Source organism: Lepidochelys kempii, chromosome 9, assembly GCF_965140285.1.
Source record: "Lepidochelys kempii isolate rLepKem1 chromosome 9, rLepKem1.hap1, whole genome shotgun sequence".
NCBI classification, from domain to species: Eukaryota; Metazoa; Chordata; order Testudines; family Cheloniidae; genus Lepidochelys; species Lepidochelys kempii.
Window position 1 is genome coordinate 77,383,967 of NC_136388.1, and position 144,179 is coordinate 77,528,145.

Below are 144,179 nucleotides of genomic sequence, written 5' to 3' on the forward strand. Positions count from 1 at the left end.
ACATGGTAGTTACATGCTCCTGTAGGTTTCTTACTAATTATACTTATGGCGAGGTTTGTTGAAAGCCTCAACACCTACAATTGGACCTAGATTTTGAAAATGGCTTAGCACCCTTCCGTTCCCACTGTTCTTAAATCACTTGCTGGGATTTAGTAAGTGACCTGCCCAATCCAGGCAAGCAAACTATCAGCACTTACCAAGTAAATAAGGAGCATTTGGAGCATATTTTGTGTACTAAAGGTGAAAGAATGAGAGGGTTGAACTCTATTTGCTCACATTGCTATGTGGTCACCCCTCTCTCCTTAAGAAGGGGGTATTTTTGCCAAACACTGCTCTGATTTAGCATTGGTCATCAAGGACCAAACAGGAATGCATCTGCATTCTGTGCCAACAAGATGTTATTACAATCAAGGGGCGGAGTGGCATTTCTCACAGTAACTATGTTATCTGGAAACTAGAAAGTGGTCTCAGGCCAATTACAGTGGATGGTGGATAGAAGGCATAAATCAAATGGAGACAGGACAGTGGCTTGATCTAGGTCACAAACCACGACAATCCTGAAACAGGTGCCAAGGTACTTTGTAAAAGAGGTGCAGCTCATCAATTCATATTGTATTGATTAAGGTCAGAAAATGTCTTGAGGCACATAGTATATTCCAACAAAACCCTACTCAACCTTCTCTAGCCCCATTCCATGTCCACAAAACCCTATCTATTCTATTTTAGTTCAGTCAGACAGCATTTCTACATTTGGCCCTGAGTGGTGAACTGGTGGATAAAGGCCTGTCCTGAAAATGTAGGCAACTTCCGTGGCAGATTCTCTCTTTTCTTCAGATTCAGGCTCTGACAGGTTGTGTACCCCCAGATTTGGGGGGACTGTAAACAAGTCACATAATACAGACCTACACAAAATGTCCTTATATCAGTATGTGGCTGCCCGTTATCATATGGCACATGTAGGGCCTGATTCTCATTTACCGTAAGGACTCTTTACACTGTCCTGGCAGTATAAAAGGCTCTGGCAAAGTAAAGGGGCCTTAAAGTAGGCATAATTACATTTACACCCATTTTATGGTCCCTTTAGATTGCCTTCATGTAAATGAGATTCAGGCCCACAATCTTTATGGGATTACCTAGCATTCACAGAAAGCAGAAATGACATGAAAAAAAAAATTAGAAACAGGCCACTATGCCCACCTCTGGCTGAGCAGTACTTGGAGTTTTTCGCTTGGTGTCTGACCTGAACAGAATCAGACCAGACATTGAACAAGTCTGGTGACACAGGATCATGTGCTGATGTGCAAACTGGTCTGCTCTTCTCCATCCTATTGTATTGTTTAAAGCAGAGGTAAGCAAACTACAACCCACAGGCTGCATCCAGCCCACCAGCCGTTTTAATCCGCCCTCGAGCGCCCACTGGGGAGCAGGGTCTGGGGCTTGTCCTGCTCTGGTACTCTAGCCAGGGAGCAGGGTCGGGGACCGCTCCACACGGCTCCCAGAAGCAGTGGCATGGCTCCTCTCCGGCTCCTAAGCATAGGGGCAGCCAGGGGGCTCTGCTCTGCATGCTGCCCCCACCCCAAGCACCACTTCCACAGCTCCCATTGTCTGGGAACCACAGCCAATGGGAGCTGCAGGGGCGGTGCCTGTGGACGGGGCAGCATGCAGAGCCACCTGGCTGCGCCTCCACATAGGAGCCAGAGAAGGGACATGCTGCTGCTTCCGGGAGCCGCTTGAGGTAAGCGTCACCTGGAGCCTGCACCCTTGAGCCTCTCCTTGTGCCCCAACCCTCTGCCCCAGCCTTGATCCCCCTCCCGCCCTCCGAACCCCTTGGTCCCAGTCCAGAGCACCCTCCTGCACCCCAAACCCCTCATCCCCAGCCTCACCTCAGAGCCCGCACCCCTAACCAGAGCCCTCACCACCTCCCAATTATGTGAGCTTTCATGGCCCACCCTACAATTTCTATTCCCAAATATGGCCCTTGGGCCAATAAGTTTGCCCACCCCTGGTTTAAAGACTGTACTCATCCTATCTCTGAAGTAGACACTTCGAATTAGGTGACCACTCAAACCCTAACAATACTAGTGAAGTTTAGTTTCCTTAAAAAATGAGTCAGAGTCTGTTGTCTTGATACAGAAACATGCTTGTGCATGTTCCTTTGGCCTCGTCATCTGGTCAAGTCATCATAGCTATCACAAAGGCTGGTTTTAAAGGCTGGTTTCAAGGCAAAAAACTCCCAAGATCAAAAAAGTCTGATTCATGTTTGCTAAACTGTTGCACATACCTGTTCTTAGATCAGAGTGAACCAAACTGCAAATACATGGTAGCTGTTGTGAATGTTCACACAAGGTCTGTCCTAGCCACAGTGGGTGCAAACAGCCACAGGATCTGTCTTAAGAAGTGTCCCCAGGATCTGCCCTGGAAACTAGTTGTATTAACATTATTACACAGTGTTAGCCTGATAGCCAATGGGTCGGTTTGGCGCTATGAGAATGGTGTTCACAGGCTTTATGCGTTCGTGACTTTGGTAGTGCATGGGAAATAACAACATGTAAACATCATCCAAAAATTCTGAGGTTCCAGTCAAATAAGAATCCAAACATTCAGCTGCTTTTCCGATCCTCTTTGGTCTGGAAATGGGCTGGAAATGTCCCAGCTTTCCCATGAGATTTCTGGTACTTCCTTCTTCCAGCCAGGCAGGAAGTAGCTTTTCTCATGGTGTTTTGGTTATTTCTGCTTCAATTCAACAGAAGCCAGGAAATACAAAAGTATTATAAATCCTGAACTTAAAGAAATTTCTTTGCCCTTCAGACAGGTCTGGGTTTGGTTTGAGATTTGACAGAATAACCAGTCTAATTCTGATTTCAGTTGGTTTGCCTGACCCCTAGTTACAACCACTCGGCCACTGAACATGCTGTCTCAGGTGGTGGGATCTAAATCTTAATTTTTCCCTAAATGAGCCATGCAAGATGAATAATAAATGCTCCCGGTCACTGTGACCTGGAGAGAGGGAGAGCATCTAACTGTACACAACATGCTTTTCTGTCTCCTTGTGCTTCACTTCATACTGATGTTGGGCAACAAGTTCATCTTGCCTTACCCCTCCAAAGTGAGATTTGTCCTCACTAATATTTGATCCTCAACTCTTCGCTCATTCCTGATTCTTTTGTCTTTGTTTCCAGCCAGGCCCCCAAGCATTCCTTCCTAAAATGTCATTTGCTCCTCCTAGTGATATCATCAGCCCAGTACAGTAACATCACTGCGAGTATGAGAGAAATCACCCTGAATGTGGGCTCTGCAGGAGGAAATATCGGCTATAAAGGGACATGGGGGAGGGGAGGGGGGAGAAAAGAGTGCTACATACCTCAAATGGCAACATTGCCTACGAGTATAAATCTCAGTCCTTGGGATGGAGAATTTGAAAGGTCAGAGTTAGAGGTGGGATCCTATGTCTGGATGGGGCTGAATTCCAGTGTATGACTGTGTTTGGACAATCTAAGCGTTGCCAATCAACGTCTTGCCAGGCTAAGTGTGGCTGTTCCAGCAGGACTTCCAGGAGCTGTATGATCAGTAATGGACATAGTGCACATGAAACCTCTCTTCCACACCTGTGCTTTGTTAGCTGGTGGCATTTTATTTGGGAAACTATTTCCCTATGGGCTGGATTTCTCCAGTCCTCTTCCCACATGCTGTAAGAGTTTGTAACGTGGCAACTTTAAAGGGTGCAATTTGGGGCTTTTTATCCATTTGTTACCATCCTTGGCCCCACTGCAAACTAGTGCAGTCAGCTCTGCCCCTGCAGATTCTTGTTGCCCTAAGTGCTGCCCTCTCCAAACTCAAACATGCTGTTGGAGAAAACAAAGTACAGGAGTTTAAGGAAATTCTGAGGACACATTGAAGAGTGAAGTGTTAAGAACTCTGGGAATATAATTTCCTGTTCCATCCTGTACTACAGCCATCTCTCTACTCACTGCCAACACCCACAGGGGACGTTCTTTATGTTCAGTGTATCGAAGGACAAGAGTGGCACAGACAAGGAAGGGCTGATTGAGGTAAGAAACACAACCCCAAATGGCACACACAATGCCAGGTAATACATCTTCCACCCCAACAACTTAGCCTTAGAAATGGATCTTGTCTGTTGGCAAGAGAGTGAGCCTAACACCAGGGCTACCCAGACGGAGGGGTCACCAGGTCACACTAAGGACCCAAGACTGTCCCTCAGCAGGGAGAGGTTTGCTGAGAAGTTAGCTGGGGTTTGTTTTGAGGTGTTTGAGTTGCTGTATATGCCACCTAGCAGCTTTGGCGATATACATGGGTGAAGTTTAAAGACTGAGGGGAAAAAAGGAATAATGGATAAACCAGTTTCTTGAACCCATTGCACTGAATTATCCAGTTGGTAGAAAAAATAGGGGCACCACATGAGATACCTCATAGGTGGCAGGGAGAGCAGTGGCATTTCCATGGGGAGAACTGTTTCAAAGGGACCTTCTCCCATCCCTCCCTTTTTCTATACCTCTTTGCGCTAGCTCCCAGAGCCTCTACCAGGCAGGATGCACACAGCTGAAAGGCTGTTGATAACTGAACCCTTCTCAAAGCTGAGTCCTGCAGCCCTGTGTGCATTAAAGACTCTTCATCACGGGGATGCCCCGTGGCGAGCAGCTCTTGGGGTGTAGGTAGGGGTGTGTGTGTGCGCATCACCCCCAATCCTGTGCCTCCCATTGGAGGAATAGCGTGTGCCCCCCTTGGCAGGAAAAGAGCCGGCATTCTGCTTGGACGTTTCCTTCCCCCTCTGGGTCACTCATCTCTTGTTATGCTCTCATCCATAGCAGGTAGGGCCTCCAAGCTCAGGCCCCTGCTGGCAGTCCCCTCACTGCTGTGCACGCTTGAGAAGGACACCATGGTGTGGAGAAGCATAAGGACCAGGACGCACAGTCTGATTTTGCTGTTGCTGAGGCGAGACCCTGCGGAGACAGGCAGCAAAGATGGTGGGTGGGGTTGGTGGTACTGGTGGTGGTGGTGGTAGAGGTGATAGTGATGCTGCTGGTGGTGATGAAGGTGGGGGTCATGACGGTGGTAATGGAATGACTCCGACTCTGTGGATTTGGGGGACGCATTGTAGTTGCTGTCTGGTGGGTGGTCACAAGAGTCCCATTGCACATCGCAGCACTTTGCTTCCTCATTGGATAATTGGTTCTCTAGCAACCCTGGCAAAACATAATAACAGATGGTGAGAATCAGTGAACGTGCAGGGGAAGTGCAATAGAGAGTAAAGCCATAGGGCCTGCCAGAAAATCCACTTGAAGTAGGAAAAAAGGGTTTCCATTCTGGTTGGCTGCCTGCTCCTGGACAACTTTCAGCCTAAGGACTGGGACCCTGAGCACCTTCATCTGGCAGATTTTCTCTGGGACTAAGACCCTAGGCCACATTCCCCCAGAGAAAAAGCAACCATGATCCAGGTCCACTTTATTGCAAGATCCAAGGACCAAGTGTAATGATAATTTGTGACAAAGCTGTGAACATCTCAGGCTGAGTATTTATCAGATCTTACAAACTATAGGATCAGGCCAGGTTCAATCATGGATGGGAGAACTGCCAGGAAAACCTAGTGCTATGGTAGGTGGCAGGATGGAAAGTTTGTACCGCCCATACCTATGCTGTACCTGTTGTATGGATGGATAAATAGAGGACTTCAATCTCTGAGCACCTGCCATGAATACTAAACACACTTTAAAAAAGGAAATCCTCTGACATCTTTTGTATCAGTTAGCGTCAATGAGCTGGTCAAACTTTAACGCAGTCACATATTGCCTCACCAAATAGACCCTTGAAGTTTCAGTTAGTGGTGGGACTGCTTTTCACGTCCTGCCCTAAATTGTCAGGTAGTGTTGCTGTGAGGCTGCTAAACAGCTATATTCCATCTCAGAGATGGAAATATTTCAATAATTGATAATGTACTTCCTATATATATTTATTTTATATATATGACCAAATCCTGAAGTCCTTACACACATGCAAAAAGACTTCAAGATTTGGCCCATGATTTGTACAGTGCTACAGGAGTCTTCAGGGTGAAAGGCTCTAGAGAAATGGAACTTATTACTTGAACATGAGTTGAAAATCCTCCCCATCCACCCCACACATTTGTCTGCCTGTCTTTTTGTATTTCCTCCATTTCCTGAAATGTACAATGGGCAGGAGATAAGAAGTCATTACAGGGACACCTATCCTACTTCCATGACCTTCTTACCCGTACAGATGAAACCAGGTAACCCTCCATAGATCAGCTCGTCATTGTCAGGTAACACAAAGGGGCACCTGGTCTGCACCTCCAGACAGTATTGCTTGCATGGAATCCGGTGTCGGCACTGTTGTTGTGTCACATTGAAATACTCGGAGCACAGCCAGGCCTTGTAGACAGCCTAAGGGAGAAAACAAGACACCGCAAGACACAACGTCACATCAGCAAAAATATGTATATTAAAACCATTTAATAATCTTGTGGCTTAGTGCAAGTTAAAGGCAGATGAATGGTGAGCTTTTACCCCACTGTTTAATCTCAATAAATATTTGTTAATACATCAGGGTTACTTATTGAATTAACTGTTTCCTTTTAAGCAAACTGAAAGATGTGAGACAGTGTGAAATTCAATTCACAATCTAAAACATCTATAAGAGTAAAGCAAATGAACATATAGGCTACTGTCCTCTATTTGTAGGTCCTTAGACATCGTTCATTAGAGGCTTTAGTGACACTGTCAAGGTTGGTAGACTCAAAATTTCACCTGTTTGCAAAATTCATGAAATTATTTGTTTCCTCTTTAAAAATAAGTATGGAAATGCTTTTTCCTCTTATGACCATGAGTCATAAGCAACGCTACAAATAACAAAATAACACTGGTAGCTTGGTTCCTGATAAGTAGTCCTACAATATAACAAACTATATTGTGCAGCCCAACACTAATGAGAAACTCTGCAACAGCAAACCAGCATCGGCAGCCAGTATAACAAACCAGGATATGAAATCTCGCCCTTATGAGCAGCCCCACAACAAGTAACAGTTGATAGAGGCATTAAAGATACATGTACACTTATATGAAACAGAATAGCATCTGCAGTGACACTAGGTAAGATAAAATTACCCAGGCTCTTGATCCTTACACTTCAGGATGTAAAGTGCTTACCAGCTGGAGTCCGGAAGGAATTTACCTCTGGGACACTACTGCACAATAATAATCATTATAGGGATTTTACACCTTCCTGTGAAGTGTCCAGCATTGATCACTGCTGGAGACTGGAAACTTGGCTTGATGGACCTTTGGAGTGGTCCAGTCTGAAAATACCCATATGCATATGACTGCTGGAAAATCTACACTAGCTCCAGCCACTGGGGAGATTCCTGTATATTACCAATCCTGCCTCACACTTTATTCTGAATGATGTTAATAAGAGGTAGCTCATTGTTAGTTAGAATTGCCTCTTCCTCTTCTGCTTCACCGTTAAATCTATTTAATCTTCTACATCCATTTACCTGTTGCTTAGGTGGAATCTTTTATTCATGGAAAGCATGCCATTTCTCTTGGTTCAGATGGGCATATCTCATGGGCAACATTGCATTTTATAGATGTATTTTAATTGCCAGTATGTACCAAACAATGCTTGATCGCGCTAGAAATGTTCCTGTATGCCCCTAAACAAGGATTTTATGTTCATCTTTTAGCTGGTTAGAGCTGAACTTTGCAAAACTCTCAGAATCAAAGGCTAGCTTGTGTGTAGCTTGTAACTTAGGCTCTGCTTGTGCCTGCCTCAACATTCATACTCCACATGTGCCATAAACTCTGGCTTTGAAGTCTATCAGGCTTATCAACAGCAGCAACTCCTCTAATGCAAACAGCATAGGCAAGGCCTGCCCGCCCCAAAGGAGACAAAACCACGCAGTAGTGGGGGAGAGCAAATACCCCTCAAGAACTGGCTAGTGGAGAGGCCCCTCCCCGCCAGAAACCAAAGCATGCAAACCAAAGTAATACTGAGTTAGTGATACATGCACTGTCTGGAATTACCCAGTCCCGGAAGTATCCCACTTACAAGAGCCCATTCCCAAGCTCTTCACTACTCCTTTCCTCTTTTCTGAGTGTCCTAATACCCAGCCAGAGTCTTAAGGAAACAGCTAATGTATTCCAGTACAAAACAGAACAGGTGCCTGCAGATAGCTCCACTGGTAACCCAGCCAGGGTGTATCAGGGTGAAACACCCTGTCTTGCCCTGCAGCATGGGGGGCATCTTCCTTTTCATTGCTCAGCTGCTGTCAGAGCCCAGGAAAGTGAGGCTTTGCAGAATGGAGCGGAGCAGTTAACATCAGGTGGGCATGGTTAGACCTGGCTGGGACCCATAGTGAGAAATCATGGCCCTAACAAGCTAGCTCAGATGGACATTTCCTGCCTTTGCTAGTATGAAGTATTTTAGGGACTGGCTGTTGTGAGCCCCTAGGGTCAGGTTTTGGAGGGTCAGGTTTTGGGGAAAGACTGAGAATAAGCTCCTACCAGCCTTCCGAATTAGCACAGATTCCCATAGCACTGAGAGCTCCCACTGTATGATCCAATGGCACAGAAACTCTATTAGCTTGGAGCCCTGTGCTGTGCTGGAGGCTGTATCATCACTTTTGCAGTGAATGACCAAGATGCAGCAAGAGAATATATGACACAGAATTGCACAAACCTCCCATGTATACCAGGGCGAGGTGAAGACATGGCAGCATTCCCACCTCCTTGGAGCTGCAGAACTTTGCAGCTGAAGTGATTAATTCTGGCCCAAATGCTTCACTTCAGTAGGACATACCTAATTCACCAGGAAAAACATAATCTGTAGTGTTATTTAAAGCAGCACCCAATAGATGTTAGACCCCGGTCTTCAACCCTGTGCTATCAGCTGCAACCTATAGGTCCACTAGCTGCACATTGCTGGTTCTCTCTCTGCTACCAAACACAGGCAGATATCATTTGGCATTTGTAATTTAATTTTCCTTTGAAAGGGAAAACAGTGCAGGTGAGAATGAGGTGCTGGATCGACAGCTCTAGAGACATGTCTCTGTCTATCCCCACAACAAGCACAACACAGGCTGCAGTAGCGTAAGATTTGACACACACATCTCCCTGACCGTGTCCATTGTTAGGAGGGAACAGGAGGAGGCAGGGCGCTGCGGCTTGAAGCAGGACCATTCAGGGGATGGCTGTGGAGGCAGGCCTGTGACAACGGTAGACTTTAGAAAGGGTGATTAGTTTTCCAAGTTACTCAAAACCCCAGTTAAATAAATGAGGTGTGACAGAGTCACTGCCTACAGAGAGCCCTCCTTATGAGGGGCCTGCACAACCCTGCCTTTGTTTTCCTTTCTCACACCTTCGCAATAAACTCCTCACAATCCAAGGTATTCAAAAAAAGTTTCCCCTTATGGCTGGGGTCTAATTTATTTAATCCTACACATGATATCCAGTGGCCCAAACCCTTTCCTCCTAACTAAGGGAATTCCACAACCCTCCTTCTGATGCTTGTGTTGTGTTTCTACCCGGTCCCGTTGACACCACCATCCAGACTGGTTCCACCCAGGCTGGCGATCAAGTCTTTCCAGAACAGAAATCAATAGTGTTCCTCCCCTAGTGGGCCAAAAGAAAAAGTCTTCACTCCAGTCTCCAGCTGGGCCCAATCCTTTCTCCCTGCGGGTAGGGTGACCAGATAGCAAGTGTGAAAAATCGGGACAGGGAGTGGGGCGTAATAGGTCCCTATATAAGAAAAAGCCCTGAATATCGGGACTGTCCCTATAAAATCGGGACATCTGGTCACCCTACCTGCGGGGTCTCTCTTCCTCTCTATATCCAGCTCCCGCTCCTAGTCCTTCTTGCCAAGTCTGGCCTCCCCCTGGTGCCCCAGTGTCCCCTGCATGAGCTTTCTTGCTCTCTGCAGCCTGCAGGAGCCTTTAACTCCTTCCAGCTCTTCCATAGGCCTCTACTCTTATCTTTTCCCCAGAAGGACTGGTTGGTGATATTATCCACCAATCACAGGACCATTATTTTCAGGAGGTGAGCTAATTGTGTCACAGGTGGGATTGGGCCTATATCCCCTTAAAGGGGCTGGCCATCTGGGACATGAGGCCTTTATCATTGCTATTAGAAATCACTGGGACCAAGACCTTAGCAGGATTCCAGCAAGGTTTCCATGAACAGTGAGAACATAAACCATTATACTAGACAGAATAAAAAAAAAGTGATGAGAGGTAAAACCTCATGGTTCAGGGCCATCAACTAAGTAACAAAGGAAATGAAGAAAATTCCTATAGCAGCAGTTTATCCCATAGTTGTCCACTGTGGAGATATCTGTGTCTATTTCTGAACTATTTGGCACTGGTCACTGCTAGATACAGAATCCCAGATTCGATGCACTGCTGCTCTGGTCCAGTGTGGCAATCTCTATGTGCCCATCAGTGCAATATTATTACTTACACAACACTATAGCTATGCATGGCACTTTAGAGAACAAATGAGTAACAGGTCTCTGCCCCAAGCAGCTTGCTGTCGAAATTACACAACATGCAATGGTAATAAGTGAAGGAAGGGGGTGTGGGAAGGCAAGGGTTACAGTGGTGGAAGAACAACCATGAGATAAACTGCTAGTGACATGTGCTTGTAGTTAGCTGCTCTCTCTCTCGCTCTCTCTTTAAAACGTAGTGTAATAACATTTGGGAACAGTCTCTGGAATGATTTCAGGGTGAGGCCTAGCAATGGGAAATGATAACCAAATGGGGAATACATTTAAGAAGTGGGCATTTTGGCAGGGAATGGGATAGCAACAAACTCTAGAAATGGGTCAGTTGCAAAGTCATCTGACAACGAAGGGTCCTCCCCAAGGAGCTTACTTGAAATAAAATATCTTGCACTATGAGGAATTCAAAATACAATTTCTCTAATCTGATGCCTAGGAAAGGTTTATTCCCATCTTCTCCATTAGAGGGTGCATTCATCCCATTACATCTTGTGTTAGCAGAAATCTGCAGGGCCTTTTAGTTCTATCATCAAAGCAGTGGGATGAGAAAAGTAATATTCATACAAATGAAAGCAGACAGGGAGGATGAAGGGCACAGTGTGTTACTACTTTAAAATCTGGGTTCAGAGCCTGACTAGGTCACAGGAGAAATAACTTCACCCTCATAGTAAAATCCTATAAAAGTTAATAGGAAATGATAACTTTTCTAGAGAAATTTTCTGCCATTCTATAGGATTTAATATTTAAGACTGCATCTCTTGAAGTCTTTACATCAAGACTGGATGGTTTTCTAAAAATATGCTCTAATTCAATTACATGTTGTTGGGTTAGGTGCAGGAGTCACTAGGTGAAATTCTATGGCCTATGTTATGCCATAGGAATTGTGACTGGAGTCCCAGGGGAGCCAACTGAGGTCACTTAAATTAGGGTGAACTGCAAAGAATGGGGCAGACAATCCCTAAAGTTGGTGAATATTCCAATACTTAGATTTACCAAACCAGCACAAAACAGCTTCTGTAATACCTCACTGGTTACCCAGAAGCCAACAACACAGTTCCCTTGAAGTAACCCAGCCTTAAGCCTCCACCCAGACACCCAAGTCAACTATGATGAGAATTACTGAAAATCTTATTCATCATATAAAAAAGTTCTACCAATCCCAAAGGATCTGACACATTACCTCCTAGGTTAATGAATATTCCAAATCTTACCCAAATACATGCTTACAGATAATTCTTATTAACTAAACTAAAATTTATTAAAAAAGAAAAGAGAGAGAGTATGGTTAAAAGATCAGTATACATACAGACATGAGTACAATTCTTGAGATTCAGATTCATAGCAGAGATAGTGACCTTTGTAGTTGCAAAGAGTTCTTTCAAAAACAGTTCATAGGTTATAGTCCAATGTTTATATTCAGGGTGGTCCAGCCAGGAGTGGGATCTCAGTCCTTATGGCTTAGGCTTCCCCTGCATGAAGCCTCAAGCAGATCTGAGATGACAGGATCTTTTAAACTGGTTTCTAGCAGCCATTTGACCATACAATCCTGGGTGAACAATAGGCTTTTGATGTAACCTTCTGTTTCCTAAACCTCACCGGTAATTAACTACATGGATTAACATAAGATAACTTATCAATCAGGCAGTCTATCACAAACTTTAAAGAGACATATAGACAATGACATTATTGCATTCAAGATTCATCTAAATGTTAATATTCCCTTTAGATCTCTGAATCAATAGCTATAGTGACAGACAGGAACTGTCTGTTTACATGGCTAATTATTAAACAACATATAAGTAAACACACACAATTAGTATCATTTCTAATTCTCTAACAATACAGGTTTGCACTTCAAAGTTCTAGCCTATCTAGCAGGGAATAGCCCTAATTACCATTCACATACTTTCTAACATGTCTTTAATGGTTGGCTTTGGGTCATTTAGCCTGCAGGATGCTTAACCCTTTCTGGCCATATGTTACACTTTGTATAAGATTCATTGCAATTATATAACAGTGGTAGCAACAATGGTTTGCATGGTTATATTTTAATTAGACAATGTCACAGGAAGTGAGATTAGAAGATCATGATGGTCCCTTCTGGATTTAAAATCTATGAAACAGAATTATCTCCCTGGTATATAGCTCCATAAAATAATTAAAAAATATAAAGAAAGGATTTTATTCTCTGTAGTATTCTTTAAATTTTTACAGTAATTTGTATATGACCTGATTGGCTTTACTCCTATTAAATTCAGTGGGATTTTTTCATAAAGGCAGTGGTTTCATTCTATTCTCTGTTGGCTGATATTAGATAACCACTGGGCAGGTTGACATGAATCACTATTAATGTTCTCCCTTCACTAACCCATTCATTGTGATCAGGAGCTTCCCTAAACCTGCAGAGGAGGTGTAGACAATGGAGAGAGTATGGTCAGCTCCAGACTTGATCTCAAAGTTGGAACAGATTCAACTTTCTAGCCTTGAATATGTCTTGAAGCAGCAACTGGAAATAAGAGACAGTTTTAGACACTGATGAAAGCCCCAACTGAACTAGTATAATAGCAACTTATTGGGAAGCTCCCATGCTTTTCTCATCCTGCATCCGTGTGTGTTCACAGGAATCCATTGTTTCCCTGTGCACAGAGCAGAATATGGTTAAATAAAATAGGAAGTGATTCCTAAATATTTAGGTGACTGAAAGTGTTGAGTTCAGTTTGCGGTTATTGGGGTCATACTATTTGTTGTTTGTGAGGGCTTAAATAGCCACCAAGTATTCATTAAAATGTTCATGGGGTCTCCAAAGTTTGTGAATTTTAGCCTAAATTACTCTTTGTGCTAGGTAGGAATTATTTACTATTCTCTTTATTGGTCATTCATTTTTCTCCTGTTCAAAAGTCATCCAGTTAGGGAGCAGAAGCAATACCATGTGGCTTAGGGGACTCCTCCCAATCCATGGGTAATGAATAGAGAATGCATGAACAGTTTGCACATAGCTCATAGGATGAAATTTGTTCATAAAAATTTTGGTGTGAATACTAATCAATAGCGTTCACGTTCACAAAAATCAAGATCTGTCCATGAGTGATTCATGAAGAGGAAAAAGGCATCAAATTTCCAGGGAAGATCATTCATTATTTGACCAACTCCAGAACAGGTGTCTCTCATCATAGCATGAACAGCAGCTGGATGGCTAAATGTGACATGCTGAAGGCAAAGAACTCCTTGATGCAATCCCTCACAAGAGGATACAAAGATACCACAAATAGCTGATCTGCAAGTCAAGTCTCCATTGTATTCTGTTTACTTTCTGGGCTGCACTATAGCCTTGTGCCAAAGGGAGACAGAATTGCTGCACATGTATAAAAATGAAACTATATCTGTAAAATAAATATTCTGTGAGGATTGAAGCCACCCAAATGGCATTATCTGCAGCACCAAAGGCATCAGCAAGACCTTCCCTAAGGTCTTTAAGAGGGAGATGGACACAATGGTGGCCAAATGACCCAAAGTGGACATATAGCACTTGAAATCTTGAATGCCTATAGCAGCCATACATGGCCTGTGCAAGGTCTGTTCTTTTCTATCATGCCAAGGGTTTCAGTTAGACAGCAGGGATGGGAAGGACCATTTAGGATGTAGTCAGTTCATGGCCAGTGCCAGATTGTTTCCCATAGTCTCCTATCCTCCATGACTTTATCTAGCAATAGAACTTCAATACCTACCCTCAGAAGACTATTTCACAGCTGAGAACAGTATATCCTACCTTGGATTTGGTACATCATGCCAGTATATGGATTTGTTAAGAACAAATCACATCAAAAGAACTAATATCCTTTTTTTTGAAAGGGTAACAGAACTTGTGTTGGGGGAAAGCAGATGATGTGATATATCTCAACTTTGATAAGGCTTTTGATACTGTCTCACATGACCTTCTCATAAGCAAACCTCAGAAATATAGTCTAGATGAACCTACTCTAAGGTGGGTGCACAACTGGTTGGAAAACCGTATTCATAGAGTAGTTATCAATTGTCAAGCTGGAAGGGCATATTGAGTGGTCCTGCAGGGATCTATCCTGGGTCTGGTTCCATTCAATATTCTCATAGATGATTTGGATAATGGCATAGACCCATGGAAAATACACTTATAAAGTTTGCAGATGATATCAATGTGGGAGAGGTTGCAAGTGCTTTGGAGGACAGGATTAGAATTAAAAATGATCTTGACAAATTGGAGAAATGGACTGAAATAAATAGGATGAAATTCAATAAGGACAAGTGCAAAGTACTTAGGAAGGAATAATGAATTGCACAAACAGAAAATGGTAAATGACTGCTTAGGAAGGAGTACTGCAGAAAAGGATAAGGGGTTATAGTGGATCACAAATTAAATTTGAGCCAACATTGTAATACCGTTGCAAAAAAGCAAACAACATTCTGGGATGTATTAGCAGGAGTGCTGTGATCAAGACACAAGAAGTCATTTTTTCACTCTACTCAGCATTGATAAGGGCTCAGCTAGAGTATTGTGTCCAGTTCTGGGCATCACACTTTGGGAAAGACGTGGACAAATAGGAGAAAGTCCAGAGGAGAGCAATAAAAATGATGAAAGGTCTAGAAAACATGACCTACAAGGAAAAACTGAAAAAACTGGATTTGTTTTGCACTGTGCCTTTGTTGCCAAGAAGGCTAACGGCATATTGGGCTGCATCAGTAGGAGCATTGCCAGCAGATCGAGGGAAGTGATTATTCCCTTCTATTCGGCACTGGTGAGGCCACATCTGGAGTATTGCATCCAGTTTAGGGCCCCCCACTACAGAAAGCATGTGGACAAATTGGAGAGAGTCCAGCGGAGGACAGTGAAAATGATCAGGGGGCTGGAGCACGTGACTTACAAGGAGAGGCTGAGGGAACTGGGCTTGTTTAGTCTGCAGAAGAGAAGAGTGAGGGGGGATTTGATAGCAGTCTTCAACTACCTGAAGAGGGGTTCCAAAGAGTATGGAACTCGGTTGTTCTCAGTGGTGGTAGATGACAGAACAAGGAGCAATAGTCTCAAGTTGCATTGGGGGAGGTCTAAGCTGGATATTAGGAAACACTATTTCACTAGGAGGGTGGTGAAGCCCTGGAATGGGTTACCATCCTTCGAGGTTTTTAATGCTTAGTTTGACAAAGCCCTGGATGAGATGATTTAGTTGGTGTTGGTCCTGCTTTGAGCAGGGGTTTAGAATAGATGACCTCCTGAGGTCTCTTCAAGCTGTCAAGCGATTAAAAAAAATTAATCGCGATTAATTGCACGATTAAAAACATTTATCCCGATTAATCGCACAGATAAAGAAGAATAGAATACCATTTATTTAAATATATTTGGAGGTTTTCTACATTTTCCAATATAGTGATTTCAATTATAACACAGAATACAAAGTATACAGTGCTCACTTTATTTTTTATTACAAGTATTTGCACTGTAAAAAAAAATAGTATTTTTTCAATTCACCTAATACAAGTACTGTAGTGCAATCTCTTTACCATGAAAGTTGAACTTGCAAATGTAGAATTATGTACCAAAAAAATACATTCAAAAATAAAACAATGTAAAATTTTGGAGCTGGCAAGTCCTCTCAGTCCTACTTCTTGTTCAACCAATCGCTCAGACAAACAAGTTTGTTTACATTTGCAGGAGATAATGCTGCCCGCTTCTTGTTTACAATGTCACCTGAAAGTGAGAACAGGCATTTGCATGGCACTGTTGTAGCCAGCATCGCAAGATATTTATGTGCCAGATGTGCTAAAGATTCATGTCCCTTCATGCTTCAACCACCATTCCAGGGGACATGTGTCCATGCTGATGACGGGTTCTGCTCGATAACAATCCAAAGCACTGTGGACCGACGCATGTTCATTTTCATTATCTGAGTCAGATGCCACCAGCAGAAAGTTGATTTTCTTTTTTGGTGGTTCAGGTTCTATAGTTTCTACATCCCAGTGTTGTTCTTTTAAGACTTCTGAAAGCATGCTCCACACCTCGTCCCTCTCAGATTTTGGAATGCACTTCAGATTCTTAAACCTTGGGTCAAGAGCTGTAGCTATCTTTAAAAATCTTACATTGGTACCCAAAGGCGTCAACTTCTCCTGGCGCCGGTGGGTGCTCACGCCCCCCCACCCCTGGCCCCGACTCCACCCCTGCCCGCTGCCTCCCACCCCTGCCCTGCCCCCATTCCAACCCCTTCCCCAAAGTTCCCGCCGCCCCAACTCCGCCCCCTCACTGTCCCTATTGGACTCATAGAATCATAGAATCATAGAATATCAGGGTTGGAAGGGACCCCAGAAGGTCATCTAGTCCAACCCCCTGCTCAAAGCAGGACCAATTCCCAGTTAAATCATCCCAGCCAGGGCTTTGTCAAGCCTGACCTTAAAAACCTCTAAGGAAGGAGATTCTACCACCTCCCTAGGTAACGCATTCCAGTGTTTCACCACCCTCTTAGTGAAAAAGTTTTTCCTAATATCCAATCTAAACCTCCCCCACTGCAACTTGAGACCATTACTCCTCGTTCTGTCATCTGCTACCATTGAGAACAGTCTAGAGCCATCCTCTTTGGAACCCCCTTTCAGGTAGTTGAAAGCAGCTATCAAATCCCCCCTCATTCTTCTCTTCTGCAGGCTAAACAATCCCAGCTCCCTCAGCCTCTCCTCATAACTCATGTGTTCCAGTCCCCTAATCATTTTTGTTGCCCTTCGCTGGACTCTCTCCAATTTATCCACATCCTTCTTGAAGTGTGGGGCCCAAAACTGGACACAGTACTCCAGATGAGGCCTCACCAATGTCGAATAGAGGGGAACGATCACGTCCCTCGATCTGCTCGCTATGCCCCTACTTATACATCCCAAAATGCCATTGGCCTTCTTGGCAACAAGGGCACACTGCTGACTCATATCCAGCTTCTCGTCCACTGTCACCCCTAGGTCCTTTTCTGCAGAACTGCTGCCTAGCCATTCGGTCCCTAGTCTGTAGCTGTGCATTGGGTTCTTCCGTCCTAAGTGCAGGACCCTGCACTTATCCTTATTGAACCTCATCAGATTCCTTTTGGCCCAATCTTCCAATTGGTCTAGGTCCTTCTGTATCCTATCCCTCCCCTCCAGCGTATCTACCACTCCTCCCAGTTTAGTATCATCCGCAAATTTGCTGAGAGTGCAATCCACACCATCCTCCAGATCATTTATGAAGATATTGAATAAAACCGGCCCCAGGACCGACCCTTGGGGCACTCCACTTGATACCGGCTGCCAACTAGACATGGAGCCATTGATCACTACCCGTTGAGCCCGACAATTTAGCCAGCTTTCTACCCACCTTATAGTGCATTCATCCAGCCCATACTTCCTTAACTTGCTGACAAGAATACTATGGGAGACCGTGTCAAAAGCTTTGCTAAAGTCAAGAAACAATACATCCACTGCTTTCCCTTCATCCACAGAACCAGTAATCTCATCATAAAAGGCGATTAGATTAGTCAGGCATGACTCCTTCCCCAAATCCCCACCACGGCCCCGCCTTTTCCCCTGAGTGCACCGCATTCCCACTCCCGGAGCTGTTTCGCAGTGGCAAGCACTGGGAAGAGAAGCAGGGATGCAGTGTGCTCAGGGGAGGAAGCGGAGGAGGAGGAGGAGGTGAGTTGGGGTCGGGGGGCAGGGAGGGGAACTTGGCTGCCAGTGGGTGCAGAGCACCCACCAATTTTCCCCCATGGGCTCTCCAGCCACGGAGCACCCACGGAGTTGGCGCCTATGTTGGTACCTTCTTTGCGTTTTGTCATGTGTTGGGTCATCATCCAAGACTGCTATAACATGAAATATATGGCAGAATGCAGGTAAAACGGAGCAGGAGACATACAATTCTCCCCCAAGGAGTTCAGTCATTAAGTAATTAATGCATTATTTTTTTAACTAGCATCATCATCATGGAAGCATGTCCTCTAGAATAGTGGCTTAAGCATGAAAGGGCATACAAATGTTTAGCATATTTGGCACGTAAATACTGTACCTTGCAATGCTGGTTAAAAAAGTGCCACGGGAATGCCTGTTCTCACTTTCAGGTGACATTTTAATAAGAAGCAGGCAGCATTATCTCCCGTAAACGTAAACAAACTTGTCTGTCTTAGAGATTGGCTGAACAAGAAGTAGGACTGAGTGGACTTGTAGGCTCTGAAGTTTTACATTGTTTTGTTTTTGAGTTCAGTTATGTAACAAAAAAATTCTAAATTTGTAAGTTGCACTTTCACGATAAAGAGATGGCACTACAGTACTTGTATGAGGTAAACTGAAAAATACTATTTTTTTTATCATTTTTACAGTAGAAATATTTGTAATAAAATATAATATACACTTTGATTTAAATTACAACACAGAATACAATATATATGAAAATGTAGAAAAGCATCCAAAATATTTAAATAAATTTCAATTGGTATTCTATTGTTTAACAGTGCTATTAAAACTGCGATTAATCTCAATTAATTTTTTTAAATGGCGATTAATTTTTTTGAGTTAATCGTGTGAGTTAACTGTGATTAATCAACAGCCCTACTACAAATATATAAAAGATTGTTATAAGGAGGAGAGTGGTAAATTAATCTCCTTATCCACAGAGGACAGGACAAGAAGTAATGGGCTTAAATTGCAGCAAAGGAGATTTAGGTTAAATATTAGGAAAAACTTCCTAACTGTCAGGGTAGTTAAATACTTGAACAAATTACTTAGGGAGGTTGTGACATCTCCATCTTTGGAGCTTTTTAAGAACAGGGATGGTCTAGGGACTGTCAGGGATGGTCTAGATAATACTTCGTTCTGCCTCAGTGCAAAGAACTGGACTCGATGACCTATCAATGTCCCTACCAATCCTACATTTCTACGATCTCACTGTCTAGAGGGTCTCTCTGATATTTAACCTACATTTTCTCTTCCATAAGGGAAAGGGAAATCGCATCCCCTTGTATTGCTATAAATCATTCCTAACGTCCTTGGTGTTTACACGTTTCTAATATTTGTAGATGTATTGTACTGTCCATTTAAATAATTGCTTAGACAAACTAGGCTGATTTAACTCTTTTCACCTTTCCCTATAGGTCAGTCTCTGGTCTCTTTAATCTTTCTGAACTCCCTTCAGTTTGTCACAATCCTTCTGTTATTAAGGTTCCCAGAACAAATGCAATATCCTATAGGATGTGCTGTCTACTCTAATTGGTCAACATAGGCTGGCAAGGACCGGATTCTGTTAGTTGAAGTTTGCCTCTTCTGCACTATGTGACCACTCCAAGATTCTTTGCCAGACTCCTTGTCACTACAACTGTCTCTTGCACCATGCACTGATTGGAAGTGGATGTGTCCACATACGTAGTTCATGAACAACCAGTTCCTTCCTACTGAGCATGCATTTCCTACCATAAAAGGACATCACCTACTTTTGCCCCTAGGATCAAAGGGGCCTCATCAATATTACTGCCCCATCTGGTATAGGTAGATCATGGGCTATTTCTGTGCCACTAAAATGCATTAATAAAGATTCTCCTGGGTTCACCTGCACTAGAAGACAAAGGAAAAATATTAGTTTAAAACCAAGTTAACATTTATCATATAGATTTTCAACTGGGGTATCCTGGGATGGTGGGGCCAAACTAACCTCCCTTATGGATCTCACAGTCTGTGTTTCTTGTCTAAGCTGCAGCTGAAGCCTGCTTATGACTAACACCTGCTCCTGCGACTCTCAGAAAACACAGCACCTGAAGTGGCACAGCTTGGGGATAATAGTTCATGGGGGGTTTCTATCAGGAACAGGAGTCAATTCCTGGCTGAAGTAGCAGGTGAAGGGCTCGTTGAAACAACCCTTATGTTTAGGGCCCTACCAAATTCGCAGCCAAGAAAAATGTGTCACAGACTATGAAATCTGGTCTCCCCATGTGAAATCTAGTCTTTCATATGCTTTTACCCTATACCATACAGATTTCATGGGGGAGACCAGCGTTTCTCAAATTGGGGGTCCTGACTCAAAAGGGAGTTGCGGGGGGGGGGGGGGGGAGTCACAAGGTTATTTTAGGGAGGTCACGGTATTGCCACCCTTACTTCTGTGCTGCCTTCGGAGCTGGGTGGCTGGAGAGGGGTGGCTGTTGGCCGGGCACCCAGCTCTGAAAATTCAGCACCCTGCCAGCAGCAGAGTAGAAGGGTGGCAATACCATACCATGCCACCCTTACTCCTGCACTGTGGCCTTCAGAGCTGGGTCGCCAGAGAATGGCGCATGCTGACTGAGGGCCCAGCTCTGCAGGCAGCAGCGCAGAAGTAAAAGTGGCAATACCATACCATGCCATCCTTACTTCTGTGCTGCTGCTGGCAGCGGCTCTGCCTTCAGAGCTTGGCTCCCAGCCAGCAGCCACCGCTCTCCAGCTGCCCAGCTCTGAAGGCAGCGCCGCCGCCAGCAGCAGCACAGAAGTAAGGGTAGCAGTACCACACCCCCCCGACAATAACCTTGCAAACCTGCCCCCCCCCCCACGACTCCTTTTTGGGTCAGGACCCCTACAATTACTACACCTGAAATTTCAGGTTTCAATGGCTGAAATCATGAAATTTATGATTTTTAAAATCCTATGACTGTGAAATTGACAAAAATGGACCATGAATTTGGTAGGGCCCTACTTATGTTACAGGAAGTAGACCCATATAGGCGAGGGGAGCTGGGGCTCCCTCAAGCATTGGTGGAAGAGACATTATCTTAAACGTACAGGAAAAAACAAAAGAGAGCAGCTCTTTTCATGTCTCCAAAAGGCCTAAATAGCATGTGGAATGCTCCTGTATCACAAACACAAGAAGAGCCACTCACAAATCACAGAGAAAGCATGAACAGAACTTGTTTTGCATGGTCTTTTTTGTTTATTCTTTCTTCCAAGTGCACCTGCTGCTTGAGACACTGCTTTGGGATTGGGGTTCTCTTAGGCTTCTCATTTCTCCCCTATGTCTCACTTCAAAGGCTACACCTCATGTTGCTCCTTCATTGATTTGACCAGAGGGAGGGGCAAAGAAGCCTCCCACAAGACCCAAACACAGCAGTACATTTTGTTGCCTCTGGAACCTTAGGCCTGGCCTTCTGGGGCACTTCATGCTAATGATCCACCTTGGTGACACAGAATCAGGTTTCTCCTTTCTGCCTTGCAGTTTGCTGGTGGCATTGTGTGGTAGATTGGCAGCACTTACTATGTAAATTCTGCTGCCCCATCTCTATTGGGCACCAAGACCCTCTTTGTCTGGAGAATTCATGGGCACTGTTCTCCCATGAGCCCCATGGCACAGTTCCAAGTCTGATACTTTCTCTTTAGCACATGTTGAATAAGGAAAAACCTACTTGTGATTTCTGTGGGTGTTTAGCTAGGAAATCCTTGCGCCATGCATAATAGAAATCTCCTGTTCTTGGTCAAAAATAAAGATGGCAAAGGGCCACTGGCTAAATACAGCTTGCAGCTGCTCCACACCAAAGCCAACCAGACTATCACAAAGCCAGCTTTCTAGGACTAGAACAAAGTGCTGACTTCAAACAGAAACTGGCATTTTCCTATCAAATACTGAACAGACTGAGAAATATTCCAACAACATTATATCAAAGGTATAAAAATAACAAAGATTACTGAAGCAGGAATTCTTACGGCTTCTCTTGCTGTGGACGTTTCTGAGGTTATTCCATTCTTTTCCTATCAGCAGGAAGTGAGAGATGTTAGGACAGAAAGAAACTTATTCTCCATTAAAATCGAACGGAAAAGCACAGCTATGAACCCTAATTTTACATCATTGTTTTACATTTTGTTCAGAAAAGTGAAGCTTGGTTTTAAACTTTACTGGTGTTTCTTTATTTTATTGTCAGCTTCAAGTGAAGATAAATAGCTGGCACCCCCGAGAAGTGGTGCACCTCTGATATCTGCTGCATTCCCTGCTTTTTCAACTCACAAGTCTGACCAGAGGACTACTACTTCAAGGAGGAGATGGTACAAAGATGCACCATTCCCCGGGAGGAGGAAGGATGGGTTATATATCTGCACTTGAATTTCCAAGACACCATCTGGCAATCAAATAAATAAATGTTTAAATAGATTAGATATAAAAATATGATAGCTAGATAAACTAAATGTATCTGCCCTCCTAGTCATTGACACCTAATATCAACATTCAAAGTCCAGGCTTTCCCCCACTGATTTCAGTGCAGAAAGAATTTCATCCTGTTCAAATTTCTCTTACTGCCTTCCTGTTAACAGAAAAACAGCAGATTCCATGAGGAAAGTTTTACCCTTTTGTTTACATTGTTTCATATTAATTTATTTTTAAAGCAATTTAACTGCAGTTCTAGTTGATATTGAGTTTTGCAGACATTGGCATTTTCCTATAAACTTCATTAGCCAAATTCAGAGTGCTGCAGGGGTCTGGGTTTCAGGTGGAAATAAATCTTTGGGATTCACCCAACAAGCCCCTCAGCACTTTTCAAAAGGATTCTGTGCCTGGGATAAACCGGGGGCCCAGAGGGAGGATCATCTGTAATTAACTTAACAAGCTGCTGTTTTCCTATTAAAACAGGAAGTAAGGCTTGGGGAAATCTCCCCTGGGAAATCCTGCTTGTGGCTAATCATCAGGGGGGTTGGCCCAGCTGGAACAAAACTCTTCTCTTTAATTAGAGACGGGGGCTCTGGTAATGGCTGCCATGGCAACTGCATCTGCTTATTGAGGAAACAGGATTTGCAAATTGAATGGAAAGAATACAAGGGCTGTGGGTGTAACAGAGCGAACAACAGGTAGCTAAGGACAAGAGTGAAAGATAATGAGAGGAGAGAAGGAAGCAGGGAAACTTTCAGACATGATTTAATATGATTCAGCTCAGAAAGGTAAGATCTTGTGGCTGCTTCCTCTTCTGCTAAAATTACATCTGGATGAAGAGCAATTATTTCATCCCATCTAACTGTAGAATAGGAGCATCAGGGTGGCAAGAGCATGACCACCAACAGCAATGCAACAGGACCTTTCTAGCCCTGGGGCTGGAGCCAGGCAGCTGGCTGCACTCCCTTCCCCACTAGAAGCATTTCACACAACAGAGCATCTGGCTTGAATTCCTTCAGTCAGGGTCTAGACCCATGCAGGAGCACTCCCTATAGATCAGCAGTAGCTCTCGAGTCACCTAACCAGTGGTGCCCACTCTCTGAGGCATTTCAAATCATACACACAAGGTCAGGATCACTCAAGAAACCATCTTCTTCAGGGCTAGTTTTATTTACTCATAACAAATTATCACAGTTTCTTTCTCCCCTTTCACAGGGACAAACTCAGTTCTCTCCTAGCCTCTCTTGCTTGAGGTCTTCATCAAGCCTTTTCACTGCGTATTTAACAAATACAAAGCTCAGCTGTCTTGACCCTTAAATCTAATCCCTACAAAGTCCAGCTGTTTTGGCTCATAGTCCCAGGTCAATTTTCATAAAACTTACCAGCCTGCTCCCCTTCTATAGGATTCCTCAAGACTTCTTTCTAGGGCTCCCTACTCAATTACTCCTAGTGGGTCCCTCTCTAGCCTTTCCTGGCCCCCATGCCTCTGTGCCTCAGGATTCTTCCCTAAGTGACCTTGGTTTGCTTCCTATGGGTCCCTTGCTACATAGGAAGCCCATACATCCTGTTTTAAGCTGAACAGTCCTATTTAAAGTTTGTATCCTGTCCCATATTGGTACAAAACCAGCCATATCACCCACTATCGGGCATGGCTGGTTTTGTACCAATTTTAAAGAGTGCACTGCTCCACCTCTGGTGGCATGGCCTTGCACACACCATATATGTGAGGTCAGACTGCTCAGGGTGGAGCGTTGTGCTTTTTAAAACAGTGTCCTCTGTGTGGCCTGGCATCACACTAATGAGGGCAGGGTTATACCAATGGGGGCAGGCCCACACCGTTCCCAGAAGTACCAGAATGTCTAGTGTTGTGAGGATGTGCAAATGACCACCCTCTTTCTACAGGAGAGTCCTTCCTTGCCTACTCTCCCTTACTAGACTCCTGGCTCTTTCTATTCCTTTAGCTCTTTCCTCCCCACACCTGGGACTAATCACCACAATTAAGCTCCCATCCAAGGAAGGTATGCAAATCAGATGCCCTGGCTCTAGGGCCTAATTAATTAAATTTGAGGAGTGTTCTGATGAGGCACAGGTGGACTGGCCTTAGCTTACCCTCAAGAGCCCTTACTCTGTGACAACTTCCTAAGAAAAGCCTTCCAAGGCAACTGAGACCACTGAGGGGCAGCGATAAGTGGTTACACAAGGTAACCACCTAACCCCACTGACTACTTGGGAATTTGGCTGAACTGTTCCTCAGTATTTGTTCAGCCTTAAATTTTGATTTCTCCTACATGCTTAGAGATTTTGTTTACATTTTGCACACCATGTGGATAAGGGTGCTGATCTGGAAGTTTGCAGGTGCCCAGCTATTGAGAAACAGAGCTCGTAAATCTGTCCTCAAGTACATCCTTTCCAACACAAAAACCTCCTGTCTCTCCCTATCACCTTCTCCCTGGTTCTTTGAAGAAATAGTTGCCAGGTCTTGCATTTCCATCGTGACTTGAGATGAGCATCTGGAGTGGCCGCGCCTCATTAATCTTGGACGCAAGGAAATGAATACTGCTAATGAGATTCTTGGGCATCTCTCCAAGCCTTGGCACATCAGGATAGAGTGCAGGAGGAAGGAGCTCTAACAAGGGGGAGAGAAGAGCCCCCCTTTAACAGTGAATACAAGGGAATAGCTAAACAGTCCACTACTCTCCAGAAGGAATCACAGACTAACAAAAGCACCAAAGCCCAATTAGCATTGTACACAATTACAGCCACCTGGAATTTTGACATTTACAACGCTGAACTTTTTCACAGTTCCCCTCACTTCTCCCCCAGATTGGCCTTGGTGAAAGCTGTTCTAGTGTTACATCTGTAGCAGCTGCATTTTTGGTGACTCTTTTCCTGTTTAGGTCCTGACTTGCATCTTGGCTGTATTATTCCAGTCTTGGCTGAGTGTTTGCATGTTCTGATTCTTTGGCTTGAGAAAAACGCTTTGATTTTATTTTTTTAATAACATTACATTTTGTTTAGTGATGATAGCGCTGGAGCCTGGGCTTCTCTGTTTTCCAATTCAATGAGTTTAGTCCAGGCAGCAGCAATGTAAATTTTGTCCCACTGCCCATAGAATGGATACTATTCAAGATGGGAAAGGTCCTAATGGCGAACAGCCCCTTAATTTAAGACATTGTGGGGGATTCATTGCTCCTGATTTTCCAGATAGGGACCCAGATTCAGATCTCAGGTGAGGCTGGCATAGTTATCCTAGTGATTTCAGTGGAAGTACTCTGGATTTACCCTGATGTACTAAGATCAGAATCTAGCTCAATAAGAGGCACATGACAGCATCTTTGTCAATTCTTGTAATTTCATTTTGAACCTCATGATATTTAGTGTTTTTTCTAAAATCCTCAGCTCCTGCAGTCAAGTGATTACACGAAAATCTCAACTTTTATAAAAAAAATAAAATTTTCTAGCCCTCACGATTGCAGAGAAAAGCTCAAAACCATGACCCAAGAGCACCCTAAAGGTTTAGAAACCAGATGGCAAAGAAAAAGAACCCAGAATAAAAGTGTATTAAATCTTGTAATTTTTGAATGCTTGGGGTTGGCAATCCTGCACAAGGGAGAGGAAGATAGAGACCTAGGGCTCTCATCCATAAATATAGATGTATATGGGGAAACAGATTTGAGACGCATTTAAAGTGGCCACTTTACCTCAGAACAAGTGGGTGTGAAGATAAGAATCTATTGAGCCATAGAGGGTTTGCACCAGCTATGGACGAGGCCCTGATCCAGGGCATCTTAGGCATATTTAGGATCTATGGCTGGCACTAGCTGTGAGAAGGCCTGGAACAGGAAACACTATTTATCAGAATTTACAGCCTATAATAATCAATTTCAGGGGAAAAGCAAAGAACAATTTTAAACCACATATTCTGTAAACTCATCAGATGGTCCAATTGCTGAGTTATAGAGCACTCTGTAGGCTGCCAGACCCAGGGAGTTGGAACTGCACGCACACACTGGGCCAGACTCTGGTGACTGGCTGTGCCGTAACTGGTGCAGCACCAGAGTGTCAGGGCACCTAGCTAGCTGTAAATTTCCTTTGCATTGACCTGATTCTGGAGCTCCTGAGCTCCGCTCCAGTCATTGATGCGAAATAGAACAGTCAAGGATGCTCTCTTTTACTTCCAGCTGCACATGCCCCCACGGGCTGGTCTAGCAGGCAGGGATTGGCTGGAGTTTGTGACACTCTGGTACCACTCCCCAGGACATGCACCCAACGGATAGGGGGCTGTAACTGCGGTTGGCAGAGAGTTAACTACAGTCACCCTACACCATCCAGGAATTCCTTGTCTGCCAGGGAAATCCCCAGGAACTCAGTTAAGCTGGCTTTGAAGCTACATTATACTGTTGGAGCAGCACAAAGCTGCCTTAGTGGGAGTCCAAATCTTGCCTTCTCATTATAAGGCTATTCAGATGCTTATTAATGGTGAGAATTTTCAGTGGTGAGTTGGTAGTGATGTGCAAGCGTCAGGAACCCCTTGGAACCAATATCCCTTTGCTAACCCATTCAGCATGAGCAGGAGCTAAGCCTTCACTAAGGATGAGGCAATGACAAGACTTGGACATGTAATCAGAGGAAATTCAACTTTATAGCTGAATGTGTCTTGAAGTAACAACTGGAAATGAGACATTCTGGATCCTAAATTCAGTGTGTAAGGTGGTATCCCTTTAAAGAGCTTGTGCCCTCACAGTATTTCCAACATCACCAGATCCATGTCAGAGCAGCAACATGTAGGCCTTAGATATTGCATATAGTTAGGTAACATGGTTATTTAAACCACACTCTGTCCACATAGTTCCTTCATATTACATTTGTTGTGTAAAGAGGAAAAGATCCAACACTAATAAAAGCCACAGCTGCCATGGTCAGTAAGTTATTGGGAAACTCCAGTGCTTTCCTTGGCCTGTACCTGTGTGTGGGCATATGCAGGTTCATTGGAACCCCATGTCTCCCTCTGCACCGAGTGTCTCTTCATGCAATCAGCATGCAAAACAAACAGCTGCAAGGCCCAAGTGTGACTTTCAGACCCACACAGCTGGCAAAGAGCCCTCTGATAGTTAGGAGGTGCAGAGGGTGCTGCAGGTGAGGACTGAGGTGCACTGGCATAACTGTGTAAGAGGCTAAGATTGGAATAGCGGGCTGTGCTGCAGGGCCATAGGGAGAGGCATTGGCAGGCATTGGCAGATCATGTGTGGAGTGTGAGCAGCATGCACAGACATACAGGGGTGCACACTGCTCTATAGTAGTGATGGGAGGAGGCCCATAGCTCTAGTGATCCATGAACCTTATTGTATCCGACTATATTCTAGGCCCCAGAGCTTCCTGGGCTCTCAGAGGCCCCTTTAATCTTCCCTCCACCAATGTCACTCACACCATACATAATGTCTGATTTAGTCCAATGCAACATTTGCCATTGCAGCCTGGTTGCCATAGAAACCTGTGAATGTTGGTTTCTAGGGGTGGAGAGAAGGGGCTGGGAGCAGAGAGGAAGGAGGAAGCAACAATTAGACCAGAATCAACAAGGCAAAGCTCTGAATGTTTTATCCAGGCAGACAGTGTGTGCTGTGAGAAGAGGGACATTTAAGAGGCAGCCCAAAGGCCTTTGTGTTACTGCAGCTGCTGAGCTCACTATGCTCCATGGCTTTGCTAAGAGAGTGGCTGCTTGAAAGAACAAACAGCTTCCCCCAAATTCATGACACACACAAAAAGCAAATGAAGACAAAAGCTTCAGTAACCTCGATGAGTTACATGAGCCAGCCAGAGAACAAGATAAAACTCATGTCAGGGAAACTGCTGCAGGGCTTTCCAGGGGAAACAAACAGGGCAGATGGGAAGAAAAACAAAATCTCTCTCAGCCTGGTAGGATGAAGGGCAAGCTGTAGTGTAGGAAGCTATTTCTAGCTAATATCCAGACACTTTCCTAACTCAGCAAAAGAGAGGGGGTTGATATGGGGGAGTGGAATGCATGACCATAGCCGGCCTGGTGTCAGGGAAGGAGCAAGGATTTGCTAAAGCAAATCCGACTTGGTCCATGAAGTCCCGTCTCCTGTCCATAGGAGTTGTCAGTACCTGATGCTTCAAGGGAAGGCAAACAAATCCCATACCACACTTGACTTACTGATGGTTCAGTGCCACAGATAGCTGAGTGGCAGACTTATTTCCAGATGCCTGAGGTGATCATCTTTCCATTTCTTCTAACATGATTTCACCTGCAGGTCTGAGTCAGTAGCATACACTGGATTCGCTACAGAAGTTTCTTGGTAACAAATCTACATTTCAAATGTCGTTTTCCAGGTTGCAGGAAAGAGATTAGTTTAACAATTAAACTTGGTCTTGCAGGCAATCTCCTTGCTCCTGCAACCAGTTGCTTGCTCACTCAAACTTGAAAAGGGTGGTTTCTCTCACTACGGCAAAGGGCTCTCACCTTGAGCAGATTCCATGACCACTGTCTCAACAGGCATAACTACAAGTATTATTGTTCATAGAATTACCCAGGCATTCATCAAATCCAGCTCCAGCATTTGTCTTACTGATCACCTACAGGTTTAACAGTAGATGCAGGGGGAAGAAGAAATTCAATATTTTTTTCCCTACAATGAACAGCCATTAATAATTTGCATGATGACTTTTCTTAATTATGTGACAGGTTAACTTTGACGTCTCTGCCCACTGTAATTTCTCAGATGTTGCTGGGCTGACGAAACACAAAGAACCTAATTTTCACATTTGTGCCCTAACTTTGGCACATACATTTTTCAGTAGTATATATGGGATATATATCCCTTATCCCCACGCTGTGTTTAACTGGTTTATTCCGATTGTAAGCTCCTTAGGCTAGGGAGGACTCTGCTTATACAGCTCCTAGCCCAATGTGGCTCCAAGCTTGGTTGGGGCCTCTGGTTGCTACTGTAATACAAGTTAATAATTGTCACCCCCTTCCTGTTATTTGTTGGTTTATAACAGTACTGCCTAAGGACCAACCACGACTGGGGCCTAATTGTGCCAGATGCCATATGAAAACAGAGTAGCAGACAATTCCTGCCCTAAAGAACATTAGACAGTATAGACAAGCGGGACCCAGGAAGGTGTATGAACACACTAGGAGAGGTTTCAGAGTAGTAGCCATGTTAGTCTGTATTCACAAAAAGAAAAGGAGTACTAGTGGCACCTTAGAGACTAAACAATTTATTTGAGCATAAGCTTTCATGAGCTACAGCTCACTTCATTGGATGCATTCAGTGGAAAATACAGTGAGGAGGTTTATACACACAGAACATGAAAAAATGGGTGTTATCATACACATTGTAAGGAGAGTGATCACTTAGGATGAGCTATTATGGGGGGGCGGGGGAGGAAAACCTTTTGTAGTGATAATCAAGGTGGGCCATTGCCAGCAGTTAACAGGAACGTCTAGCGACCACTAGGATAGCAGCAACTGTCAAGGTTGCTTTTTATTTTTTGAGTGGGGTTGAGTGAGGAGGGCATTGGCTAAATGAAAGGGAAAGGAAGGGATGGGGCTGAAGAGGGAAGGGGAAAAAAATATGTGGGGTGAGGCTGAGGTAGAGGGTGAGAGAAGGTTGAAGTGAACAGCCAATCAGCAGAGGGCAGCGAATATCCAGTCAAAATTGTAAAATATACTTTCATGACACTTTTCAGAGTAGCAGCCGTGTTAGTCTGTATTCGCAAAAAGAAAAGGAGTACTAGTGGCACCTTAGAGACTAACCAATTTATCTGAACATAAGCTTTCGTGAGCTACAGTTCACTTCATCTGAAGTGAGCTGTAGCTCACGAAAGCTTATGCTCAAATAAATTGGTTAGTCTCTAAGGTGCCACTAGTACTCCTTTTCTTTTTTCATGACACTGTGTCCCATAGGCGCTGCTTAAATTGTTTCTCCAGCTGTTTTGCTGGCTTCAGTGTGCCTGGCTGCTCTCTGCAGTTTCTTTTCTCAAGGCCACATGGCTGGAGGGTGGGTAGGGTACCATGCCCGATACCTCTTGTGGTACAGAGGACAAATTCTAAAAATGGCAACTGCAGAAGTCTCTGGAAGGACCAGAGATAAGGGAAGCTTGCCCTGCTGGTGCCTGTCCTTCACTTCCGGTGGGGGACGCAGAGGATTCAGCATTGCTAAATGTTAGCAGTCGGATGACTCCACAATAGGGGATCAACTTTGTCCATGAACTCAAACAAATTCTAACATGCGGATCTGCTAATTTATGATGCCCCAAAAATACAGACATTGGATTAAAAAAAGTGTGCATTACTACCTCAGATTCCAGTGTGAAACAATGGGTAAGTTCCTACAGCAAAACTATAGGCATTGCACTGTGATGTGAAATCAGACAATAGAAAACCCACAGAAAATTAAGGCAGTGCCAAATGTGGCAATTATTTGTGGAGAGGCCCCTTTATTTCATCCCCTGAACCAGGCTTGGGCGCTAGCTAGCTGATAAGATGGTTGCCAAAGTGGTATTGCTGGAATGAGGCTGCTGTGGACCTCACTGCACCAATCCTATTTTGGGGATTGGAAACGGCCACATTCTCCCTCTGGAAAGGAAATCCACTGAAATCCAGCTTGGGCACCACAAAATCTGGGATGGGCACACCTGGTAAGAGCTCTGGGTGCAGCTCCTCATGCCCTCGCCTTGCTGATGCCTTCTCCAGGCCAGATGGTTGTTGGCCACCTTTTATCATCTCATCAACTCTGCAGACCTTGTGGTGGGACAAGTGTGGCAGTTTCCGCTGTGGGACTTGCATTTACACACATTCTCCCACACTATCCATGTGTCTTCCCCCACTCTCTAAGCTCCCTCAGGACCTGAATGCTCTGGCACTGCCCTTAGCACACACTTACCACAGTGAACGAAAGCTTGCATTGTGGTTGTAACGTTCAGTGCAGAGAGAGAGAGAGAGAGAGAGAGAGAGAGAGAGAGTTTTGCCTCCTTTGCTCTGGTTAGTGGAGCTTTGACTTTGTTATATCCTTGGGGGCAACAGTTTTAGGAAGAAATCACTGGAGACACAGAGATCTGTAAACCCTGAAAACAGCCATGACAACCAAATTCACAACAGACTTGCTCTGTGTTTGAGCCCAAGTTGCATCCCATGCTCTGGTACCCCTATTTATAGCTGGAAGCCAACCTCGTGGTCTGTGTGAGGCACTGTGTTAGCCCAGGCTGTTCCCAGCGGCTCTGCCTGCAGTCCAGAGGGGAAACCAGCACTGACTGTTACTTGCCAATTCCCAAAGAAAGGAAGATGTCACTGTTACAAGTATATTCATCTCAATAAGTGTTGTGACCAGTCAGCTGGTATTTTAGGTAACACACAATAAACGTCTGATTGAAATTAATTCACAAAGTGTATGTGGGAGCCTTTGTTTAACATGTTCTGGGATTGTCTGTCACTCACTCCCTTCTGGACTGAATTTCAGCACAGTTCACACTCCTGCTCTTCCCCCAGCACCTGGAGCTGCTGTAATCTATGCATTCATTCCCTTCCTCCCAAGAGGGCCTGCTATTTGGCACTAGGGGACAGGAATCAGGAACAGGGGCAGACCCCTGAGGCATTGCACCTGTTCTTTATTTTCACTCCCCTCACCTACAAGCCTTGTGTCTAGGAGTTGACTTCACTCTGCACAACCACAGTCCTCTCACACTTTGTGCCTGTTCCAATGGACCACGGTCAGATGGGAATGGAGCACAAAAAGCCAACTTGCACAAACCTGTGGCAAAACTATCTATTGTAGTTAGGCTTTTTGATTAAGCCACAGCAGGACTGTAAAGTCACTCGCTGGCCCCAGAGCTGTGCTGCAAAGGGCTGTAGGACTATGCACTGCTAACCATGCTGCAGGTTTTTGCACCTCACTTGCTTCCCATCACACAGCTCTGGATTAATTTGCTTTCACAAATCAAAATTTAACAAACACAGACAGATTGGGGAACAGGGCAACCCCTCACAAACTGGTGATGTTTTTTCTGCTTGTCAAAAAGGATTCATGTACCAGACATTGGTTCTGGGTCTGCAAATAAAAAATAAACCTATTTGAGTATTTACAATAAATTCAATTTTCCCTGATTTTTACAGAAGAATAGTAACTGAGCTTTTGCTTTTAAGGAAGGAAGAGCCCCCAGTTTGCCTCAGAGCCATGATAATTTTCCTGAATTCTTACCGCTACCCTAAAGCCCTGGATTGTGGCCATTCTCCTTCCAGATGAGAAGGATGGGAGAGTATCTCCTTCACAACAGGGGTGTCAAATGCCTCCTAGGCTGAGGTCCAAAGGAGGATTTCAAGTGTGGTTACAAATTGGGGTAGTAGCAACACTTTAGTTGGCCAAGTTAGCAGTTATCACCACTCACATGGATTTCTGAGCACCCCAGCTTCTGCCAGCTTTTGGAATGCAATGCAAGTAGGATCTCTTTGCTGCCTCTACAGCTCTCTCAGCATCTGCTGGCACAGGGGGCCAGTGAGTAGGCAGGGCAGATTAGGTCACTGTGGTATCTTTTAGGTATAGTGCTACCTCTATCTAATGGGATAGCATTCTGAGTGGGGAGCATGACAACAGGGGAATCTGAATGGATACAAATCCGAGGTCATAAGAATGCAAATACTAGCAGGGTTATACCACTAATCTCTGAGCAGGAAAGGGATACTGAATGCCCAATGTTTAGGGATATCAGAGAGGCAATAAAAACAGTAATAATGGATGAATGACCTTAGGTAACTGCACATAAACTGGTCAAATGGCTCAGCAGGACATGGTTTAGAGATGAAATTTTCCAATACCTTACACGATTGCCTCTCAGAATAGCCACTGCTAGCCACATGGTTGCTTGCTTTAGCCCTAAGTAATGTGCAGGAGTTGGTTCAAGAGGTAACTAGTTAATTAAACAGCCCTACAAATAAATAAGTTAGCCATCCTTGGGAAAGGGATCATACTAAAAACAAGCACTAGGATGCCAAACTTTAGAGAAGGGGATTTAAAAAATTAATAATAATAAAAAAAATGGAGGGCACTAGGCAGAAAGACTCTGAAGTCAGAGGTAAGGCAATGAAAATATTTGGTCTCAGCACAGAAGCTACAAAAGGAACCATAACAGAATCACAAAAGGCATGCAGACCCCTAAACAAAACAAAACAAAAAAAAACAGAACAAAAAACCAAAGAAACAGAACAGCAAGGGGACAATCACTATGGTTAAACGGAAGTATGGTTATTAGAACCAAACAAGTGTCCAAATGGAAATCTAGCTCCACTTCAGCAACAGAAAGGAAGATAAACTATGACAGATAATATGCAAGATGGAGATTACAAAGGATCTGGGGGAATTTGAAGAGCAATTTGCCAACATCATGAAAGTAATATTTTAAGTACATCAGAAGCAAAAAGCCTGTGAAGAGAATCAGTGAGCCTATTTGATACCAGCGGGCGAGAAAGGAGAAGAACGCTACTGAGAAACTAAATTACTTCTTTGCATCAATTTAAACCACAGAGGATGTTGGGAAGTCACCACCTCTCTTCAGCTACTAAAGACACTGTCAGACTGAGGCGACAATGGAATAGTGCAGAACCAGAGGGTGTACATCCAAGAGTTCTGAAGAAACTTAAGAATGCATAGTTTTGTTAGCAGCTCAGCCACTTGAATCTCTCACACTGTATCAGAGGATTGGAGAGTAGCAAAGGTGTAACTATCATTCTTGTTTTTTTTATTGAAACAATCACCTTGTGCCCCACACACTAGGGTGATCCTGGAAACTACCCGTGAGCCTTATTTCAGTACCAGGTAAAACAGCTGAAACAATTAAAGACAGTTACGAAACATCTAGATGAACATGATAGGGTCAAACCAGCAAGTCTTCGATAAGGGAAAAAATCAAGTTTCTCAAATCTATTAGAATTGTTTGAAGAACTCACTTCCATTAGATATAATTGCAGCCAAAAGCTTAGCAGGATTCAAAAGTGGGTCAAGAATTTATATGGATGAGAATATCCAGTTACATTAGGTAATAAAAACAAATAAAAACAGTCTCTTGTGACACATGGCATAAGTCAGCCACTAGCAAATAGGGTTTAGGACAGGGGTGGACAAACTTTTTGGCCTGAGGGCCGCATTGGGTTTCAGAAATTGTATGGAGACCCAGTTAGGGGAGGTACTGCCTCCCGAAACAGCCAGGCATGGCCCAGCCCCTGACCCCCCACTGCTTCTCACCCCCTGACAGCCCCCCCGGGATGACGACCCCATCCACCCCCCTGTCCCCTGACCGCCCCCAGACCCCCCGCTCCTAACTGCCCCCGCAACCCCATCCAACCCCCCCTCCTTCCTGACTTCCCCCAGAACCCCTGTTCCCATTCAACCACTTGTTCCCCACCCTCTGACTGCCCCAACCCCTAACCACACCCCCAGCCCCTGACCTCTATCCAACCCCCCTCCCTGACTCCTTACTGCGCTGCCTGGAGCACTGGTGGTGCGGCTGAACCAGGACAGGCAGCCGCACCACCTGGCTGGAGCCAGCCACGCACCCTGCAGCACAGAGCACCGGGTCAGGCTGGGCTCTGCAGCTGCGCTGCCCAAGGGGCTTGCAGCCCCGCCGTCCAGAGCATTGTGCTGGCGGTGCAGTGAGCTGAGACTGTGGGGGAGGGGCTGGGGACTAGCCTCCCGGGCCAGGACTCAGGGACCAGGCAGAACAGTCCCACGGGCCGTAGTTTTCCCACCTCTGGTTTAAGAGGACAGTCCTTCTGGACAGGGAAGTCTTCCATCTTTCTCTGAAGCAACTGCTATTGGCCACCTTACACAAAGGACATTTGACAAGACCAACTACTGGCCCAATCCACTACGGCAATTCCTATGTTCTACAGGGTTTACTGCAGAGCAATATGAGGAGCTGCTTTCAGAGTACTCATGGTCCTGGTGATGGGAAGGTAGGGCCTGATTCTCTGAGCTGCCGAAAACACCTAACTGGCACTATAGCTAATATAGTAAGGGTACATTACACCTTGCTCAGTCAGGTCCTTTATGAATATGGAAATAACTTGAAGCTATTTGTCAATTTTTAATCACACTCCACAGCCCCTCGGAGCAGATTCTGAGCTGCCTTTTGTCTCAGGGATGCTGGATTTTAGCTGAATATAGATGAAGGAAGCAGCTTCTGACATTCTTCCACTTCCTTAATACAGCATGTCAGGGAGAGGAGAGCATCCCTTCTTGCTAGTACAGTCCTTGGATACTATGATGATTGGTGCTATATAGACGATAACAAGGCCAAGCCAAACCTGATTACAGAATGAGCCCCACATGAGGGGAATTGGGCAGTTTCTGATAAAGAGCAGAAGGTGGCTGCAGTAAGGGGAAAGTTTGGGAGAGGAACACACACACTCTCACTCACCTCTGTAGAAGAGATCCTGAGACCAAGAAGGGCTAGGAGTAGCCTGCTTGGCAGGAGGGACTCTGACCAGACTGGGGGAATTTGGGCTGTACCCAGCTGAAGGCAAGACTGGTGTTTAGTTCTGAATGTTTATTTAATAAATCAGACCTTAAGGAGGGCTGTTGTGACTGGACTTGAAAAGCCCTGTGTGGGAGTTTATTTGCGGATCCAAGAAAGGAAACTGAGATGAGAGGTTGTGTTCAGGGCTGCCCTGAGGCCACGATGGGGGCGCTGTGAGGTGGCCACTCAGATGCCACCCCCCCAAGAAAAAGAAAAAAAATAAAGACAAACTGAAAGAGAGACAGATTTCCCTCCTCCCCAGCTATGCGGGTGTGGGGTGGCAGCTGGGTGTTCAGCTGTCTGGAGATACCAGTTGTCATACACGATGTGTGTGGAGGTTGCTCAAACTAACACTGAATGCAGGGGAAGTGGTAATGTGCTAAGCATTTGTGAAACGGGCAGAAGTTACTTCTCCCAGCAGGAGCTACGAGAAGTAACTATCTCAGATTTGGCCCCCTGTCAGAACCAGAACTGGTTTGGGAGTCTCATTTTTACCCCTTGTTGAACACAGCTTGGGAACATCCCTTCCACGTGGGCCCTTAAGGGCTGCTGGCTGAGAGAAAATGAAAGGTTAGGAAGAATCCAGGATTGCTCCGTTTCCATGGTGACCAGCAGGAAGTGAGAGACTCCCAGGCCAGCATCTCCCGACCAGAGACTTCAGACAAACATGTAGGAGAGAGAGACTCCTACGCAGACACTAAAGGGGAAGCCTTTTCTGTGCGGGGAGCTCAGGGAAGGGCTGAGGCTGGAGCTGGTGCTCCCTGTCCCCAGGTAGATGGGGAAAGTGGATCAATAAAAGCAGGGAAGAGAACAGAAATGAATCAGATCCCTCTAGCTGCAGAAAATTCTAGCTTCTGGCAGACACCCCCCACAGAAATACCATGGCACAGGGAGGGCTCCCCAGAGAGATCCCCTCCCCTGCGGAGGGGAAGAACATAAGAGCTGCCATACTGTGTCAGACCATGGTCCACCTTGCACAGTTTCCTGTCTCTGACCAGAGCCCTTACTAGAGCTTCAGGGTGAGTGTGCAGAACAGGGAAATTATGCAATGATCTGCCCTCACTTTCTGGTAGTCGGAGGTTTAGGGTTATTCTGAGCATGGAGTTGTGTCCCTGGCCATCTTGGCTAATAGCCATTGATAGACCTATGTTCCATGAACTTACCCACTTCTTTTCTGAACCCAGTTATACTTTTGGCCATTGCAACATCCCATGGCAATGAGTTCCACAGGTTAGGTAGTGCAAAAAAGTACTTCTTGTTTGCATTGAAACTGCTGCCTATTAATTTCATTGGGTGACCCCTGGTTTTTGTACTGTGGGGAAAAAGTAAACACTTCCTTATTCACTTTGTCCACACTGTTCATGATTTAATAGACATATACCATATTCTGTTAGTAATTTTTTTTTCTAATATGAACAGCCCTAATCTTTTTAGCCTACACATATGGAATAGTTTCAATACCTTCAATCATTTTTGTTGCCCTTTTCTGAACATTTTTCCACTTACACTATATCCTTTTTGAGATGGCATGACCAGGACTGGATACAGTATTCAAAGTGTGGACACAGCATGGATTTATATAGTGGCATTAGGATATTCCTGTCTATTTTCTAGCCTTTTCTTAATAGTTGTTAGTGTACTGCTAGCCTTTTTGACCACTGCTGCACATTGAAGAATTCAAAGAATTGTCCACGGTGACTCCAAGATTTCTTTCTTGGGTGGTAACAGCTAATTTAGAACCCATCATTAGGTATGTATAGTTGCAATTTTTTCCTCATGTGCATTACTTTGCAATAATCAACATTGCATTTTGTCTGCCATTTTGTGAGATCCTCCTGCAAACTTCTCAGTTTGCTTTGGACTTACAAAATTATTCAAGATTATCTACGAACTTTGCTACTTTACTGTTCACCCCCTTTTCCAGATTAATGATTATGTTGAACAGCACAGCTCCCAGTATATATTTCCCTGGGGGACTCCTCAGTTCACCTCTCCATTGTGAAAATGGACCCTTTATTCCTACCGTTTCCTTTCTTTCAACCAGTTACTGATCCATGAGAGGACCTTCCTTCTTATCCCATGACTATTTTACTTTGACAAGGTCACTCACCAAAGGCTTTTAAGCAAAGGCTTTCTGAAAGTCCAAGTATACTATATCCATTGGATCACCCTTATCCACCTGCTTGTTGACTCCCTCAGAGAATTCTAACAGATTTCCCCTTACAAAAGTGGTGTTGACTCTTCTCCAACAAATCACATCGTTCTGTTCTTTACTGTAGTTTCAACCAATTTGGCCAGTACTAGAGTTAGACTCACCAGTCTGTAATTACCAGGATCTCCTCCCTAAAGCCCTTTTTGAAAGTCAGCTGCACATTAGCTACCTTGCAGTCATCTAGTAGTACAGGGGCTGATTTAAACAATAGATTACATACCACAGTTAGTAGTTCTGCGATTTCATATCTGAGTTCCTTCAAAACTCTGGGGTGACTGCCATCTGGTCCTGTTGACTTAATAAACTAAACAGTAATAATTTGTGTAAATAGAAGAGGTTTTAGATCATCAGTTTGGGACAGTACTTAAGATTGGTTACCCAAAAAGAATAGCTCTGATGCTAGTATCTCCCCTACAGTCTCTGTAGTGAAGACTGATACAAAGAATTCACTTAGCTTCTTTGCAATGGTCTCGTCTTCCTTGAGTGCTCCTTTGTCATCTAGTGGCCCCATCACCTGTTTGTCAGGTTTCATACTTAAACAAGTACTTACATTCTATGGCACAGACAGGGCAGCCCCAGAGGCACAACCTTGGCTCCCAATGGAAACACCCCTAGCTGTGGAATGAACTTAACACAGAAACACCCCAGGCCATGGGACAGCATAGGTCAGGCACCCGCACAGACAAGTTTTCAGAAGCTTTGGGCAGGGCACCCCATAGCCCTCTCCACCAACATCTTTGCTCTTGACATGGCACTCCACAATTCACCCCCGTGAAGATGGCCCATGGGCAGGGTATCACACTGACCTTGCCCCATGACCCAGGGGTGTGACGCCTCAGACATTATGGGTCTAAGTGGGATTGCCAACTGGGGCCAAAGCTCACAAGCATTAAGCAGATCCAAGCAGGTAACAGAGGTTTAAAGATCAGGAAAATAACCAGAAACTGCCCTGTTAACCTTGTGATTGGGGATAAATCTCAATCACTGCAAATCCAGTATTAGAGCTGGGAAGATCCTCCAGGAGAGTATGGGAAGAGAGGATTTCATAGTAATTAACCAACAAGTGTGGAGTATCCACAACTGGCATAAAAATGGCTAAATGGAGCAGAAAGTGGAGTACCTCACACATTACCTCAGGCACAGACAGTCCTGCGCCAGAGCTCAGCCCAAGGAGAGTAGTTTCAGAACACATTAGGGTAGAATTAGTTTGCTACCACTTCCCCCACTGGTACCAAGGATCAGTGAAACTGAAGGCATTCTGAACATCAACCTTTTACTATTGGACAGTTTAAAGAGGGACTCTCGGGGCAATTTGAATGACAGTTTATATCCTTTGCTCCTCGCAAGATCCAAGGCCTGACTTGCACACTTAGCTGCTTCCGTTGTTATTCTACAATGATATATGTATAGAGTATGAGTATCCAAAGCCTTCCATACCATATGACAAACAGTAGGATACACCTGTGCAAATGGCTGCTCTAATAGAATCTCATAAGGTGTTACACAGACTTGCTTTACATCTGTTGCAAGTCTGCATGCTGATTTAAATGCCGTAACAACCCCAATTTGGGGTAGCCAGGAGAATGCACAAGCAATAGCGTCACTTTTATTCCTTAGAACTACCCCCTCCCCACCACCATCTGAGCAAACCAAGGAATGTAAGAGTTGGTCAATCAGTAACGGGTAGAATGCATATGCATATAAATTAAAATACACAAGCCTTTAGTTTGTCATCTTAGCAGCAAAAATGTTTAAAAAAAGCGGGGGGGGGGATTGATTTAGAAGGATGGAATCTTTGAAGGGTCACGGCATATTGTTCTACAGAAGTAACTGGACATGCAGGAATATCACTTCCTTCTGGACCTCACAGCAATGAGGACGCAGCTTTCAATATCTTTTTCAGGCAGAAGAATTCCTGGGGAGCTCGGGGGAGAGAATTTAGTGTGGCTAGTTTCCAACAAGAGGAGAGCAGCAGTGGGGAGGAAGGACACAGAGTGGTTACCAAAGAGAGCCCAGGCATTATAATAGGGAACCAGGTCAGATGGGGAGAGAGAACTGGATATAAATTGATTCAAACTGGACAAACACTGAAAACTGGCAAATGGAGCTTAACTACGTAGTAACAGTGCGAACACACTATGATTCTACAACACGGAGGCTGTTGGGGGGCTGAGGGAGGAGAAGGGCTAAAAACCTTGGGACATTTTAAAAAAAACTAGACTAGACAGAACATGAGTAAAACATACATTGGGGAACAATCCTGGTCTGCCTCTGGGAGATGGGCTGGATGAACTCACGGGTCTTTTCGATCTCTCATAATACTAGCATTTATACAGAGGTTTACAGTTCCAAAGCACTGTGCAATCATTAATTATTCTGATTAATGATAAATGGGAATAGATCCCATTGTGGGAAAGAAATCTGGTGAGATACCAGAGATTGATACCTGGTCTAATTTTAAACACCTTTAATTATTTAAAAGAGGAAGTAAACAGCACGTTAATTACATTTGTTAATGATACCGAACGGTAAGGTGTTGTGAACACCAGCAGGGACAGAGAAATGATAAAGATACACAGGGAGGTTAAGATATACGGGCAGGAAATAAATGAGATTCATTTTGAAAAATGCAGTTAATCAAACTGGTAAAATTCATTTCTAAGAGCCTACCATCACAGAATATAGCCACAGTAAAACCATTTTCAATGAGAGCCAGGACTCTCCAAAGAGAGCCAATTCTTCAGGCTGTTCTTGGGTTAATCATTGGCTTCTGCTTTGGAGTAGACAGATTTTTCTTCTGCTCTGGTTCTTTGGGAATGGCATGGTGAAAGTGGGCGTGGGGCACAACCTCAGAATGTAGAAGGTTGGACATGAAATACAGATATTCAGAAGGAAGGAGGCAGCTGGAAAGCAGTTGTGTCAAAAGGGAATTAAGAGTGATAGTGGATATCAAACTGAATAGGTTTCAGAGTAACAGCCATGTTAGTCTGTATTCGCAAAAAGAAAAGGAGTACTTGTGGCACCTTAGAGACTAACCAATTTATTTCCACAGTTTCCACAGTATGCATCCGATGAAGTGAGCTGTAGCTCACGAAAGCTCATGCTCAAATAAATTGGTTAGTCTCTAAGGTGCCACAAGTACTCCTTTTCTTTTTGCAAACTGAATAGGGAATTCCTAATTGGAAACTACAGTGCTATATGGCAAGGGAACATTAGCCAGTGCTGTGTACATGTAGGCATCAGATCATGGCCTGGGATCCTCCTTCTCTGTACACCACTGGGGAGACAGCACTGTGAATTCTGCATTCATTTCTGGAGTAGGGTTGTCAGGTGTCCGGTTTTTGACCGAAATCCCTGGTCGAAAAGGGACCTTGGCATCTCCGGTCAGCAGTGCTGACTGGGCCATTAAAAGTCTGGTCAGTAGTGTAGTGGGGCTAAGGCAGGCTCCCTGCTTGCCTTGGCTCTGCACGGCTCCCAGAACCAGAGGCATATTCCCCCCCCTCCCGGCTCCTACGTGTAGGGGCAGCCAGGGGACTCTGCATGTTGCCTCCGCTCCAAGCGCCAGCTCCGTGGTTCCCATTGGCCAGGAACCATGACCAATGGGAGCTGTGGGGGCAGCACCTGCGGACAGGGCAGCACGCAGACCTGCCTGGCTTTGCCTCCGCATAGGAGCTGGAGGAGGGACATGCTGCTGCTTCTGGGAGCTGCTTGAGGTAAGTGCCGCACAAAGCCTGTGCCCCTCACCTCTCCCCCACACCCCAACCCCAGTCCTGATTCCCCTCCTGCCCTCCAAACAGCTCGGTCCCAGCCTGGAGCACCCTCTTACACCCCAAACCTCTCATCTCCAGCCCCACCCCAGAGCCTGCAAACCCCCAGCCCCACCCCAGAGCCTGCAAACCCCCAGCTGGAGCCCTCATGCCACCTCCCCCCAACCCCATCCCAGAGCCTCCTCCTGCACTCTGAACCCCTCAGTCCCAGCCTGAAGCCCCCTCCTGCACCCCAAATCCCTCATCCATAGCGCTACCCCAGACCCCACGCCCCCAGCCAGAGCCCTCCCCCCCCCACACCTGCCCGGAGCCCCCTGGCTCAGCCCAGAGTCAGTACCCCCTCCCAGACCCCAACCCCCTGGCTCAGCCCAGAGTCCCCTCCCATACTCCAAACCCCTCAGCTCCAATCCCCAGCCTGTGGCCCCCTCATGCACCCAAACCCCTCATCCCTGGCCCCACCAGAGCCTACATCCCCAGCCAGAGCCCTCACCTCCTCCACACCCCAACCCCCTGAGCGAGCCCAATGAAAATGAGTGAGTGAGTGTGGGTGGGGTGAGCGACAGAGGGAGGAGGAGGATGGAGTGAGCCATCACTGCGGGGGCCTCAGAAGTGGCAGGACCTCAGAGGATGGGTGGGGCAATGGTGTTCAGTTTTGTACTAGCAGAAAGTTGGCAACCCTATTCTGGACCCTGCAGTACCAGAGGTCAACAGATTAGGAAATTCTGAGACGAGCTACAGAAATGATAGAGCCGGAAGTGTTGCTTTCATGATGCGCTGTATACTGAAGACCACTCCGAAATTTCATCTAGTACAGAAGCTAGCTTCCTACTTCCTCTGTGCTTCCTGCAGCAAGGACTTAAACACCCATGTTCCAAAGCCTAACACTGGCTGTCAAGTTGTTTCTGGTGCAATTCAAGACACTAGTTTTGACCTGAGCAGGGCAAACTATTTGTAACAAGTGACAGAGCTAATTTTCTGTTCCCAAACTACATGGGAACTGCTGAGGATTGTCTCTCATCTCTTGGTTTTTTGTAAGCATCTGTGGAATCATTAGTCTGAACTACAGCCTAAAGATTAGCCTCAAATTGAGCACTATGGTTATTTCATATTCCTTTTGTCACCTAAGTCACATGGTTTTGTTTCTATTCCATGGTTTGATGACAAACTTTTAACCAGAGAGTAATGAATTATTGCTAATAAGTAACAAATTAACAGAATAATGGCCAGGATTTGCATGCAAATACAGGGGTTTGTATATATATATATATATATCTCATCCACAAACGTGTACAGAGACTAGAATTCTGAATATTTGTTGGAAAATTAACAGAAAGAGGCACAAATATGGCCAAATCAGATGGTTGGATTTTGCACATACATTCACATATATTTTCCCCATCACTCAGCCAGCTCTCACTGTGACCTGTACAGCTCTAAATATTGTGGATCCTGTTTTTTCCTTCTGTTAGCAGCTGTTGCAATCAGCTGAGGTGCTGGTGGAGGTGCATTCTCAATAAGGAATCCTTGACTCTGCCTCACCACCCCCTATACAAGGCTGGCAGAGCTGGAATTTGTTAATTTTAGGGCTGGCTTGGCTGACCCTAACTGAACTGATATTATGTAAGGATTAAGGCAGTTTTAGATAGTGAAGACTCAAGGGATTTAGGGCTTTGTAGGTCAAACATCTAAAACCTCACCTGGAAATTGATGGCAGTCAATAGAAATCGTGGTGCATTGGGGTCACATGCATCCTGTGGGAGATGCTGCTTAATAAGTGGGTAGATGCATCCTGAAGTAGCAGCAGTTTCCAAATGGTCTTACAGTCCAGCTTCCTACAGAGTGCAGTGATCTAGGCCTGGATAGTGGGGCTGGGGTTCAGACTGGAGGAGGCGGCAATCTTCTTGCCAAGCGCAAGCGAGAACAGCATTTTTGTAACTGCTGCTATCTGGAGAACATGAAGGAGTAAAATGTGGCAGGAATAACCATTCAATAAAGGGAGCTAGTATCTGCCACTTCTGCTAGTTGCTTCCCCAGTTATTCTAGATGGAATCTCAAATCAATTAGCTCTCTTACAAATCCATTCTCTGCTGAATGCTTGGTAAGACATCTGCACTATCTGGGTTAGAAGGAATGGAAATACAGAGCAAGGTTTCTTTGGCATCCTGAAGACACCACAGACCATGTTTTCTTACTAACCTTCCTTAGATACATGTTGGACAGGAGCAGTGACAGAGTGGAGCGGCTCAAGACTACCTTCTGTGATTTCTCCAAGGAAAAAAGAGGAGACACACTTAAGAGCAAGTCATCTATTCATGCTAGTGGCTGTAGATAGGTCAGTAACAGCTCATGCTCAATCAAATGTAAAGCAGCTGCTTGATCTAAAATAATTGATATGGACACCTGACCTACATTCTTTGCCCAGGGGAGATCAACCAAAGCCACCCGTACATGCTCTGCACTGTACCTATACCTAAAACTAAGTTGATAGGGATCAAAGATCTGAGGTATTGCTGAGGATGCCTCCCAAAACATCCCCAATAATATTCCCCTCAAAGGGAAGTCTGAGACGTGGTAATAATTGGAGGGATTGCCAGTGACAAGAGAGTCTTGCTGAAGAAAACAGTCACCTCTTTCAGAGAGACTGACTTCCTGTCCTCCATCCTGAAGGCAGGCCTTGCCAATCTTTCTTAATGGCCCCAGCAATTCCATATTCATTTTCACTAGCTTTCTAAAGCTGAGGTCATAGCATACTAATCCTCCAGCAATTCTAGATGCTTGCTGGGATTCATCAGCCAAGACTCAAAACAGGGAAACTGTGTTTGTTCACTTGAAAATTGATTGCTAGCATGGAAGCAAATGGCTCAGCCTAAATCTGAACAGTCTTCTGTGACAAGTAAACTCCTAGAAGTGGGAAATTCTTGGCTGCCACCAGAAGCAAACAAACTGGAAGTGAGCATCCACAATTCCCATTGACTTTACTGGAAGTTGTGTGGCTATTCCATTCCTCTGAAAATCAGGGCATTGACCTTTATGAAACCTTTCTCTAAAAACATCCTAAAAGGAAAAATCCAAATCTATAGTCTGAATGAACAGAAAAAAAGTGTATTTCTGTAGAGCCTAATCATTGTGATCCACTGGAAAAATATCCAAGTCCAATAATAGGCCTTATCTTATCAGTCAAATGACTTTTAAAGCCTTTAAATTCCAAGCATAATACAACCCCAAGTGATGAATATAAAAGTTAGGCACTGCTGTCATATAACAACCAACAATTAGATATCAGTCCAGAAGGGATATTCTCTCACAGTTTCACTGAGAGAAGCTATTGATCTTGGTTCCTTAACTTGTTCTTCATCCAAATTCCTCATAGTAAATCTACTGCCCATTATTGAACACTTTCCAAAAGTATATGGAATTTTGCTGTTTAGGATGCTGCCACCTGTGCTCTAATTTGAGCAAAATAATCCTTCATAGAAGCAAATCTCTATCATCTGAGATGTACAGAATCAGAAACACCTGGAAGTGTGCATTCAACAAACCTTACCCCCCTCCTTCCCCGCAAAACACAACATTGTCTTTTGGCTTAAAATCGGTTTACATCAACAAAAAAAGGTTATGATTACACAGTGCTTTTCTTTTGGTGTTTTAGGATTAGTGACCTAGCTGGATCCAAACCTTTGGGGAGTGTGCCTGGAAGGGAGAGGCCAAATTTGGTACACTAGAACCTCAGTTATGAACACCAGAGTTACGAACGGAGCAGTCAACCACACACCTCATTTGGAACCAGAAGTACACAATCAGCAGCAGCGCCAAAAAATAAAAATAAAAAAAATGCAAATACTGTACAGCGTTAAACGTAAATTATTCAAAAAAAGGGAAAGGAGCATTTTCCTTCTGCATAGTAAAGTTTCAAAGCTGTATGAAGTAAATAGTCAACTTTTGAAAGAACACTCTTAACATTTTGTTCAGAGTTATGAACAAACTCCATTCCTGAGGTGTTCGTAACTGAGGTTCGACTGTATCTAGAAGCTGGAAAAAAAGATCGAGCAGTGGCAGTAACAGCATGCATGCACAGAGTTTTTAGCTACTAGACCCGCCTGCAAGATTTGAAACCAAGGGCCAAATCTCTGCTTGTGTAAATTGGCACAGCCCTGTTAATGTCTATGGAGCTGCACCAATTTACATCAGTGGAGAATTTGGCCAAAAGGAAGGGGCTTTCCAAGACTTCTCATTTCCTTGACAGCATGACATTTTCCTTAATAACCATGATGGAAACAACTTTAATGGTTGCTCCATCGGTTGCTAACTCATCATGTGCAATACTCACCATTGCCTCTGGATTAAAGTGACAGAACCCTCTAAGTTAGTAATTTGTGGGGGGGATTTGTCTATTTCTGCCTGGGATTGCTGTCAGCTGTCATGGTGGACAATACCATTTAAAAAGTAATTTCTTAGCTTGATTGATCAATAGCAGGTGCTCCCTCAGCAGTAGCTTGTCCCAGATGAAACCAATAGAGCATTAACCACTGCTCCCCCCCATTCCACAAGTGTGAAATCTTAACAGGTACCCTAGAGAACCACCCCTTCCCACTGATTTTTGGCCTTTGCAGAGCTGTGCAAGATAGGATTTGCCTGTAAGAAAAGGAAGCTCCACTTATTCCCTCCATCTTGTTATTTGACAAGAGTGGAAATGGCAGAGTCAATATTTATAACTAGTCATCTCTTCTGCAATGAGCTGCTCTTCTTTGCACTGTCCAGTGCGGAGCAGGCTGCCAGCCATCTCCTCAGCACCTGGATTTAGGACAGACACCATTCTCACCACAGATGGAGCTCTCATCTGCATTTCAAATATGGCAAAGTGATCTTTGATGCATTACATCTGTGTGTAGTTGGGGATGTTTGATAATTAGACATTGCTTCATGTCTAGGCATCTGGTAAAGCCCCCTCCTACTCCACATTTCATGTTTCTTTCACCTCTTTCCCTGTCTACACTACCAATTTATTTCCCTCCCAACCCTATCACTGCTGTTCATGCATGTTTCAGAAAGCATGGAGCAGATCAAGGGAGACAGTGGGTCAGACCTTATGCTAAGCACTCTCCTTGCTGGTAGCAGGCTAAGGTTCAAATGGGCCATGGGGCCTTCTCTCCCCTGCCCCATAGATGGTCCCTCTAGGACAGCGTTGAAATATACAGCCCTTCCACTGTGGAGAGAGCTTCTGCTAGAACTACCTTCCTATTCCTCCTTCTTCCTCCCCTTAGCAGCTTTGCTGTTTCCAATGCAGGGGTAAGATGTCAGTTGGTATGCTAAATGCTAGAGTCCTATGCCTCAGGGACAGAGCATAGTAGGGAACATTTTAGTGATTCCTCTTTTCTTTCCCCTATGCAGCATACATGTCTGTTGCAAGGAGTTCAGTATAGCTATTCACACAGAATTTTTAAGACAGAACCTTCTCAGTTAGTGCCATATTGCCAGTGTTCTTTCTAGAGAAAGAATTGTTACCTGAAAATCTTTGAGACAGTATCTAGCCCATGTAGGGTTTTATAGAACCCTTCATCTCCAGGGCTCCTATAGAGCCATGCCCAGCTGTGTGATGCTGTTACTGCAGGCAGACTAGAAAGGGAAAAGAAAATGCAGAGGAAAGAGAAAAGCAGTGGACAATGAGAATGCAACCAGGTTTTCTTTTCAGAGTAGAATCATTGCTGGTCTCTATATCACTGCTGGGCTGAATGAGCATGGCATAGAACAGTTTGCGGTGTCTCACATGTCAAGCTTTTGTCCTTTTTCATTGGCTGAGCTCCACCGCTGCATGCGGCGTGTCTCACCAGTGAGCTGGCAGCTTGAGGGGAGCTAGGGCTACATCTAGTGTAGAAGGATGGAGGTTTCTTACCCAACCAGCCTGTGTTTCATTCACAGATTTGCTGTCCTTGAGTCACTGCCCTTCAAATGACAGCTGAGTTTAGTGCTCTGTGCAACACCAGGTACGAGTTGCATCCTAATGCCGGTGAGTGACAGCCACTTGCAGCCCAGCCTACATCCACATGCACCTGCCTTTCTGGTATTTGGTCCAGAGTCCAGAGTCAAGGAGCAGAGTCCAAGTGGTGGAGAGGCCTTTTTAGATGGCCAGGTACATGTGGCTAGGCCAACTGTTTCAGAAAAGATAAGCCCCCTAGACCATTTCTAGAGTGAGGCCTGAGGCTCTGGAACATTTAGATAAGGGATTTCACACTTCTGGGTTTAGGAAACAATTGAAAGTGGATGTTCTGAAATGCTGCAGGTTGTTCTCATGGCATCTATCGGAGGCTTAGTCCACACTAAAAAAAATGGACTTAGGTCGACCCATCTAGTTGGGAATGTGTTGATACCTAAATTTAGTTTCCCCACTAATATAAGCACCCCATTACAGTTATGCAATAACACCACATCCCTGAATAAAGCAGAGGCACTTGACCTACTTCCATTAGTGCAGCGAGTATAGACACTGCATTACTGGTCTGCACCCTAACAGTCCTTCAGTAGCTCAATCACAATGCCCTTCTCCACACTAGTGGACACTCTAGTCACAATTTTGACTTCCACTGCCCAAGGGTCAATCACCAGAAGCCAGTCTCTCTTCCCCCCCCTCCCCGCCCCCGAACCTCCCACTAAGACTTTAGTATGTTCTTGAAATGCCTTTTATTGATTGCCCACCTTGGAGACCACACCTACTTAGCCCCCTGTTGAGAGCATCTGACCATGCTGGCTCCATGCAGAGAGTACTAGACACATTCCTGGCTGGTGCAGGAAAGAAGTCATGGATCTCCTTGGCCTGTGGGGAGAAGAGACTGAAAACCCAGCTAAGGAACAGCTGTGTGTCTACAACAATCTGTATGCCAAATATGGCATGGACTGCATACCACAGGACACTTTGCAGGAGTCGTATGTGAAGACCCCTGCAGTGCACACTAATGAGGGAGAGGGGGGAAGGACCAGAAGAGATGCAAACCATGCAGTGAGTGAGGCACGGTTTGAAACTCCACTGGAGTCAAGCATGTCCCCACCAGGTGAGCTCAGATGAATGTGAAGGGAGCTTGTGTACATATATATTATTGCTCAAGCATTTTTCCACTGGGTAGCCTGAGCCCTTCTCTCCCTAACCCCTGCCCTTCTTTCCCCTTTAAAAAATGGCACCCAGTGCATCCCTGTGTTTAGAGTACAAAGACATGACTTGTGATTCCTCTCTACTAAAAAATGTTGGAAAATAATATTTAAAAAAAATTAGCATGGTACTCTGAATTACATCATCCATGTCCTGTGCTCAGAAGTAGAAAGAAGAGGTAGAAGCTGCATCTGCTTTTTCATTCTTTGGCTTGATGTGCTAGACAGGTGTCCCCACAATTTTCCCCATGCAGAGTACTTGATTTTTCCCGAACAGGGATGTCCCTATTATCCTCTTGAGCAATCTCAGTGAAACTTTCATGGAGATACTCTGCATTCCTCTTTTGAGCATTGCTAGGAATGGCACCCTAGTTTCTTTCCCATGCCACTCTGATGAGCGGCACTCTGCTGGCATTATTGTAGTAAGTGGGCTAGCAGCATACGAGCCAGGGTGGCTTCAGGACACCAATAGCAGTTGGGTTCTCTGTGCCTTTGATATTTCACTCATGAGAGTGACAGCCAGAGTCACCACTCTCTTTAGTGAATATTGCCAATATTTTTACACTTTCCCTATCCTCATACCCAGGGGCATCCAGCATCTAAACATTCCAGGAAACAGACCATGCTCCCACCCCTCCTCCCCCACGAGGCTGTACTCACCATGGCTTGGGCCTCAGAGCAGTGCTGTAACAGTATGCGCCAAAGCTAGAGTGATTAGTATTTCTCATTTTAAAAAAAGAAGTATCAATGGGAATAATGCAAGAGTTCTGAGACTTCATTCCCTTTCTGTTGTGACTAAGTCTAGTGTGGTACCTTTCTATCCTAATAGACCTTGAGATACAGCCCCCTCCATACTTCTTTCTTCAGGAAAGAAAGAAGAGGACCATGGAGGAACTGTTCTGCAAAATTCTCCAGTCTTTGCTAATCATGACCACAGGGCTTGGAGGGGCCAAATGATCATTCTCCCTGGTCTTGACTAAGAATGGAGAGAGTAGTTGCTGTAGGAGAGGCAAAGGGACAAAGAGGTGTACTTCCCAGTGCACCAGGACATTGTGTGTTTATTCAGGCAACAAACTCAGATGTTCAGAAGCTTGACAAAGGTCTATGCCCAAAGATCCCAGATGAAGCAGACTTTCCAATCCCTTGAAGACTCCATCGCTGCTGCTCCCTATACCCTGACATAATAGGTGGCAGCATGATTTAAACCCTTACTCCATGCCAGGGGAAAAACAAGGAGAACCATAACTACACCTACACAGACCTGTGAAAAAGCCACAGGATCAGCCACAATGCACAACAGGTTTTGTAACATGACAAGCATGTCACATTTTTAATATATGAATGTTTACTTGGGTTTCTAGAATACGGGTCACCCTCTTACAGTGCTGCTAAAGTGTTTTTACCTTGTGTAAATTCACTTTATTTCTGGGTTCTCTTCACACAAAGAAGTTCTATTTTTGGAAACCTGAGTACATTTAATGGTTTACACCAAGCATAATTGTTACATTACAGAATTCATAATGAGAGAGAGAGTCAGTAACCCATTGTATTTAAGCTCTGTACACATGAAGGCATAGTACTTCATAGAAATATCACACAACACTACTGTGGATGATTGTTAAAATGTGCTTTTAAGGCCTTTCACAGCCTTACAGGTCATGGGGAGCTCTTCTAATAGCCCTTGGTTCTGGCTGTTCAAATTCAGCAGTCAGCCAAGTCCACCCCAGTCCTGCCCCTTGCTTGTAGCTGTTCCCTCTTTTCCTCACAGGCACACATCATGGAACTCTAACAATGGGATGCTGACCTTGCTGAAATCCATCTAGTCAGTAAAAGGTGCCAGTAACCCTTCAGTCTACCAGAAGACCATTCAATAGTCATCCTGCACCTGCTGAACCTTTGATGCTATTAAGGTGCCACTGTACAGCTTCATGGGACAGGGATCCAAGGGGTAGGCCAGGTCCCCCCGAATCACTACTGCCATTGCAACATCACTGATGAGAATGTAGTGGTTGGGGAAGAGTGTCTCTGCTTGCGGCTTTTAAGAACACATGACTTTTCCAAAGAGCATTATGTGCCTTCCTTGACCAGCCCATGTGGATATCAGAAGAGCCCCAGTGATCCCCTAGTTCTTGCCTAACCATAGAAAAGTAGCTCTTTCTGTTGCTGTACTCTGTGGCAAGGTATGGTGGTGCCAAAATAGGGATATGCATCTATTGTCCCACTGCAGTTTTGGAGCCCCATTGCTGCAAATCCATCCACTTTGGCCTGCACAACAGTCACATCAAGAGTCACAGATCAATGTAGCAGGTGACAACTGATGGCCCTACACACTTGCAGGACAGTGGGCCCTCCATATAGATCTTCCAACTCCAAAATGCTCTTGGACAGTGGGAAATCAATCATTCTGGCATTGCAATCTTCCAGCATGGAGTCACCACTTGTTTTTCCAATGTCAATGCAGCTCTTATTCTGGGGTCCCATGCTGGAGGGAGCTCGGCACACAGATCCAGGAATGTGGCCTTTTGCTTCCAGAAGTTCTGCAGCCACTGCTCATCATCCCAAGCTTATGCTCTGTGATCCCACCAATACGTGCTTGTTTCTTGTGCCCAGAAATGTGATCCACTGTGGGAAGCTGCTCCGTTAATTCCACTGCCATCTGGCACTCTTATTCTGTTAGTCAGCAACAGTTATTGAAATCTCTTCTTCCTCCTCACACAGCCAGTTGTAGTAGTAGTTGTAGTAGTCATCATCATCGTCATTGAAGTCCCACAAATACAGGAGAATTGTGCGTCCTGAATTAACAATGGTCATGAGAATTGTGCTGAGATCTGCAGGGTCCATGCTTCTGCCAGAGATATGGCAGATACTAAAGTGTGGTGTACTGGACTGTGGAAGTGTTATAAATGGTGCAAAATTATAGAATGGGACAAGCATTATGGGATGGGGAAAGTGACACTGAGGGAACCTGACCCCTAGTTTTGAGAAATCCCTGGGCTAATTGCTGATATCCCACAAAGCACTGCAAAAAGTGTCCCACAAGGCATTGTGCCAGATGGTGGCATAGGGCAAACTAGGATATCTGCCCATGGTGAACTGCATTTTCCATCCATGCAACCACTAGTGGTGAGGACACAGTGCCAACACAAGCAGCAAGTGATATACAAAGTTGGTGGCTGCATGCCCACATAACTTATATCAGCCAAACTTTATACCGTATACAGGGCCTCAGAGCAGGAGTGGATCTGGGAGAAGACTCAAGAGAAGCCTCTTCTTTGTGGTCTTTAGTCCAGATATGCAGGCCCAAGAGATTTGGAGAGCGCAGTTAAGCTTGGGTAAAGCTAACCTGAACTAAACCTTTTGAGGCTCAACCATCACTAATGACAAACCCCCTAGAGTCCCATCAAGGTATGGACCCAACCACAAGGACAGTCAGGAGACCCCAGTTTATAAATGAGGTTAGGGTGCAGTGGCAGTTTTAGAGATGGATATATGGGAGCTTTCTTGGGCTAACAACAAGTGGATCGTGACGACTGCTAGTTTGGGAAACACTGGTCCAGATTCTGGCCCATGCTACTTGCCTTTGCACTGCTCTGATAGCGAAGGATTCTTCTGTATTGAGGGATGCCAGGTGCATGTTATGGAAGAGTGCATGGCCATTACAAGCTGCTCTAAGCTACACTGGGAGCTGAAGCAGCCCACAGCTACCACGGGGATCAGAGCAGGCACAATTGCCCCCTGCAGCCTCAGTGGCACTGAGTGGAACTCTGGCACAGCTGATGATCTACCCTGTCTCACCAAATAACTATCTTGCTGTGTACAGATTACTGACAACCCACATAGGCACATGTGGCACCTGCAAAGACCCAGATGTGCTCAACCTCCTAAAAAGTGGGCAAGACAATCCTTCTGCAGTCTGTGGGCAGTGTGACACCTCCTGCACAGCCTATAGTTGGTGGGCAAGACTGCCTCCTCCTGGCAGCTACAGGCCTCATCTTCCTAGCTATGGGCCATGTGAGACCACCCCGCACCCACCTATGTGCTGTGCAAGACCACCCCCCTATACCTAGAGGCCAAAACAACCCCACTGCCCATAGCTATGAGCATTTCTCTATTCCCAGAGGCATTGCGCCCTCCCCCCGCTATGGGCTATTCACTCCAAACTACTTACTATAAAAGAATCATCATCATCACCATTTGCTCCTATGAACATCATGAACTGCTATGCACTGCTACTAGGCCGAGCCCTTCCTGTTCTGCCACCCCAGGCCACCATTACACACAACCCCTGTGCAGCAGTGCACCGCACCATTCATCCTACAACTCTTCTGTGCACGCAAGTCTGCTCCCTGGGACGTGTAGCCTCCTGCCCATACTGTTGCACTTGCCCAGGGCCTGTTGTACTCTGACTCTCCATCTGTTCCCACTCATGACCTCCTCCTTCATACCTGCACCCTGCCACTCCATTATTGGCTAATTACTGGCTCAGCAACTCATCTGCCAGGCAGTTCCTATTGCCACATGCCTCCTAGTTCTATCTTTGAAGGAACAGATATGGCTATTGAGCAGGGCCTAGTGGCTGTGGTGGGATTGCAGAGGTTACTCTTCCCAGGATCACTTACCATCTTCAGCCTGGCCATCTCCATCTCTGCATCCCTTGTGGGGTTCAGTGCAGACACCAGAAGTGGGAGGGACAGCGCCCTTGCCCTGCTGTCCTCTCCCCCTTCCACACAAAATGGTCTTAAAAAGTGGGAGAGAAAAATCAACAGCCTGGATCCCTGTTGAGTCTGCAGGATGGAGTGCGAAGCCAGACTCCATGGGACAGTTGCTGTGTTTATGTGCCCATCACTACACTATCTATGCCACCTCGGGTCTCTGTTTCTTCTCTACTTGGTAAGGGCTGGATTTGAGTTTGGGAGCCTCCCTGATACTGGACTTGGCTCCCAAACTCAAATCCAGCCCTTACCAAGTAGAGAAGAAACAGAGACCCGAGGTGGCATAGATAGTGTAGTGATGGGCACATAAACACAGCAACTGTCCCATCTCTTCCCTCCATCTGATACACACTCTGAATCCCTCCATTTTGGGACTTTTCGGAGATTAAAATATGTAAACATCTAAATAATGAAGTTTATACAGCATCTGTGCAGGTCTCAGACTGCAGCCACTTTATGCTGGTTCAGTGAGACAGACAACTGAGGGCATTGCACATCGGTGAGGGAGAATGAGGGATGTGGGACAGCAAGGTGCAGAGGAAAGAGAGCGTAGGTGGGCACAGCAGGACACATATGATCAGCTGAAAGTAAATGTCTGTGGCTGCAGGATAAATGTAGTTTGCGGAGACTGACACTTTAGGCTGAGTTTATTGGCTCCTACAAACTGCCTGTAACCTGACAGAACCATTGCACATTGGATGCTTTCCAAAAGAAATCATTAGCCACTGAAATATTGCACCATGACTCTCATGCTAGAGCTCTGGCTGCTGCTCCATAGATTCTGTTCCACCCCTCACGGTAAATCCAGCTCTGCAACAATCCCAGTCATATGTTTAAACATTGCTCTAGGTTGTAAATAATTTTGCAGTACATAAAAGATTCCATTCCCCAAGGATTGACAGTTCCAGATTTGAGGCCCCATTAAATCCTCATCTGGAGACATTTCGGAGGCACAACAGTGTTAACCGAGGGTTACAAATATAACTCCTGCAAATCTGTCTACCGTATGCATAGGCAATGCACCCAGATAACATGGTGACAGACATGTGAGAGATAGACACCTAACGCTATCACCTCTGGGAATACACTGAGTTCCCTCCAGGGAATCCTCTCTGCAGCTGAAGTTTGAGAGATTTGGGTCCAGAGAATTCAGGCAGACTGGCAGCATAGTATTTGGTGAACATAAGAGCATTATTTTAAATGTAATTTTACATATGTATTTTAGTTTATAGTAGGGACACCTAACGTGTGGCCTACGGGGCTCTGCAATGCAACATCTACCACCTTCATCTTTAGTATGGAAGGGGGGACCGTGCACCAAGCATGCTGGGCCCACTCACTCACCGGCTGCCATAATGAAGCAATAATTTGTTTTATACCAATTTGAGGTTGGCTCTGGAACTCCTGACTAGTTTCTAATGAGGTTCCCTTAGCTGGGCAAAGACTGAGCTCCCCGGTTCAAATAAAGGGTGAAGAAAATCAAAATCTATCCTACCAGTACCTGAGCGTGCAGATCAGGTTAAGACCCTGTTTTACGAGCAGGATAAAGGAACAGTTGTTAAACCTAAATGTTGGGCTTGTTCAACAACAACAACCACCACCACCAGTCTTCAGTGACCACCCCATGCATGAAATGAAGTTATCACCCTAGCAGAGTTATCCCATTAACTAGGAGGTCACACAAAACTTTGCTGAGCCCTTAGAGACTAAGGCAGGCAGCTTCTTAGTGCCACTGTCACACAGCAGCAGCAGATGACTGCAGGTGAACCAAGGTGCAGTGAGTCACTGCCCCAGCTGGGTGAGAGGCAATAACCAAATGCATGGGATCAAATTTTCAGCTGTTGTAAACTGGCCTAGCTTCACAGAAGTCAATGGAGCTATGCCAATTTAAACCAGGCGAAGATCTGCCCCATGGCATCAATGGGCTGACTGGCTCCCGCTGATGACTGTTCAGCTCTCCTGTTAGTCTATGTACAAAGCCCAGGTGCCTTTATGCAGATGGAGTCTTTTCATGAGGTGAATAATAAGGGGGGAAACTGTTACAGTTTTCAGCATTCACAATCAAAGGGATGGGTAACAAAAAGGAAGGAGTTACACAAGATTTTTATCTCGGCTGCATCCCTCTCATTAACTGTAGATTGTACCAGTGGGCAGACAGCAGCACTGCATTTCATGGGACTGAGCCATTTTAACAAATCTGGTGAGCATGACTGCCAAGCACTCACCATAGTCCCAAGCTCTTAATGGTTATGTGTCCAACACAGAACGGTGGGCAGAGTAGAGGTAAGTACCCCCCAGGGTTCTGCCTTGAGACACCACCACATTACAGCTGGGATGGACACACACAAACATGCCACTGACCTGTAGAACCTCTGCAGCAGCTGGAAGAGTTATGCTTAGGGTGCTGCCTATCATCCAGGCTGAGCTGATGTTGATGCTCTGTCTCAGGGGGGCGGGGGGGGGGGGGGGAGGGAGGTTTCCCAAAGGCATTGCCCGCTAGTGATCCTACTCTGGGCTGGACAACTCACCTGCATCAGAGCAGAGATCCACTATACAACTGGAAAGTAGGATCAGAACCTCAAAGCACGGCTTGTATTGTGGTTTTCTAAACCACCAGACAGTCTGCGTTCATTGGAGAAAAGTGGCCTAGTTAAGAGGGTTGCGAATTTTGGTGGGATGAATTCCTGGAGGTTTCATCACATGACATTATCTTTAAGTCCTGGAGACTCCCGGACAATTCTGGAGGGTTGGTAACCCTATGTTTGAATTATGTGAACGGCCACGATTATCTACAAATCCAGGTACAAGGTACATATGGGCAAACAGACCCAGCCTTTTTTTAGGGTCCTGTTCAGCTCCCAACGAACTCAGTGGAAAAGTTTCCATTGGATCGAAAGCAAATTGAAGTCAGTCTCCAAGGATTGGATCCCCCCTAAGTTTTTTCTGACAGAAGCTGGAAACTTTGCAGATGGTAGCAGCATCTCCAGCCCCTCAGCCAGTGAGAGAGAAAGAAGGCAGCAACCTCTCCAGCAACTCTCCCTGGCTGATAAGCAGAGCAGCACTGTAGATCTGGAGGAAACAGGGGTACAAGTGATAGCAAGCACCACTAAGATATAGGCAGACATGTCTACAAATACTTGCCCTGCACTGTCTAACAAACTACCATGCTGAAGGAAGTTCAAACCTGGCTTTGCTATATATTCATGCAGCAGAAACAGCTGGAATCCTCAGTGGAAGCCACTAAAAACTCTGGGAGTAGAAGGATGGCTTAGTGTTCAGAATAGCCTCCCCAAACAGCCAGGGATGGCCCAGCCCCTGCCCCCAATCTGACCACCCCTGCTTCTTGCCCCCTGACGGCGCCCCAGGACTCCTGCCCCATCCAACCCCTCCTCTCCTTCCTGACTGCCTCCCTGGGACCCTTGCCCCCATTCAAAACCCTGTTCCCCACCCTCTGACTGCCCCCTATCCACACCCCAGCCCCTGACTCCCATCCCAAACCCCCTCCAGCCCCCACTGTGTTGGCTGGAGCACCTGGACAGGCAGCCACGCCGCCCGGCTGGAGCCAGCTACGCCACCGCGCAGCACAGAGCACCAGGTCAGGACGCGGCTGTGCAGCTGCACTGCCTGGCAAGAGCTCGCAGCCTCGCCGCCCAGAGCATTGTGCTGGCTGCGCAGTGAGCTGAGGCTGCAGGGAGGGGGAAGAGCAGAGGAGGGGCCGGGGGCCAGCCTCCCAGGCCAGGAGTCAGGCAGGATGGTCCTGTGGGCCAGATGTGGCCCACGGGCTGTAGTCTGCCCACCCCTGCATTAGAGAGTGGGCTAGAGCCACGCTGTGGCAGCATGGGTTATAGAAGTATGCCATTTCAGCCACACCTTCAAAAAGAGTGTGGGGCAAAGTGGTTGATCTGTGCATGGGTGGTAGGTATAAGAAGCCAGGGGAGGCCAAGCCTCTCCTAAACCAAGTCCTGGTCCTGTCCATGCAAAACCCTCTCCTCCAAGCTGGCGGCAGGTCAGCTCTGGCCAGAGACCAGCAGGTGGCTGGGGGTGACCGGGGTGGCTGGTGGGGGCTGTTTGGCCCAGCCTCCTCCAGCTGTGTGAGGCGGGGGGCCCTTGGGTGGAAGGGGCAGGGCCACATGGCTAGCCTCCCCAAAGGCGGGAGGAGTTCACATGCCACCCATGGATCTGTGGCTTTATTAAGTTAGAGATGGGGCTAAACCCCCAGTCACTATCTGAAGTGACCCTGTGCGGGCTCTCAATTATCTGATCTCTGAAATGGTGATTTTAGGGGACATAATCAAAGCCTCATATAGCTACCTTGATGGTTAACTGTATGCATGGGGAAGGGCACATAAATATTAGTAGTCTGCTGAACAGCTAGGATTAGACTACCTGCAAAGCTATAGGGCATTGTGTATGGGTCTGGTCTTCCTCTTATTGTGGGTCCCTAAAATCATGTCAAGACAGGAGCTTACTGCGTTTTCACGACCGCTCCCATAGCAAGGGCAAAAAGTCAGGGCTCATGATAGGTTCACTGGAGTTGGCAACACTCTTTCAGGAGCGCTGTGTCCATGGGGTGGTAAAGCACCTTCAGGCTGAGAAGCATGAGCAAATGCTGTAGTGGTAGAGCAATCGGTATCCACTTCTAACATTGCTTGCAACCCGTCCAATTCACAGAACTGGAACTTTAAATATGAAAAAAATCTAAGTATATTTTGCATCAATCCTTTTACTACAAAACCAACTCCTTTGATCTATTCATTGATACCAAGTGTTCTGGAGGTGGGGATTAAATGTAACAAGAGTGAAGTGATCTTGGTAAAGGCTAGCAAGTTAAATGCTGTCTTGGTCCCTTATTTACTCATTCTTTTTTGCCCCATGAAATGTGAGTAAAAATTCATATTGTCACCAATAAAAAGTGGCACTGCTGCTTTCTTTTCTTTTTAAAAAAGAGTCAGTCTGGCAGGAGTGTTCTTGGGGCTGCTTTTTATGAAGGCTTTGTAACCTTGTTGATTTATTACCGGATGTGATGTAAAAGCGTGAAGTAACTTTAGACAATGCCTGATCAATAACACACTCCCCCTCAGTGAGTAGTTGACAGACTGACAAAATCCATGAAAAGCAAAGGCACTTTTGATTTTTTTGATCGCTGGTGCCACAAAGGACTAACTTTGCAACATCACTATTGATGCAGATGATAGGCTTCCAGAAATAAAAGAGTAACAAAAACTAAAAGTATAACAGGACTTAAGCAAGCAACATGGTCTAGCAGGATGAATTGAAGTCAGTTCTTAGGCCTAACCTTTGAGTTTCCTTGCTTGTATTTGATTCACAACTTTGGCATTGAGCACAGCAGTAGTATTTAAAAATATATTATATATTTTAGATAGCACGTTTAGATAGCACAAGAAACAGCTCCTCCATAGCAGGGAGAGCTGGCAGGATAGACTGACACAGGAGTGTAATGCTCAAATGTAGGCAAGGCTCTTCCTAAATATCTACTCCCAGTGTGCATAGTCACTGTTCTCATGAAAAGCATTTACGGCACATGCTGTTTTTCCAAAGCTAAATGTCTCGGCCATTTTACAACATATTTTGTTCGCATTATCAGAAGCAACTGGGTCACACACTAGCTGCTCACCACATTCTACTGAATCAAACTTTGTTTAGAGTGTTAAAGCCCAAGTTCTGAGTCCTTAAATGAGAAGAGGTCCCACTGACTTCCAAGGCCAAGTAAGGACTACAGGACAGGGCCCTATTGTTGGGGGGCGGGCAGTCAGTTTTAAAAATCCCCCTGAATGTTAAATGTGCTTTAGCTGAGAAATTTCCTCCAAGCCGAATGCTGACACCAGGCTCAAGACATGACCGCTTGGCTTCACATAGCAGCTCTCTGGCTTGTGCAGTAGCCAAGAAGGCACCCTTGACTGGAGCCCAGAGCACATGCAGTGAAATGGAAAACAGCTGCCATATGGAGAGTGCATGAGATATGTACACGCTGTCTCCACCTGCAACCAGGCCAGGAACCAAAAGGAGGAGGAGCAGCTGAAGCCCAGCCAGTACAGATGAGAGGTTTATAAATGAAATCTCATTGCTACTTTCATTGGGGGCACTTGATACATTCATTTGAGCAAACTTTCAGTTCTTACAGTCTTTATCAGGATGCAGCATAGGCTACTCCCCACACCCTTACCTCAGCGTAAAGGGGAAGTCAAAACAGAGGCAGTGTTCTTCAGTGGACAGAACACTGGAGGAGGACTCAGGAGAGGTGTTCTCTTCCCAGCTCTGCCACCAACCTGCTAAGTGACCAGGGGGGGGGAGGGGAAAAATCACTTCCCCTCTCTGCCTCAGTTTCCCTTTTGTGAAATGAGAATAGTGTTACTTATAGATCTCAGAGCATCTCCTTAGTTGAGAAGGGCTAAAAGCTATCATTATTAACAATATCTGCAGCAGACTTAGGAGTCTGTGAACTTGCAAAGCTGTGGCAGGATTTCATTGCTTCTCTATGAAGCCAGGGAGAAGGGTTGTTGCTCATAGCATGTTAGTGACAATGGCTTCCATGTCATAGTCACTGTACTGGTTGGGTCCTGCTGCTCCAGTCGAGGTATATCTGAGGCCAAACATTAACTTAACAGGAACAAATCTTACACTGAAGTCTTTCCTAATTCCAAGAGAGCTGCAAACAGAATAGAAATCACAGATGGAAGAGACCCATCCGACCATATCTTGTTTCCATCTCACTGGTGAAATCCTGACCCCACCACAGTCAACAGGAGTTTTGCTATTAACTTCCATGGAGCTAGGATCTCCTTTAGGAGAGAAGCAGGAATGTTTTCTCTAGTATATTCTGCAGTCCATTTCAAGTTACATGAATAAATGGTTGTCTAACCCTTCCCTTGAAGGCTCATTCCTGTCTGGAAGATTTTCCTAGTAGTCAGCCTAAATCTCCCTTTGTTTAACTCTATCCAGTTCCTCCTAGTTCTATCCCTTGTCCCCTCCCCCCGACCTCCTCCCAACAGTCCCTTTCCCTTCTTGGTGTTTGAAGCTTCCAGACAAGCATCAGGTTTCCCCTCTTCATCATCACTGCCCAGGAAGCAAGAGTTCTTTCCAGTTTTCCTCTTAATCTCACTGGAGAATCCTGCTGAAATCAGAGCCGAGACACACAAACATGACTATGCCAGAGATCGCAGGCCAACCTTAAATAAGCAAGGAGTCAGTTCCTTGGGGCAGGGAAGGTCTCCTCCAGTGTTTGTACAGCACCCAGTGCAACAGGATCCCTGATCTTGATCCAGGACTTCCAGGCACCACATAACAGCTATTAATAAATAACAGCATTCGAAGTGTCCACTGATAGGTGTGGACCCCACAGTACATCTCAGTGTTCTACTCTCAAAGGGGAAAACATTAGCTAATAACTTAGACTGGAAGAGAATTGACACAGGGACCATCTCATCTTCAACCAATCAGTGAAGGCTTTTCTCCTGGGATAGTTCCAGGGAAATCCCAGCCTGAGACACCCAGCACAGATCAGGTCAGTGAATGCTGTAGCTTGGGACATTTCCCGGGGAGCCCCTGCTGGGGAGAACCCTTTCCTTTGGGCCCTGGTGCTGTCTACATTTGTAGGAACATAGTGTCATACTAGCCATGGACCAATGATCTGGTGTCTCATCTGGCAGTGGACTGTGATATTTTAGAAGACGTTGAAGACCACCCTTAAAGTGTTTGTCCAATTGCTGTACATGGCATGGGGGGGAAAAAGTTCTCATCTCCTGCATGGATCAGCTGATGCGTGAAGCTTGCTTACTCCTCCCTTAGCAAACCTGGTTGTTACTCGTCAGAAAAAAAAAATCAAAAAGCTCCTTTTATATCTCCAAAGTGATAGGATTTGACACTCCAGCCTCCAGGAGTTCCTCAGACTGTGGGTGGAATATTTCCTTAGTTTAAACTAGGGCTGTCAGGCAATTAAAAAAATTAATCGTGTGATTAATCACACTGTTAACCAATAATAGAATACCATTTATTTAAATATTTTTGGATGTTTTCTACATTTTCAAATATAGTGATTTCAATTATAACAGAATACATAGTGTACAATGCTCATTTTATATTTTTGATTACAAGTATTTACACTATAAAAAAGAAATAGTATTTTTCATTTCACCTGATACAAGTACTGTAGTGCAATGTCTATCATGAAAGTTGAACTTACTATGTATAATTATGTACAAAAAACTGCATTCAAAAACAAAGTAAAAACTTTAGAGCCAACACATCCACTCAGTCCTACTTCTTGTTCAGCCAATCACTCAGACAAACAAGTTTGTTTACATTTGCAGGAGATAATGCTGCCCGCTTCTTGTTCACAAGGTCACCTGAAAGCAAGAACAGGTGTTCTCATGCCACTGTTGTAGCTGGCATAGCAAGATATTTACATGCCAGATGTGCTAAAAATTCATGTCTCTTCATACTTCAACCACCATTCCAGGGGACATGCGTCCATGCAGATGATGGGTTCTACTCGATAACAGTCCAAAGCAGTGCAGACCAAAGCATGTTCATTTTCCTCATCCGAGTCAGATGCCACCAGCAGAAGGTTGATTTTCTTTTTTGGTGGTTCAGGTCCTGTAGTTTCCTCATGGAAGGGTTGCTCTTTTAAGACTTCTGACTTTATGATCCACACCCCATTCCACTCAGATTTTGGAAGCCACTTCAGATTCTTAAATCTTGGGTCAAGTGCTGTAGCGATCTTTAGAAATCTCACACTGGTACCTTCTTTGCATTTTGTCAAATCTGCAGCGAAAGTGTTCTTAAAATGAAGATGTGCAGGGTCATCAGCTGAGACTACTATGAAATATATGGCCGAATGTAGGTGAAGCAGAACAGGAGACATACAATTCTCCCCCAAGGAGTTCAGTCACAAATTTAATCAATGCATTTTTGGGAGGAGGGTTGTGTGGGGTTTTTTAAAAACAAGCATCATCAGCATGGAAGCACATCCTCTGGAGGTGGCTGAAGCATGAAGGGGCATGCGAATGCTTAGCATATCTGGCACGTAAATACCTTACAATGCTGGCTCGAAAAGGCCCATGCGAACACCTGTTCTCACTTTCAGGTGACACTGGAAATAAGAGGTGGGCAGCATTACATCCTGTAAATGTAAACAAACTTGTTTGTCTGAGTGATTGACTGAACAAGAAGTAGGACTGAGTGGACTTGTAGGCTCTCAAGTTTTAAATTGTTTTGTTTGAGTTCATTTATGTAACCAAAAAACCCAAAACAAAACTACATTTATAAGTTGCACTTTCACAATAAAGAGATTGCACTACAGTACTTGTATGAGGTGAACTGAAAAATACTGTCTTTTGTTTCTCATTTTTACAGTGCAAATATTTGTAATCAACATAATATAAACTTAGCAGTGTACTCTTTTTATTCTGTGTTGTAATTTAAATCAATCTATTTGAAAATTTAGAAAACATCCAAAAATCTTTAACAAATTTCAATTGGTATTCTATTGTTTAATGCAATTAAAAAACTGTGATCAATTTTTTTTGAGTTAATCGCATGAACTGCGATTAAATCAACAGCCCTAGTTTGAATTTATCAGCCACTAACTTCATTTCAGTAATAGCAGTTCTCTTATTACAGAGTTATAGGATTAGAAGAGATTGCAAGGGTCATTTAGTCCAGTGGTTTTCAAAGTTTGGTTTGCAACCCAGTACTGAGTCACAGAATGCAAGGTACTGGATTGCCTTGCTCAGCACGCAGGGACCCTGGCAGATGGCCAGTAAAAACTAGTCCCTACCTGTTCTGAAACCATACTGTGCCCCGGAAATGGCCAGCAGCAGGTCCAGCTTGTAGGCGGGAGGTCATGGGGCTCCATGCGCTGCTCCCACCCTGAGCACTGGCTCCGCACTCCCATTGGCTGGTTCCACCTCCGCCTAGAAGCCAGACCTGCTGGCTGCCTCTGGGGCACAGTGCAGTCTGCTGTGCCAGGACAGGCGTGAAGCCAGAGCCCCTTCCTGCACCCCAAACCTCTCATCCCCAGCCCCACCCTAGAGCCCGCACCCCCAGCCCAGAGCCCTGACCCTCTCCCGCACCCCAACCATCTGCCCCAGCCCTAAGTCCCTTCCCACCCCCCAAACTCCTCATCCCCAGCTCAGTTGGGTCATGGGAATTGACAATTTTCTTCAACTGAGTCGCCAGAAAAAAAGTTTGAAAACTACTGATCTAGTCTAGCCAAGATGTAGGATATGTTGAGTCTAAACCATCCAAGACAGGTGGCTATCCAGACTCCTTTAAAAAAACATCCAGTTTAGGAGCTTCCATGACCTCCCTAGGCAGTCTGTTCCATTGTCTTACTGTTAGGAAGTTTTTCTGAGATTTAATTTAAATCTGCTATGCTGTAGTTTGAACCCACTGCCTCTTGTCCTGTGTCCATGGCAAGAGAGAACTTTTCTCCATCTTTTATTGAGTCAGTCTTTCAAGTATTTGAAGACCGATATGTCTCCCCTTAATCACCTCTTTTCCAAGTTAAACATGCCAGTTCCTTCAGCCTTTGCTCTTATGATTTATATTCCATCTCTGATCACCTTTGTCACACCCCTGGATCCTTTCTAAACATCGGTGACCAAAAATTGGTCATGTTACTCCAGCTGAGGCCTAACCAGCACCCAATATAGTGGTACTATCACCTTGCGTGACTTGCATGCTATGCCTCTGTTAATGGAAACTAAAATTGCATTTGCTTTTTTTTTTTCCCCCGCAACAGTATTGCAGTGTTGATTCATGCTGAGGTTAGAAGTTGCGGTGGATCACAGATTGTTGGGAGCAGTGCTGCTGCCAAGCCAGCTATCCCCCTTCTGTATTTGTGCATTTGGTTTTTCTTCTTTAAGTATAGTGCCTTACATTTGTCTTTGTTGAATTTCATTGTCATCTATATTCTAGTTCTCCAATTTAAGATCCCTTGGAGGAATGGGATAAAATTCAAAAATGTTGGCTACTCACCCCGCTTTGTCTCATCTGCAAATTTGGTCACTGTGCTCTCTATTCCTATATGCAGGTAATTAATAAATGTTAAACCCTGGACCCAGAACAGATCCCTGTGGAACCCCATGCAAGACCTCCTTCTAATCGGACATCATTCCATTAAGAGTTACTCACTGTTTGCAGTTTAACCAATTATGTATCCACTTAATGGTAATGCCACCAAGCCCACATTTCTCCAGCTTACTTATCAGAATGTCGTGTGGGATGGTGTCAAAAGCCTCGCTAAAGTCCAGGTATATTATGTCCACCATATTTCCCCTACCCACCAAACCAGTTACTCTATCAAAGAAGGAAATCAAACTGGTTTGACATGATTTATTCTTAGTAATTCCACGCTGGCTGCTAACAATGACCCCTTCATCCTCCAGATATTTGCAAGTTGAAGGTTTCATACATTGCTTGAGTAGCTTCCCAGGTATCAAGGTCAGGCTAACTAGTCTATAGTTTCCCAGTTCCTCCTTTTTAAGGGATGGGCACTATGTTAACCCTTCTCCAGTCTTCCAGGACCTCTCTTGTCATCTATGAATTTGCAAATATTATTGCAAGTGGCTCCAACATTTCTTCAGCTAATTTATTCAGCACCCTGGGGTGAAAGACGTCAGGCCCCACTGACTTGATACATCAGATAGCATATGAACAGAGAGACTGATGCATTTGCACTAGACTAACTCTTCTCTAACAATCTCTACCTACTCTGCTAAGGAACCTTATATGCTGCTACTGATATCTTTCCTGCCCTTTCTGGACCTTTTTCATCTTGGCTTAACATTTAAGACAAGGAGCCCAACAATGGGCAAAGCTATGATGTCTCACTCTCTTATGATATAACATATTATACCATGGCCGGTGTTAAAAAAGCAAGTAGAATGTTGGGACAGAATTAGCTGCAGATGATTCCATGGCGCTCTCACATCAGGTCTCAATTTTTCACAGATTTCTCTTAGAGTTCATATCCCACAGCTGGCCTTTACATTTTGGGGTTCGCTTAGCTCACCACCAGCTTCTTTGATGTGGAAACTCAGCTGCTTGTGGATGGGGCTCTCCTATAGCTATCAATATTGAAAAGAAAATTCAAGGGACAATTTTCTACAAAAGCATGTAGTTTGGGAGACACTAGGCTGAAATGCAAGGGTGCCAAGTGGTGAGTGTTAGAGAAAATAACCAAGTAGGATCCAGAGTAACCCATTACATAAGTGTACCCTGTCTGCTCAGAGCCCTGGCCTCCAGACTTAGAGATGCTGGGCAGCACCATAAATTCAATACAATTCACTAACCTAACAGGTGTGCGTCTGTTCCAGCTTATTCCTTTCTCCATCTCTTTATTCCCATCTTTTCCTTCCATTCTGTCCATTTTCCTTCTTGTGTCTTGTTTCCATACCTACTTGGGTCTAGTTCACCCCCCACCCCATCTGAAAAGCAGTCCCTCCTCTCCTCCCACTGTTGCCCCATTCTCTGTTGAGCCCCCTGGTTGTCTCCCAGGTTATGTTGTCTCTTCCCTACTGCTATTCTCTTTGCTCACCATTGTCTCAGTGGAGTCACCCTGGCTCCCCTCTGCATTCCATTGTCTTCTCAACATCAACATTGAGTTCTACTATCCTGGATGCAGTGCTTTACAAACATTAACTCATTATTAATGGGCTCAGTGCTGACCATGTCCTTGGTACTGTACACTACACAAAGGTAAATATAGTCACTGCCCTGCTGAGCTTGCAGTCTGACCGACAGATGTATGTGGGGGGACGGTCCTGCTATTATGGGGAACTTTCCTACCTTCTGCATAACCCTGGTGAAGTGGGCTCGCGAAAGGATCTGAGTCCTCACTCCCACTTCCTTTACCCAGAGGCATCCCTGCCCTTGAAGGCTCCCCTTCCACTCTGCTGTCTGGCAGAGTCCTCGTAACCCCAACAAGGCTGGGCCCAGGATTCCTGGGGGGCTTGACCACCTACCCTGCTGTGGTCACCTGGCACAGGGGCTAGGGTGTCCCAGCTCTGGGGTACTCTCTCTGCACTGGGCACTTCCCTTACCCACTGATCATTTCATACAATTTAAGGCAAATACAAGTTTTTTAACAATTAAAAAAAATGAATAAGGAAAAATGGGAAAGGTTAAAGGAAAACACATCACCCTGCTCTGTGGCAGGGAGCATTACAAACAGTGTCTGTGGACCGTGAGGGCACTTCACAGTCCGTTTCTTATGGGTCCCAGGGCTCCTTCTCAGGTCTTGGCTGTGCTGCAGGGATGCTGCGGGTTGGACACTTGCAATGGTGGTGGCTACTCACCTCCAGACTTTGGGTGGTGGAACCCTTCTTCCCAGCATCAGCCCCCCATTGGGTTAAGATCTCCCTCCCAGTCTGGCCTGCAAGGACCCTTGGCTGGGGGGGGTCTTTCTGAGCTGGGCCCTTTGCCCAAGGTCCCCCCTTGGCTGGCCCCAGTTGCTCACCACACTTGGCTCTGTGGCTGCAGCTCTGCTCCCAGCACAGGATCTGCTCTCCCTGGGCTGTGTCTCTGGCTCTGTGGCTGCAGCTCTCAACCTTGACCTGCTTCCTGGGCTGCTTTTCTGGCCCCTCTGGCTGGCACAGCTCTGCTCCCCAGCTCAGCTTGGGCCCCTGCTTTCTCCTTAGCTCAGCCCCACTCTGTCTGACCCAGGCAATCCCAGCTCACATGGAGGACGGGACCCCTCCTGTTCTCCTTACTCCCTGATTAGCCTGCCCGCCCTGTCATTCAGGCTGACCTGGAGCATTGGCCTCTCCACATTGTTCCTGGGGACTGTCAGTCTCAGGGTCCTGATTTCCCATAGACCCTTCCCCTTTTAGTACAGGGAGCTAGCCAACCAAAACACCCCCACTGAATGTTAGTAAGGGGGCAATAGTTCCCCTACACAGAACAAACTGTTTTTTTGCAAATTCTAATGAGATAAGTAACAGCTAGCCCCCATCCAGGTCTGTATATCACGCTGTCCCACCAATAGGCCATCCAGGATAGCTTACCACCAGCTCAAGATCATGGACCAAGCTCAGCACTTGGATTCTCCCCCTCCCCTCTCCTTTCCCCCATTGTTGTTGATTGTACCAGCTTTCTCGCCATTGCTCAGGCTTGCAATCTCAGGGACATCTTGGACTCTATTCTCTTCTCCCCACCCAACCAGGAAGTAAGTGCATTTCTGAATCACTCCACTAGCTCCCTCTTGCTCATCATATTGAATTTAAACTTCTCTCCACCTTCAGAGCCCGCAGAATTCAGCCCCAACCTCTATCTCAGCTCCCACCTCTAATCTTGGTAACCCTAACCCTCTTTGCTCCACCAGCAATATCAATCTGTAGACCTCAGTTTCCTTCACCCATTGCCACCTTCGTGCCTGCTCCCATCCTTCCCCTCTCTATCTTCATCTACTACCCCCCACCCTCGCCTCGTTCAATCTCTCCAAAAGACTCACTTCTTCTGTAATGCTCAAAGAAAAGAATTAAAGGTTTAAAAAATTATCTAAGGGAAATTGTCCTTTTCATGACCCTCCCAGCACATCTTATCAGTCTGTCTCCTGTCTCAAGGATAGGAACTGTCTTGTATGGTGGTGAGCATGTTGTTGGAGCTTAAATATAATAAGTGTTTTACATAAATACAGATTTGACAGTTTCAGATCCAGGGAAGCATTTGTCAATGTGAACTTCTGTTTTGACTCACTGAGAGCATGTGCCGGTTATGTGGGTTCCCCAAGGGGATCCTACAGCCCTGCTACACCATGCCCATTGGTGCCCTTAGGATGTGGGCCTCCTACACCAGACAAAGTGGTGGGTGAGTGGGGCATAGGTTAAATACAAAAAGGGATTTCAGAGTCCAAGCTGGGGGACTCCCTGACCTGAGGCACTGAGATGCAGCTGTGCTTGGACTAGCATTGGGAAGAAGAGTGTGATCTGAGCAGAAGCCAGGACAGAATACTTAGGGCAGCTGTTATGTCCCCAATGTGCGTTTTGTTCAATTTCCTTTGTTGGTTTGGAATTTACAGCCTGATAAGCTGCAGGAAAGAAAGGCAGCCAGAGACTTTCATGGTGTGTGTTGTTTCTGATTGAACAGGAATAAGAGGGGAACCCCAGAGCGGGTTTTTATTGTTTAACCTGGGCCACCTGTGAAGTCTCTTTCCAGCTGCTCCAGCTCTGGCCCTGCCACACTCATTGAGCTGTGTAACTTGTATCATAGTATGTCTATTAGTGACATGCAGCTTGGATCTAGGTGAAATTTGGACAAGTGACATCTGGACAACAGAAAAATTGATTGAATCAACATGATCATTGTGCAAAAACCGCACTCTGGAATTAAACTCTGACCACCTTCCACTCCATCACCTCTAATAAGTAGAGTTTATAGATGAGGAAACTTGGCCAAGTCACTTAACCTCCGCAGCCTTGAGCTAGAGAGGTGGTCAGTGGCAGCACTGGGACAAGACCACAGAAATCCCTAGCTCAGTCCAGATGAGCATGATGTTGCCACATGTTACTGAGCTGCCTCTGAGGCCACAGGCCACATTAGCTACTCAGCAAAGAACATCTCAACTGCCAGGAGGAAAACTGGAGTTAGCTCCAGCATCAGCAGTAGTTCCTGCTCCTCATAGCTGTGAAGTCATGATCTAGGTTTCTGGACGATTCACAAATGACAGACCCGCTACAACAGGAATGGGTTAATATCACTGGGTTTTCATGGCTCTCTCAGCTAGGAAAAATCAGGAGACTTCTCCCCTGCAAACCCGAGATTGATCTTGCCAGCTACGGAATCCTAGTGTCAGGCGGCAGGCCATGCCAGTGTGTCTCCTCTACCAGGCTACAGGAGAGAGGTTGGTACCCCTCCTTACCATACGCTTATCCAATGTGTATTTCAGCAGCCATCTGGCTGTTCAGCCCAACAAGGACTTCAAGTCTGTATGAAGTTCCACACTAGTCTTGGTTTTTCATTAAAAATTAGCATGTCTAAACAAGACCTCTTTATTCAACTCCCCCCTCCTACCTTTTGGTGGGTCAGAAAAAAAAATTGAAACTAGACATGCATCACTGCTGGCTTTGCAAACATATTTCAGCCTCCTCAGCCCATTTCTAGTTTTTAATTGTGAAACTATGTTTAGTATCATCAGCAAATGCCACCAAATTTAGAGGAACTCAATACATCAGTGATCTAGAGGAGGAACTAACTAATATACAGAGCCTGGGGTTTCCGCTATTAACTTCTCTATGCTCTAAGTAGTAACTAGCCACAACATTTCTTTATTTCCTACCACAAAATCAGTTCTTAGTCCACAACAGTACTTTGTCCCAGGGTTATTTATTTTCCTCAATAACCTTTTAAGGGACTTTGTGTTCTGAGTTAGTACGTAAAGCTTTTGGGAATAACTATTTGTAGAGGAAAATATAAATACAGGGCTTGGCACATTTAAGAAAACAAATATTTAATTGTGTAGTAAACAGATCTAGAGAGCATTGATTTGTTTGTCTGCTCTGAATGGGGGCACCTCCAGAACTGCCACCTATAAATATAATGAAGAATATTGACTTAGTATTGGCTTAAGTGGGCAAGTACCACCCCCTGTGACTAATCCATCTTTATATTAGGTCTTCATCCTCACAGCACTGAGCCTTCACCTTCTGAATTACAGCTGGTCAAATAAGGAAAATCCAAATTTACCAAATACAGTTATGAATGCCAACTTCACTCTGCTGCTGTTCACAATGGAGCCCTGATCTCGACTGGGACCTTTAGACACATCCATCATACAAAGAGTTAATAGCTAGTTGGTCAGTAATCAGGTGACCATAGGGTATTTGTGAAAGCATTCCTAGAAGTTTCACACATTTTAGCACCAGAGGTGATTTTTCTTGTCATTTGTGCCAGGAAGTGCTTAACTCATTATTCAGGATTTGTTGTTTATTGAAAAAAAAAATTTCATTCATCCAAAGAGTAGCAGTATTGCCATGTGACATAAGTGAGCCTTCAGCCACCAGATAAGTAGCACCAAATAATCAGAGTAAAGAGCTTATTTAAACAAACAAACAAAAAATACACACACACACCCCCAAAACCCATGAACTGAAAAGGGCAAACCACCCATGACACAGAAACTGCACCTGACTTTGCATCCCCTCTGCCACATTTTGTGGGTTTACAATTGCAGTTTCTTTCTTTTTATCCTTTCCCTTGTTGCTGTGAAATAGACCCACACAACCAACTAGGGAAAACCAATTAACTGAGCATATAGGGGGGACAGTGAAACCGACACTACACAATGTGCTGCCAAATGTACTGAACCAATAAAATAGAGAAAAGTATTTTCCTCATCTAACCTGTTAGCCATAGTGCTCTTAGTTGGAACAGTAATAAGTAAAACATTTTCAGACAGAATGTGGTTTTAAAGTTGATGGTGTCCCTCTAGAATACCAAAGTTGTTTGCAGAAATCAGGATAAATTTATGAATGACTCCCAAACACAAAAAAGGTCTAAATTTGCTCTAAATATTTTTGTAATGAGTAATCTAAACAGCTCTATTCCTTATATAGAGACCCCACCACATTAAGTAATGTCCATCTTCTGGGTCTGCAAGTGTGATTTTTGTCTAATCTTTGCTTGTCTTTTACACTGCAAGCTCCTTGGGGCAGGACCTGTATCTTGTAAGGTGTTGAACACACTGATACTTAGCAAATACTTAATATTGAATGATCTATATCACTTCCTGCAACACCTGCCTTTTTCTTAGCCAAGTACTGACCAGGCCCACCTCCACTCAGCTTTTGCTGCCTGAGGAGGAATGGTTGCAGCTGATTTATTAAGAAACAAAAAGAAAAGGAGTACTTGTGGCACGTACCTACTTCTATTCAAACAAACCAGCAAGTGGTCAAGCACTCACCACAGAGTGCTGGACTTTTAAACCATTCCATCTCTTCCTGTGCCCAGGAGGGCTGGAAAGGCTGGAAGGAAAAACAGGAGAGACAGATCTTGGAGCTGGAATTTACCTGTGAACCTACTGCAAAAGAAGAGGGTTTGCTACAGAGTCTATACTAGCTAGAGAAGTGGTTCTTCAATTGTGGTCCACCGCTTGTTCAGGGAAAGCCCCTGGCACATTGGGCTGGTTTGTTTACCTGCCACGTCCACAGGTTCAGCCAATCGTGGCTCCCACTGGCCGCAGTTCGCCGCTCCAGGCCAATGGGGGCCGCAGAAAGCGGCGCGGGCTGAGGGACGTGCTGGCCGCCCTTCCCGCAGCCCCCATTGGTCTGGAGAGATGAACCGCGGCCAGTGGGAGCTGCGATCGGCTGAACTTGTGGACACGGCAGGTAAACAAACCAGCCCAGTGCACCAGGGACTTTCCCTGAATAAGCAGTGGACCACAGTTGAGAACCACGGAGCTAGAGGCTCCTACATCTCATTGTTCTGTTGAGAACATTTGCTAGCATGCACCTTTCTCCTTTGCGAGTTACACTGGAATCCTATTCTACAGTTCAGGGCTCTGTTCTTCCGAGAACGTGCCTCTTGGGCTAAACAATTGGATCGGGTCCCTGAACCTGACATAGGGCTTGTCAACACAGGTGTGTGTGTGTGCTGAACTGGATTGATTTGATGTATGTTATTTAACTTACTGAACGTAAGCCATGATAATAGCATGCACACATGTGGGACACTTGTTCCTTCTTTCAGTTCACATCATTGTGTACAGATAGCAGTGCCTTGCTAAGCCATGATAATAGCATGCACACACGTGGGCTAAGCATGTGGCATTTCTCAGAAGGTATCCCTTGGTCCTTTGCCGCTCAGCAGTGGGCATTCAAGGATTTTCTGCATTGGAGGAACCCAGATAGGTTCAAAACTTTTTAAAAATCCCATGATGCCACTGTCTTTGCCCATGCCGAACACTTAATTTTCTCAATTTGTGACTGGCTCTGGGGATCAGGTGGGAGGAGATGGGCATCCAGATGCCTAAAGTGAGGCTACAGAGTGCATGCCCAGAGGCAAAAACTTCGGGGCTCTGTGAATTCAGGCACCTACTGGGTTAGGTGACAGCTGAGTGGGAGTTTGTGAATCACCGTGGTGCCTAACTATGGGATTTAGGAGCCTAAGTACCTTCATGGTTCATTTCCGAGGTACCTATGGCTGACAGCAGTTCAAAATTGGTCAGGGCTCTCTGGGAGTTAGTTCCTCCCACCAGCTGTTAGTTAAGGTGCTTGCCTCTGTTGCTTTTGTGATCAGACAAGAAGAAAATGAAACAAACAAAAATAGAAGGAATAAAGTGAAACTCCTAACACTGCTTTTCTCTGCTGCTGCTGCCCCCTTCATCCACCAGACTTCTAACCCCCAGTGCCTCTCCCAGACAATTGACCTTTACCCTCTGAATGTAGTGAAATGGACCGTTTTCACAGAATTCATCAGATTTTGTTCCCTTTCATGGAATATCAGTTTGCACTTTTCACTGGAAATTTTATAGGTTTTGCTAAGGGCCAAATCTGCTGCAGCAAAAATGGAGTGGCTATTTCGGAGTGATAAACCAGCCAATAAAACCCCCAAAGTCAATAGAATCATTGGGGTCCCCTAGTAGTTGCATTTGTGATATTTATTGAGTTGTATAGTCCCTCTTGGAGGAAATTCCTGGTGGGAGATGTGCCTCCACAGAGGGAAGAGTCTCTGAGGAATTTTGTGCCAGTAGAGCTGGAATCGTTTTGTTTTCTGGCATTACGTTTTTCGTGGCTTATCATGAAAGACAGAAAGATATTAATTAGAGAAAGGGCCAAAAGATTTACTTCTGGAAGACTGGTTGGGCCAGGGATAGTGAATGAGACTTAGAGTCTTTCACCAGTTCCAGTGCAACCCCCGAATCATTAGTCTCTGATGTCTGTTTAATGGCCATTTTGTGAAATGGGTTTGGTGGGTCTCAGGCCAGTTCCTCATGGGCAGGTATCCAGGTCACAAAAGCCACCATCACCACAACTGGCACGAATTGGCCTGCTTTCTGGCATTCTCTACAGTGATGTCAAGGGTTGAGTGGGCCATGGAGCCCAAGTTACTCTCACACCCCTAGAGGGGGTCCTCTCCTCCAGGTCAGGCTGAAGGATGTTGACAGGAGCCACCATGTGGAGGAAGTTTGTCCCCCCCTGCCTGTGCTATATGTATTCGGTGCATACAGAGACATTCCATCCTCCACAGCTGTCAGTGCAGCACCTTTCGCCTGTGTTCAAGTCAACACAAGAAAAACTAAAGCAACAACCAACCCTGAGTTGTGTCCTTTAGGGGAGGCCCTCTGGGGTTCCCTGCTTCTGCCTTCCCTACTTTGGGTCTATATCATTCTCTCTGGAGTCCCTCAACCCAGGGAGGGACAGGGAAAAATACGTCTCAAAAACTCCTCTCACCCCGCCTCACAAAAATGTTGTCTGCAGAGTCCTGCTCTCATCCCCTGCTGATCTGGAGGAAAACAAGGGAAGTCACAATCATTTGAAGGAAGCATTTTCCTCTGGTGACAAAAGCAATTTCCAGTAAGGATTAATGTTCCTTCTTGTTGCATATTTCCTCAGTTCAGGAAAACTTGTACAACTGAAGAACCCACCAAATGAGGTATGTGGTACTTGAACCTCCAAAATCTTTATGGCCAGGGTCATTTTATGCAGGATTTTTGCTGAAGCCACAGATTTTCCAATCGGATTTTGCTTCATTTTCCTTTAATTCTCCTATTTTCACTCTTTTTATCATTAAAAAAAAACAAATATAAAACAAGACAAAACTTTCACTGAAAAGCACTCTGCAATGTTGCCTGAATGCGAATAGTCTCTGAGGAGCACGTAGCCCAAAGTTATATTTTCAAATACAGTGTGATATTCATTGCAGCATTTGAACAGCCCTTTCCAAAATTAACTCGCTTTATGCACAGAAATAGCTTGAATTTTCAGACCTGTCGAATAACCGCAACCTCGGCTGAAGGCAATGAGATCTGCACGTGCTCAGAACCTTTGCAAATGAGGTCATAACTCCCTAATCACCACAACAACTGATGAGTTAGGTAGCACCTTCTTTTTGCAAATGGCCAACTCTAATGCTACTTTTCAAATATATCTTGTCAAACTTGTAAAACTAATGTTATCTGGTGATATAAATAATCATAGTAAATATTTGACAATCTAGCAAATTACCTGATATATTTCTTATTATCACTACCTTGGCCCCTACATATTATTCTTTCCAAGTTCCCAGGCCAAGCCAATCACCATGGTATCTGAGTACCCATTTTCGTATGGACCTATTTCTAAGTGTTTGGACTTTAGTGCTGTCAGTTTTTCATCTAAGCCCCCAACCCACTAATTTCTTTAGTATTTTAATCTGTTTATCTATTAAAGCTCTTATTCCACAAAGCACATGTTAAACTCAACAGAGGTGGACATTAAACAAGTGCTTAAGTGCATTGCTGAACTGATGCCTAAACCATATACTGAAAATGCCCAGGTAGATGGCCACTGGGGATTAATAAGACAGGGGCTTTTCAGTTTGGAAAAGAGACGATTAAGAGGGGGATATGATACAGGTCTATAAAATTATGACAAGTGTGGAGAAAGTAAATAAGGAAGTGTTATTTGCTCCTTCTCATAACACAAGAACTAGGGGTCACCAAATGAAATTAATAGGCAGCAGGTTTAAAACAAACAAAAGGAAGTATTTCTTCACACAGCACATAGTCAACCTGTGGAACTCTTTGCCAGAGGATGTTGTGAAGGCCAAGACTATAAGAGGGTTCAAAAAAGAACTAGATAAATTCATGAAGGATAGGTCCATCAATGGCTATTAGCCAGGATGTGCCAGTATGGTGTCTCTAGTGCCTCTGTAATTGCCAGAAGCTGGGAATTGGTGACAGGGGATGGATCACTTGATGGTTACCTGTTCTGTTCATTCCCTCTGAAGCACGTGGCATTGGTCACTGTCAGAAGACAGGATACTGGGCTAGATGGACCTTTGGTCTGACCCAGTATGGCCTTTCTTATATTCTTATATACAAAGTTCCCTCTTTATATTGCTCCCCTAATATACGTCTCCTGTGTTTTGGTTACTCACATCTCTGAATTCCTCTAAGATAGTTACACACAGATAGTGTCTGACTTTCCTATAGGCCTTTTATGCTAAAGGATGCCAACATGTTTTTAAAATTATGCACACAGGAAATATACACATCTCTGCCACTCCCTACCTGTGACTTATTGAGTCACCTCGCCAACAATGCCTGCCCGTTTGTCCTCTTCCCCCACAAATGTCTTTGTGCTTTCTTCCACTCTGCTCCTTACATATAAAACACAATCCCCACACTGATCCATAAAGCCACTACCTTTTCCCTCCTTAAGATCCATTTTGTCTGTGACACCTATGGAAAACTGCCATCTGAAAATGCCCAGGTGGATAGCCAGTGGGGATTGTTGATATCTGTTTTATTTGTTTGTTTTAAAGTCAAGTTGAGACTGTAGCTAGTCTATGCAGCCACATATCCCTATCACTATTACCCTTCTCCTTCCTCCCCTATTCCCTCCTTTTGTTTTTTTTACACTTCTTCCATGACCGTGTCTTAGATTCTGGGCTTTCTGGGGGCAGAGATCATCTTTCTACAGGTTTGCAGAGCTCCTGTTCCTGACTAGGGACTTGGAAGCTACTGCAATACAAATAATAAATGGCAATAATGCAGTCATTTTCCAGTGGAATATGACAACAATTTAACAGAGAAGAGCAGCAATACAAAACAATTCAGTGTAAGCAGAACACCATATACCTTTGAAACTGCAGGAGGAATTTAGGTAGGCAGAATGTAATTCCCCAAATTGGAATTTTCCCAGGACACCAAAACTAACATCTTTCCAAAAAGGTTCATTACAAAAACTGTCCAGAAGTGATCAGAATCTCAATTTTACATCATCTGACAGATGGTACCTCCAGCACCATACTAAGGTGTCAGTTCAGTGCTTCCTTGGGGGGATGAGCACCACTTAATGCATCGCGAGAACCTTTACTGCAGCTCTGAGTTTTTCTTCGAGGTCTCCCATAAAAGCGTTGACCAAGAACAACCCTGGTCAGTTTGTGAGTGCTGACACAATCGCTTTGTGAGGTGATCTAGAAGCAAAGCCTCTGCTATAACACACAGACACTATCTGACCCACAAGAAATTGTTCTGAGAAAAGGTTTCAGGGATAATTAACAAGACAGTTACATTTCCTGGACATAGCAGCCAAAGGGAGATTGCACAGATGAAGTCAGGAAATCTCATCAGAGTCACTCAAGGGTTGTTGAACGTGCTGAAGTTCAAAGAGCCATGTCATGGGGATTAAGCCTTTATGTCATTTCCATGAGAAATGATTGAAGAGTTTAATGTAATTTACAAGGAATCTGGATGGACATTGGAATACTTTAGAAACGTAGCTGACTACAGTGGGCTGGGAGGTTTGTTCCAACTGCTGCTGGGGAAGGCAACTCTTATGCTTCTTGAACATGAAGTGATCACCTGCCACCTTGGGAATAAATTCTTCGCCACAAGAGCTACAGCATGGCACATTTAGCTAAGTGTATTGTGGGTATTTTTTCCTTCCTTTGAAATACTGGGCATACGTGTCACTGCCAAGGGCAGGAAAAGGGCCTACATGGATTAATGTGCCCAGGTACAAAAATGTATTTGGTTATGGTTATTTCTCTGTATTATAGCAGCACTCACACTGCGCAAGGCACTGTCCACACACACACACACTGGTAGGCCCAGCCCCTAGAGCTCTCAGTCTTTTGTCTGCACAAGTCAAGTAGAATTCCCCCAGTGCCTGTCTATTTACTGCCCTGGCACCCCACTCCAGCCCTGCATCCAGCCTCAGAGTCCAGGGGGAAGTACATTCACTTTTCTTACCCTGCCCGGATCATCACCCAGTATGGGCCTCAGAAGTAGCCCCACTGCTGTCTTTCTTCTCCCACCATCACCACCTGATAGAGCTAGCTCACCATGAGTCAGTGAGGAGAACTGAGAACTAAGATGCCCCCAGCCCAACCCAGAGGGGTAGGTGTGTGCTGATGGGTAACAGCGACCCAGGGGTCTGCTAGGAATGTAATCTGGGGCAACTAGAGCTGCCTTTGAGTGACTTGTCTGGGGTGGGGAGGGATTGTGGGGTGGCTGTAAATTCAGATAGAAAATGCACGCTGCTAATAACACTGACTCTGCACTGCGCTGCAGGAGGATGGAGGGCTTAGCACGAGCAGCTCCAGGGGCCTCTTCTAGCAAGGGGAAGGGAATCATTCCTTCCCCTCCAACTTTTGGGGAAATGGGGAAAGTGATTTGCAGAAATAGATGGTTAAGAGTAAACAGTTCAGAGACGTTCAAGGGCCTCGCCTCTGCTAACTCCTAACTCCCTGATCTACCAGCCACTTTCCTCGGGACACAAGTATGCAGGGACCAGGGTTGGCAAACGTCTGATTCTTCCCTTTCTCTGGCTAGCTCTCTGGAGATCTGCCTCCCTGGCAAAGGACAATCCGAGAGAGCTGGGGGAAGGAAGAGCCATTGTTCTCTTGGGTCACATCAGGTCGCCACTTCATTTCAAACATCTTTGCCTAATTATCCGCCGAGAGTGCACCCCTCCCCCGCACACTGCGCAGGAGCGACACTGATTTACACCAGGCCGGAGGAAGCAACAGCCAATGGGCTCCCACACCTGTTCCGTGCGCGAGTTCTAGTCACTCGCCCAAAGTCTGGGCTGCGTGCATGGGGGGAACGCATTTCCATAGGCTTTGCGCCACTGATTTCCCATCCAAAACGGGCATTTCTCTGGGACTGAACTTGTGCAGCACCCGGATTCCCTTGAGCAGAGGAATCTTCTTTGTGGTGGCACCCCCCAGGCTATCTGCCCCTTCCAGCCTCCTTTGTGGGATTAGGTTTGGAAAGCCCAGGTAGCCCAGGGGAATGCCACTGGCTTTCAGACCAGGAAGAAAGGAATCTGAGGACCCAAGGAAATGCCTTCTGCCAGGTTGTGCTGGGTGAGAGAAAAGAGAGCATGGGGGACCCACCAACGCTCGAGTCATAACCTCAGCGGGCTTTTTTTTTTTTTTACCAGACTGAACGGTTTCATTCCCTTTTCCTCCTCCTCCTCCTCCTCCTCCTCTTCCTCCTGCTGCTGTGACTTTTGCCTGTATATTATCACACTGCAGGGCTGCAGGGCTCCAGCACATCCAAAGAGGCCATATCAGCATTAACCAATTCTTGTGAAAGCAAAAAAGTCCAACCAGCCAACAGACAGAACAAAGGAGCAACAAGGGAGATGGGGGAGGGGAGACTGGGACCCAGGAAAATGGTGTGATTTGCCTTAAGCTACTTTTCTTCTAGTGTGGTTTGGCAGGGGCTCGGAGGCCCCCCTGTGCTTCCCCCTCCTACCTTGCAGTCTCTTATGCAGGATCTAACTGAATACTCTTCTGATTGCAAGTATTTCTCCAGCAAGAGGTCAAACTCCTCATATTTTTCCTGAGCGTGTTGGTCCAGCCTCTGATAAGCCTGGACGCAGCTGCTACACGCCTTTCCGTCCAGAGCACCGGCTGCAGCAGCCACGAAATCCACCATCAGGTTGTCCAAACTGCAATCCAAGCTGTCTGGGCCGGCCATGCCCAGCAGCAGGTCCCAGATCGTGTAAGTATCACAAAAAGAGAGGTTGAAGTTCCTAAAATAAGCCTTTAAGAAGTTTATTTTGGAGGAGGAAGAGGAAAAAAAAGAGGCTGATGAAGAAGAGGAGGAGGAGGAGGAGGGGGGTGGCCTTAAGGGTACAGAAGGGAAAGAGCCCAAGAGTCGCTGCAAGGAATACAATTTGGTGCAAGCTGAGTCCAGATCGAAATGACCCCGGGCACCAGTGCAATATGGGATCGGAGCAGCAAATTTGGTCAAATTGCTTAAAAAAATCTCACACCTCCCCTCCTGTGACTGTTGATCCCCTGTCAGTAGGAAATGTGGCTGGAAGGCGCGCTGGCTTGCGTCCCCCCAAGGCGTCTGCATGGCTAAGCTCCTATCCTTGGATCTGAGCTTGGCTCCAGCACAGAGCCACAGATGATCAGAGAGGAGGACAGTGAAAAATAGAAGGGATGCCAGAGACATTCGCCATTTCTGTGCCCTCTCGGAATCAGCGCAGGGTTTGTCGTTTTGTCTTGGTGCACAACAAATTTTTAACACAGCGTCATCTTCTCTTGGATACATCCAAGCCCCCCTGATCATATTTTAGGGGCTGAGTGGGGGGGCTACTGCGGTCTCCGGTGTGGTTCTCTTTGCTCCTCTCCTCTTATAGACTCCCCCCAACAATGTCACCTACCTCCTCTGAAGCATGGTGTGATGATGGGCATCATTCGCATGGCTAGAAACAAGGAAGTGCCTTCCCCTCCTCCACCACCTCCTCCTGGGCGGCTAAATGCTACCCCCAGCCATTGCATGTTGCTGCGGGAGGAAAAATCAGCGCCACGGTCCTCAACACGTCCAGGCTGCTGTTCGCCGACGCCGGTCCCTACAGCGAGCCGCTCAGCCCCGAGCGGAGCCAGGCAGAAGCATACTCCGCCTCCCCACAGTCAGCGCCTGGCCCTCCTCATCCTCACCCCGCCGGGGCGCCTCGCCTCCTCTCCGCTCTCCTGCCCGCCTCTGCTCCCCGCTGCGCGCACAGTCACTCCGCTTTCCTCTTTCTTTTTTGGTGGGCAACGTTTTTCCCGTTCCTGATCATCCTGGATCGGTGTCTCCTGTTTTCCATCCCCCCTCAATCTGTCGCCATCTTCAGCTGTACAGAGAACACCTTGAGAAATTGATCCGGGGAGGGAGGGGGGGGGGGACGCGGGGGGGGGGGGAGGGGGAAGCGGAGGGAAGGCGCGTGCGCGCTCCTCGTCCCCTCTTCATCTCCCCTGCCATTTGTTTTGTGCCTCCCCTCCCCCCAAAGCCAGCCTCTCCATTCACTCCAGGGAGCCGTTCATTCATCCGAGCCGCTCTTCCCAGCCTTCATTCAGGCGCCGCCCCGCCCCCCCCTCCCGCCGGCAGCCCGCGCACACAGCGCGCTGGGACACGGGGCACGCGCGGCACCTTGGCCCGGGGGCTGGTCCTTGCTGCAGGTGGCGTGTGCTCCGCGCTGCCCCGCCGCCGCACGGTGTCTGGCCGCCCCCGGAGTTCATCCTGGGGGGGCTAATGTCTCTGTGCCTGTGCCACCGCGGCAGATCCTCCCCCGGCTCTCGGATCCAAGGGGCTGCGAGCGTCTCCTCTCCTCCTGGCCGCCTCCTGCCCCCCCCCCCCGCCCTCCCCCCAGCCTTGCATCTCCTCACTGAGCTGGAAGAATAAGTTGCCTGGATTCAGGAAGCAGGTCCCGGACCAAGCGGACATTGCTTCTGCGCGGGGCTCGCTCTGCCCCAGGCGGGCTGCGGGGCTGAGCTCCTGGGGGAAGACGCGGGGCGCTGGGGGCGGGCGCCGCGGTCCACCCAGGGGCTAGCAGGTGCCGCGGTGCTGAAGGACAGCTCCTGCCACAGCTCAGCCAGACCCAGAGGGAGACGGAGGGCCCCACAGCGCCTTCCCTGGCTGCAGCCTTCCTGTCTGTAGCATCCCCCCGCCTGCGCTGGCTGCCAGGGTGCTAACGATTTGCTTGTGCACAAGTTTGGAAGCGCAGTGACATTGATCGGCTCTGGCCGAGCCCGGTTCCGTGTGTTTTCCCAGTAAACAGCTGTTTAGAGAGGAAGGGAAATCCTGGGAGCCATGCTCGGAAAGGAATTTACAGGAGCTGACAAAGCAGGATGGGAGCTGAGCTGGAAGATCCGAGCTTCGTTACGTTTCTAAGGCTGGAGCCAGTTAGGGAGAGCGGGGCATCTGCTTAATCCAGAGACAGCAGCGCGGGGGTCAGAGCTGCGCAGGGATCCGGGCTCTCTCTGCAGCGAGGTTCCTAGTGGAGATGGGTTACGTCTCTTTAGCCGTCTCCTCCTTTCTGCCGGGACCTCCCTCGATGCTGCCCTTCTACTAACCCCGGGGAGACCGCGGAGAAGCCCCAGCCCAGACCCGGGCTCTTTCCGAGCCTGGCAAAGCGCCCCGGGTAATTCCTGTCCGGGAAGCAGCTGTTCTGCACAGACAGAGGCTTCGCGCTAACCGGGTCCGTCTGCACCCCCAGGTCAATCCCACTGGGCCTCGCTGGGTGGCTTGGCAGAACAGCCACCGTCAGAGACGGCGAGCGGCAGCACGAGCCAGGTGTGGCTCCGTTTATTACTGGCACACTCAGGAGGGACTCATCCCATTGTCTATTCCCATGTAACCAGCCCTGGGACCCCGCCAGGGAGAAGATACCAGCGCGACCGGGCTAGTACCCCAGCGAGCAGAGCTGTCTGGCGATGTGCGGCTCTTCGCCTTAGAATTACCAGGGCTGGAAGGGACCTCAGGGGTCATCTAGTCCAACCCCCTGCTCAAAGCAGGACCAATCCCAAATTTTTGCACCAGATCCCTAAATGGCCCCCTCAAGGAATGAACTCAGAGCCCTGGGTTTAGCAGGCCAATGCCCAAACCACTGAGCTATCCCTCCCTCCAAAACACATCCCTCCATTGGCCGGGAATCAAGCCCCGGTCAACTGCTTGGAAGGAAACTATGCTCACCACGAGGGGTAGCCAAGGCCCAGTACTTTGCCTCCTGGCAGCAATGTAAGGGCTTCTGCGTTGTGGGGCACGACGCTGGCTTGCGTCTGTGGTGACAGCAGTCACCGGGCTTGGTGCCTCAGGACAACCTCAGTCCCAGTTTTCCGACGGGGAGGTGAACGGCCTCTGTCAGGCAGGGGTTTGTTCCCATCCCTGACCCCGCTGAACATCTGGGGAGCCAGAGCGGTGCTGAGGCACCTGAGCCCCATGGTTTGGTCTTCCGAGCAGAGGCCACTGCAGGGGCCCATCAATCCCAGAAGGAGAGATGCCCTCAGCCCTGAGAAGTGTTGGGAAATGAGCCCTCCCAAGAGGCAGCCCTGGTGTTCTGTCTCTGGGGCACTGACAGTGAACTCGGAATTGCCACTGAAGAATGAAGAAACCAACTTTCAGGGAACATCACTTGCCTGTGCCCCAAGCCTTGTTAACATCCCACTAGGGATTTCATGAGCAAGAGAAATGAACAATAGATAGAGCTCTGCAATGTGAAACCCTGCTGTTAATAGAGATGCAGACAGTGCATGCTCTAAGCCTGCCTTTCCAAACACAGATCCATTCTCACTTGCAGGCATTAACCTGGCTTGTGGGAACTGGTCCAAGTGTTCCTATTTCTGGGGCTTTCATCTAGCTGTATCCTGAAGTGAGTTACACTGAGCTGAGCATGTCATTGCTTCCAGCTCTAATAACATCTCTCCGGTTATACAGTCATTTGCACTGGAGCTGCTCCTCTGGACCACCCCCTGCATTGCAGCCTGACTGATTCCCTATAAGGCTAGCATGAAGGAGAGAGATATAGGGCATCACAAAGAAATGGCACTAGCTGGCTACATGACAGGTGCTCGCAGCATGCAGAATAAATCCCTATTGCTCAGTCTTCTGTGCCCCGGAGATTCCAGACAGAGCTGTGTTCATGATACTCACATATCCGGGGCATGGATTAGGGAGTCCCACAGGGCATTTTGCCCTACAGCGTTTTTTATGGTAAGGACATTGCAACAATGATGGTGTTGGAAGAAATATGGATAACTTCACACAAAGGACAGAGATCTCCTTGGGAATAGGGGATGCAGGGTAGTTCAGAGGATAGGGCACCTGACTGGGAGCCAGGAAACCTACAGGGTAACCTTGGCAAGTCACTCCAGGTCTCTGTTTCCTCTCCCACCCATTGTCTGTCTTGTCTAGTTAGATTGTAAGTGCTCCATTGAAGAGACTCTTTCTTATTGGGTGTTTGTACAGTGCCTAGTACAATGGGGTCTTGGTATTGGTTGTGGTCTCTAGGTGCTACTGTAATAGAAAACAGCAATAATAACATGAACTACATCCACACATTGTTATCACTATCTCTGTTTAACTGCCCTGTCCCAGCTATGTGACTGTGGGCTTTGCCTTCACCCCCCCAGACTTAACCCCAGACAGCCTTCTCTGATTTTAAACTTGCCCAGCCTCTGAAGTCAGGACCTAGGCAGCACCTGTGAGAAGACTTTCATTGATCCCTTCACTGTAACAGAGCAAGGTGTAACAGCTGCTGCCCTCACTGATGTTTTAATGCCATTCCACAGCCAGTCTCTAGAGAGGGTTAGGAATACTGCAACCTCCTTTCTCCCTCTGACTACTAGGCCAGTCAGTCTTTGGATAGCCCAGTCTATAATGGCATTAAGTAGGAATTCTGAGGTCACGCCTTATTCATATCCTCCCACCTGTGATTGTGCTGCTGAGTCAGCAGCTTTGTTCAGTTGGTTTCATTTATTGAGAGGGCAGCAGGAGTAAATTGTGTTTTGTACAATGCTTTCTCTTTCCCAGGCTCCTCTTGCCCCTCCTCACTCTACTTCCTCCAGAGTCCAGTCATGTCACAACATGACTCTCTTGACTCCCAGTCCAATGCATTAGACTCAGTACCATCCTTTCCCCTCTTACAATTTTACACTGGGAAAGTTTGTCAGGGTGAGGCTAGGATTCCTTCATCCATGGACAAGTGATGCTGTGTAATAAATACAGGTCTGTGATATATACTTCTGACTGTCATAGGGTGGAGCCATATCAACAGGCATCAGGGCATGAGGGCAATGTAACAGGCTCACAGAAGACACAGGTGGAGGCTGCCGCTCCTGAGCCCTGCTTTGGAGGCAGTTGTGAAAAAGCTGATGGTTTCTACCTTTCTGCCCCTCTCCAGAGAAACCAGAATTGTGATGGGGAGTAGCTGCTGGTGGCTCATTTTCTATCAGTGCTCCTGTCTTCCCATGAGACATCTGCCTCTTTCATGTGTGCTCCCGTCCCGCCCATGGATGCAGCCCTCTCTTCCTAGCTGCACTTTTGTCTCTCTCAGACTCTTAGGGTGGCCTCTCACACCTGATTCCACTATCAAAGGAGGGAATAGGGTGACCTTCCACAACCCTATTCCCTCACATCCAAAGGGAAGAATGGGGATTGTTTTTCCTCTTCCCTCTGCCACAAGAGACAACCTGTCTTCACTAGTGGCTTGTGAGCTTTGAACTGAGCTGAAATAACCTAAAATAATCCTAACTGCTAGGAGTAAGGACAAGATCAGTGTAAAGAATGAAACACCCTGGTTTGATGGAGATTTTTAGAGGGACTAATCTTTTGAGTAGGCAGATGGACACCACTGTACGCAGGAGAGCTTGGTGTTTCAGGTATATACATTGCTCTAGCTGAGCTCATACCAATAGCCCTGCCTCTGCTATTATACAATTGAGCCAAAAATAAAGGTTTATTAATTATGAAGGCCTGTGTGGCTTTGCTGCCAGGACATTCCATAGTTAAGTTTAGCTCAAGCCCAGGGAGTTATTTGGAGAAATATTTGATGATTATCCAGCCATGATTCTACAGCTGAAGTGACAAGATGTTGAACCACACAGAATGTGGGATAAGCAAAAGTTCACTTCCTAGGAGGAGACTTAACTGCCTCAAACAGCAGAGCAAAAGGCCATGAATTCTGCAGAGCACTGAGCACCCCGGAAAGGTTTATAGCTCTGACTTACTCAGGGAACATGCTTCAATTCACCCCTCAACCCCCTACCCCACCCTACCCCAGAGGCCCATGCTGTCTATTCTTCCCATCCCAAGTGTTTTATGTAAACATTTTATCCACATCTTTCCCCTTCAGCATTGTAAAGGCTCATTCATGATTGGGGGCTTCTTTTGGAACAACCTTTGCCACATGAATACACACCATCACTGGGATGGTACCCCCATGGGCATTTTCTTTCTGAGGTATATGTTGTGCACACCATATGCATGATAATACCAAACTTAAGTAATCTGAAGGGGAAGTTAGAGGATTAAGCAGCATCCAACGAAGAGGAGGTGGGGTTAAAGACTAAAAATGCACTTGGCACAGTTACTTCGGAAACAAATGTACTATTTAGTTCCCTCTGTCTTGCTCTTTTGTTATTTAACCCCTATCAACTGCAAGGCTAGCAAAGGCACCCAGTTAGTTATGCTTTTTACCTGGGAAGGTGAGAAGCTAATTGGCTCCTGGCCAGAGAGGACGGTGCTAAGGCATAATAAGTCGACTGAAGGAGCACACTGGGGGGAGACAATTCTCTTTCTGGCAAAAAAAATGACAAGAAAGAACAAAAGTAAAGTCTCCAGGAGTGATCACAGTGTGTTTGTGTCTTCTCTGTAACAGGCCTGGGGGTGGCGGGGGGGGGGGGCGGGAAAGGCTGCTGTCTTTGCACACAACTGCTTAGAAATGTAAAGGTGTGGTACTTGGAAAACAAAGGCACCACAACTGGAAACCAGTGAATGCTGCAGCATGCCATACCTATCTTGTTTCCTCAGTCACTGGGTTTCTATAGTGTAGAGACTGGTCCAAACAACAAAGTTCAGCTCAGGGTCCAAACTTTCCCAAATGCCCACAAGTGTTGTGAATGAGCACTCATTGCTACTGTCAATCCCCTTTCTGTTTCCCCCCTGGCACCAAGCTGAATGTCAGCAAATGAAGATAAAGCCTATGCAAATATTGGATGGCTCACCTTGTTTGAGGAATGGGTTCGTTTCCAAGGTACAAAGCTATGTTTTACCTGGGAGTTTCTCCTTATCAAAAGAACATTGACAGTTCCTCCCACTCTTGGTCCTTTCATTAAAAACCTGCTGGTTTACACATGTCCCTAATTAGACAATTGATTAGTTTGCTCAGCCTTCCTTGGATTTCTCTTCTTACTACCGCTGCTGCGGTTATTCAGGAAGCAATCTCATTTATTAACATTTTTATTATTCCAAGCAGAGAAACGTGGGTTGGCTAACAATGCCATGGCAGTTCAGTTTGGAAGCCTGGGCTCCAGTCCAGCCTTTGTCCTAAGGTTCAGTATTTGGTTGACAAGTGGGACACTTGTATCTACTCAGAGTCAGGAATCACAGCCTCTTTGTCATTACCAGGCACTAATAATTGCTGGTGGGGATTCCATGGAGGAAAGGAGGCACTGTATGCAAACTAGGAAGCCCCTGTCAGTGTAATGACAGCTTTTCCTCCCAAGATTCTGCATCCATCTGACAATAGGAGGCCTGGTTCCTTCTCCTGAAGGCCTGTTGATGATGGGCTTTTATGGTGCCCTAGATATTGTACTGATGGGTGCCTTAGAAATGCATATAATGAAATACACTGAGGGGCTCCAGAACCTGGTAATGGAATACAGTGGAGGTTACCAGTTCAGTTCCAGTCAATGTCAGTACTCATTAACTTACTACCATGAAGATGGCTATCCAGGGACCTGTATAAGATGGGGACTTCCAGTTCCTAGAGGTTGGATATTCACATCAGAAATATCACCAACTGAAATGGTCCCCATCTTCTCCCCAGAGGGGTCCCTTCAGGTCAGGGGTGAGGCACATTGTCAGGATGAACAATGTGTTTGGGAACTAGCTCTGCTGCCACCTGTGCTTTACCTGCCCCACCTCCCTGCTCAGGACCACCCCATCACCTTGTCGTGTTCCGCCCTATCTTCTGTCCAGAACACGCCCACAATTATTTAGGGATTTCAGTAGGGAGCTTCTGCCACATGCTCTGGTGCCACCAGTGTGCTGACAACAACCAGCCGCACATCACTTTCAACAGCTGCAGGCATTGTCACCTAATCACTGTGCCAGAGAGATTAGCACATGGGTGACTAGCTCAGGAGTTACCCACATGATTTCTCTCAGAAACAGAATGTTGATTAAAAAAATATTACAGCTAAGCAGGTCCCTGAATCAAGGATGGGTGGAGGGATGGATCAATGCTGTGCAACCCTTCTGTATTTGGCACCCAACTATCATGGGGGTGGGATGTTTTAGACATGTCACAGACAGGCTGGCTAGTACATAGTTCCAGAATGAAAAATGTCTTTGTTATCAGAGAGGGTTCCTGGGTTTGCCAGTCTTTATTCTCTCAGAGATGCTCAAATCAGTGTCTGCCCCATTTCACATTGATCACCAAGTCACTCCTTATGCTTTGTTTTCTTGGCAAAGTTGGATTTGGGTTATGTGGAACATGAACCATGTATTGTTGGCATTTCATTGTGGGCATTTCATCCCTGTTAATGCATGTGAGACCCAGGGTTAGAGGCTATAAACCCAGATCCTGACTATCAAATCTCCTTTTCAAAAAGTCCCCTAACAGCCCTGTCTGTGTTTGGGTTTCGCATGCGGAAGCAGAGCTGCCATATTGTAAGCTTTGTTCTCAGGGATGAAACTGTCACATCACGATGCTGTGTTTCTTGCTTTGCAATATCACAAATCCCTGCTGTAACTGAGTCACCTCCATATCTTAATGCATTGTCACCCACGAGAGCCTGGACAGGTAAGGAACCTACATGGAAATACCCCTGCCTTATAGAGTGCTAAACTCTGGACACGCTGCTATGCAGGGGGCACTTCTGCAACCCTCTGCTAGGCTATGTGGACTCAGAAAGGTGGAGATGAGGGATCACGGTGGGAGTTCTCCCTCTGTAGGGTGCTGGGGTGCAGCTCACATCTCACCCAGCCAGCGTATAAGCACTTTGCTGTGCCCGGGGTCTTTGTTTCCTCTCAGTGGTCTCCAGTGACGGCAGGCTGGGGTACAGAGCAGACAGCAAGTGCCTCATGCTGCTGGGGTGACAAACATTTGGCAGCAGCCTGTGAGTTAGCGCTGGCAAATCTAAGCACTTGAAAGCAGCAGTAAGGCTGAATGCTGATTTATTGCCCTGAATCTGTGTGACAGGAGAACTAAGCACATTAAAGGCCTTGACTGTAATGCAGGGAATCTCTTAATTTATATTATTAAAATAGGCTGGATAAGAGGTGGAGTCTGACTGGCCAGTTTGGCTCAGAACCACGTGGGTATCAAGTGAAACAGAGCAGGGCCCAGCAGCTGCCACAGTTGCCTCACTTTTCTTCTGTTCTGTGAATGTGTTTAGTGCTCCGTTGTGATAATGAAGGATGGAGCCAGGTGTAGTGTGGGCAGGTAGTCTACAAACAACCCCCACAGCAGGGGCCTGCCAATGCAGTCAGGGCTGACACACAATGCCTTCTTATTCCAGTCCCGAGTCCCCATGCTGCCAAGGCTGCTCTCACCCTCTGCCTGCAGGACCCCTGCTGTTCAGCCCTGCGGTACAGACCGGGCTGCTGTTCCACACTGTCAGTCCAGGGGAGGTCGCTTAGTTCTCTTGACTTTATACCACGATTAAATGAACGTGCTCAGCCTTGCTCTGGGCTCTCTGGTCAAACGGTGGGCTTCAAAAGGCCTCCTCAGAGAACAGTTCTGCTCTGAGAAGTGGCCCCTTCTTTCCCATCAGATTGTCAGACTCACTGCTGCTGACTTCAGTAACAATAAGCGTATGGGGTATGTCTGCGCAGCACCCGGGAGCTTGCTTCCCAGCACAGACAGACACAGGCTAGCTCTGCTCCAGCTAGCATGCTAACAAGAGCAGTGGGGCGGCAGCAGCTCAGGCTAGCTGCTTGAGTATAAACCCGCCCAATCCCCTGGGTATGGACTTGGACAGCTAGCATGAGCTGCTGCAGCCACACTGCTATTTTTGGCAAGCTGGCTTGGGCAGAGCTAGCCTGTGTCTTTCTCCCCATATTGGGAAGTGTGCTTCCAGCTGCACTGTATCCTTACTATTTTTACTCCGAGTAGCCCTGAAGGGCTATCCCAGCAAAAGGGGGGTTGGCAGGGAAGTGAGATTGCTTTATGATCTGCACAACATCAACAGAATTGTTAACTAGGTTCTAATTGCAGGTCCACTTGTGTAATCCATTGGGCCATATCCTACGCTAGAAATCCACCAAGCTCTGTTGAAGTACATGGAGCTACACTGATTTACACCAGCTGAGGATCTGGCCCTCAGTTACAGCTGTAGAGCCAGAGGGCTGTAGAATTGTACAGGTGCAGCCAAGGGCAGCCTTTGGCTGGAAGATTCAGTATTTCTGGTGATGATGCATGAGCTAGAAAGGCCAGTTTGACTTTCAGATCACAGGGGGAATTTGCAGGGCTGGCAGCAGGAAGCTTCCTCCCCCGTCTTTGGCTTGTAAAATGAACAATTTGATTAGGAATCCACTGTTAGACAATAAACAGGGCCATGATGCCATTTTACAAAGCTACTTTTCAGAGCAGAACTGCACTTTAAAGACAAAATCCAGCTAACTCTGGCCAAGGGAGAAAGCGGTTCAGAGGGTGAAAACACACACCGAAAAGTCTAAAACATAATCTAACAAGATCCAGGCTTTGTTCAAGATGATCTCGCACCAGCAACTCTTCCCAGTCATGGCTGATTTTCCTTCAGTCAGGACCTTCCACAGAAGTACAAGGAGCTGGCTTCCCTTGTCTTCATAGGCAAAAGATCTTTGCCTAAGTAGGTTTCTCACCTATATTCATTTCTAGAGAAGTCACACTCCCCTTGGGTGAAGGACTGATCTTTCTCAGCTTGCAATAGCTCTGGCCTCTTGTATCTGTCTGTGATGGATGCCAAAGATGGCTTCTGTCAATGCTTGTATCTTCCAAAGTTCAATTACTTTGTTTGAAGAGGCAGGATGACCTCAGGCTGTTCTTCCCTTCCTGTGGGCTTCAAGTCCTTTGATCCCACCATACTTAATTTACACAGAAGACAGGTAAGTAGCTGCCTTCTCTCCTGCCCCTAAGGAACTGGTTTCTCCCTGTTTGGCCACAGACTTTAAAATATCATGTAATTAAATATCCATATTTCCTCATATTGTGTTTACCCATGATATCATTGTGAAATGTAATCAACAGTGTGCCATTTGCTTTCAAAAACATCTCACTCCATAAACTTTTACAGTACAGTAATATTATATACGATCCGTTGATTCAATTGCTTATCACTTGAGATTGTCACTGAGATTAAGCCCCTCCCCTCTTTATAGACCAGTAAACTTTTGAAAGGGATTCTTCTGAGGGTTACCCCTCAAGGTAAAGTTTATTCAAGCTGTCTGGAAGGTGACATGGAGTCTGGTGGTAAAGGAAGCTCCAGACTCCTTCTTCCCACACCTGTGTTTGTTAAAATGCAAATTGTTCTGTTTCCTGCCATCTCCTACCTATGTTGTCTTGATGGCCCTGTTTACTGCTCATATGTAAACTGAAGTAAACACACATTCCTTTGTTTAGGATAGACCTGTTTACCAATTCCCCTCCCACCCTATGCCTGGTTTACATACACACACTTTAGTCGTAATTCTGGCATATATTTGTAACTCTTAACAAACGTTGCGCACACATACATCACACAGGAATATTAATGCTCACTGAGTTATTGGTTTTCAAATGATACCTCACAAGGCATATCTTCTACAAAGATTATTACAATAGCGTGCGAATACAGGGGTACTTCGCGTCACACCCACACACAAACAAAAACCAGACAAGCTAACAACAGAAATAAAGGCCCAAGGGGGAAGACGTGTGAGAGGCAATTACCAGGGGTTATTCAAACTTTCCAAAATGGCCCCTCTCAGCCAAAGTGACTGTGGCTGGAATTTCCCTGACAAGCATCTCTGCAGTGGGCATCAGTTTGGCCCGACTACCTTCCCTCGGACCCTGCAACTCTGTCACTAAGATATGGGGGGCTCACTTTGAACATCCACCAGCATCACATGTGCCTTGTGTGGTCGTGGCGCAGCACTCTAAAAACAGGACACTGTTTACACTGGCGCTTTACAGCGCTTCAACTTGCTGCGCTCAGGGGGGTATTTTTTCATCCCCCTGAGCAAGAAAGTTGCAGCGCTGTTAATTGCCAGTGTAGAAAAGCCCTAAGCGTGTGCCTGTTCACTGTCCATGTCCTTTTGTGCAGCTGCTCAGGAGCCCCCTCTTATTGTTTTTTAGTCTTGTTGCAGACATCCTTGTCAAATGGAAATCTCTTTTGTCATTAAGGCTGTTGATCAGCTGTCTGGATAGAGCAGCAGAGGGGATGGGCCTTCATCTGGCCCAGAGCAAGAGAATGGAAAAAAAGCAGAAAAGTAGACTGCAACAGAATGATAACACTGGTATATGAACCTAATGAGATTGGGGTGGGGGATTTGCATCTACAGGTAACAATGAATAAACACACATTCCCATTTCCACATACATTCACCCACACAGAGGGTGCCCCAGTCTCTCTACAGTCTATCTACTTTTACATGCTGGGGGGCTGATTTTCAAATATCAGCACCATAATAAATCATCCAAATCCACCTTCTGGTCACTCACAACAGCATGTAGGTGTGTAAGTGAGAGTGCCGATTGTGGATATTGGGCTGGTACCTTTCATCATTATCACAAAACCTGCTCTGTTAAAACCCATAATACTAAAGGACAGACCTCTGAGGCAGTGGTTCTCAACCTTTCCAGGCTACTGTACCCCTTTCAGGAGTCTGGTTTGTCCTGAGTACCACAAGTTTCACCTCATTTAGAAATTACTTGCTTACAAAATCAGACGTAAAAATACAAACGTGCCAACACACTTACTGAAAAAGAGCTTACTTTCTCAATTTTATCAAATAATCATAAAATAAATAATCTGAAATATAAATATTGTACTTACATGACAGTGTATAATATATACAGCAATATCAACAGGTCATTGTCTGTATGAAATTTTAGTTTGTATTGACTTCGCTAGTGCTTTTTATGTGTCCTGTTGTAAAACTAGGCAGATATCTAGAGGAGTTGACATACCCCCAGGAAGACCACTGCGTATCCCTGGTTGAGAACCACTGCACTAGAGTTCCTGGCTGTAATCCCACTGAAGTCAGTGAGCCAGTGAGGGACGTATCACACTGGGCACCCCTTGAAATCCGGGAAATTTATCCCCACTGTGCTGGGCCTGCATCCTGCACAGTTACTGTCTGTTATATAAGTGCATCTGGATTATGACTTGGTGATAAACTGGAATATGAAGCCCCACTACTTTCCAGCTTCTGGCAGGGAAAGAACCAATTCCGTCAGTGGGGCCTGGAAGAAACTAGTGTTTGGGGTTGGGTATAGCTGGGACTCATGAGTAACCCCCTCCTTAAGGGGGCAAGTCAAGTGTAAAAGTAGTATTAGGCAGGCCAAAAAAGAATTTGAAGAGCAACTAGCAAAAGACACAAAAACTAACAGCATTTTTTTTTAAAGTACATCAAAAGCAGGAAACCTACCAAACAATCAGTGGAGCCACTGGACAATTGAGGTGCTAAAAGAATGCACAAGGAAGGCAAGGTCATTGCAGAGAAAGTAAATGAATTCTTTGCATCAGTCTTCACTGCAGAGGACGTGAGGGAGCTTCCACAATGGAGCCATTTTATTTAGATGACAAATCTGAGGAACCGTACCAGAGTGAGGTGTCAATAGAGGAGGTTTTGGAACAAACTGATAAATTAAACAGTAAAAGTCACCAGGACCAGATGGTGTTCACCCAAGAGTTCTGAAGCAACTCAAATATGAAAATGCAGAAATACTAACTGCAATATAATGTATCACTTAAATTAGCTTCTGTACCAGTTGACGGGAGGATAGCTAACGTGACACCAATTTTTTTAAAAGGCTCCAGAGGCAATCCTGGCAACTACAGGTCAGTAAGCCTAATTTCAATATCAGGCAATTGGTTGAAGCTATAGTAAAGAATAGAATGATCAGACACATAGATTAACATGATATGTTGGGGAAGAGTCAACATAGGTTTTGTGAAGGGAAATCATGCCTCACCAATCTATTAGAATTCTTTGAGGGGGTCAACAAACATGTGGACAAGGTTGATCCAATGGATATAGTGTATTTGGACTTTCAGAAAGCCTTTGATAAGGTCCCTCACCAAAGGCTCTTAAGCAAAATAAACAATCATTGGGTAAGAGGGAGGTTCCTATCAAGGATCAGTAATGGGTTAAAAGACAAGAAACAAAGGGTAGGAATAAATGGTCAGTTTTCAGAATGGAGAGAGATAAATAGCAGTGTTTCCCAGGGATCTGTACTGGGACCAGTGCTGTTCAACATATTCATAAATGACCTGGAAAAAGGTGTAAACAGTGAGGTGGGAAAGTTTTCAGATGATAAGAAATTAATTAAGATAGTTAAGTCCAAAACTGACCGCGAAGACTTACAAAGGGTGGGATCTCACAAAACTGGGTGAAGGGGCAACAAAATGGCAGATTAAATTCAAAGAGCAAAGATAAGTACAAAATAATGTGTATTGGAAAATATATCTCCATCTATACATATAAAATGTTAGGGTCTAAATTATCTGTGACCACTCAAGAAAGAGATCCTGGAGTCATTGTGGATAGTTCTCCGAAAACATTCACTCAACAATGTGCAGCGTCAGCCAAAAAAGCTAACGGGATGTTAGGAACCATTAGAAAAGGGATAGATGATAAGATAATAAATCTCATAATGCCTCTCTATATATCCATGGTACCACCACACCTTGAATATTGCGTGCAGTTCTTGTCGCCTTATCTCAAAGAAGAGGGAGCGTGTTTGATTGTTTGGTGAATAAAGCACTTGAAGAGCTTCAGCTGGAAGGCTCTCTAGACTAGCAAAGCAGTAACACTAATCTTGAGGGGCTGGGAGCATACAGGCTGTAGAGAGACCTCATAAACTCATCTCACCCAAGATGGGAGCTGTGCTGGATTTGGGAGCAGGGTGTGGTTAAGTTTTGAGCTGTCAGGTTCATTCCTGGTTATCTGGCTAGTTCCCTGTTATCTCTCCCTCTCCCTTTATTGTATTATTGATGAGGGAGACTTTCAATTTCAACTTCTGTTTTATATTTGCATGAGAAAAGTTGGTTTTCCTCCTCCCGCAACTCCTTTCTCTGCTGTGCAGATAACTTCATCTCTTTGATGGGAGTCAAATGCCTGATTCCTGGCAGGTACTTCAAGGATTTCTTCCTAACCATTGAGACTAACAAATTTATTTGAGCATAAGCTTTTGTGAGCTACAGCGTAGCTCGCATAGCTACGCTGTAGCTCACGAAAGCTTATGCTCAGATAAATTGGTTAGTCTCTAAGGTGCCACAAGTCCTCCTTTTCTTTTTGTGAATACAGACTAACCATTGTTGATTAAGGAGAAGATTTTCTCCTCCCCAGCCTGCAAGAGCCTTTCTGCTTTGATCCCAGGTTGAACGTGGGACATGATGGACAAACTTGCCTTGGCTCCTCTCCAGTCTGTGGGAGTTGATACTAGACTGTTCCAGGCTCTCACTCCTGCTTTTGGGGTGCTCTCTTGGGGGCAGGAAGGAAAGAAGACCCCAAACAAGGAAGTCATTGTCGGGGCAGAGGGGAGAGGAAGGATCCCAGTTACATCTACCCACCATACCTTCTGGATACTGGAGCAATCCGTGTGTATTGGGGGAGGAGCTGCTATTGGGAGGCCTTTGTCCTCTAAAACACATAAGTAGTGAAGCTGGATGGAGACTGGCTTCCAGCCCCTGACACTGGGGGTTGAGGCCAGGGTCTGCAGCCAAGCAAGATGGCAGCCCCAGCACAAGGCTCTGAAAGTCCATTTTCATGACATGTCTCAGGCTCTGTAGAGAGCGAGAAGAGCTTTTTCCAGCCAGGAACTCCTCTGCCTGAGGGCAAGAGGAGAGGGAATGGCAGCATCCTCACATCCACCCCTACCCTGGAATGCTGGCAGTACCTGTGTGGCAATCCACATCCTTGCCAGGTCCCAGCCTGCTGGGGGGAGATTCTGCTCTTCACTGACCAGCTGCTAGGACTGGTTCTACCCCCAGCATTGCGAGGAAGCATTGCCCAAGGATTAGCACAAAGGCCTGGGAGACCTGGGTTCTAGTCCCAGCTCTGTCACTGACTGGTTGAGTGACCTTGAGCTAGTCATTCCCCACCTCTATGCCTCAGCTACCAACTGGGGATAGTAAAAATTGCCCATCTTGCAGGGGAATGGGGATTGTGTGGCTTATTGACTAGGTGTTTGTACTGGGATCAGGGCTCGAGCTTTTCCCTGGCTGTGTAATGACCAGTCAGATTGGACCTGATCTGTATGTTCTCCCTGGCCCCCATGTTGCTTTCAAAATTACATTGGCTTCCTCTGGGGTTTCCACTCTTCCTTCTTTCAGGCCTTGCATCTGAGTCTGGCTGAAGAAGGCTGAATGCAGTTCCCTTCAGAACCACCAGTGACCCTCTTTGAATCAGCCTGATTTGGGGGCAGGGGAGCCTGTCTCTGCAGAGCAACATGAGGGATCCCATCCCTGAGTCCCGCCTTTCCCAGCCCAGTTATGGGGACAGGGCTCAGAACCCAATGCAAATCCCTGGGGTGGCAGCACACTGAGATGCTCACTAGACCTCTGGATCAGCTCATATTATTATCACAGAGTACCCTGATCCCCCGCCCACTTCTCAGCATTTTAAATCATCCTTCATCTGGAGGGGCCTTAAAGGGTTTACAGCCCTGAGCTAGCCGAGCTTGCAGAATTCTTTCAAATGAAGTGGTACACGGCTGCATGGTAGCCTGCTCCTCCTCCAGGCAGCATCTCCTGGATACTCCCAGCTCTTTCCTACTGTCCTTCAGCAGGGGGATTTGCTGGGAGCTAAAGGAAGTCCCTGGATATTGCTGGCTGCAGCTCCATGCTGCTTCCAGCTGTGACTGCTCAGAGGGGAGGAAGAGGGTTTCACATCCCACAGAAGCAGATGTTGCTAATTGAGCCTTTGAGTTTCGTGCCAAGCGTGGCACAGAAACTGCCTGGGTTTCAGAATGGCTGCCAGGTCTTTGACTTTGAAGATGGAGGAAGGGGGCTGCGGAGAGGGGGAGGCCATGCGTGCATATCAAATTCAGCGTGTGGGACCGCAGCCAAACTGATAGAATCAGTGTCATCTCTGCATGCACAGCAGAGGGATAAGAGGCTATGAAAGTTCATCCCTCTGTAATAAGGGAGTGCTGGAAAGAGATGGCTGTTTATGTCCTGGCCTCAGTCACCAGACATGGGTCATGGTTACAAAGGGTTAATACCCATTGTGGACAGAGGTCAGTATCTATCTGCTCAAGTAGCTACTGATACATCTTCCTTTTTGTTTTCTTTGAAAATAAAATGCCAATAAATCCTAATACCAACCACAAATCACCACCACAGATCAGTACAACTAGTTATTGGGGATGCATAGGCTGGGAGTCAGGGGAAACAACCTGAAACCTCTGACTGAGCAGAGGATTATTCTACCTTTTATTGGACATCTGCCAACAGCTGCTCTCTCTGACCCTCACTGGTTTTCTGATCACACGGCCAAGTCTCATCCCCAAAAATGTTCCTTCAGCAACGGTCTGTTTGGCCCTTGAGGGAGTCTACTACATGGAGCCTGTGTTTGCTGCTCCGTGTCTTTCATTGTCAGTGACTAGGTGGGGTGTATTACTTCTGTCAGTAGTACTCTGAGTATCCCCAGGAAACAGAAAGTTGTTGTTTGTGTTCTGTTCCCCGTCTAGAGCTGGCCGTAAGGGATGGTTATGCTGTATGACCTCGGAGCAGATGGAAGATCTGTTACTGCAGGTTGACAGACACAGTCTGTCTGGAATCAAACATTCTCTTCCACTTGCACTGGGGTAAGCATTCGAAAGTTTTGTCCTAGTGTTGCTTTTGTTCTGGGCAGGAGCTTCTTCAGGGTCAATTGTTTTTGGCTCAAGAAGCTTGTTAGAGGTTGGCACTAAGATTTTTCCCTTTTGCCCATCAGTTTCTGAACTGGCAATCCCAAAAGTGAAATATGTCATGATACTCTAGCAATGCTAAGTCTAGAGCCCTGGAATGTGCCAGGGCTATTTGAATGGATTTTTCTGTAAACCCATTTGTCTTCATAATTGGCCTGATGTGTTTGAATTGCTATTGTAAAGAGAATTGCCAGAATGAGCTACTTGTGAATGGTGGGCAATTGTCTGTTATTAATTCATCTGGTATCCCATGGTGAGAAAACACTTCAATGGCTATTGTTACATCCTCTAGGAGCCAGGGGATAGGCAAGATCCCAGGGAAGGGTAGCAAGGCCATGAGTGTGTGACACTGTACAGTAGCTGGTGTTCCCAGGGAGTAACTGAAATATGAGCTATTCAATGAATGACATGGAAATGCTTTGATGAAGAGTTCACTCAGAAGGGAAAGTTATCAGGGAACGATCCTGCAGCAGGAGGGGCTGCTTACATACAATCACCACTATTAGAGATAAATGGAGGTGTCTTGGGTTGCTTATCTGACTGACCTTCCTGGTGGGACCAGTTAATCAAATGAGGGCAGGTATGGCCTACAGTCTCTCTCCACATGTTTCCCATAGCCAATCAAAATCATGTCCATCATATTCAGACCAAGCATCAGCCTCTCACCCAGACCCATGTCTTAGCCAGAGACTGAGAAAGCCTAGAGAGCACACTATCTGGGTCTGCTGGAGTGCAGTGTCAGAGGTGTAGTGAGGGCAGGACAGTCTATCCTGCCTCATTGCCCTCCTCATGTAGGACTGGATGGCAGACAATGAGCACTGGCTCACCCCTCCCGAGAGAGCCCCAAGGACAGGTAAGCAGCTGCTGGATACTCCCCTCTGAGGTCTCGGAAAGGAAGAAGGGAGCTCATCTGTCTCAGTTCCCCCTGCACTGGCAAGGTCCTCAGCCATGTCAGCAACAAAACTCAGAGATCATAAAGGCTCAGCCAGACACCTGACCTTTATCCACTGCCAGAAGGAGACCAGCACTATTTCTGTAGCATATCTAGGGCTTAAAACCCAAACTGACAGGGGTCGAGGAATTCTGAGGACTCTTTACAGTGATCTTCCTCCCAAGGGAGGGTTAGAGACAGAGCAATAGCTAGCAAGGCTGTCATTGTGAAGAGAACATGTCTTGAGTAGTTGCTTGTTCCCAGCGTGCAGGTGTCTTGCCCTCCCCTCAGGGAGCTGTTGTCAAGTTCCATGAATAGCAAAGCCAGTATCCACCTTCCAGCTTTTCTCATCCATGTGGAGCATGGGTCCAAAGGGCAGGCTGCAGCCTGCAGCTCCCTCAGTGCCTCCAGACCCTCAGTGAGCATGACAGGATGAAATACAAGCGGAGGAGATGCTGTGTTTGCCCATTTTCAGTGCTGATCTTCTACAGTATCACAGAGGCAGCCAATCTGACCCAAACCCTGTATGTCTTAGCCAGGAATTAGAGAGAAAATCCTGCCCAGTGATGAACACTCAAGCTTCTTTCCAGGTGAAGACAGCCCAGCTTCACTGCAGCTTGGGGCTCTAAAAACACAATCAGCCAGGAAAGAATCCCAGGTTCCTGTGATGGGATGATTTCCCTGGCGCTACCTGGAATCCCCCCACCCTGTGCCTCTATGGGGTCTTGCCTCCCTGCACAAAACAAAGACATTTCATTTAGGTTTTAAAGTTGAATTTGCATCATTGTTGCTAAATTAAAAAAGAATAAAACTCAACAGAGAAGCAAATGCAGAAGAGAGAGGAAAAGGTGGAACACGAGAGGGGAAACACTCTTATCAGTCATAGAGCAGCGATAGTGACAGGTAGAAGAGCAATAACTGCCCCAGAGCAGTGCTGAAGTCTTCGCAGTGACAAAACCCTCTAGAGCCATTGCATAATTTTACTATTTATTCCACTTTCTGCAGGAAATGAAATGGGCTATTTCTTACACTCTGCTTCCCTCTTGTGGGCTGCCCGGACCCGTGCAATCCCAGTACCCACAGTCATTGCTTCATACTTTATTGTATATCACTTTCCTCACACAATCTGGAGCCCAAAGCAAACACTTGAGGGTCTGATCGTCCCTCCCCTGGATATGCCTGCCTGCATGTGTCAGTATCAGTGTATAGAGAGACATCTTCTTTTGATCCTTACAGTGGTCCATTCCATCCCCATTGCATTGAGAATCTCAGGCCTCTGTTGAGGAGATGGCACGTCTGTAAAAAAACAGGGGAATGACACTCCTAGGAGCACAGTGGTCTCTGTCCTGATTGCTTATTCGTTATGCACCTAATTCCTTAAAGATCCATTTCTCCTGTTGCCTTGAGCAGCCTTCCTTTTTACCACCATCACACCGGCACAAGATTGCACACACATATGCAGCCCCTGCAGTGCACAAATACAGCGCACACACGTGCGCCTATAGGCATACAATACTCACACTGAGTGCAGGCATGTACACCCAGCACACATGCATCCACAAAGAATTCACATATTCACAGTGTGCATGAATACATGTATGTGCACACATACTCGTTAGCACGTTCACCACATTGTGGCTTCCCTCTGCATCTTTCTCTGCCTTGGATGCTGCTGCCTGCCTCCCACACACCTTCTCTTGACTCCCACTCAAATCACGTTCTGTGCTCCCCATTCACCCAGCTTGGCCTTTTTCTTGTGCTCCTGTCCTTTCCCTGCTCCATGACGTGGATCCCTGGGACTGTGCAGGAATTTCTCATCAAGACTTCATCACATGGTTCCCCTGGGACTTCCCATCAGAGCCGGGATGTGCTCTGTGAGGGTTCAGTGTCCTTGCTGTTCTCACCTATAGAGTCTCATTTTAGATCTAATTATTAAAAGATTGGTGAAATTAGGATAAATGGTCACTGTAGGAAGAAGAACTGCCGAGACGCTCCTGTAACTGCAGAGCGGGGTTCAGCCTGGGGAGGGGAGGAGGCGGGGAGAACAGGACTCTGTCTGGTAATGCTGCAGTGGAAGGCCAGGCCAGAGAGCAGAGCACAGGGCAGGGAGAGCTGGGAAAGCAGTGAGGAACTGTAATGCTGCAGGGCAGATCGAGAAAAGTCCTATTAACATTGCAGAGTGGGTACAAACTGGGGAGAATGAGATGGGAGCGCCTTGTGCAATCCCTGCTTCCTTTGGAGCCCAGCCACTGCTGCCTCTCTGGGTGACAAACCCCTGATCCCCTTGCTCTCAGATGGCCTCTTTCTCCTGCACTAAATCAGGGCTCAAAGGGTTAATTTCCATTGCAGTCATGTGTAACAAATTGGCCTGTTTTATGTTTCTCAATCAGCCTTTTTGTGGCCAGTAGAGCTGCTGGGTGCAGCCTCCAGCCAAAGCCCCATGTAAACAGCACCTGGCGCTTCCCCTGTTAGGGCTTCTGCTAAAATAAACAGTCGCTTTGAAAAGCCAACATGAATCACCATCAGCAGCAGAAAGTTTGTGAGAGGCCAGCCCTGGACTTGCACCCTCCCAGGCAGACTGGATTGGGGTGATGGGGAGAAACAGGTGCAGCTCATATCAGGAGAGCCAGACTCCTCCGGGGCAAAGAGGCAGGCCAGACTGGATGCTCCTTGGAACCTAGCTGCTGTGGCCTGGGGTGTGAGTGTCAGGAGCAGATTCTGAAACAGCTTTACTGCCCTTAACTCCAGCAATAAGCATACAGGACACACCAAGAAGCTGGGAAGTCAGATGCCAGGACTCCACCACTCTCCAGTTCCCTCTGCACTCCCTCTTCCCTCTCCGCATCTTGGTCTGGGGCACTCATCCCAAGAAGTGGGCAGGGAAGTGGGTAGGTACATTGTGGCCTTTGGCTCAAAATGACGCCTGACAGGAGTTGACATATGGGTGGGAAGCCTACAGGCCATACCCACAGCCCTGCTGCAGTGTGGGGGTTAAATGGCTTGGACTATTCTGAAATAGTCCTGTAGGAGGGGGTGTTTGTTACCATGGCATCTGAGATCAGATGCCCCATTCCTGTTGGCAGCAGGTGTTAGTTCTGCCCTTCCTTCCTCAGGCCCACACAGTGACTACAGAGCCCCGTGTCACTCTGTCACCTCTCCCTGTTTGCAGGGCCAGGATCGCCTGCTATTTACTCAGTGATAGCAACATGAACAAAAATTCCATTGTTCCCAAAGCCACTGCAGAGTGGCCAGGGCCTGCTGGAACCTCCAGGCCCTTTATCACATCTTGATTTTCAGTCCAAGGAGATTAGCAGGCTGATAAAACCCGACCAGCAATATTTCACCGCTAAGCCTGGCCTGACAGCTCTCTCCAAACTCCCCTGGAGATCTTCCCACCCCTTCTTTTAAAAACCACAAGGAAACAAGTGCCTGCTCCTGGGGCCCGGAGCAAAGCTGCCTGCCCAAGTGGGTTGGAAGTTGTGCAGCTCTCACATAGGAGAAAGGGTCACTATGAGGACAAGGGGGTTGCTGGCCTGGTAGTCATCACAGGTGGCTGACAGCCAGTAAAACCTAGACATAGGGTGTGTTGAGGAGAAAAGTAGAACCTGCTTTTTCAGTCTCCTGAAACACACCTGACTTGGGGACAGAGCCTGGGGAAATGGCCAATGTTCTGCTAAAAACAGGGATGGTCCCTCCACGTAGGGACACTTCCAATTAATGTTTCTGGAAGCACCAGCTCTGGAACAAAAACTGTGCCGGGAGCTGGAGAGCAGGCTGATGCTGGGATTTTGTCCCCTTAGGACCAGGAGAGCTGGCTGGCCACCAGTGGGAATAGGAGAAGATGCGGCAAGCATAGGGGTGGGCTCTCTCAGTGGATGGTGGGGAAGTTCTGCAGAAGCCCAACACACATCGAGCTCCCCGAGTCTTGTTTCCCATTCCTGCAGAGGCTCAGTTCTCCAGGGCAGTGGGACATTCGGAGTCTCAGCTAGGAAGCAAAGGTCAGAAAGGGGGGCAGTAGAGAGGGCCAAGCAGCAGGGCCCATGCAGTGAAAAGCCCCGCCTGAGCAGACCCTTCACACTGTCTGCCAGAGCACAAGTTCTTCCCTAAGAACAGCTGGAACCCAAATACCTTGCTGGCTTCCCAGCCATATCTGACCCATCCTTGTGACTCATGAGGAATCTGGGAGTTTCGGCCTTTAATGCTGTCACCTAGAGGAAGTTCCAATTGAAAGTGGTGCCAACCCTTTTAATCAATCTGATTTAACATGGTGCTACCTAGCAGTGCAGAGAGCAGTTCAAGTAGAGGAACTTGTCTGAGTGGACGCAGCCCATCTCTGAAGGGCCCCAGCAGTCCATTGCACAGGTAGGGTTGTCAATTTTGGTTGGACATATTCCTGGAGGTTTCATCACATGACATAATTTTTCATCCCATGATTAATCTTTAATTCCTGGAGACTCCAGGAAAATCCTGGAGAGTTGGCAGCCATATGCTCAGGGCCAAATCTCCAGCAGTTTGACACTGCCTCATTTACCCACAGAGGCCAAATACAAACAGGCAGTGCACCCTGCACAAAGTGCCTGGCAAACAGCAATAAGCTGACAGCTGCTTAGTGGCACTGACCTGAACTTTCTGCCCAGCAATATAGAGGTTTTATTTCACAGCCATATAGCAAGCAGCTGGGGTCAGAGGCTAATCCTGGCCCAGGGAGAGGGAGACAGAAAGGGGAGTCTAAGCCCGGGAAGCAGGAGAGGTAGCTGACTGTCTGTTCTGAACAGAAGAGCATCAAATAGTCCCTGAGTGACTCACTAATGGTGGCCAGCAGTCCTGTGTTCATACCACATGCACTGGCCTGTATGTCCACGTAGGGGTTGATATATCTGTGTGAGTGTATGTACGTTAGCAATGCCCGTCAGGACATGCGTCTATGTAGATTTGTGTATGACAAGCTAGCACTGATGGATGAATTACCTGAGCCCCAAGTGTCTTGTTACAGAGCTGTGCTTCCTCCCGGCTTTTCTATCTCTCCCCATTTCCATCTCTACCGTTTGATTCCCTCCTTCTTCCCAGCTCCCCTCCTCATCTTTGATCCCCTTGGACAAATCCTCTCCCTATTCTGTTTGCTTCCTTTGGCTCCACCAGTGCTTTGAATAATGATTGTGTCTCTGTCCACTCACACACTCAGATCAGACATACGGACATGCACATGGGCATATACCTACACATTCATACTGATGCACTCAAACACACAATTCCATGCTACATACGCACATGTACCCACAGATACACATGTGCACATACAAACATGAGCATTCACACATACTCAGACCCAGAGACACACATCCCTGCCTCGTGATGCACAGGAAATGGGTGTATACCAGTGCTGGATGGCATGTTCTTTATCTTACATGTGTGTCTTGGCCACAAATCCCTGTGAAATAAACTCTCCAGTGGCCTGACAATGTTCTGAGCTTGCAGATCTCGGCACTAATGAGATGGAATGGTTCTGCTCTAGGAATGGATGAACGTTGAATCACAAGGCATTGGCTAATGAGGAAATGGTGTGTGGGAGATGGGTGAAGGGAACACTAAAAGAGATCCTCTCAGCAAGACTTTCTAGCTTAGTAATATAAACCCAGAGCTCTGGGCACCTGGAGTAGCCAGTCATATGAGCAGGCATCAAACAGGAGATGGCAGAGTGAAGCTAACTGACAACAGCCATCAGTGCAACCAGGGAACACAGAGCCACCTCTGCCTCCACCTGGTGCCCAGATGCCATAGAAATGGGTGCAGTATCCATGGCTACATAGATTAGGTATTGCAAGAGCCCCATCCTGTGCATCAGACTCACTGGCAACTGCACATCTTCCTGACCTGCAGCAGGATGTGCACCCACTCCCATGAGCTTTAGTCTGTGGTTACCCAGAGATGGGCATCCTATGGGGGGGGGGGGGTTGTAGAGGTCTCTATGTAAGTGAGCATAAGAACAGCCATACTGGGTCAGACCAAAAGCCCATCTATCCCGGTATCCTGTCTTCCAACAGTGGCCAATGCCAGGTGCCCCAGAGGGAATGAACAGAACAGGTAATCATCAAATGATCCATTCCCTGTTGCTCATTCCAAGCTTCTGGCAAACAGAGACTAGGGACACCATCCCTGCCCATCCTGGCTAATAGCCATTGATGGACCTATCCTCCATGACCTATCCCGAGGCAATTTATTTCAGTGCTTAACCACCCTGACAGTTAGGAATTTTTCTTAATGTCCAACCTAAACTTCCCTTGCTGCAATTTAAGCCCATTGCTTCTATCCTCAGAGGTTAAGAAAAACAATTTTTCTCCCTCCTTGTAACAACCTTTTACATTCTTGAAAACGGTTATTATGTCCCCCCTCAGTCTTCTCTTTTCCAGACTAAACAAACCCATTTTTTTCTATCTTCCCTCATAGGTCATGTTTTCTAGAGCTTTAATCATTTTTTTGCTCTTCTCTGGACTCTCTCCAATTTGTCCATATGCTTCCTGAAATGTGGTGCCCAGAACTGGACACAATACTCCAGTTGAGGCCTAATTAGCATGGAGTAGAGCGGAAGAATTACTTCTCGCGTCTTGCTTACAACACTCCTGCTGATACATCCCAGAAGGATGTTCGCTTTTTTTGCAACAGCATTACTCTGTTGACTCATCTTTAGCTTGTGGTCCACTATGACTCCCAGATCCCTTTCCGCAGTACTCCTTCCTAGGCAGTCATTTCCCATTTTGTATGTGTGCAACAAGGGCCGTCCCTAGCCATTTTGGTGCTCTATGCAGCCCCCCCCCCGCAGGGGGGCTGTGTGGGGCCCCAGGCCTCTGCGGGGGGAGGGGGGGAGTGGGCTGTGGGCAGGGTGGAAACTGCCCCCCAGCATGAGCCGGCAGAGCGGAGTGGGTTGGGGCTGGGTTGCTCTACTTACCGCTGCTGGTGAGTGCAGGCCCGCCCCCTGCTGCAGTCCTCAGAGGAGTGGGGGCGGGGCTGGGGTGAAGCAGGAGTGGGAGGAGGTGGGGTGGGGGCAGAGCAGGGGCGGGGGCCATGGGGAAGAGGCGGAGCAGGGGCTGGAGCAGCAAACAGCTGGGTAGGGCACCAGGAAATTTGGTGCCCCAAATTTCCTGGTGCCCTAAGCAGCTGTGTACTTTGCGTATGGGTAGGGACTGCCCTGTGTGCAACTGATTGTTCCTTCCTAAGTGGAGTACTTTGCATTTCTTCTTATTGAATTTCATCCTATTTACTTCAGATCATTTCTCCAGTTTGTCCAGGTCATTTTGAATTTTAATCCTATCCTCCAAAGCACTTGCAACCCCTCCCAGCTTGGTATCGTCCGCAAACTTTATAAGTGTACTCTCTATGCCAATATCTAAATCATTGATGAAGAGATCAAATAGAGTCAGACCCAGAACTGATCCCTGTGGGACCCCACTCGTTATGCCCTTCCAATAGGACTGTGAACCACTGAAAACTACTCTCTGCGAACAAAGAGAAAAGGAGTACTTGTGGCACCTTAGAGACTAACCAATTTATTTGAGCTCACGAAAGCTCATGCTCAAATAAATTGGTTAGTCTCTAAGGTGCCACAAGTACTCCTTTTCTTTTTGCGAATACAGACTAACACGGCTGTTACTCTGAAACCTGTCTCTGCGAACAGTTTTCCAACCAGTTTTGCACCCACCTTATGGTAGCTCCATCTAGGTTGCATTTCCCTAGTTTGTTTATGAGAAGGTCATGTGAAACAGTATCAAAAGCTTTACTAAAATCAAGTCTACCACTTCCCCCCCATCCAAGGCTCGTTACCCTGTCAAAGAAGCTATCAAGTTGGTTTGACACAATTTGTTCTTGACAAATCCATGCTGACTTACTTATCACCTTATTATCTTCTAGATGTTTGCAAATTGATTGTTTGATTGATTTGCTTCATTATCTTTCCAGGTACAGAAGTTAATCTGACTGGTCTGTAATTCCCTAGGTTGTCCTTTTTTCACTTTTTATAGATTGGCACTGTATTTTCCCTTTTCCAGTCTTCTGGAATCTCTCCCGTTTTCCATGACTTTTCAAAGTCACTCGCTAATGGTTCATATCTTCTCAGTCCACTCCCTGAGTATTCTAGGATGCATTTCATCAGGCCCTGGTGACTTGAAGACATCTAATTTGTCTAAGTAATTTTTAGACTTGTTCTTTCCCTATTTGAGCCTCTTCTGATCCTACCTCATTTTCACTGGTATTCATAGTTAGACGTCCAATCACCACCAACCTTCTTGGTGAAAACCAAAGCAAAGAAGTCATTAAGCACTTCTGCCATTATTTCCCCTCCACCCTCATTGAGTAATGGGCCTACCTTGTCCTTAGTTCTCATCTTGCTTCTAATCTATTTGTAGAAGGTTTTCTTTATGTACCCCTTATGTGTCTCGCTAGTTTGATTTCGTTTTGTGCCTTGGCCTTTCTAATTTTGTCCCTACCTACTTATGTAGTTTATATTAATCTTTTGTAATTTGACCTAGTTTCCACTTTTTGTAGGACTCTTTTTTGATTTTTATATCATTGAAGATCTCCTGGTTAAGACAGTGTGGTCTCTTGCCATACTTCCTATCTTTCTTATGCAGTGAGATAGTTTGCTCTTGTGCCCTTAATAATGTTTCTTTGAAAAATGGCCAACTGTCTTCAGTTGTTTTTCCCCTTAGACTGGTTTCCCATGGGATCTTACCTACCAACTCCCTGAGTTTGCCTTCTTGAAATCCATTGTCTATTTTGCGGTTCTGCCTCCTTCCATTCCTGAGAATCATTAATGCTATCATTTCATGATCACTTTACCCAAGCTGCCATCCACTTGGAAATTCTCAACCAATTCCTCCCTATTTATCAAAATCAAATCTAGAACAGCTTCTCCCCAAGTAGCTTTCTCCACCTTCTGAAATAAAAAAAAAAAGTCTGCACTACAGTCCAAGGAGTTATTGGATAATCTGTGCCCTGCTGTGTTATTTTCCCAACAGATGTCTCAAACTGGACAGTCTCTACGTAAAAGAATAAATGGACACAAATCAGATGTCAAGAATTATAACATTCATAAACCAGTCGGAGAACACTTCAGTCTCTCTGGTCACGCAATCACAGACATGAAGGTCGCTATCTTAAAACAAAAAAACTTCAAATCCAGACTCCAGCGAGAAACTGCTGAATTGGAATTCATTTGCAAATTGGATACTATTAATTTAGGCTTAAATAGAGACTGGGAGTGGCTAAGTCATTATGCAAGGTAGCCTGTTTCCTCTTGTTTTTTCCTACCCCCCCCCCAGATGTTCTGGTTTAACTTGGATTTAAACTTGGAGAGTGGTCAGTTTGGATGAGCTATTACCAGCAGGAGAGTGAGTTTGTGTGTGTATGGGGGTGGGGGGGATGTGAGAAAACCTGGATTTGTGCAGGAAATAGCCCAACCTGATTATCATGCACATTGTGTAAAGAGTTGTCACTTTGGATGGGCTATCACCAGCAGGAGAGTGAATTTGTGTGGGGGGGTGGAGGGTGAGAAAACCTGGATTTGTGCTGGAAATGGCCCACCTGATGATCACTTTAGATAAGCTATTACCAGCAGGACAGTGGGGTGGGAGGAGGTATTGGTTCATATTCTCTGTGTATATATAAAGTCTGCTGCAGTTTCCACGGTATGCATCCGATGAAGTGAGCTGTAGCTCACGAAAGCTCATGCTCAAATAAATTGGTTAGTCTCTAAGGTGCCACAAGTACTCCTTTTCTTTTTGCGAATACAGACTAACACGGCTGTTACTTTGAAACCTGAGTAGTTGAAGTTCCCCATCACCACCAAGTCCTGTGCTTTGGATGATTTTGTTAGTGGTTTAAAAAAAGCCTCATCCACCTCTTCTTCCTGGTTCAGTGGTCTGCAGTAGACCCCTACCATGACATCACCCTTGTGTTTTACTCCTTTTATCCTTACCCAGAGACTTTCAACAGGTCCGTCTCCTATTTCCATCTCAACTTCAGTCCAAGAGTATACATTATTAATATATAAGGCAACACCTCCTCCCTTTTCCCCCTGCCTGTCCTTCCTGAACAAGCTGTACCCTTCCAGTATGTATTCCAGTCATGCATCTTTTCCCACCAGGTCTCTGTAATGCCAACTTTGTCATAGTTGCGTTCATTTACCAGCATTTTGAGTTCTTCCTGCTTATTCCCCATACTTCTTGCATTAATATACAGACAAAAGATATTGATTTGATTCTTCCCCCTGGTTCTGTCTTGTCTCTCCTTTATCTCTGCTATAACAGCCCATGCTCCCCACAAATTCCAAACCTTCTCCCAGGTCTCCATGTTCTTGACTTACCTGTGGGCTTTGATCATCAACTCCCTTCGAACCTAGTTTAAAGCCCTCCACACTAGGTTAGCCAGTCTGTATCCAAATATGCTCTTCCTCGATAGGTGGACCCCATCTTTGCTTAGCAGTCCTTCTTCCTAGAACAATGACTCCAAGATCTCTCTTGAGTGGCAACAGCTAATTTAGACACCATCTTTTTATATGTATAGTTGGAATTATGTTTTCCAATGTGCATTTCTTTGCATTTATCAACTTTGATTTTCATCTGCCATTTTGTTGCTCAGTCACTCAGTTTTGTGAGATCTCTTTGTAGCTCTTCACAGTCTGCTTTGGACTTAACTATCTTGACTAGTTTTGTATCATCTGCAAATTTTGCCACCTCACTGTTTACCCCTTTTTCCAGATCATTTATGAATATGTTAAACAGCACTGGTCCAAGTACATACCCCAGGGGGACACCACTATTTGCCTCTCTCCATTATGAAAAATGGACCATCTATTCCTACCCTTTGTTTCCTATATTTTAACCAGTTACCAGTCCATGAGAGGACCTTCCCTCTTATCCCATGATAGCTTACTTTGCTTACGAGCCTTTGGTGAGAGACCTTGTGAAAGGCTTTCTGAAAATCTAAGTATACTATATCCACTGGATCCCCCTTATCCACATGCTTGTTGATCCCCTCAAATAATTCTAATAGGTTGGTGAGGCATAATTTTCCTTTACAAAAACCATGTTGACTCTTCCCCAACAAATTAGCTATCCTTCAGTCATTTGGTACAAAAGCTGATTTAAATGATAGATTACAAGCCACAGTTAGTAGTTCTGCAATTTCACATTTGAGTTCCTTCAGAACTCTTGGGTGAATACCATCTGGTCCTGGTGACTTATTACTCTTTAATTTACCAAGTTGTTCCAAAACCTCCTCTAATGACACCTCAATCTGGGACAGCTCCTGAGATTTGTTACCTAAAAAGACTAGCTCAGGTTTGGGAATCTCCCTCACGTCCTCAGTCATGAAGACTGATGTAAAGAATTCATTTAGTTTCCACGCAATGACCTTATTGTCCTTGAGTGCTCCGTTAGCATCTTATCATCCAGTGGCCCCACTGGTTATTTAGCAGGCTTCCTGCTTCTGATGTACTTTAAAATTTTTTTGCTATTTTGTCTTTGGCTAGCTGTTCTTCAAATTCATTTTTGGCCTGCCTAATTATATATTTACACGTCACTTGCCAGAGTTTATGCTCCTTTCTATTTTCCGCACTAGGATTTAACTTCCACTTTTTAAAGGATAACTTTTTTGCATCTGTAAGGGGACTCAGCCGGGGGTCATCCCTCTGTGGGGTGGTGGGGCACCACACCACCTCGCTACACCCTCTCTGCTGGGTTGGGGAATACCCAATCTATGGCCCAGACCTTCAGGCAGAGCCCCGCAAGCAGTACAATATAAGTCCAGCCCTGAATCAGGGCCGGCAGCAAACAAGTAGTCAAGGCTCAGGCCCTCAGACAGGGACTGAGCAAGTAGTTCAATATAAGCCCGGGCCCTGGGTCAGAGCAGGGCAGCAAACAAACCATCAGAAGCTCAGGCCCTCAGGCAGGGCCTGAGCAAATAGTTAAACAGCAGATCCCAGGCTCCTGGCTTTGAGTGACCAGGGAGAGGGGGAGACTGCCACCCGTGAGGTGGGTGCCAGGGGGGACGCAGGCCCACCCACTCCACTGCGTGCCAGCCCAGGGCCCTAGCAGCGGCAGAAGACCCGCTGCTGTGTCAGTGGGGATCCTGGCCGCAACACACTGACATTGGCTCTGGCAGCGCTGCAGCCAGACTAGGGGCGGCTGCCCCCTGGCTACTTCTGGACTCCCCCTCATAGGGTACTGGGGTCAAGGTGGTGTCCTCGGAGGGTTCCAGCACCATGGGTTCCTCGGGGTAGCCGGATAGGCTTGGCAGCTTCTCTGGGTAGCCGGCGACGGGTAGGCTTGGCAGCTCCTCCGTGCACTGGTCAGCATTAGGCATTGGCTGGTCCAGTCAGTCCTCGGGTCAGCTGCGAATTGCCAGGGGCTCCCAAGCCAGAGCTTGGCATCTCCAGCAGCTGCCACCCAAGTGAGCTCTGGGGTTGGGCTTTTATACTTCCTGTCCTGCGCCTGGACCTCTGGGGGGCGGGCGCAGGATCCACTGGCTCCGCCCACTTTGGTGTCTAGGGAGATTCTTCCCTCTGTGGGTTGGTGGGGCACCACACCGCCTTGCTACAGCATCTCACTGCTTTTTTTACTTTGTTGCTTAGCCACGGTGGCACTTTTCTGGTTTTCTTACTATGTTTTTTAATTTGGGGTGTACATTTAAGTTAAACCTCTATTATGGTGTCTTTTAAAAGTTTCCATGCAGCTTGCAGGGATTTCACTTTTGGCGCTGTACCTTTTAATTTCTGTTTCACTAACTCCCTTATTTTTGTGGATTCTAATATTTGTGACTCTATTTGTCCCCAAGGGTCTTATCCTCAAACATCTGAAACGAGCCTTGAACCCGATAATGTCCCTTAGATGGGACTGAAGGAGCACGACAATCCCCAGGGCAAGTAGGTGAGGTGCCAGATAAAGGACGCGGTTGCTTGGCCAGGTGCATTAGCAGAGAGGAGGAGAGAATCTGGAGTGGGTAGGCAGGTCCTGGGGGCACACACACTGCCTTTTCTTCATTCTCCTTTCCAAATAAGCTGTCAGCTCCCAGGGATTAGTGACCATGAAAGCTGGTGCTAAGAGCCCCACCCTGAGCCAGGAACACTCCACCTTTCTTGCCCGCTGCACTCTAGAGCTGGCCAGCCTGGGCTATTTTTAAACAGGGAGGAGACAGATTGTCAAACAAACCATCACTCAAACTCTGGCACAGGTGACGGGAGCAAAGGGAACAAGAAACAACGGGGTCAGATGGGATGGGGGGAGGTGATGGTGGAAGGAGGAACAGGGGAGGGAGACAAGGTTGGGGAGGCAAGCAGAGAAGAGAGGAAGATGGGAGGACAGCGTTGTGGAAGCAGACGGCTCAGGCCTCAGTTTATTTAGCCTTCAGTTCAAGTGTGCCATCCTACTCTTGGTAGTTCTGCCTGCCACTACAGCTCTGCCCTGATTCCCTCAGAACTCCATTCTGCTGTGCCCTGGCCTCTCTCCCCCTTTCCCACTCCCAACTTGCTTCCTCCCCATGTTCAGAAATGCCTCACTATTAATGCCATCAAAGCACCCTTCTTCACCAGCTCCAGCCCAGCACTTGTCAGCCAGGCTCATGTGCTGATACTCCTAGACAGCATATCCTAGGAACCTCCTTGTGCCTCCAGACCATCAGCTCTTCAGGGGAAGGATCTTATCACTGGGTGTTGGTTTGTGTGTGTTTATCCCTGTAAGCACCATGCACCCAGCTCCTGAAGGAGAGGCAGCACCATCTAGTAGCTGGAGCACAGGGCTGGAAGCCAGGAATTCCTGGATTCAACAACTCCCGCAGTGACTAGGACAAGTCACTTCCCCTTTGTGCCCCTCGGATTCCTCATGCGTAGAGTGGAGACAGTGCTTTCCTTCCTCTCTGAGGACTTGGGGGAATGGCGACATGCCCCTCCTGTGGAGATGGAAATGCTGCTAGGCTCAAATGGCTAAGAAATTAGTTCAGAGCTGGGCAAATAGCACCAACCATTTCCCATTCGTGTTGGCTAGTGCATCTCAGTGAATTCACTTTAGCCAGGCTCACTTTCCACAAGCACTTTTAGTGAATGTCCATGGAAAGGGAATGTCTGAATTAGTGTGAATTCTCTGCTGAAAATGCTTGCCTGTACACCCAATCAGGGAACCGAATCAACACCATATGACTCTTCTGACCAATCACCACTAAACAGGACAGCACAAATAGTGAATACTCAGAGACCTGTTCCAACTCAACCCACTGATTGAAAAAAATCACAAAAAATCTGTAGAATCCTGAAAAACAACTAACCTGAGGGAAGAGGGCTCTGCTCCCAGTCGCAGGGGAAAAGGAGCCACTCGTAGGATACAGTCACTACTGGAAATTGTTTGCACAACTCTAATTATTAGTATTGTTATTAGACTAGAGAAATCATACAGGTACCAGCCATTGGGAATAGCCCTGCCCTAGTCTCTGGGGTGATAGACACATGGGACCTAGCAGGACTTCTTCAACTCTAACAGATCTTGGGTGCTGCACCCAGAGTCCATTCCAGGGGGTAGAGAAATGCTGTCCTCTCTCTGTCTGACAGCAAGTGCAGACTCCTCCAAAGAGCTTTCTTCCTAGGGTGCCAACCTAAAACAATGACTGGCTCTTAGCCCCCAGCTAACGGTTTGTGGAGAATGGTCAGTCTGAGACACTCCCCTTTGCATTCCCAGCATCAGAGAGACACAATGTGATGCTCATGTTGTAGCTAGTGTTTCTCCACCAATGGACTTGAGGAGCTGATCATAATCTGATCATTGATGGGGGTGGGAAGTTGTATTTCTGGGTTATGTTTCTATAGGAGCCAAGCAGAGAGAGGAATTGGAGTGAGGATGGGAGCACTGTGTGAGCATGCATACATGTGGGAGCCCGTCTGTGTGGTGTGGATGGATTTGGAGCCTTCCAACAGGCTGGGTAGGAAGGCATGAACAATAATTGGCTGCCCCAAAAGCAGCTGGTGTGTTCTTGGGTACATGCTGTTTGGGAAACACTATTACACTGCAGTAAAACTGGGGGAGCAGGTTAGTGCTATCTGGCTGCCTTGCTCTCAGGGACTGAAGGCAGGGCCAGCTCTACGTTTTTTGCCGCCCCAAGCAGCCAAAAAAAAAACCAACAAACCCTGCCAAATACGCCACCACCGGAGAGAACAGGAACATTGGAGGGAGCTGGTGCCGAATTGCCACTGCGGGAAGCAATGGAGAGGTATTGCCACCGGGGCTTCTGCCGGAGTGCCACCCCAAGAACAGTCGGAGTGCCGCCCCTTCAGCAGCACCGCCCCAGGCTCCAGCTTGCTTAGCTGGTGCCTAGAGCTGGCCCTGACTGAAGGTGCCTGTAAGACAACCCTGACTTGGAAAACAGCTCAATTCCTTCAGCAGCGTGGGTCTGGGTTAATATTTCACCTCATGTACACTTACCTGGGGCAAGTATGGCTCTTTCCTGCAACTATGTACCCAATTAGTTACTCTTATCAAACCCAAATCTAGACTCCCGCCCTCCTACTCCCTTCTTGGCCTTACCTTGTTTGTTTCCATTAACTGATAACCAGCAGGATCAGGATCTCAGCCTGTCCCCAAGTGTAGTGTGCGTGCTGGACTGGAAGGTTGGGATGACATTACCCTGGACACCGTGCAAAAGGCAACTGCCTCTGTCCGTGACCTCCTGCGCAAGGCAGTACAATGCCCCGGTTATCGAACTGAGAAGGGCCAGCTAGAGTTGTAGTGGGGAAGAGGGCAGTTGAGGCCTGGGAGATGCCCTGCAATGCTGGGCTGTGCACACTGGGTTATTGTTGCAGGGTTGCTTCTGTAGACACTGCTTTGTCACTGTAGGATCATTCACACCGGGTTATTATTGCAGGGTTGGTTACAGGCACTGGGCTAAACCTGCTAGTTTTGAACTGGGGGGGTGGCAAAAAGTTGAAGGCTAGAAGGGACCCCCACATCATCTAATCTGACCTCATGTATAGCGTAGGACACCAACAGCACCCAGCAACTACACACAAAGCCCAACAGTCAGAATCAGACCAAAGTGGTACAGCCCATAGGAGACTAGACTATTATGTGCCACAGGCAGAGAATAGGAGGGACTGAGGTGCACCCATGCCAGAGGCCCCCACAGAGGCAGGGAGATGTTTAAGTGAGATATACCCAGATAATCCTGACAAATGATCCGCACAGCCCTGCATGAGTACTGGGGCTGTGCACAAGGTGATTACTGGAGAGCTCTTTGTGAGTGCTGCTTTGGAGTGTAGGGTTGCGGGCTGGGTAACACATACTTCCAGGTGTGGAGTTCTTTAGGAGGGCTGCTTTGTTACTGGCACTGCTGGGAGTTTCCTAACTCAAAGCAATGCACTTCCGCTCGAAAAATATCCCACTCTGCCCTTGCCTCACCCTGGGACTTGCACAGGCCCGCATCTCTCATTCCAGCTCCCCCTTCCCCACCCGCACTGGAGCATAGAAGGGGCCCACAGAAATCACCTGAGGATTTCCTGCCCAAAAAACCACCATCTGAAACTTCCATTTCCAACCAACTGCTGTGGGGACAGTGCAAGCCTCTGCAGTCTGGGGAATTGCTGCTATTTCTTATAAGAAGGGGCTGGGCTATGATACCATGTGCCAGAAGGGGATGTAGGGTGTTGCCCACACCTGACTCTGTCTAGCAGTCTAAGCAGGAAACTGCAGCTAGGACATGACACTCAGCCAGGGAGGGAAGGAAATTCTATTGCAAATTACTAGTTCCAAAGGGTGAACACTTACAGATCCTTGATCACTTTCCTCACAGAGACACACACAATAGACATGAGTGCATTTGCATTGTGCACCTGAGTGACATGATGACACTTTGGTCAAGCTGGGGGGAGAGGTACCATGTCGACTGTGACATCATCTCTCCTGCAAGAGGGATGGGAAGGACTCACCAAGAAACGTGATAGAAAGGGCACTCCAGCATGCTCTCCTGCTCTATGTCCCCTTCTCAAGATCTGATGAAGTGAGCTGTAGCTCACGAAAGCTTATGCTCAAATAAATTGGTTAGTCTCTAAGGTGCCAAAAGTACTCCTTTTCTTTTTGTGAATACAGACTAACATGGCTGTTACTCTGAAACCTGTCATAGAGGGAATCAGCTGTTTCCATCATCAATTGCTTTAGTGACTTGGTCACCCATGGACCCATGTCTTCCAACAGTTCACACTGGTGGAAAGTCCAATCTGTGGGACCATGAACTATTGCAAAATCTTTCTGGGAGTTGGTGAGAGGAATTTGCTTGTGCTGTTACTTTCCTGCAGCATGTCCCTTCAGTTTGCATTGCAGAGATGTCATGAAGCACACTGGCCATTAGAGGACACTAGAATTCCGCTCAGCCAGACTTCATTGGCTCTAGTGCTGTGCTATGTTTGATACTTGCAACAAAAACTTCACACCTTTAAATGGACAACTCGCCTCCTTTGGAGTTCCACAACAAACTTAGAGCTCAGCCCCAGTCTGTGGGAGGGTCACTGAGGCTTCTGGACCAGGAGCCTGGGTGGTCTTGGATGGTTTCTGAAATCATACAAAAGTCATGACTTTTAACATGAAATTGGGTGAAATTCAGCTGTTTGGTTTAGTGATGTAAGGTTTATTTGAACCTAAAAGCCCAAAGCATAATTTTGGGGTGTAACCTAAAGTGCTTGGAATATTCCATGAGCTGCTGTGCCATGAAACTGGTGAAATTATATGTTAAATGAGAGTAAGGTTTAATTTCCCTTCAGCCTTGAGTCAGGCTGGGTGTGAGTCACACAGACAGCACATCCCGGTTTGTGGAGGTGCAGCAGGAAGTCACCAACCCCTGGTTCCAGGGGCTCATCAGGTTAAAATATGGCAAGGAGCAAAGGGCACTGGGAAAATCCCAGAGGCTGCAGGATGCTTGGAGCTTCCTTCCCATTGCTGAAACTCCAGCTTCATGGCCTGTGTCCACCAAACACATGTGCACACCCAGCCCCATGGCTGGCTCCCACACGTCACTGCAAGAAGTACAGAACCCTCCAGGGTTAGGACTTCATACGCGTCCCTCTACCAATCACACAGGCTAAGAAGATTGTGCTAGGGGAACCCACTCCTGTTCTCTCCTCAGGTGCTCAGTGAACCAGCTCCATGCCAGAGAGGAAGGGAGAAGAAAAAGGGATGAAGGGAAGAAGACAGTGAGAGATGCCCCAAAAATGCAATGCCACTTAAAAATACTATCACTAGATGTTCCCAGTACCTTTCTTATACTGGAAAAGCTATTCTTCCAAAACCAGGGCTGCAGGCCTGACAAACTGCTGACAAAATGACCTGACAGTGGCAACACCAGGCTGCTAAATTTCTCTCAGAGAAACATTTGAACTGGACATACTGCTAGTGGGCCATCAGGTCTGTCCCTCCTTCTTCTGGGCAGGATTGATTTCGTTATCCACAAACTACCCTGTGAACTGGATGCCTCTCTCAGTATGAAACATCTCTAGGAACAGTGATTCCACAGCCTCTATGAGGAGCTTATTTTGTCATCCAAACTCTTGGTAGAGTTTGAAAGCTAACATCAACTCTTCCTGCTGCAGGTGTAGCCCACTGCTCCTGCCACAGCCTTGGGGACTAGTGAGAAGCCCTGCTTCCTGTCCTCTTTGGAATATCCTTCCCATGTTTGTAGACATTAATCATGTCTTCTGTCACCTGTTCTCTGGGTTGTGATGTGGTTGGCATGATGTGGGCATCGGACGTGCCTATCCCTGTCTTCCCATACTCTGCTGCTCCACTCTGTTCTCTGAGCAGACCAGAGACTGAAATCTCCAAGAGTCTATCTCTTAGGAGCATTCAGAGAGCACTTCTTTTAGGCAGAGAAATAATATATAACAGTGTAGGCCAGAAATATATGAGCAACTGTCTCTGCCCCATGTCTTGCCAAAATTGCTGAGGTCGGCTGGGTTTTCCTTGCTCTCTTTTCCAAGGCTGTGTCTGAATCAGACCTTCTCAAACCCAGGACCCAATCTATGGGTCTCCCTTCCTTAGCATACCCACCAGCACCTCTCTGGGGTAGGTTTCAAGGCTATGTACATGGCCTTTTCATTCAGGCTCAGCCACCATTACCACCTTGGTCTTCCCTGTTAGCTCTTTCTGAATTTCATTTTCCTTCTGCCTATATTCTCCAGTTTGGTTCCGTGGCTGCTTCTCCCTGAACCACTGAGCCCAGCCCTGTTTTGATCATTGCTGTTTTACTCAATGTGTAGTGATGTGTGCTAGATATATAAGAAGGTACCAGGGACTCAGATGAGTGGGCAGGGCCAAGCTGGAGAGCAAGGGTTTGGAGACTCTCACAGTAGCATTGGGTCTGAACATCTCCTTCAGAGCAGCCACTAACCTTAGTGCTATGCACAGATGTCCAAAGATGCCACACTTTTCTGGAAGGCTCTTTCATACCTTGCCATTGAAGCCTGAGGGGACCCACCACTGTGGCTACACAGGGGAGTGGGTGGCTGGTAAGAAGGGGGGCTGGGCTATGCTAAAGGAGCAGCTGTGTTTACTTTCCATCTGCTAGACGGAACAACAGGAGATTTTTTTTCTGTGTCTCTGTGTGTCCTTAACCAGCCAGAAACATTCTTGTAAACATCCTGCTGCTCTGGCACGGAGAGGAGAGCTCTGTGGTGGAGAAGGCGTCCTCCTGCTGCTCCTCTCTGTACAAGGCTGCTTGCTGTTAGAACAACAAACACTTACCTTCTTATGGCCCAGTGACATGAGAGTATATGGGCTTCCCAACCAGAGAGCCCTGATCCCCTTACCCCTGTGGAATTCTCCTATTCCCCAAGCCTGACTTCAGTGATGATGGGGTCGGGTGCAACTGAGCAGGAGACAGAGGCTGGGAATTATGGGAGCTTCTGAGGCTAGTGGGCCTACTTTAGCTGGTTAATGCAATCCCATCATAATGGGCTTGGTGGTGTTGTGCATCACTGTGCATTTCCCCTGGGGAACACAGAGACTCAATCAAACGGGGAGCTACCCACTTAACTTTTTATCTACTGTGCATAAGGCAGGCTCGACTGAATCAAGACAGATGCTGTTAACTGCTGCTATTTATAGTGGGTGCCTCAGGGGAAAAGATGCCCACACCCAGCAATGTGGGTCATTAGAACTGGGAAGGAAAAGGCCCTGGCTAGGTAGACAGCAGTAAAAGTTGTCATAGAGATTGCAAAGCAAAGCTTCCTACTCCCCCAGTCATTGCACAACAGGCAGGCATGTGCCTCTCCATTCAAAGACTCCATGGCCTGATGGATTGAACTGCTCCCAACATGCGGGGTGCATAACATGCTAACAGTGGGGCAGGTATAAAAGGGCACCCACTGCTGGGAACCCCTTTGTAAAAACAGTCCTGTAGCACTCTGCCAACACCTGCTTAGGACAAAGAACACAGACTTCTCATCACATGTGGGGAGCTGGCTGGCAACTCAGCAGCTTCTGGCTGACCCTGCCAGTGATACTCAGTACCCTCTGGCTGTGCCCCCGATTATACGCAGTACCTGCTGGCTGTGCCCCCAATTATAGTCAGTACCTGCTGGCTGGACCCCCGGTTATACTCAGTTCCCACTGGCTGTACCCCTGGTTATACTCAGTACCTGCTGGCTGTGTCCCCGGTTATACTGAGTATCTGCTGGCTGTGCCCCCAATTATACTCATTACCTGCTGGCTGTACCCTGGTTATACTCAGTACCTGCTGGCTGACCCTGCTAGAGATACTCAGCCCTTACTAAGACATGCTGATTGCACTGGGGGATTGTGTCATCTGGCAGATTCCTGGCTGATGAGGGTAGGGAGCTAGGGATATCAATAGCAATGCCTGCAGGGTTAGTTGGGGTGTACAGAGGAAAATATGTGCTGAGGCCAAAAGCTACATAATTCTCAATCTCCTCCTTGGGGCAGGAAGGAAGAGCAAGAAAGTGCTATTAATGGAGATACAAATCTCTGTAGAACCTGGGGTTCCTTTTTGTTTCTCCAGTGAAAAAAGGAGTGGGGAGGGATTTTTATCATCCAGACACTATTTAACATTAAAGGAAAGGGAGGGGAAGGGAAGCAGTGGGACAGGAGTCCCCATACAGCAGAGAGAAACAAGTCTGCTGCCAGAACTGCGTTGGAGGCTTTTTTAAATGACTTGATAAATCCTGTTCTCTCTTCCTCTACCTCATTGTTGAGGGTGATTTATGGGGAGTTCTTGCCAATCCCCCATGACTGACAGTGGCTTTCTGCTGGGAAAGCTAGAGGGTCAGGGCAAGACTGCAGGGGACAGTTCTCTATACCAGTGCTGGGCTATTGTGCTATCAGCCAGGATTCTAATAGTCATCTAATCACACATACAGAACAGCCAAATGGATCACTCCCTTGCTGGTTTAGAAGGATTTCTATTACAATCTGTTGTCCCCTATTATTGATAGAGTGGCTGCTACATGCCCCCTTTCATAGCTGTGTCCCCACAGTTTACCTTGGTGTGGGCATGACCTGCACCAGTTGAAACGAGAGAAGATGGCTGGAATGCTGGTGGTGTGGCTGGATGAATGCAGTCCCTCGCTCCACAAGGATTGTTGAGCTCTGATGCTGTGGCTGTGCGGGATGCAAAGGAGAGGTCCTTAGCACACACCACAGACTCTGCCAAGTCTTAGTCAGCAAATTGTTCTGAGTTGTGGCCAGCCTGATTAATCCAGGCTGTCTCTGGTGGGATGTTGATTTCAGTGCCTTCTGCTGTGAGGAAATTTCTAGCTATTACGTAGAGGAAATTATTCAGGTTCAGGTTGAAATATCTGTGTCCAGGGTAGCAGGGTAATATTGCGATGGGATGAACATGAGAGCTTTTCTGCTTGAATGTCAGCCTGTGTCACTTCTGGAAGTGTTGAGTGAACTTTGGACCCAAAGCTATGATTCAGAGCCATGTCCCTCCTGGCTGGTGTAGGGCCAGTCAGGAAGCACTGGGCCTATGGTTAGTTGACACTGTCATTGACTCTTTTGAGGACAGGATGCCTCTGACTGTGAAGGAAGTTTTCCTTAGCTTTTTGAGCTTGAGACTCTGGTCAACTATTGAGTCACTTTAAATCTTCCTTTCTGGGTAAGGTGACTTGGAAGGTCTCATAGCATTGAGATGCCTCATCTCCTTGAACTTTCTCAGCTTGGAAACAGATGTCACTATTGCACAGAACCCAAACTTGTTGCCTCAGTCAACAACCTCCTTCTGGAAATGGATGAAGAGCAGGTGCCAGGCTGATCTTAAGCCTATCAGCTGCCTTTGATACCATTGATCAAAAGATGCTGATGTATCCCTTGTAGTTCTGTGCAAGAGTGGAGTGGATATCTTTAGGGGGCTCAATGACTGAATGGTACTTTGGTGTGGGGTGCTGCAGATTTCAGCCTTGTCATCCCCTTTGTTCAATGACTACATGGGGGGCTAGCAAGGAAGCATTATCTATCTATGTGGCTTAAAATGTGCTGACGATACCCTGTGGTAATGCTGCTGCTGCTGCAGTGAATGGAGGTGCTGGAGCTTCCTTGGTTTAAATGGGAGGTAACGGCAGACACACCATTCTCTGGGCGGGTGCCTATCTATGGCACCCATTCCTTTTTGTCTGAAATAGCTCAAATCTGCTATGACCTTCAGGGCAGGCTGCAAGGCCCATCTACTTTAGCCGGGGGGAGTGTATGTGGAGGGCCTCAGTGGGGCTTGTGGCGGAATGAGGCATTGCTTTGTTTGTTCTGTTCTGATGACTATGACTGGCTTTTGATGAGGAGTCAGGCTGATGGGGTGTTTTTCCTGTGTTTTACAATTTCCTGTGTGGTATTTTAGTGGACACGAGGGTCCCTAGCACTACAGAAAGGCACTTTTTGGTTTTAGAAATGGCAGTACGTAAATAATTAATTAATTGTATATTGACATAATCCAACCCCTCCTCCCAGCTGCTTTACTAATTCTCTCTCCGTAATCCCCAGTCCTTGCCTTCCCAGCTCAAGGCAACCTAGTTTAAGCCAAGCATGATATATTTTTAACAGGGGCTGTTAATTAGTGAGACCCCAGCCTGCTGTGCTCTGCTTCCATGCAGACCGGGCCCAGACTTTAAGAAGCAGCATGTCACGGAGGTGGTAGTTCATTTTCTTAGTCAGAACAGAGACTCCTAGGTCCCTAGGAGCCCTGCCGCTTTAAACTCTTCATTAAAAGATGGCTTCTTTTAGAGAGAGGCATTTTACTTGGTTCAGTGGAAAAAGACCTGAGGAGAGAATCTTCAGGAGACTAGAGAAATGAAAGAGAAGTAGAGAAAGCTTGTTACAGGCAGAGAGAAAAGTAACCATGACCAGGTCTTTTCTTTTAAAGAAGGTGAATTTGCTAGCGGTTAGCGCAAAGGATTAGATGAGAGTCAAGACCCTTGGGTCCTATTCCAGTTCTGCCACTGACTCGTTGTGTGACCTTGAGCAAGTCTCTTCACTTCTCTGTGCCTGTTTCCCCAGCTGTAAAATAGGGATAAGAATAACAGCACTCAACAGCACTTTTCCACAGTAGGGTTCAAAGCACTTTACAAAGAAATAGTATTATCCCTATTTTATAGAGGGGGAAACGGAGGCATAGAACAGTGAAGTGAATTGTCCACTGTCAACCAGCAGAGCTGGGAATAGAACCAAGGTCTCCTAAATCCCAGTCCCATACGCTAGTCTGCAAGGTATATTACCCACCTCACAGTGGAGGAAGGGGGCTGTGAGGTTTAGTTCATTGTTTGCAAAGGACTCTGAGCCCTTCACATGGAAGGCACGGTGGGCTTGCAGAGTGTTATTATTAATCCTGTCCTGGCTGTTTCAAACTATTGCCCTAAATTGCCAAGCTCTAGTTTGCTCAAACCTCAGGGCACCCTATTGTCCAGGTGAAAGGCACCCTATTGTCCAGGGTCTGAAGGAGGAGTTAGCTAAGGCTCAGCACCTGACAGGTGCTCATATTCCAGCCCACAAACTGAGTGAATATGCCAATGCCCTCCTGGGTATTGCTTATCAGTAGGTATCTGGTGGGAGCTTTTATCCCCTCAGTATCCTGAGCTTCTTCACTGGCTCTCTGTAAAGGCCCAGAGTGCACCTGAATCCCGGCCTTGTGTAATGCAGAGGGCAGTGCTGCCACCTGGTATCTGCCAAAAGGTTCCAGGTCCAGCGGCAGTGCTAAGGTTCTTGTCGTCCTGGACTTGACCTGGATCAGCTGGTTGGTTCAGGATTATACTCTGACATTACACTATGGGCCAGATGGGCAACCACACCCAGCATCATGACCACACAAAGGTCAGGAGAGAGGCTGAGGTCTGAATACAGGGGTGGATAACGTCTGGAATGGCAAACAGCCCCCCATCTCTCAAAGCAGAAAGATGTAGGGATCACTGAGAGGCCAAGCCTCCTGTGGAGAGAACTTCCAGCCCAAAGCCCAGCAGGTTGGTTTTCAAGGCAATTAGGATGAACCTATTAACTCCCGTGAGTCACAACTGAGGGTGTTGACCATTTGAAAATCTGGCCCTGGCACCACGCCAGGCATTGTGACTCCTGTGGAGTTCAAAGTTTGTGCAGGTGTCAGTGACCTGCAGCCTTCCCCCTGCTCTCGAAAGCCTTTGGGGAGTGATTTCAGAGTAGCAGCTGTGTTAATCTGTATTCGCAAAAAGAAAAGGAGTACTTCTGGCACCTTAGAGACTAACAAATTTATTTGAGCATAAGCTTTCGTGAGCTACAGCATCCAATGAAGTGAAGCTCACGAAAGCTTATGCTCAAATAAATTTGTTAGTTTCTAAGGTGCCACAAGTCCTCCTTTTCTTTTTGGGGAGTGAGTGTGCTCAATGTTATTGCTCATGAAAGGACCCAAGAGTGGAACCTAAGGCTTGAGAGACAATATGTAGCAGGCTATGGGTGAACTCCCTCCCACAGAAACCAACTAGTGCATCTCAGACTGAACATGTGGCTATTTCCCCCTCCCCATGATCTGCCAATGTGTCTTTAATCTGGATTTATAGAACATTGCATATTCCAGGCCTGTCTTTATCCTCCCCTAGCTCTGTTGATGCACCTCCCCCCCCCCACTATTCTACCCCTGAGAGAGAGAATGGTGCAGTATTTTTTTGCCACTTTGTCTTGGAACGAAGACATTGTGAGGTTTATAATTCCAACAATGTGGCTCTGAGCTAGGGAGATCTGACAGGTCTCTGATTAATGGACTTGCCAAGCTTAACAAAAACTATCACCTTCCCTCCCTGCTCCATTCCTTCCCCTGTTAGTGCAGAAAAGCTCAGTTGCTCTAATCATGCTGGTATAAATTACAGTGATGAATGGGGGCTTGGCCCCAGGCACCTTTTGAGGGAGTAGAGTGAAATGAATCACAGGGAATGGTTCATACACTCTGTTTACACGGGGTGCTGATGGGCCATGTGTTATACTGACTGGTGTCAGGGCTTATTTATGAGGCTTCTTCATCTTCAGAATTCGAGGTGGTGGCTCTGGCAGAAGATTTCCAAAGGGTGCAAGAGCTAAGAAGATGGAATGGCTTGCAGGCCTGAAGAGAGCATCTCTCTATCTCACTGTCTCTCTTGCCAGCCAGGGGTCACCTATCAAACTTTGATCTATGTGTAATATAGAGTCAATTTACTGATCTATATTTCCTGCTTATCTCTGTCTGCATGGTCAAGCACTGCTCTTAAATAGCATGGAGGGTCAGAAAAGTGGTGGAGAAGACCAGGAAGGTCCCACTGATAGGTGGGACAAAATACCCTTCAATATGTAGGCATGAAGAGAGCAGTTAGGGCTCAGGTGGGACCTCCAGATGAAGCCTGACCCTAGGAGAGGCACTCTTAAATGAGGCTGTTTGTGCCTATGGGTATTCGAGGGTAGACCGATGGTTTGTTTGCCTCTTATTTAGTAAACCAATACATTAAGAGCATTTGTTTAGCACCTGGACCCTCATGTTTCTATTATTTAGCTGATATGTTCATTTCCTTGGGCTTTTCTTAATCACAAAAAGAAACATTTCATGAAGGGATTCATATTTGCATATTCATTGTGCTGCATTGTGGTCAGATTGTCTCATTTGGACCTGAATCAGTCCCAATGGCCATCTATGAGAAACTCTGGCACATGAGGCTCTTCCTCTGAAATCAGGTACTTGCTTACGAGACAATCCAGTGGAAAGGGAAACCTGGGGATACTTTGGTTTGCTACCATTCAAATGGGGCCAATCCAGTGTCAATCCAAATCTGTGGGAAACCTCAGATTTGACACAGTTCCCTGCTGAAGCCTTCCTTGGGTTGAATGATTCCAGCTGCTTTTGGAGGAGTCCTATCTTAACGGTTCAGAAGAAAACAACGTATCTCCAAAATATTGAAAGGCCCAAGTTTATCCACAGGACTCTACAGCTGACCACTGAAGAAGGAGGTCCCTCGCTGCTGAGAAAGAGCAGGAAACATCAGAAGGCTATGACAATGCCTTTATTTCCCAGGTGTGAGCATCTGGCACAGGGTACTGCCTAAGAGACAGGACACATTTGCTAAATTCCAAACCATTAACAGACATGTATTGGGAACATAGCAACAAAGGCAAAACTGTGGGGTGGGGGTGATGGGTCTATCATAGGTCTGCTTCCAGGTGATGCCCCTTGGCACTACTATTGCCAGAGCTGCTCCTGGGAATGTGTGAGACACGCAGTCGCACATGGTATTACTGGGACTTCTCCTTCTGGAATCCAGACTAAGATCACCATACTCATTTCACAGAAAGCATGTGGTAGGAACTTCTTGTCATTACTGAGCTGAGCTAGCTTTGAACCAACAACCTTGACACAAAAGGCTGTATTATCACTTTCCTAGTGCTCTGAGAAACCCATTCCTGCTGCTGAAGAGTTCAGAAGCAGTCTACAAGATTATTAAATGCACATCCCCAAGCATAGACATGTCAGTGCCTCATGTTTTCCTGTGCATGGTGATAGTCACCCCATGATGCCAAGCCATGACCTCCATTAGTTTGGAAACAAGTCCCACGATTACCTTCTTTGGTTTCAGACCCCAGATCTAACATCTCACACATGGGCTAGAACATTTACAGCACCTGGTGGCTAGCAACATATTCCAGGTTGCTTCCCCTCAGAGCTGCTCCACTTCTGCTGCTCATTGCTTAGGTTTCAGGCCTGGCTTCTCTGCAGTTGCCTCCTACCTCTGCTGGAGGAAACTTGACTCACCTTTCATTGTGCTGAGACCTTCAAACACAGACTCCACCTGGACTGTAGTTAACGGTCTGCCCCTGCTCAGTGCTGTTGAGCGACTGGCAATGACATTGGGTGACTTTCCAGCACTGGAAGCCAGCACCCTTCAGCGCCTCTGTCCTCCCTCTTCAGCCTCTTCTCGCTAGGAACCCGCCCCCAGTGCAAGTTACTGGAGTCCATCACTGCCCCTTTGGGTTCTAGCCACATGTTGCAGGGCCCCTGCATTCCTTTTGGAGCTGTGCATCTTGTAGCTGTCACTGGCATTTAGGCTGTGAGATGGGGACACCAATGCCTCTGACAGCTGCTGGCTGGTGAATGTGCTGACTCCAGCACAATGGAGACCTTAGTGACATGTTCTGCACACATTAATGTCCCACTCTGGCGGCAGGGGTGGACTGTAGTCTTGGGAGAGACACCAGATCATACATTCGTTTTTAAACAAACAGTGGGACTGGCTATTTCGATAAGGAGTTGGTGGGTGCTTTTTTCTGGGCCTTTCCCCCTTCGTACCAGGCCTCCAGGGCAAACATTCCAGGCATATTTGTCATGGTCGGCTCAATACTGCATCCTTAAAAAAATGCCAATAAAAAGAAAATCCGGTTCTTCCACTGTTCCCTTTATCTTCTCTTTTACTGTTAAGCTTTTAATTCCGGCTCTGAGCCACATTAACTCTTCAGAGGGAGGCATGAAAATAAGCAACAGAAGCCAACCTGAGACCCTGGGGAAAGGTGTGTGAGTGCATAGAGCTGTCCCAGGGCATTGTGTGGTGGTGGGGAGGGACAGATTGCACTGTTGCATATACACAGTGTATATCCCTGGACACATCTCACTGGCGTAGCTTCGGCCTTAATGGGACACAAAATGCCCCTGGCAATCACAAGCATGAGCTCTCTTAGGTTGGGAAGTTGATGTGCTTAAGCAGGTGTGCAATTTATTCTGGGACCTAGTGCCTCCAATGGTGTTGCAGGCTTCCTGGGAACCCAAAGCCAGGGGGAGGAGGAGGATTTGGAAATATCACAAGCGAGAGACAGCAGCAGAAGGGGGAGGAAGCCTGACCCAGAGTTCTGCCTTGCTCACTAATAGTCCTTTCCTTTCACTAAGAAAAATTACGTAAGGAAAATCTGGTTGCATGGAGGATTTATCTTACCTGGAGATCCAAGGCACAGATTCAGAGAGACAGCCTAGTTTAGTAGCGAGGGCTTTAAAATGTGAGTTGGTAGAGCTAGACTGTCCCAGTGCTGTCACTGATCTCCTGTGTGGCCTTGGGCAAGTCACAGACCACCATCTCTGTGCCTCAGTTTCCTCCCCAATGCCATGGGCAGACAAATAAGGGCTATAAGGATGAATCAATGAGTTGTATGTGAATCTCAGATATTGCAGTGGGGAGCGGCACTGATAAGCCAATTTATAGAAAAAGGTGTGACTTGAGCATAGCTCCAGACTTGCCCTTCCAAGAGGCAAATGCAATCCACAGAGTGACAATGAGGGCCCTGGCTCCAGACCTGCATGCTTTTTTCTCCAATATCCCAGGCAGTGTAAAGTTTTGTGTGGTCTCCAGTTAAACGTTTTACATTTCTGATGTCAATAATTTACAAGGATAAATAGTGAGCTAAAGGCAGGTAGGTGGGGCAGAGAGCAGTCAAGCTCCCAGATACGCAGCTTGCCTGGTAATGGTGGGATGGGGGAGGGAGAGAATCTGGTGAACTCCTGACAGTGCCTGGGGGTGAGAAGGAGCCCCAGGAGTGATGCTGCTTATGGAATAAACTAAAAAACTGTCTTGCCTTGCCAGTTCCTTTGAACAAGAAAAGAGTGCTGCAGAGATGGAAGGGCTGGTCTACGTCCAGGGGGTGAGGACAGGGGAGGGAGGAAGGAGGGGAGACAACTCTGTTGCCTTGTTTGGCAACGCCCTCCTCTGCTTCCCCCCCCCGCCCTTCCCTCCCCGCTATGGCCCACATCTGCTAACCAGCTTTGCAAGGTACAGCCCAGGTTTTCTCCCCACTTTGAGTACATTGCAGTGCTCAGCATTTTTAAGAATGTTTGAGGAAGGAGGGGAATTTGGTGCTGGTGAAAGTTGTGGGGATGACAGTCCTCACCCAATGGTGGTATAGTGTGTGTACAAACTGTGACAGCTGTCACCTGCCCTACATAACTCTGCCACCCCTATCCTGACCTGTAGCTACTCTGGCTATCCCACTTGTGCTTCACCCTGTCTCAGGTCTACCAGGGACCCTTCATCCTGCCCTGCAGCACTTCTGGTATTCTAATCCTGTTCCCCCGCTCTGCCAATGTCCCTCAGACTTGACATGCTGTACCCCAGTTGTCACAACCCTTGACCTCACCCCAGCACAGCTAGTTAATCCTGCCAGGCTGTGCAGTGGTTTTGTGTTGTGAGTAACTGATTTTCAGGGACTAGACTGTGGTCACCAAACGCTTTCATCTGTAGCACGATCCAGATGTGAACCCAGGTACCCTCAGGTGAAAAGCCACTAGGTTCAAAAAAGGGCTACAAGGATATCAGGCCTGGCTTGGGAAGTGAAGCAGCAGTGGGGTGTGCTGTGGTCTGATCTGGGGAGCAGGACTCTGATAGTAATGGGGTTTTACATTTGCATTTTTATTTGGGGTGAAACAGGGAACTTCCTGAGTCCCAATCACCAATCTGAGGATCCCTGAATTGTTCCCCACTTTACACCTTCATCCATGTGATCCCCACTTTATTGCTGTCATTGCTTTGGGCTAAAATGCACTGGATGGGACTTACTGTGAAGGCTACCAGTGCTATCCATCAGTCATCCACAGGCGGCACTGCTGGGTTACACAAGATATTGCCTCCCTGTTGCTGCTTCCGCACTAGGGGTATTGACCTAGCTCCTCTTTCTTCCATCTCGAGTCCTTTCATTTCTCAGTTCCATTCCCCCCCAACCCCATCCCCATTTGTTTTCTTTCTTCCAGCAAAGTAGTAAAAATCTCATTATAGCTATACTGTATATTCATATTTAAGGCCAGGACAGAGCAGAGAGTTTCCATTATTCAGGGCCGTTTGACAGCGGCATTTTGAAACTGTCTCATAAATAACCCTTTGATGATGGCCTGTGTCCCTGCCAACCCGTGCTATATCCATGTCGATGTGCAATCCAGAGCTCTCCTCTGGCAGGACATCTTAATTGTATGTTATTGGCCTAGATTCTAGGCCTGGGCTGGGGAATTGGAGAGAGCCCTTCCTGCCCTCGCTTCATTGCGCTTGGAGCTGATGTTGCCTGCTCAGTTTAAAAGGGAACCTGGGCACTGGGCAATTAATATGGAGTTTCAGAGAGCTCTCTGAGCTTGAGAACAAGCCCCTGAGGCTCTTGAGTTGATCCAGCCATTCACACTTCTGAGGCTTATAGGAGCCCCTGTACCAGATTAGACCATTACTCTAGTATCCTGCCTCCACCAGTGCTAGCTCCCTCCCTTGAAACAGACACATTGGGCACCTCAGTAGGTGGGTGGAGGGGCATTAAGAGAGGGAGTGCTGGGTTTGTACAGGTTCTGATGGAAGCATCATCTGGCGGGGTTCAGAGACTGGTACAATGTGCCTCATTCTCTGGGAGACAGCGTGAGCTAATATAGTTATGTCTCTTTACTCAGTGGAACTAGATGTGACAGGGTAAGGAAGCAGGAGGAGAGAGGAGTACCAGTACCTGAAAGTCCCTCTCTGACACTCACAGGCCAGAACAGGGATCCTCAGGGCCAGAAGCAAATGAGCTCCAGCTTCCCAGGTATGCGCTGTGGCTGGCTGCATTTATCCTCAGGATATGTCCCTGGGGAAAGAGGATGTGTGTGCGGAGGAGGGCTTCCTTCTGCAGCTGGCGGTATTCTGTTGCAAGCTCTGGGATGCTCATATCCCGCCTCCCACTCCCTTGAAGGAAAGTGATGTTTTTGGAGGAGAACAAAAGGAAAGACAGCTAATGCTTACTGTGCTAATTCTGTCAGCAAGCCAAAAAAATATGAAGCTTCCCTTTGTTTTTTGAAGCAATTATCCTCTGCGATTTGGCTTTCTGTGTGTTTGTGTGTATGTGTGTGTCAAACTAGTCATTATATCCTCCCTTATCTCCAGGGAGTGCGCCTGCCTCCCTACCACTTTCTCCCCCCACCCTCTCCATCATCCCCAGTCAACACAGGCTGCTTCACGCTTGTCATCTCATTGTGTGGGGTTACGAATTGGGCCAATTCAAACCCAGCTTCCCCTGATGCTTGTAAATAACAAGTCCTCAGAATCAGGGTGGCATACAGTAGATGTATACTACTCCCCTGGTTCTTCTGGCTCAGTCTGTCCATCAAGTTCACAGCGTGCCCCATCCCCATTGTTCCTTTGGATCAGGCCCACCATGGGTGTCCTTCTCCATCTGGTCCTTGCTGCCTTCTATTCCTATCTCCACATCTTGGTAAAGCTCTCACACCACCATTCAAATGACCCCATGAGGAACTGAGCTAGCTGCTGTCTGGTATGCAGTGGTTCCGTCACCTTCCACATGTATCACAGGCCACTGGGAATGGGGTCCCTGGGCCGCTGCATACAGTGTAGTTAAGAATTCCCAGTTTCTCACCTCCCTGGTAGGAAGCCCTGTGAGATTGCTAGCACTTTCTGGTTTCATCTAGGATAGGAACTGGGGCTGTCAATTAATCACAGTTCACTCACGTGATTAACTCAAAAAATTAATTGCGATTAAAAAAATTAATCACACTGTTAAAAATAGAATACCAATGGAAATTTATTAAATATTTTTAGATATTTTTCTACATTTTTAAATCTGTTGATTTTAATTGCAACACAGAATACAAAGTGTACAGTACTCACTTTATATTATTTTTATTGCAAATATTTGCATTGTAAAAATGATAAACAAAATAAATTGTATTTTTCAATTAATCTCATACAAGTACTGTAGTGCAATCTCTTTATCCGGAAAGTGTAACTTACAAATGAAGATTTTTTTGTTACATAACTGATCTCAAAAACAAAACAATGTAAAACTTCAGAGCCTACAAGTCCACTCAGTCCTACTTCTTGTTCAGCCAATCGCTAAGACAAACAAGTTTGTTTACATTTACAGGAGATGCAGCTGCCTGCTTCTTATTTACAATATTACCTGAAAGTGAGAACAGGCATTCGCATGGCACTTTTGTAGCTGGCGTTGCAAGGTATTTACATGACAGATATGCTAAACATTTGTATGCCCCTTCATGCTTTGGCCACCATTCCAGAGGATATACTTCCATGCTGATGATGCTCATTAAAAAATAATGTGTTAATTAAATTTGTGACTGAACTTCTTGGGGAGAACTGTATATCTTCGACTCTGTTTTACCCGCATTCTGCCATATATTTCATGTTATAGCAGTCTTGGATGATGACCCAGCACATGATTGTTTTAAGAACACTTTCACAGCAGATTTGACAAAACACAAGGAAGGTACCAATGTGAGATTTCTAAAAATAGCTACAGCACTCAACCCAAGGTTTAAGACTCTGAAGTGCCTTCCAAAATCTGAGAGGGACGAGGTGCGGAGCATGCTTTCAGAAGTCTTAAAAGTGTAACACCCTGATGTGGAAACTACAGAACCCAAACCACCAAAAAAGAAAATCAACCTGCTGCTGGTGGCATCTGACTCAGATGATGAAAATGAACATGCATCTGTCTGCTCTGCTTTGGATCATTATCGAGCAGAACCCATCATCAGCATGGGCGCATGTCCTATGGAATGGTGGTTGAAGCATGAAGGGACATATGAATCTTCAGCACATCTGGCACGTAAATATCTCGCAACGCTGGCTACAACAGTGCCATGCGAACACCTGTTCTCACTTTCAGATGACATTGTAAACAAGAAGGGGCAGCATTATCTCCTGCAAATTATAACCAAATTTGGTTGTCTGAGCGATTGGCTGAAGTAGGACTGATGGACTTGTAGGCGCTAAAGTTTTACATTGTTTTATTTTTCAATGCAGTTATTTTTTGTACATAATTCTACATTTGTAAGTCAACTTTTATATTAAAGAGATGGTGCTACGGTACTTGTATGAGGTGAGTTGAAAAATTCTATTTCTTTTGTTTTTTTACAGGGGAAATATTTGTAACAAAAAATAAATATAAAGTGAGACTATACAGTTTGTATTCTGTGTTGTAACTGAAATCAATATATTTGAAAATGTAGAAAACATCCAAAAATATTTAAATAAATGGTATTCCATTATTGTTTAACAACATGATTAATCGCGAGTAATTTTTTTAATCGCTTGACAGCCCTAGGAGGAACACCATAAGATTCACTTCCCTAGTGGCGTTTGGCTCTTTTGCTTCCTGTCTGAAGCAAGACAGGCCAATCAGTGAGAAAACAAAACAAAAACAGTTTAACAAAACTTATCTGAACTGGATACACCAGCCCTGGTGACACAGGGAGACCTTGTGCCTGGTGCTATAGTGCATGATAACTCTCCCCCTCCTCCATGGGACAACTATGCAACACATATGAAACAATAATTGTACAGAGAAATAGAGCAACAGTAAGTACAATCCTGAGCACTTGTGGGCACTAAAGTCTTGGGAATTTTCTCGAGAGTAAGGTTTCTATCTCCAGCATTGTGGCCAAATTCCAGCTTGGTCATTCTAGTCTGTCTCCCTGAACTTCCCCAGCAGTTTTGCATGTAGTTAGGATTCTTCTTCACTTCCTGCCCTAAACATTTGGGTTATGATGCTGTGCACAGCTGCTGCATCCCACCCCAGAGGTGGCTGGCCCTTGATGGTGAATCACAGCTGATAAAAATTGTTTGTTTATACTAGGGGTACAATATTTCTCAGTTACTCTGACCCTTCTTTCTCATCTGGGGAACTGTTGTGGCTGCAACAAGCTGTCTTGTTGCTGAAAAGGATTCTCAGATTAGCTTCCATTCCATCATACAGAAGAGGGTTTCCATCCCTTCTGTTCCTGAGGCTGGAACTTTGGGCTTGTCTACACAGGGACACTCAAAGAAAATTAATCAGAATTAACTAAAAGTGTGAAGTTAAAGTGGATTAGTTAAATGACATTTAAACCCCTGTGTGGACTCTTATTCAGAATCAAAGTAGCCTTAATTTGATTTTGTTTAATTCACCTCCTGAGTGAATTAAGGCTGCTTTAGTTCTGAATAAGAGTGTCCACACAGGGGTTTATTGCAGTTTATCTAATCCACTTAAAAAATTATTCAGATTAATTTTCCGGAGTATTACTGTGTAGCCAAGTCCTTTCTTGATATCTACCTACCCAGAATTAGAGTGAAATGCATCCCATCCAGTCTCCTGCTGACACGGGTGTCAAGGTTTCATTGAGTGACTAGGCCTCACTTGGCTGCCTGGCCTACCTCAATCTTCTGGCAGCTGCTGACAGAGTGGGACTCCTAGGCAGCCAAACTAAACAAGCCCCCAAATTGAAAGAAAACAAAATGACCATGTCTGCAGCATGATAGGCGCATTTACTGTGATCTGAAAGGAGAGCAGGGGTACTATTACACTCAATAATGGCTGCCTAGCAGAGCCCTGTTAGGAGTAGCAAGATGCTTCTCCCTCACCATGTCTTCCAAGATGATGGGTTGACCTGTCTCTTCAAATTATAAACAGAATCCATTTGCTGAGCACCTCCACCCACAAAAACCCCATGAGAAAACATAAAACATCAGTCCTGATCCTTGGCTGCAGCCAAGAAGCACACAGTACAACTCAGGACAGGGATGCAATGATGGCTTGAATCCTGGGCTGGCTGCATGCCAGCATGATATCCCATGGTGTAAATTAGAGCAGCCTAAGAGCTGCTGTATCTTGAGCTGGCTGCCAGTGACCCCATGGGGCTGTTACAGAAGCTGCAGCAGTGTCCTCTTTTCCCAGTCCTGACTCTTACACCAGCAGTCTGCAGGGGAGGTAGCAAAGGTGCCACTATACCAGCTCTACTCTATGGGACAATCTGTCTGTACTGGGCTGATCCTCCTGAATCCTGCTACTCCATGTTTAGGGCCACTTTGTGCCAGTGGTGTAGTGCAAAGGAGACTCCGGCCAATTATTCCTTCCTCGCACACTTTATTATAATCTTGATCAAACACATCACACAGAGATTGAAACTGTGTGTGACCAGCACACTGGGCCAGATCCTGCTATCACTTACCCTGCTATAACACTGTAACTCAATCAACTTGGAATTACTCTGGATTTGTGCTGCCATCCCTCAGGGAGTTTACATATTTTAAACATATTAAGCCACCATGTGTTTCTTCCGTATGGGAATAACGCACACACAGAGGAAACATGGTTCACTGCCCTGTCCATGAGCACTTTCTTTGCCTCTGTTTCTGCAGCTCCCCTACCCTCTCACTCTCATGGCAGAGTATAAATCATTCACAGGGGAAAGAAAACAGATCTACCCTTGTTTACTGACTGACATAATTCCACCTGCACCATGATTGGGAAGAATCTGTCTGGCACATTCCATAGTGTCTTGTAATCCAGAGCCCTGAGTTGTATGAATGGGGTGGGAAGCAGACAGGACCACGGAGCTTCTATGAAATTTTGAATTATTGTACATAGAGATGTACAGAGCATAAAGTGTCCTTATCCATGCCACGCTGAGAAGCCAGTCATGCTTGCAAAGCAAACACTAGTTCAAATGGGACTTGCTTTATTTCTAGATTCTTGTATGATCCTATCTCAGCCTTCCTGGTATTTATGGATTCATTCTCCAAACACCCCTCTGAGGAAGGGAAGATATTCCAATTTTATAGAAGGGGAACTGAGGTACAGTGAGATTAAGTGCTAGTTATATTTACCCATTGAAGGAAGGAGTATGATTTTGTGGTTAAGACATTGACATTGGACACAAAAGATGTGACTTAAATCCCTGGCTCTGCCATAAGCTTCCTGTGTGACTTTGGGCAAGTCTCATGATTGATGTGTACCTTAACTCCCTCTCTGTAAAATAGTGATCATAATAATAATTTGCTACCTCACAGGGAAAGATTGAAAAATAAGTACTTGGGAGTCTCAGATGGTATGGGAGCCATATAGCAACTTAGAAATACTGAGTTCCTTTTGGATAGGTGTTTGGGGAGAACAAGGGGAGGCAGAAGTAAAGATTTATCTTCTCCATGCCACACAAAATCCATTGATACAACCTTAGGGGAATCCTGCCTACATCCCAGCTATTCAATAGAGCAGGGGGATGCGGCTTATAAAACACTATGGAATGTGCACAGTGTGTTGGCTGATTCAGAAGAAGGTTTGATGAAGTTAATGCAGATTAGATATGAATATGGCAAAGAATATGGTCTTGAGTTGAATGTGGACAAGACAAAAACTATGGTGGTATGCAAGGATCCTGGGAAAACATGCAAGATAACAGAAGATGGAGGATCGGATATCGAAGTCAGCATCAGAATAGCTAGAGCAAAAGAGACATTCTGGAAGAATAAACATCTGATGAAGAGGGACATAAATCTGAAGACTAAAGTCTGACTCTTAAAAACTTACATTTGGTCTGTGTTAAATTAAAGCTGTGAAACATGGACATTTAAGCAATGGATAATAAAGAAACAACAATCCCTCAAATTATGGTTTTATAGAATAATTCTGAAAAATATCATGGATAGATCATGTAACAACTCAGCAAATGCTAGTCAGAGATCCTATGAAAAGAAAGATTCAATCTAAAGGGCACGTGTTAAGAGGTTCAGCAGGTGATGCATGTTTACAGGCACAGGAAGGAAAAGATGAGGCAGAAAAACACAAGGCAGAAAAAGACCTTGGATGAATGATGTGGTATCCTAGTCTGATCAAAAGGACTATTAATCTATCGAGAGATTAATAGGAGACCGTACAGAATGGGCTAGCAGGATTGCAAACCTCCAGTAATGGAGATGCCACATAAGAAGATGGAACGTGCACAAAGACCATCTTTTCTCCGTTAATAAGTTCTCACCACAATAGTGAGACCTTCCAGGGCATCTCTAATGTGGGGTTCTTTCTGAGCCATGCACTTCCCAGGATTCTGACTATCTTTTCTCAGGACTGGTACATTTTAAGAGGGGCTTTTCTTTTAAATTTTAAGCAAATTTGGTGCTTATGAAAACGAGTCATTAGAGCACCAGGCAGAGTCATGCTAATGCAGTCAGCTGCTGTAAGAACTTTCCCTATGTAGCTCTGCCAATGTCCCTAAATCCTGTCCTGCTGCACAAGTGCTGGGCTCTCCACATAACGCTGCCAATGCAGATCTCTCCGTATCCAGTTCCTGTTATTCTGTTACTACTCCCCCACCAGCTCTGATAGTGCCCCTCAGTCCTCACCCACAAGATCTCCTGTTGTTCTGTACTGGGTCATCTATGAGAAGAAACTAACAATTATGCCACAGGGTGGGATAATTTTCTCCATTAACCTGTAGCGTGACCAACTCTCCTCACTGTATCAGCCACCAATGCTCCTCTCTGTGCTGCTGAAACCTTATGGTGACTCTTCTATGCATTTGTAATGCCCATTTTGTACTATGTAACACTATCTGGATACTCAGAGGCAAATGATACAAGTGAACACAGCATCCTTGGCCTCAGTGGAGTTGCACCTGCCTAGACCACAGGTGAATTTGGCTATCTGTGCAAATAGTATTAAATGACTGCCCTATTGAAATGGGTTACCTCTTTAGCCCTTCAAGATGAAGAGCTCTAAGTGATTTCCAAATTAACCTTCACAAGCCTTATATCCCTGAAGGGAGGTAAGAAAATATCTTTATTCCCAATTTACAGGTGGCTAATGGAGGCTCAGAGAGGGGGAAATTCCTGCATTTGTGTCTGCAAATGAACTGTAGGTGAAAATAGGTAGTTAGTGACCCAGCTGTTCCTATATGTGCCCACAATCTAGTGCAGGTGCAAAGGGCATCCACACAAAGGGAGGGCTAAGGACCAGCGGCAGCAGGAAACAAATCCATTTTCTGCATGTTTGCTGGATGGGCTGCACATGCTGTAGATTTAAAATACAATGAGTGTATAGGAAATCTATTCCTAATAGGGGATAACCAGTGCTCAGAGTCTGATAAAAGTGAGCTCAGCTAGCATGAAAATTGGCCTCTTTGGCTGCCTTGAGAAATCCTCTGTGCAATAGACACAATGGCCAAAATTGTCCCTGCTGTCACTGCAGTAATGCTAATAAGTTACACCAGTCCTGGGTTTGGCTCAAAACTGCCAAACTGTGGGCCAAGGCAGTGCCTCCTCTTCACTCAGCATTGCTCCCTTCTGTGGGGTTCTTGGATACTGGTCTGTTGATGCCGGAGGCAGGGGCGTGATTCTGTGAGGCTTTCCCACTGTGTCTGTCCATCTGCTGTACACCTGGCATGGGAATTTATAAGCTTGTAGCTCAAGAACTCTCTGAAGAGGTAACGGCTTGAGACTTTCATATATAAATAGATCCTAGGCAACAAGTAAACTGGAGCATTTTTGTGTATCCCAATGCAGAGTTGAGCTGTGGGGGTCTGCGAGAGGGGGAGAGGAAGCAACAGTAATATAAACAAGGCTGGATTCCAAGGCCTACTGCATAAGCCCATCTCCAACGAGCATCATCATCAGAAAAAAACCCTCCTTCTCTCTCAGCTACAGCTGTCTCCTGTTTGCACAGGGATCTGGAGGCCTATAGTTGCTGCCTGTAAACCAGCTGGAGCTGAACAGGATGTGACCAGCTATTTTGGCCTCTAGACACAGCTAGCACTGGGACTGCACAATGACACTGTGGTTTCTCCGGGGGCAGGTGGGACATGACCAATGGCAGAGAAGAGGGCCTTGTCCTCTCAGGCATACCCCAGAGGAACCCCACATGTGGCAAGTTTGACTGTACTTTCAATAGTAGTGACAATCTGTGTGAAGGCTGCTTGGATCTCGGCTTAGCAGAGTCTGGCTACAGGAAGTCTGCTTCTAGGGACCACTTTATCCCTACAGTGTTCAGATCTCTCTCCTGGCAAGAAGATTCCCTTCAAGGGGTCCCATCCCTCTTTCAATCCCAGATGAATCCCTGATGGCTTGGAAAGAGGAGGTAAGGGACCCAGAGGAGCATTTATGTTGTCCCTACCAGACATTGCAATCTCAAGGAGTGAGGTGTCTCAGGGAGAGAGAGTTTTGGCAGGCTGTCACCTTGCATCTTGATCCTAGGTGCTATTCCACATGGCACTGATACTTGGAGAATAAATCTGAGATCCTCATTTATATTGTGGCTTCCTGCAGGTCACTGGTTCCCTTATAAAAATCTGCTACATTCTGTATCCTCCAGTAGTGGCCTAAAACACTGGAGTGACACTCCTAAGGCCTCATTCTCCTCTCGCTCACACTAGCAGTGTCACCAATTCTATTTTATTATGAGTCTCACAATATTTGGTGATTTTCTTAAAGCCCCAGCTCCAGGAGTTGCGTAATTACACGGGAATCTCAGCCTTCATTAAAGAAAATAAAAAGAGAAAAAGACAGTAAGATTTCATGATTGCAGAGTAAAGCTTGAAAATGCAAACCCTAGAGCCTGAAAAAGCAGAAAGCATATAAAGAGAACTCAGAATTTTTTTAAAAAAATCTCATGTTTTCTGAGCCAGTCTCAGGTTGTTTTGCAATCTGACTCATGATCTTTGAACTTCTGCGGTTGGTAAAACAGCAGTAGTGTAAATTGGCAGTAGCTTTGTTATGCTGGACTTTGTTAATGGATGCCATCAAGTGGGTCTTTGATCCAGAGAGTACCAGACCCTGTTAAAGCCAATGAATGTGTTAAGCACCCTTCTTTCAGGCTAAATGGAAGAAGCCATTAAGCCCCTTCATGTAGTGAGATAGCTGGAAACAACAGAAGCTACTATTTAGACAACCAGATGCCTGGTGAGGCCTGAGCAAAAACCAACCCTGATACATTAACAGGGGTTTCCCTGGTTGCAAAGGTAGGGGCAGAGTTTGGATTGTCAGGCTGCGAGGGGAGAGGCAGGAACCAGGGATAGCGTGGTGAGTGTGACCTTGGAGAAAGCAGAGACAGAGCTGCCTGGGCACTGAACTTGCTGGACAGGCAGGCTTGGGGATTTCTGTGTGAGGAAACTGCCTGCTATTGTTTGGTTCTACTGGGATCAGGGAACAGGACTTAGTGTAAATTTTTTTGTAAGCACGATTGCACCAAAGAAATACCTGACTTCCTCTCCTGGAGGAACCAACACAGCAAAGCCCTGAATATTGGCTAACACTGGGGCCAAAGAGGTGACAGCTTCACTGAAGACAAAGGGGGTTACACTGATACAAAACTGGTGAGATAGGAGAATCCAGCCTGTAGCGCTTAGCTCATTCCTTGAGAATATTTTTGTTAGAGGGCTTCTATATCAAATGCAAATGTATATTCTCTTTAGAGGAGCAGAGGAACCTATGGCAGGTCTGGTTTCCTACTTAAAGATCGTCCAGGGCCTGTTGAATTATGGAGACTCCCTTCTGGCCACTGAATATCCATAATACTCTGATATAGCTATTCTAATGTACACAGATGTCAGTTCCTGGACTGCATCTGAAGGCAGCTCTGTGTCAGGTTAGGTTTATTCCAGGAGTGTATTCCAGGAGATCCCAGGGGACCTACACCAGATCCTGTTCTAGTTTTCTAATTTTGTTTGATGTAAAGGTGGAAACAAATAAAACCAGCACCTTAGAAAATGGCAAATCTTTGGTGCCTTTTCCCTAGCACTGTGTATGAGGATGTGGGCCTGACTGGCCATTGAGTGGCATTTTGTGTGATTTACAGCTGAACAAAGTGGGTATAAAATGCTCCCACTGGCATGGGAGTGGAGACTTCTGAATTGCTAGCTTTTAGGACCCCCTTGCAGTAGTTTTGGACTTGTGTAAATGACACCCAAAGTACCAGGGAGTGCAGAACCATCTCTCCATTGCTGCCCCTTCTCCTATGGTGTAACAAAAGCAAATATGCGTGAAAGCTGGGATTAAAAAAGGGGAAAAAAAACAATGAGAAGGATAAAGAGTGGGTTTTCAATGCCCAGGTCTATCCATCTGCACTGGTTGTTCCACCTGAAAGCAGTAAGGATTTGGCCTTTTCCAGAGGGAATTGGTTTTATAATGTTATGTTTGGCAACTCTCTTGTTTGTAGTGACTGATCGTAATGCAAGACTTGCAAGTCCTATGCCGGGTCCACACCAAATCTCTGTTTTAGTCTTATTTCCAAAGCAGCATTTTTCTTTAGTCCTAGGTCAGAGCTTGGGCAGTGCAATGGGGGAATGGGGTCTATTTATGTAAGCTGCCTTCAGATCAAGAAAGCTTCTCCAGAAGATTGTTGCCGGCATAACTAGAAGAGGGCATTTCTAGCCTCTTCATTCCTGGGAGAGGGTTCCCCAAAAGTGCCCCTGCATCTTGCATAGCCAGTTTCTCCTGAACTGGGCTCTGGGCCTGATTCTCCACTGCTTTGCACCTTGCATCGACCTTTACACATGCACAAATTCAGAGTAAAATGCTGCCACCTGCATGAATGAGCTCCTGACTTGGAAGCACTGTCCATCTTGCTTAATATAAATGACCAGATAAGCTGGGAGGTAGTGGAGATTTGGACTGTGGATGTACTCATTTGGAGTCTACATTTTGGAATGTGTTGCAATATTTTAATGTCAGGTCTGGATTACTTAAGCAGGACCCTGTGTCATATGAGGGCCAGAAAGAGGCCAAGGTACACAAGGAGCTTGGATTGGGTGGGAAGGAAACAATTTCCACATATTTGTTAGACATGATGTGATGAAACATATTTCATTGTTTCTTTGTCTGTAGCAAATTTCTCCCAGAGTTGTTTGCAGTTGCGGTCTATGTGTGGTAAAGTGCATTACACCTGTATTAAACTTACAGAATAGATGGCACTCCTGGGACTGAAACTCTCATATGACCCATTATGAAAATTAGAGCTGGAGAAGGAATACTGATGTTTACCTTGTACACAGGCCTGGACTGTCGTCAGAGAATGCTCTGGGTTGTTAAATGTCCTTAGAAATCTTTTCCCCTACAGGTTAAAGTTAGGATTTGGGATGGCCTCATGTTTCCCATGGGGGGAAGTGCTAGAAGTGTGGCTAGCTGGCTTTACCACAAGCACACAAATCTGCTCAAGGTAGAATCAGCTGTTCCAAAAGCAATTTCAGGCTTTATTACCTGTTGACTAATAACGGGTACTGCAGCATCCTCATGCCATTCAGTGTTTATTGATATATCTCACTGAGTCTGCTTGAGTTATTCTCCTCTAATCATTCAATAGAGGAGGGCAGAAACTGGCTGTGAGCTCAGCCCAAAGGGATGTTATCCTCAGGCCTTGAAGATATCCAGGCAGCCCTAAGGGACTCTAGGTCAAAGAGGGACAAAATCCTGGCTGAGAGAGAGCTGAATTTGGACTTGCCCCCAGGCTGTTATTTGGTTGAGGGCCAGGCCTAGCAGCTCGTGGACTGGAGCCTAGACAGTCATGTGTACTGCTGTGAGACGAGTAGCTGACTCACTGTGCCTTGCTCACCTCTGTGTACTGCTGGAGCGCTGAGAGGAAGCGCAGCCCACCCTGGACACTCAGAGGCTGCTGAGCTGAGCTCTCCTGGGGACATACATTCTCAGGAGTATTTACCTTCAAAAAACAATTTATCTAAGTGGTGGAGGCATGTGCTTCTATCCCAAAGGTGCTTTACACATCTATGAGTTAGATACCAGCAGTGCAGGGATGCTGCTGGTAAATGCAGCAGCAATTCTGCACTGAGCAATAACTCACACATGGCTTTGGATGTTAGATACTGTTAGATTTAGAGAAGGGTTGCTGGGCAGGCCAGGACCAGGAGACTGGGAAGGTCTGCAGCCTCTGAGATAAATGTAGGGTTTCTTGCTTTCATCACTGAGACTTTTATCTGGGTGTGTGGGAGCAACTAATTCAAAATTAATTCTGGGGCTGGGGAGCTGAACACATCTGTGAGTGTCCTCTCTCCTGCCAGGGTTACACCTTGAACGGCTGGTTCTGGAGCATGGCAACTTTGGCTTTGCTTTGTGCATGAGGATTTTCTGTGATCTGACTGACCAGTGCCAAGCTTAGTTACCCCACAAGTCCATCTTCCCCTAGTGTCAGGGCAAAAGGAGGGTGGGCAGGGGGACATTCAGGCAGAACTGGGTCCCATTCTGATTCTTGAAGTTGCTTTGCCAAGAGACCCTGGTACAACTGACTGAGCACTTTCACAGAAGGGCAATAGATCCTGGCAACCCTTTGCATCACCAGTGTGAAGTACATGGTAAGACTGCAGCTGTGCTGGGAACCAGAACATCATCACTCCTACTGGGGACAAGGAAAGGGTTACTAAGAACAGGAAGAGGAAGGGAATTAACTCTCAACATTACACATTCCTACAAAACCCTGGGCCTGGGCACCTAGGTTTCAGGATTTCTCAGTGATGATTCCAGAACATGATCAGGGTTACATTAATGTACAGATATACAGGCTAAATTCTGCTCTCAGTTATATTGTTACAAATTCATGGATTTAAGTGTAGCCACTCTGGATTTACGTTGTTTTCACTGAAAAGTGAATCTGGCTCACACAATTCTAGGGGATTCACTTCTTCTTTCTTCACTTTCAGGGAAGATGTGCATCTTTAACCATTCAAGAAGTTCAACAAACTTGAAGACATCTTCCAACAGTTCCCATCAGAATTTCCTTGTGATGCTCATCTCCTGAGCCAGGGGCTTGGGAAAGGGGGAGGAGGAGATAAATATTTAATAAATAGTCACTAAAGCCAGTAAGGAATGGGAATATGACTAAAGAATAAACCTGGAACATATAACACAAGGCTGGGGTGTGTGGGTGTGGGGGGGGCAACATCTCCTCCAGATTGCATCAATTCAACAGAATCCACCACCCCTCACCACACAGTTAGCTCATTTTCTGGCCAGACATTCTCGTTCCCATGGTATTTATTTATCTATCCATCTTCTGCTTTCATCTCTCACAGATACTGAAGGCCTGGCTTTGGATTCTACCATGTTGGTGACCCCGAGCTGGATGGTCTGCAAAATGGGGGATGGGGTCTTATCTCTTGGTAAGGAGTGGAGAGTGACTGAGCCAAGGTAAACCAGGGGCTGTTGGCCTGGCCCGGATTTAAGTGTTTGGAGGGGGCTGACTGGCTGTTCACCCTGTTGGGGATGTTTGGATTATAATCAGGAGACGGGGTGACCTCAGCCTGTTTGTGTACTTTAACTCCAGAAGGCCTCCCAGCTCCTCACACGTCCCATGGAAAGGATCCAGCCGAGTACTGTCCCGTATTTTTAGGTGCTGGAACTAGAAGTGCTGGGGGTGCTGCCACACTCCCTGGCTTGCAGTAGTAATAACAACCCAAATACATGGTTTCTGCCTTCAGCACCCCCACTATAGAAATTGTTTCAGCACCACTGTCTGCATTTGGTACCTTCAGAGGATCAGTGAGAACCACAGGCATATCTGTGTACAGGAGCTGAGGGGAAGGTTGGCCAAAACTGCCCAATTATATCTTTCACTGGTTTTGAGAGGTGGTGGAAGATTCCTCAGATTCACTCCCCAGGAAGATCTGTCCCCCAGAAACAAAAAATACTTCAGCAAAGCATTTGTCACTAGGTGTGGCCTAAATGAATTTCTCTACCTGGACCTACTGGGAAATACCTAGACCCAAGGCACAGACCCTGGTCTGGGCCTTAAATGGGTAACTGTAGCATGTGAGCCTGATGGAGTTTTTGTTGTCCTGGGCCGTTTTCCAAGCTGATGGTAACAGCTGACCTGGTTTATGGTTAGGGAAGCACTCTCATCCTATCTCACTTGTTGCCAGAAGGGGTAACTGGATCTTTCCTCTGTTCCCCTCATTGTGATTTAGGACCCCCAGTGTCAGCCTTCCAAGCCACCATCTTTCCAGATAAGAAGGATTGGTTAGGGCTTTTTCTGTGAGCCAGCCAACTCTGCTCCTCTCTCCATGGCTAGGTAGCCATAGAATTATTTGAGCCTGTCATTGCTAGAGGCTAAGCCCCAGTCTGGTTGTTTTGTGACACTTCCATGATGCAAAGGAGCCAGAAAGCAGATCGCTCCAGCTGAGGATTCCCTTAGTGGGGACAGTCCCCAGCTGGCAAAAAGCCAGCATAGCCAGCTTCAATTCACCCGTTGGAAGCTCCCAGATGTAGGAGATGTACCAGA

The 144,179-nt window shown here is 46.3% G+C and overlaps 1 protein-coding gene across 1 annotated transcript; it reads right to left on the bottom strand.

Moving 5' to 3' along the window:
- Positions 1–1,885: 1,885 nt before the first annotated feature.
- On the bottom strand, positions 1,886–80,825 carry NALF2 (NALCN channel auxiliary factor 2). The gene is made up of 3 exons (XM_073360979.2): positions 79,424–80,825; positions 6,248–6,419; positions 1,886–5,204 (listed from the first exon to the last, which is right to left on the bottom strand). The coding sequence occupies exons 1-3, from the start codon at positions 80,246–80,248 to the stop codon at positions 4,795–4,797; spliced, it is 1,407 nt and encodes a 468-aa protein (XP_073217080.1). The 5' UTR covers positions 80,249–80,825; the 3' UTR covers positions 1,886–4,794.
- Between the last annotated feature and the right edge of the window lie 63,354 nt (positions 80,826–144,179).

Excerpts from the sequence above, each read along its gene's own strand:
- NALF2 (XM_073360979.2), bottom strand. The coding sequence starts at position 80,248 with ATGATCAGGGGGGCTTGGATGTATCCAAGAGAAGATGACGCTGTGTTA. Across the intron at positions 6,420-79,423 it reads CCTGCATAAGAGACTGCAAG|GCTGTCTACAAGGCCTGGCT; the intron begins GTAGGAGGGGGA and ends TTTCTCCCTTAG. Across the intron at positions 5,205-6,247 it reads ACCTGGTTTCATCTGTACGG|GGTTGCTAGAGAACCAATTA; the intron begins GTAAGAAGGTCA and ends ATGTTTTGCCAG.